Raw genomic sequence first — 144,179 nt, 5'->3', positions numbered from 1 at the left:
GCTGCTCTTCAAACCAGTCATACAGCTGGTCTGATATTCCGTTCGTATGTATTTTGTGCAATATACGACAGTGCAGAACTGATGCGAATGCTCTTTGGGACTCGCGGGACACGGCGTCAGTCTATGGGATCTTATTTGCAGCTGTCTGGGTCTCGTGAACGAAAAGAGCGCGAATGGTTTCAGGCATAAAGATCGAAGCGGCTCATAGGCATCTCTCTTGTGACATATGTGGAAAAAAAATAGTTAAAACTCTTTACGAAATGATCCAACTGTAGTGTCTTCCTTCACTGTCTTCTACTCTGTGAAACTATTTTATAAAAGGTAAATGAAGGAAATAAATTATTTATAACTCGCACTTACTTACAAAGTGTGCCATTGTGTGATGTTCTGATACAAAAGCTGGAATTACTGTTACAGCATCTCTTGCTGCGCCGATAGAGCTCGAATTCAATTCGTAGCGTGAATAATATCCTCTAGGAACGAGCAGCTAATCAATCTTCCCTCCATGCTGTCGGCACTCAAGTCTGTCGAAGGCCCGTCGTCTGTCTTGCTATTTTTTCACGATGTCGTTTTCCAAAACTGTCACACAGAGGAAGATCTCACTGTAGTTCATCTTTTATATAGTCGCAGGAATAACAATGCAGCACATATCGAAGTAAGGATAGAAAAGGAACTCAAATCACTCAACATGGAAGGCTACCAGACCTGACGGGATGCCAGTTCGATTGGCTCGTTGAGCAGACGCATAAACCAATAGCCTTTATCTCTGACGTCGGTTTGTTGTAGAATTTTTGGAGTTGTTTTTGTGTTTGCGTATTATGATATTTCTGCTGACTGAAAATCTCCTTTGTAGGAATCGACATGGGTTCCTTAAACAACGATACCTAATAATAGTCTACTCACGTTAATCCTAATACAAGCTCAAAATTTCATCAAAATGAAATATTTGTTGGTGCAGGTAGATAAATTAGATAATGATTAATAATTTTAAATGAAGGGTGTGAAATCCAGACCGCTGTTCGTTCATGAGACCACGAAAGCAGTAGATAGCGGCGCCCACGCGTTCCTTGGCTTCCGGAAGGCACGCACTACAGTTCCGCACTGCTGCCGCCTAATTAACGAAATACCAGCGTGCTGAACATCAGACCAAGTGCGTGAATGAACAGAAGAGTTTCTGGCGAACAGAACACAGCATGGCATTCTAAACGGAGAGAAGACTTCGTAAGTATCAAGAACTTCGGCTTATCACAAGAGAGTGTTAAAGGACCAATACTTTTCGCAATATACAGGGTGTCACATTTATCTTGACCACCCTAAATTACTATTTGCCCAGCTGAAAATTACAAAATGTTTCTAGCAAATGTTCTTTAGCCGTCAAAGGGACAACAATCTGCATGATTGCCTCCGTTGTAGCTTTGTTCCTTATAAAGATATGAACAGTGGTATGACTTTTTTAAATGGCACTCTGTATTTTTTATTCGGTAATTCATTTCCTCTCCTAAGGACCTATTCAAACATGTATCACAATGTGCCATTCAATGAAAGACAACGTTATTAATTACATAACACAAAACGGACGTTGACGTTCCGAGCGCTTTGTGCAGGTACTCTGGTTAATGGAACACATCCACGTGCTGAGGTTGACAGAGGACCAATGTAAGAATAAGTAAAATGCACACCCGTCATTCCGTCAACCATCGTCAGTTGAAGAGTTGCGTGAGTAAAACGCACACTAGCGAAGAGAAGGTAGGAATGCTACTCATCTATGGGGAATGTAAGTTATCAGAACAGTACCAATCTTTAAACATGGAAACAGAAATGATTGTAACAACTACAGAGGTATCTCTTTAATCAGCGTTGTGGGTAAAATCTTCTCAGGTATTGTTGAAAGGAAAGTGCGAGTATTAGATGAGGACCAATTGGGTGAAAATCAGTGTGGGTTTAGGCCTCTTAGAGGTTGTCAGGACCAGATCTTTAGCTTACGGCAAATAATGGAGAAGTGTTATGAGTGGAACAGGGAATTGTATCTATGCTTTACAGATCTAGAAAAGGCGTATGACCGGGATCCTAGGAGGAAGTCATTGTCTGTTCTACGAGATTATGGAATAGGAGGCAAACTTTTGCAAGCAATTAAAGGTCTTTACATGGATAGTCAGGTAGCAGTTAGAGTTGACGGTAAATTGAGTACATGGTTCAGAGTAGTTTCAGGGGTAAGACAAGGTTGCAACCTTGCTCATATTATTTATGGATCATATGTTGAAAACAATAGACTGGCTGGGTGAGATCAAGATAGGTGAACACAAAATAAGCAGTCTTGCACATGCGGATGACTTAGTTGGGATGGCAGATTCGATTGAAACTTTGTAAAGTAATATTTCAGAGCTAGATCAGAAATGTAAGGACTATGGTATGAAGATTAGCATCTCCAAAACGAAAGTAATGTCAGTGGGAAAGAAATATTAACGGATTGAGTGCCAAATAGGAGGAACAAAGTTAGAACAGGTGGACGGTTTCAAGTACTTAGGATGCATATTCTCACAGGATGGCAACATAGTGAAAGAACTGGAAGCGAGGTGTAGCAAAGCTAATGCAGTGAGCGCTCAGCTACGATCTACTCTCTTCTGCAAGAAGGAAGTCAGTACCAAGACTAAGTTATCTGTGCACCGTTCAATCTTTCGACCAACTTTGTTGTATGGGAGCGAAAGCTCGGTGGATTCAGGTTACCTTATCAACAAGGTTGACGTTACGGATATGAAAGTAGCTAGGATGATTGCAGGGACTAGTAGATGGGAACAATGGCAGGAGGGTGTCCACAATGAGGAAATAAAAGAAAAACTGGGAATGAACTCTATAGATGTAGCAGTCAGGACGAACAGGCTTAGATGGTGGGGTCATGTTACACGCATGGGAGAAGCAACGTTACCCAAGAGACTCATGGGTTCAGCAGTAGAGGGTAGGAGGAGTCGGGGCAGACCAAGGAGAAGGTACCTGGATTCGGTTAAGAATGATTTTGAAGTAATAGGTTTAACATCAGAAGAGGCACCAATGTTAGCACTGACTAGGGGATCATGGAGGAATTTTATAAGGGGGCTATGCTCCAGACTGAATGCTGAATGGCATAATCAGTCTTAAATGATGATGATGATGATGATGATGATGATATATTTCAAGAAATCACAGGATTCCGTTGACCGAAAATCCTTATGCAATGTCTTATAAGAACGGGAATTGACCCAAAAACAGTACGACTAATTAAACAGACCGTGGCTGGCACAACAAAAGAAAGTTAAATTCAGGGGATGATATCTCTAACCCCTTCATGACCAAAACTGAAGTACAAGAAAGGTTACGGATTATACCCACTATTGTCCAACATAGTCCTGGAAAAAACAATGAGGGAATGGGAAAGAGGACTGAAAATTCCGAGGTCGCTGGAAACCAGCACATCTAGGACTATCCCGAGACAAGTTAGGAATCTCAAACCTAGCTTTCATAGACGACCTGGGAATGCACTCTGGTAATGAAGCAACAGTAACCGAATAAATAGAAACACTAACAGAATGTGCAGAAAAATTAGGACTGCAAATACCTCTCCAGAAGTCTGAATTCTTCTGTTCAAAATTAGACATTCAAAAATTAGACGCAAAATATGGAAAGATGAGCAGAGCTTCAAATTTCTAATATCTAAGTCAACTCCTCGAACCTAGAGGAGACCAAGTCTCACAAAAAGACTTGGACACATAAAATTAAGCGAACACTAGACATATATAACAAGAAATGCATGTCCATTTAAAGAAAGTTCAGACAGTACAACACAGTAATCAAGCGTGAAATACTGTATCTAAGTGAGACAGCAATACTCCACATGAAAAGCGTGTTGGAAAGCATACTGAAAGAAGATCGAAAAATCATGAAAAATTCTCTGCCCAAAGCTCAGAGAAGAGTGCACTTTAGGAAAACCGCAAAGAAGGTGTCAAATCTAGCAGCTTGTGTCAGAAAAAGAAGAATAAATTTCTATGGGCACATTAGCAGGCTACCATCAACAAGACTCACCAACAGAAGTCTGAGATACATACAAGGGGTCAAGTCAACAATACCATGAAGTACACAAGTCAAACTTGGCCTAGAAAAAGCAGAAATCGATCCAATAGGAGTTCAATAGGAAAACATAAACAGGAACAAAATATACAAGTGGAATGTTAGGTTAGACAATGAATTCAGGAAGAAACCAGGGCAAAAGTGGACTGAGGATAGAAAGAGACTCCATGAAGAAAAAATCAGAGGATTGGGAAGATCAGAAAGAGTGCTGAAATGAAACAAAATGCTTTGCGTGATCCTACAGGATCTCGACGGGAATAATAATAATAATTACAACACATTTGTATTTGCTAATTTGTAATAACAAGTATGTGAGTGTGAGTGTGTAACTTTGCCCATCACAGAATTAAGTAGGAGGAAAGCAATCAACAAACCGTTTCCATTGGTATATTCACGTAGCACTGACGCATACTTTATTAAATGAAATCTGACTCAAGTGATGGAGCCACTTTGAGATGTTTATAGATAGAGAGGTTCAACTGGGACATCGTTGGTCAATGTTGTACTAAATATTTGCGGCAGCACACCGAACTCTACCACTCGTACGCTACAATCTGTGAGTTGAGAATGTTGGATTCTGTTATCTGAGTCAGTTACAGTATTCTGGCTTTCTTCAAAGCACTTCATACTTATTTAAATTTGTGAAAAAAGCCATACTTGATCTAGTTCAACTTAGTAGTTCCGTGAAAGGTAGTTTCTAAATGTTAGATAAGGACCATTTTAACGTGTTACCGACATCCACGATCATGATAGATTCTAAAACGCCCTCTCATTCAGTAGCAAATTTGCCCGATTCTTTGCTGTCAGTATTTTTTATATCCTGTTAAGTAGTTCATGTCTTTTTTACTCGGTCTGAATTTAGACATTGACTGAAGAAGTTTAACGTAGTCTGCATCTACTGTAACTTGAATGATTTTATAATACAGTGAATTATTAACAGATCTGGTGTTCATGTGCCCGTTTCTCTATAAATCTTACTTGTTCGTTTTGCAACCACGTGGTTATATCTGTTAGCAGTCTGCATCAGGCCAACTGCATCTCCTATTTAATCTCATCTGCACGCGTAAGTCTCTGGCACATCTTGCTACAACACGAGTATTATTTTACGTTACTTGATTTTTCAGCATTTCTGTATTCAGCAGCCTAACTATAACGCTCAGAGAAACGCTCTCTTTTGTGTGTTAAGATGTCAAGCTTTTTGTATTTAAGTAACATTCTGAGTAGTTTCAGACTATACGAACTGTATGAACACGTACATTGCGTAGAAGATTGTCTATAACACGATTTCCATTACACACAGAGTTTCACAATTTTGGCTCACCTTTAGCGGGGAACGACAGGTTGACGGAGGAAAATATTGGCCAAATTCAGGATTTTTTTTCGTCTCAATTTTGGTTCGCCTTTAGTAGGGAACGACAAGATGGCGGAGGAAAATATTGGCCAAATTCAGGATTTTTTTTCTTCTCTGTACTGGTATGTAGCAGACAAATGGGGTTTGCTGCAATGAATAAAGCATACATTAAAACTTTTATTGGTATTTTTCATTGAAAAATATTAATATCCTCACTGTGTAAGTGGGATTCTTCCGAAGCAGCTCTGAAAGGAGGTAGATCGACGGTTGTTGTTGTAACTACTGGTTATCTGAAACATGAAATTAACGTATCACCCTGATCATTACAGATGTAATTTTAGTTCAACGTTATGACTTGCAAAAAAAATGCTTTTGGCAAAATTATAGATATTTGAAAAAGAGTGACACTTTTGGACACCTCTTTCTTGGCCGAAAAAATAATAAACATGAACATAAAAAAATCGGCTACTATGAACTTAAGACAATTCAGTTTTCTTAAAAAGAGACCAAAAATCATTAAAACTGGATGAAAATTGTAGCGTGGCTAACGGCAACCATGCCGAAAAACATTGCTGCAGAGTGGCTCCAGGAACAATCTTCTGAGTTTAAACACTTTCGCTGGCCACCAAACTCCCCAGACATGAGCATTATTGAGCATATCTGGGGTGGCTTGCAACGTGCTGTTGAGACAGCCCTGCAGGATTCACGGTGTCAATTCCCTCCGGCACTACTTCAGACATTAGCTCCACACTATATTAGGCAGGTGTACCAGTTTCTTTGGCTCTTTATTGTTATATTGTACAGACGTGTCTAATATGTCCTTACTGGTGAGTTACTTTCAACTGAAATGTTGCACTCCATTCGAGAGCGGCGTTATCTCCATAGGTAGCACTCGTTGCAGCTGTAAGAGTATTTAAAAACAATATCTTGTTAGATTCAGCAACAGTCACGATAGTAACACACCTGCTCGACATACCGGTGTGTTCAAACACTTTTGTTGATGTGTCTGTCCAAATATATTTTCCTTATTGTTTTGTAAACTACAGGAAAAAGCAGCTTATCTGAAACAACTAATATATGACTGGCAGACTGCTAATATTTTATTAAAATTAGTCTACGTGAAATGGTGTGCAGGTTAGTTGCAGCAGAGCTCTGGCAAGCCTGGAAACTCCCACTTCTACACCCATAGCAATTAACATGAGGGTAGACAGAGGGATTAAAAAGAGTAATTCTAGAAACCCTGGAGAATTTATAATAAATTTGGTTCCCACATGGAATCATAATTAAACAGTCACAGTACTTCTAATGATACGAAGGGACTTGGATACTTGTAGAACACTTCGATGGATTTCAAAGAAGAAAAAATCTTATTTTTTGTTGTGGCTGACAAGCATGCTCGTACGGTTCTAATATGATGTGTCTCCAGTCTCCAACATCGATCCCGTACAGTATGTAACAATTTCCATAACAGGGAAAAATATCTCTGATTTCACAAACGGCGTAACGCTACCCCGACAGCTTAGTAACAGTCACAGCTTAATATTTAGTAATACTCACACCTGTGTACCATACTAAGATTTGAATCCCAGTGTATGGAATGGTACATAAATGTGGGTTTTCTATATACTTTACGGCTAAACATTCTATCTCCTTTCTCGTAAACCGTTGCGTACTAAACTGTTCCTCTACTGTACGCAACACACAATGTAAAATTTGGTCACATATCCCTCCGTATTCAGCGTTTTCTTAAGCACAGCAGAGGACCACACCTCAACAGCGAAAAACACCCCCATGCTGTAACACCACTTATATACTCCACTGTTGGCACTAAGCACGATGACAGGTAACTTTATCCAAGCAGTAACAAAATCCGGAGTCTGTCATCGGATTTCCAAAAGGTACAGCGTGATTCATCACTCCAAGTCACCCGTTTACACTCACAGTCGAGTGCCGTCTCTCTTTACGCCTCAAGCCTCGTTGACCACCGATTAGGGAAATGTATGGCTTATGAAGTGCTGCTACAGCACTGAACCCCATCGTTTGTAACTGGCTACGCACAGTCATTGTGCTGACTGGAGTGGTATAGAGAGATGGGGCCCCTCCACGCTCGCACCAACGTGGCGACCAAACAAAAAGTTCTACTGTCACCTCCGTCAACATGTTAGTTATCTAGTAAGTGGATCACAGGATGCTGGGCTGTGATGTCATCCGTGCGTCTGGGTAAGACTACGCATTAACACGGTACATCAGGTGATAGATAGTGGACGAAACGCGAGTGAGGGTAGCGATTTGAAGAGCAGAGGGAAAAAAGTGCCAAGCCCGTGCCGTGGGAAAAAATCCTCTGCGACAGTGGGATGGGTAGTAAGAGCAGTAGTAGCTTACTAGCTGCGATAGTTCATGCAAGGTTGGATTTGTTTGTATGGGTATCATGCATCATTACCGTGGCAAGCGATAGCGATGTATCCCAGTTGCTGCAGCCGCTACATTCCTGGAACAGTCAAGACTGGAGTGGTGGCAGCACTTTGGAAATAATGAGTGACTAGAATGAGATTTTCACTCTGCAGCGGAGTGTGCGCTGATATGAAACTTCCTGGCAGATTAAAACTGTGTGGCTAAGCCATGTCTCCGCAATATCATTTCTTTCAGGAGTGCTAGTTCTGCAAGGTTCACAGGAGAGCTTCCGTAAAGTTTGGAAGGTAGGAGACGAGGTACTGGCAGAAGTAAAGCTGTGAGTACCGGGCGTCAGTCGTGCTTCGGTAGCTCAGATGGTAGAGCACTTGCCCGCGAAAGGCAAAGGTCCCGAGTTCGAGTCTCGGTCGGGCACACAGTTTTAATCTGCCAGGAAGTTTCAATAAGTGACTAGTTCCGCTGATAGGTAATTTATTACGACCGCCCTCCTCAGTGGTCAACGGTCCCTGTCCATCCGGTAAAAGAGGGATCCTGGTATACATGTGATTGTTCGATTACGGTCCCACTTCACAATAACACCACCAACAGTCGACTTTGGTCAAATTTAGGAGGGTAGAAATATCCCTGACGAATCTGATACTTAGCAGTGAGCTCTTCTGACCGATACTTTTCTACTAATAACAAAATACTCCCCGCCATCTTTTATTCTGGTGGATCTGTCTCTTGTGATATTTAATGGTAGATTTCGATATACTTTAGAGGCCTGCGACATAGTGTATATGCGACTAGCTGAATGATGTCAGGGAGCTGTGACATTCTACACCTACATCTACATTTACATGGTTACTCTGCAATTCACACTTAAGTACCTGGCAGAGGGTTCATCGAACCATTTTCATATTACTTCCCTACCATTCCACTCTCGAATGGCGCGTGGGAGAAAGGAACACCTAAACCTTTCCGTTCGAGCTGTGATTTCTCTTATTCTATTATGATGATCATTTCTCTCTACGTAGGTGGGTGTGAACAAAATATTTTCGCCTTCGGAAGAGAAAGTTGGTGATTGAAATTTCGTAAATAGATCTCGCGGCAAAGAAAGCCGCCTTTGTTTCAGTAACTGCAACCCCAACTCCCTTATTATATCAGTGACACTCTCACTCCTATTGCGCGATAACACGAAACGGGCTGCCCTTCTTTGCACTATTTCGGTGTCCTCCGTCAATGCTACCTGGTAAGGATCCCACACCGGGTAGCAATATTGCAGCAGAGGACGCACAAGTGTAATGTAGTCTGTCTCGCATCTTCTAAGTGTTCTGCCACCAAAGCGCAGTCTTTGTTTCGCCTTCCCAAAAATATTGTCTATGTGGTCTTTCGAATTTAAGTTGCTCATAATTGTAATTCCTAGGTATTTAGTCGAATTGACAGCCCTTAGATTTGTGCGATGTATCGTATACCCAAAATTTATTGGATTCCTTTTAGTACCCGTGTGGATGACCTCTCTCTTTTCTTTGTTTAGTGCCAATTGCCACTTTTCGCACCATACAGAAATTCTCTCTAGATCATTTTGTAATTGGAATTGATCGTCTAATGATTTTACTAGACGGTGAATTACAGCGTCATCTGCAAACATTCTAAGGGGGCTGCTCAGATTATCACATAGATCATTTACATAAATCAAGAACAGCAGAGGGCCTATGATACTACTTTGCGGAACGCCAGATATCACTTCTGTTCTACTCGATGATTTACCGTCTATCACTACGAATTGTGATCTATCCGAGAAGAAATCACATTCAGGTTACTTGCATTAGTAATCCTAATTCCAGAAAGATAAGTCACCTGATGTATCATCTTAACGTCTTTCCTTCGTGTCTGTTATGTAAGTGGCTAATATGACTCACCGGAAAGCCATTAATAACAACAACAACAATAATAACAATAATAATAATACACAGCCTTAGCACTTGGAGCTTAGCCTACGTCCCTTTTTCAGCACGCATCTCACAGGAAAGCAATAATCACAGCGCTGCACTGGGACATCACAAACCATAAATTAAAGGTATCATTTCATCGCTCTGTCCCTTCATCCTTTTCATAATATTAGCAGTCGCCTGAAAATATTCCTTATTCACACTTTATAACTTACACGAAGAAATTTCCTTCTTACCCAGGGAAACGAATTATTAGTGTATGGGTTCTCTCAGTACACTACTAATGCGGATACAAATATATTTGAAGACAGACATAATGTACTTCGTAAGATACAGCAACAACTGCTAATATATAAATTATTATTTTTTGCTGTCATAGTTCCAATGTAATACCGTATTATTGCTTGTACTGCTTGTTAGCGTTGGCCGTCATCTCCACATCTTTCCAACTTGGTTACAGCTTACAAATTCATCAGCACACGTGGGTAACACCACATTAAAATATTTTACTGTTGAGTCAGCAACATACGGTGATAAATTTGACGACCTGCACTGTAACCACTCTGAAACATTTAATGGAAGTCATATTTATATACCACCATGACATGATACTAAAAAAACCTTTATTTTATATTAGTCTCAGTGCATCTGATCATATTCATGCAACATTAAAATTGGTATTCCATTTTGTACGGTGCTATTACTTCTGCGCGATTACTAATCATATTAAAATTATACTCAGCCATTATGGGTCTTTAGCATATGGTGTTAATAGAATTTAAATCAGAATTCTGGATAGATGTGCGAACGTAATAGATACTGTCGTTGGATACATATGTTATTCATCATTGTTGTAGGGTATTAATATGGACGCATCAAAATACGCAGTTGTTAAACCTGTTCATAGGTGAAACTAAATACTTAAATAATTAGTGTACAGTTCCCTTATGTCTCTTTCCTAAATATTCGAATAAGTGATGTACTCAAGAGCAGTCTCGCACTTAGAAACAATTACAAGAAAGTTAACACATCACAGTTTGTGATTCGTAAGTGTTTCTCACCTTACAGTGCTATTTATACCTCCACTCACCAAATATTACTAGTCTGATATAATAAAGTATTGGCAGTTGTTATTTTTTGTTGCCTATCCAGGGCGTTTCATTGTGAAAATCATGTTATCCTCTTAGAAAAATTTGAGTCTCAAGGAATTGGTGGCTCAACAAACAATTGGTTTGAGCATACTTAACAACTAGAATGCAAGAAGTTGCAATGAATAGTTACAAAAAGTGTTAGAAGCACAGAAAAGTTTAATGACTAGGGAAATATCATGTAGGAAGTCTTACTGATTTCTAGTTTTGTTCCATGTCTGTTACCTTTATGTGTGAATGATCTTAGACTTAATATTCATGAAGCAGAATTGGTACTTTTTACTGAAGATACGAATCAACCTCATCAGAAAGAAAGCAACAGAAAAAAGATTCATTACACAGTTTTCTACAAACAAGTTACGATATGTTTATAATTATTTCTTTGGGGCCGTCTAATCTAATCACAACTGAATAAAATCCAATTTTTGGGCCATACGTGTTTCACCTATATTCTTTGCAAGGCATCTTCAGATGCCTAGAATATGTACATGATTTTGTTTGTAAAACTTGGTTCCCATTTAACACATTCTACATACAGGATATAAACACTTCTGGCACTTTCTGTATTTATACGTTGTAGTAATAATTTAAAGCTCTACTCACAGATTTTGTGGGTGTTGATATACACGCTGCATTTTAGTAACTTTTTTGTAGCTGTTCTTCTACTGATAACTGACATTTGAAATAGTGTTTTTTTAAAGTGCAAAACGTTTTGATGTTAGCTTTGGATTGAGTTGCAAACCGTTGAATGTTATTGCCAACTATTGAACGTATTTTTGTGGTATGTGGCTGCAAGTACAAATGGAATTTTTTTACCTTATTTCTTTTATTAAGTTTAGTAGAGATTTTTATTGATCCGTGTCTATTAATTTATCATAGATTTGTTCTCAGCAATGGCCTTGTGGATGTGGCAGTTCTCTGTATTTTTTATAAGCTATTTGTTGTGGTTGTTTGTTCTGACTATTCTCGTATCTTGTTCCTTGTTGTAGGACGGTGGTTATGGTGTTTTACGTAGTTTGCAAGTACGGAAGATTTGTTCGATATTCTAACATTTTATGTGTTCTTTGTATAGTATTTTAAAATTCCTGCAAGTCGTGCCTATGTATAATGCATTACAATTTTGACATTCAACATTGTATGCTCCTGATTCCTGAAATTTGTCCCTCTTGACTGTTTGTTGGCTTACGTTTAAATCGAGAGTTTCCGAATTTTTGCAGCTATGCTGTTTGGTAGCCTTGGTTTTTTAGTATTTTTGATCAATTTGTGTGCCATAGTGCACAGTCTCTAACTTTTCTGTGCGATGTTGGCATTGTGTATGTGTATCGTATGTGTTAATGGGTTTGGGACTTCAGAGTATTTTTCTGCGTACTGTATAGGTTGAATGGGTTGAATTTGTTACGTATTAAATTTTTTGATTGCGTCTGTGCACTACATGTGTATCACAACCATTGCTCTTAGCTATTTGTACGATTGTACTCACTTACATAATTTCTCTTATTGAATGGAATCCTGTTTATTCGGTTTGCTCTATATAACGAAAGTGAAGTTGTTACTAAGATGTTCAAACAATTAAGTTCATTTAATTTATTATTCAGTATTGAAGCTGTCGGTTGGTGAGAAGGGAGTTCGAAATGCATCAAGTAAATGATTCACTGGTAGTAAACGAAGTTTTAACCGTAACCTAAAGTTATTTCTCCTGGACAGTCTATTCCACTGGATAGATAAATTTTTATTTAGAAACTGGAAGCCTGAGAAACGAACTAGTGTTAAGCGTAGCTGCATCAGTATGATAGAAAAATAATACGTCCATTAATGTTAAATTAAGATCAGCGTGCGAACTGAAAACCTGTAAATAGCCTACATTAGACATCCACTAAAGCCAATACTTTATACATTTCACGAAGACTGGCGCATTACACATTATTTAGATTTAAAAAAATCTAAATCTTCTATGGAACATGTGACTAACTATTTGATGCCAAAAGGGCAATATACATTGATAACCCCGTCTAATATTATTGCAATGTCGACTTTAATATTCGCTTGTGGTATGTGGAGTCCGTTCTGCAAACTAACGAACTGGATAATACTCTTGTTCTTATTATTGACGCTCCAACAGAAACGATGTCACATAGATCACCATAACAATTTTTTAAGGTTTCACGATAATGAGACAAGAGTTCAACTGGTACCAAATGAAGGTCAATTCGTTACGATTTCGTAATGTTCCCCCCATGAACCATGGACCTTGCCGTTGGTGGGGAGGCTTGCGTGCCTCAGCGATACAGATTGCCGTACCGTAGGTGCAACCACAACGGAGGGGTATCTGTTGAGAGGCCAGACAAACGTGTGGTTCCTGAAGAGGGGCAGCAGCCTTTTCAGTAGTTGCAAGGGCAACAGTCTGGATGATTGACTGATCTGGCCTTGTAACAATAACCAAAACGGCCTTGCTGTGCTGGTACTGCGAACGGCTGAAAGCAAGGGGAAACTACAGCCGTAATTTTTCCCGAGGGCATGCAGCTTTACTGTATGATTACATGATGATGGCGTCCTCTTGGGTAAAATATTCCGGAGGTAAAATAGTCCCCCATTCGGATCTCCGGGCGGGGACTACTCAAGAGGATGTCGTTATCAGGAGAAAGAAAACTGGCGTTCTACGGATCGGAGCGTGGAATGTCAGATCCCTTAATCGGGCAGGTAGGTTAGAAAATTTAAAAAGGGAAATGGATAGGTTGAAGTTAGATATAGTGGGAATTAGTGAAGTTCGGTGGCAGGAGGAACAAGACTTCTGGTCAGGTGACTACAGGGTTATAAACACAGAATCAAATAGGGGTAATGCAGGAGTAGGTTTAATAATGAATAGGAAAATAGGAATGCGGGTAAGCTACTACAAACAGCATAGTGAACGCATTATTGTGGCCAAGATAGATACGAAGCCCACACCTACTACAGTAGTACAAGTTTATATGCCAACTAGCTCTGCAGATGACGAAGAAATTGAAGAAATGTATGATGAAATAAAAGAAATTATTCAGATAGTGAAGGGAGACGAAAATTTAATAGTCATGGGTGACTGGAATTCGAGTGTAGGAAAAAGGAGAGAAGGAAACATAGTAGGTGAATATGGATTGGGGGACAGAAATGAAAGAGGAAGCCACCTGGTAGAATTTTGCACAGAGCACAACATAATCATAGCTAACACTTGGTTTAAGAATCATGAAAGAAGGTTGTATACATGGAAGAACCCTGGAGATACTAAAAGGTATCAGATAGATTATATAATGGTAAGACAGAGATTTAGGAACCAGGTTTTAAATTGTAAGACATTTCCAGGGGCAGATGTGGACTCTGACCACAATCTATTGGTTATGACCTGTAGATTAAAACTGAAGAAACTGCAAAAAGGTGGGAATTTAAGGAGATGGGACCTGGATAAACTAAAAGAACCAGAGGTTGTACAGAGATTCAGGGAGAGCATAAGGGAGCAATTGACAGGAATGGTGGAAATAAATACAGTAGAAGAAGAATGGGTAGCTTTGAGGGATGAAGTAGTTAAGGCAGCAGAGGATCAAGTAGGTAAAAAGACGAGGGCTAGTAGAAATCCTTGGGTAACAGAAGAAATATTGAATTTAATTGATGCAAGGAGAAAATATAAAAATGCAGTAAGTGAAACAGGCAAAAAGGAATACAAACGTTTCAAAAATGAGATCGACAGGAAGTGCAAAATGGCTAAGCAGGGATGGCTAGAGGACAAATGTAAGGATGTAGAGGCCTATCTCACTAGGGGTAAGATAGATACCGCCTACAGGAAAATTAAAGAGACCTTTGGAGAAAGGAGAAACACTTGTATGAATATCAAGAGCTCAGATGGAAACCCAGTTCTAAGCAAAGAAGGGAAAGCAGAAAGGTGGAAGGAGTATATAGAGGGTCTATACAAGGCCGATGTACTTGAGGACAATATTATGGAAATGGAAGAGGGTGTAGATGAAGATGAAATGGGAGATACGATACTGCGTGAAGAGTTTGACAGAGCACTGAAAGACCTGAGTCGAAACAAGGCCCCCGGAGTAGACAATATTCCATTGGAACTACTGACGGCCGTGGGAGAGCCAGTCCTGACAAAACTCTACCATCTGGTGAGCAAGATGTATGAAACAGGCGAAATACCCTCAGACTTCAAGAAGAATATAATAATTCCAATCCCAAAGAAAGCAGGTGTTGACACATGTGAAAATTACCGAACTATCAGCTTAATAAGTCACAGCTGCAAAATACTAACACGAATTCTTTACAGACGAATGGAAAAAGTAGTAGAAGCCAACCTCGAGGAAGATCAGTTTGGATTCCGTAGAAACACTGGAACACGTGAGGCAATACTGACCTTACGACTTATCTTAGAAGAAAGATTAAGGAAAGGCAAACCTACGTTTCTAGCATTTGTAGACTTAGAGAAAGCTTTTGACAATGTTGACTGGAATACTCTCTTTCAAATTCTAAAGGTGGCAGGGGTAAAATACAGGGAGCGAAAGGCTATTTACAATTTGTACAGAAACCAGATGGCAGTTATAAGAGTCGAGGGACATGAAAGGGAAGCAGTTGTTGGGAAGGGAGTAAGACAGGGTTGTAGCCTCTCCCCGATGTTGTTCAATCTGTATATTGAGCAAGCAGTAAAGGAAACAAAAGAAAAATTCGGAGTAGGTATTAAAATTCATGGAGAAGAAATAAAAACTTTGAGGTTCGCCGATGACATTGTAATTCTGTCAGAGACAGCAAAGGACTTGGAAGAGCAGTTGAATGGAATGGACAGTGTCTTGAAAGGAGGATATAAGATGAACATCAACAAAAGCAAAACAAGGATAATGGAATGTAGTCTAATTAAGTCGGGTGATGCTGAGGGAATTAGATTAGGAAATGAGGCACTTAAAGTAGTAAAGGAGTTTTGCTATTTGGGGAGCAAAATAACTGATGATGGTCGAAGTAGAGAGGATATAAAATGTAGGCTGGCAATGGCAAGGAAAGCATTTCTGAAGAAGAGAAATTTGTTAACATCCAGTATTGATTTAAGTGTCAGGAAGTCATTTCTGAAAGTATTCGTATGGAGTGTAGCCATGTATGGAAGTGAAACATGGACGATAAATAGTTTGGACAAGAAGAGAATAGAAGCTTTCGAAATGTGGTGCTACAGAAGAATGCTGAAGATTAGATGGGTAGATCACATAACTAATGAGGAAGTATTGAATAGGATTGGGGAGAAGAGAAGTTTGTGGCACAACTTGACCAGAAGAAGGGATCGGTTGGTAGGACATGTTCTGAGGCATCAAGGGTTCACCAATTTAGTATTGGAGGGCAGCGTGGAGGGTAAAAATCGTAGAGGGAGACCAAGAGATGAATACACTAAGCAGATTCAGAAGGATGTAGGTTGCAGTAGATACTGGGAGATGAAAAAGCTTGCACAGGATAGAGTAGCATGGAGAGCTGCATCAAACCAGTCTCAGGACTGAAGACCACAACAACAACAACATATAAATATTATTTTCCTTAAATACTTGCGAGCTTGGGGATGTCGCGTGCATACGTACAGATAAACGCTGAAGAGATCCGAAGTAAGTCCTCATCGACAATTAAGTGTATTACACTGCAGCTGTGATTTTTATAGAAGTTATGATGGTCAGACATTAGATATAAAATGAAATTTGTGAATCGTACAAGCAGCATTTCTTCACACCTTTACTGTATGATTTGAGTCTCAGAGTTGAACCTTGATGTAAATGAGCCGCTGCGCAAACACTGAAATTTCAGTTCACACAGTCTGCTCTTGACTTCAATGTAGGCAGGTTTCATTGCGCTTTGCCGCCACCGGAGCAGTGAAATGGTGTGGGCGGTGAGCGGACCAGTGAATTCCGAGGAGCTGCTGGCTATTTGGCCGCGTGATAACGAACCGGAAGGGAAGGGCAGAGGGCAGAGGGCGGCGGCCAGGAAAAGCCTGCTGGATCGTGCCGCACCTGCTGATTCGCAGAACGGCTCGCTTCTGCTTTCCAGAGGCACAGGTTAGCCATTGCAGTCAGAGTAACCGCACTGCGGAGAGAAACAAGTTATATTTCGAATTTAGCTAAATGTCTGCTAAGGTACACTACTGGCCATTAAAATTGCTACACCACGAAGATGACGTGCTACAGACGCGAAATTTAACCGACAGGAAGACGATGCTGTGATATGGAAATGATTAGCTTTTCAGAGCATGCACATGAGGTTAGCGCCGGTGGCGACACCTACAAAGTGTTGACATGAGGAAACTTTCCAACCGATTTCTCATACACAAACAGCAGTTGACCGGCGTTGTCTGGTGAAGCGCTGTTGTGACGCCTCGTGTAAGGCGGAGAAATGCGTACCATCACGTTTCCGACTTTGATAAAGGTCGGATTGTAGCCTATCACGATTGTGGTTTATCGTATCGCGACATTGCTGCTCGCGTTGGTCGAGATCCAATGACTGTTAGCAGAATATGGAATCGGTGGGTTCAGGAGGGTAATACGGAACGCCGTGATGGATCCCAACGACCTCGTATCACTAGATATCGAGATGACAGGCATTTTATCCGCATGGCTGTAACGAATTGTGCAGCCACGTCTCGATCCCTGAGACAACAGATGGGGACGACTGCAAGACAATAACCATCTGAACGAACAGTTCGACGATGTTTGCAGCAGCATGGAATATCAGCTCGGACACCACTGCTGCGGTTACCCTTGACGCTGCATCACATGTAGGAGCGCCTGCGATGGTGTAATCAACAACGAACCTGGGTGCCCGAATGGCAAAACGTAATTTTTTCGGATGAATCCATGTTCTGTTTACAGCATAATGATGGTCGCATCCGTGTTTGGCGACATCGTGGTGAACGCACATTGGAAGCGTGTATTCGTCATCGCCATACTGGCGTATCACCGGGCGTGGTGGTGTGGGGTGCCATTGGTTACACGTCTCGGTCACCTCTTGTTCGCTTTGACGGCACTCTGAACAGTGGACGTGATATTTCAGATGTGTTGCGACCCGTGGCTTTACCCTTCATTCGATCCCTGCGAAACCCTACATTTCAGCAGGATAATGCACGACCGCATGTTGCAGGTCCTGTACGGGCCTTTCTATATACAGAAAGTGTTCAACTGCTGCCCTGCCTAGCACATTCTCCAGATCTCTCACCAATTGAAAACGTCTGGTCAATGGTGGCCGAGCAACTGGCTCGTCACAATTCGCCAGTCGCTACTCTTGAAGAACTGTGGCATCGTGTTGAAGCTGCATGGGCAGCTGTACCTGTACACGCCTTCCAAGCTCTGCTTGACTCAATGCCCAGGCGTATCAAGGCCGTTATTACCGCCAGATGTGGTTGTTCTGAGTACTAATTTCTCAGGCTCTATGCACACAAATTGCGTGAAAATGTAATCACATGTCAGTTCTAGTATAATATATTTGTCCAATGAATATCCGTTTATCGCCGGCCGAAGTGGCTGAGCGGTTCTAGGCGCTGCAGTCTGGAACCGCTGACCGGTACGGTCGCAGTTTCGAATCCTGCCTCGGGCATGGATATGTGTGATGTCCTTAGGTTAGTTAGGTTTAACTAGTTCTAAGTTCTAGGGGACTAATGACCTCAGAAGTTGAGTCCCATAGTGCTCAGAGCCATTTGAACCAACCCGTTTATCATCCGCATTTCTTCTTGGTGTAGTAATTTTAATGGTCAGTAGTGTAGTATACGAGTCAGTAGATATTAGCTTTTATTTTTAAAGTTTCAGGCTGTGCTCCTTAAGAATACTAGTGTCGAGATGTTAGGGCACAGTGGAGGTGTTCGACGTATCAAACCTCTGTTGTGAGATTTAAACGTTTACTGATCCACTAGACTTATTGTCAATAGTCGGCAACTTTTGTTAACATTTTGTTGGTACCGATAATAGTCAGAAATCTTGAAACCTGGTGTTTCAAGTCAACTACAGCACGTGCCGCCGCAGCCAACAAGCAACGGTGAAATTGTTCCATCACTAAAGACTATAGGTTCTAATGAGTAGGATGATACTTCATGTAAGATTATGAAGACCATTATAGCATTATATAGGTGTGGTCAATATCATGACGTACTGAAAGGCTCATTGGTGAAACCACTTTATGTTGACCATTACTGTCCAGTTTCTTTGCTACCAGTGTCGCCAAACGTTCTTGAGAAATTAATGTGTAGGATGGTAGTGGTACATCTTAAAACACATAATTCGCTGTAAAACTCTCAGTTCTGCTTGAAGAAAGCAGTAGCCACTGAAAATGCAGGGCAGTCTTTTGTGTGTGAGCCTATAGCAGGGGTGAACGGTACTCTGATGGTAGTGCGTATTTGCTTTGATTGAAAAACATAATTTGAATGAGTGGACTTTTGCATAAGCTGGAAAGTTAAGTTCAAAAATGTTCAAATGTGTGTGAAATCTTATGGGACTTAACTGCTATGGTCATCAGTCCCTAAGCTTACACACTACTTAACCTAAATTATCCTAAGGGCGAACACACACACCCATGCCCGTTGGAGGACTCGAACCTCCGCCGGGACCAGCCGCAGAAAATTAAGTGATTATGTAAAAAGTCGTCAGTGGTTCACATCACTCTAAGAAAGTAAGAAGCAGAACGTTGTCCTCCAGTGTCAGCAAACAGTGAAGAGATTTGAATCTACTTGGGGTCACGTAAATTAAGGGGAAGGAGGGGGCGGATGTCACAGGGCTCTCCTCTGTTTCCGTTGCTTTCCTCGATATACGTTAATGTTCTGGCACTAAACATGACAAATTACTCAAACTTTTTCTAATTCTAGATGACACAAGTAAACCTCTGGAGGGTAATAGATATAAATGATGTAACTAACAGGTTAGTCAGCAACATCATCACATGACCTGTAGAGAACAAGTTGATGCTTATCTGCAACAAAACTCAATGCGTACAATTTCTATCACAAAACTCTTGGAAAAGCGTAAATTCATAGTCCCATTCAGGTCAAAAAGTCGGTGAAGCCGAACAGTTTAAGTTATTATGACTGATGGTAAGCCACGCCGGATTAGCCGAGCGGTCTGGGGTGCTCAAGTCATGGGCTGTGCGGCTGGTCCCGGCGGAGGTTCGAGTCCTCCCTCGGGCATGGGTGTGTGTGTATGTTTGTCCTTAGGATAATTTAGGTTAAGTAGCGTGTAAGCTTAGGGACTGACGACCTTAGCAGTTAAATCCCATAATATTTCACACACTCATTTTTTTGAACCGATGGTTAATAGAATGCTTTCATGAAAGTATCAAGTTCAAGATCTTGTGCAGCAACTGAGTACTGCTGTCTTTACTATAAAAATTAATTCCACTAACGCTGCAGCTGAAACGCTGAGTCTGGTTTACCTTGCTTACTTTCCCTCTGTTATCTCGTGCGATGTTGTACTTAGAGGCAGCTCTGTGCACTAACCAAGAATGTTCGGAACCCATAAGAGGGCGAACTTAACGTAGGCAGTTGTTCAGGTGTCTGTGAATTCTAACTCTGTCATGCAATTCGTATGTTCCACATTGGACTTGTTGTTGACAGTACTCACTCATTCAGGAGAAACACCGACATTTAATTGACAGAGCACAAGATCGTAAAACTTATTCACATAGACAATTCCACAAAAATGGTGTGTGCTATTCAGCTGATTTCTCTTTCAATAGGCTATCTGCACAACTGAAAAAAAGTGCGATGAACCACAAATATTCATATTCCAGATAAAAGGCTTCCTTGGGACACACTGCTACTATTCTGTTCAAGAGTAGTTTAGAATTTTTCTTGGAATGTTTTATTTATTCGCATATTCACAGGATTTTTTTTGTGTTTTGTTAATTCTTTCACTGCTTTTGTTCCCACAGAAACTGATGAATAAGTATTCATAAACACGTGATATGAGGCACTAAGAGCAATAGTGGACTAACCCCAACCTTCCTCTAACAGAGATAATCATGGCAGAAAGGTACTGGATTTTGCAGACGTATTCTGTTTTTTACCCGATCATTGTATGTTACAACATTTACCTTCTAGCAGTATTGCAGGTCTCGTAAGTGGATTATACAACCAAATTACATCTTGACCTTTAAACTTCCTGATTTTTATGTGGGTTAGTTCACTTTTGCATTACACATAACGTGACTTTCAGCAGATACTCACTGTTGCATTAGGTGTACAGCCTCTTTCACAAAAGGATTTACATTTACTTTTCGATTCAGACGTATTTCAGGTTATGTACTTTGCAATACGAGTATTAACACATCAATATTAGAAAAGAAAGTAAAGTAATATACACGAATAAAATGAATAAGCAAATACAGTGGTGAATGAAATACAACGTACTCATTGAAATAGCTACAAAATAGCGGGAATACAAACAGTTATTATTCTTTATATACTGCTGTAGAGGAATAGGATCTAGTTTGTTTACATAATTGGACAGCTTTAAGAAACAATGTCATGAAATTATGCAATTACAACAACCACAAAGGTTTCCACAAACTGATATTGCACATCAGAATCTTCACTATCAAGATACGATACGGGCAACATATTTGCAGGCTTTGCAACAACTGTCGTCAGGTTTTTTTTAAATCATGGTGAACTGATGGAATGCAGTCCAGTAGTCTCAGTAAATCTTTATTCTTCAGTTCACTCATTGCATTACCTTCTCGATACAGCCGTTCTAACTCCTTTAAAAGAGTTGATGTCCTCTTCGTCGCATCGACTTTATTAAATACGTCACCTGTTTCATTGGAATATTTAAAAAGTATATCAAAAGGCAGCTTTTCCACGAATCGTTATTTTTAAAATACTTCTTTTGGTTTTCAATCAAGCCAAAATCTTGATCACAAGGTAAGTACAAATGACCACTGACTAAAAATCTGTGATCAGTTTCATTTATTATGTAAATAGGATTGGGAACTATGTACTGGCACATAAGTGAGAGTTTAATATTCGTATTTCGACCTCCTCACTGATCCGAGTACATATTTAACCGAAATGGTTCACATAGTACAACAAACATGACGACCTCTAGATGCTATCGACTCGTTCCAAAGAAACATGTGAACATCACCATTCCCTACGTGATGAATACCGAGGCAACAGGTCCACATTAGCCTTTTGTAATAGCATCCCCATGTTGACAATACAGGTGTAGGCAAAATTTTCATTAGGTCAAATGTTATAACTGTAGCATTATCATTTGATTTAGCAAGTAAAGTATCGTTCTTCAAGCGTTTAGGTGCACACTCAGCTTTCCTCAGATGTTCGTCTTTCTGCGAGATGAGCGAACTGTCGTTTGGAAAGGCCATTATTTTGATCAGGAAAGAATCACATATCTTACATGAATCCGAAATAGGTGGATGGAAAGATGAATTAATCTGTTCATTGAAGGTTTTGCGAAATATATGACCAGATTCTGGGTTCACTGTTTCTTTAGAATATAATTAATACATAATACTGATATTTAAATCAGGTGCCAACTACTTCCTACTCGATTTGTGTATGGCTTAGTGACTTTCATACGCTGGAAATTTGTCCGCAAAACATTTCACTTCAGCTATTTTATCTGACAGTGTTTTGTTGGCAGATTTACATCGTCGTCCTCGTCGGTCAAGTGGAGCAGTTGTCCACAAAACACTTCACTTCAGCTATTTTATCTGACGGTGTTTTTTTGGCAGATTCACATCGTACTCGTCGGTCAAGTGGAACAGTTGCGCTAACACCTTTGCGCTTCAATATTCTGTCTATTCGTCCTGCAGATACTGCCAATGTGCTCTGAAAAAATTGTTTGCGCATTTGCACATCATTACCATGAGTATGAAGCAAAAAGTATTGCATGGTACTTTCCGGTCGAGAAAGGAACGTGGTATACGTTTGTGACGTTTTACAAACACGGATACTGTTAAATAGAAAGGCCGATTGCAAATCGAAGTTCGCCAATCCATAATAACCATTAAATATTTTATACTGCCTGTATACACTTACCTTTAGATGGCATTGCTACATACAAGAATATGGTACCATTCCGCATTCTTTTAGAGGTGTAATCTTGCACTTACCATTTACATATACTTCCCCTTTCAATAGTCTCTACTTTCGTACATTCCGTTTCCAATCTTTCTCATTCCTCAAGCGTTTTCTGCCGTTCATACTGTTCACATTATCAGGGGATGATGAGGATGGAGATGGTCATGGTATTGAGGACATTTCCAAACATCGAGCCACTGTGTAACACATTCTTGATCGTCCCGTTCCTCCTCCAGCTGAAACATATCTGTGAAGTTCAATGTCAAACGTACAGGAATCAATATTTTCGCATTGCCGCTACACAATACGATACCGCACACAAACAATTATAACATATCTTGTAATTTTTCCTCTGTAGTTTTAGGTTGTATGTTTTGATCCATCATTGTAACTTCAACAACTGTCACCCAACCAACACACTACGGCTGCACTACGCGATTCCACGATGTTCTTAGCCTTATTTTTATTTCGGTCATTAAAAATTCGAAATTAAAGTGAGAAAAAATAGACCTTCTACGCCATGCCATTTTCCGCTGGCTTTAAATTATTGTTCTTCCTCATTGGCTCCTGTAGGTATTGTGCATTACCCGCACTTCTGCGTAACATATACATTTCTCCTAAGGATTACAGCATCTGTCTTAAGGTTTTCTTCCATTATCAAGCTCCCTCTGGTGCTTTTACCTGTCTTTAATCCTAACAGACCGGTCCCGCCGGAGGTTCGAGTTCTCCCTCGGGCATGGGTTTGTGTGTTAGTCCTTAGGAAAATTTAGGTTAAGTAGTGTGTCAGCTTAGTGACTGATGACCTTAGCAGTTAAGTCCCATAAGATTTCACATACATTTGAACATTTTGAACAACCCAAACAGACCGCCATCTTTCAGGTACCGAATTTTATTTTGCATATTTCTGTACCTATTCTCGTTAGTGACGTGGATGTATGAGATATCAAGCCGGTTGTGGGATAAATCTCACATTTAAGTGCACTCGATAAATCCCGGACTGCATAAATGCTATTTTCACAAATGTGGCACGTCTTCAGTCTTATAGGATCTACACACTAACGTAAATAAACGTTTGAATGCTACTTTCCCAATGAATTTAGAAACTCGAAAACAATGTTATTTATAATCTGACGTACTTGATAGCAGATCCGACAGAGTCCTATCAGACCAGGACCATAACAATAGGCGTCTATGTAGTCCAAACTATCATTTCACCTATCTCCGTGTTCCTCCCCTGTATAGAGAACCACAGTGAACTCTTACCGCACATGCACTCTGCCATGCGTGTAACAGGGGGATTTGTTTCGCACTTCTAGTGTTCACGACTCTCCTTTCAAATTTTCGCAAAGTCGTACTATCTTTCGTATTGGATGGATTTTAACTCACCGAAAGCACGCTACAAATATAGTAATTAATACTTACATTAATTATGACGATTACCAGATATTACGCGACAGTTATCTTTCTTTGATAGGAGTCTGTCCGTGAAGGAAACATCAGCATTTGTAAGTAGGCTGTTTAGGTTTTTATGTCAGTAACGCCACGTAGCACTCTGTATGAAAATCACTGAATGTGCTGTGTGCAGTCTGTGGCTTGTTGGCATTGTTGCAATATTCGCAATTGTAGTGTTGGGCAGTTGGATGTGAACAGTGCGTAGCGTTGTGCAGTTGGAGGTGAGCCGCCCGCCAGCAGTGGTGGATGTGGGAAGAGAGATGACAGAGTTTTGAGAACGGACGATCTGGACGTGTGTCCGTCAGAAAACGAAATTTGTAAGACTGGATGTCATGAACTGATAAATATATTATGACTTTTGAACACTATTAAGGTAAATAAATTGTTTGTTCTCTATCAAGATCTTTCATTTGCTAACTATGCCTATCAGTGGTTAGTGTCTTTTATTTAGCTGCCAGTATTGGCGCATGCAGTATTGCAGTAGTTCGAGTGACGAAGATTTTTGTGATGTAAGTGATTCATGAAAGGTATAGGTTATTGTTAGTCAGGGCCACTCTTTTGTAGGGATTATTGAAAGTCAGATTGCGTTGCACTAAAAATATTGTGTCAGTTTAGTGATGATGATAATAAGAGAGAAATGTCTGAGTACGTTCAGTTTTGCTCAGCTGTTTGAAAAACAGATAACGTAAGAGGTTTTCCAGCACTGTCATTTATAGATTTTTCTAATGGGACGTTTCACATTTACTCTCACTCTGTAATAATTATCATAAAATATGTTGCCCAAAACTTCGAGCACGAAAAACTCTTAACTACGTACGCCGGGCTAATAGTCTCGCCACTAAAAGTGGCCCTCCACCGCTTACGTAATGGTTGACATTGAATTGGTTGTGTATCCACCAGTCACTTGTACAAAATCAACGTAGTAATTTGGGTTGATGTTTACATGTAGCAGTAGCGCGGAAACAAGCTACCGTGGTTGGAAATTCCCATGTAGTTGCTCTATTTGTTTGTGTGTCTACGTGGTCTGTCCGACATGAGTACAAAGAATGGTGTATCACACGTTGCTATGTAACTCAGATTAAAACCGTGGTGGCAAAATAAGTTAACCGTCATAGACTGGAGGTGCATGTCACGCATCCTCAGCGACAGCTGGCTTAGGACGAGACTGGAATTGCAGCTGCAGTTCATTCTTAACCAGTTTCGGGCAAATACTACGAACTGAATAATATGAATACCTGTGGATAGTTACCACCACAGACGTGATTGCTCGGAGTGGCATAAAGCTGTACGACTTCAGTTGGCCAAATAACACAAAAACATAACAGTATCAGGGTGGAGGGGAAAGTTATGCGAGGCAGCGACTGCACCTACGACCCAAGGAGGCATTGTGTGCAAGGTATAGCTAAAGCCGGAAGTGTTCTTTCTGTGACCCACTCGCTCAGTTTACCGTCAACATTAGCCACTCTTCCAGAATGAGATTTTTCACTCTGAAGCAGAGTGTGCTCTGATATGAAATTTCTAAGCAGATTAAAACGGTGTGCGGGACCGAGACTCGAACTCGGAACTTTTGCCTTTTGCGGGCAAGTGCCCTACCAACTGAGCTACCCAAGCACGACTCACGCCCCGTCCTCACAGCTTTACTTCTGTCAGTACCTCGTTTCCCACATTTCAAACTTTACAGAAGCTTTCCTGCGAACCTAGCAGAACTAGCACTCCTGAAAGAAAGGATACTGCGGAGACATAGCCTAGGAACAGCCTGGGGGATGTTTCCAGAATGATAATTTTCACTGTGCAGCGGAGTGTGCGCTGATATGAAACTTCCCGGCAGATTAAAACTGTGTGCCTGACCGAGACTCGAACTCAGGACCTTTGCCTTTCGCGGACAAGTGCTCTACCAACTGAGCTACCCAAGCAAGACTCACGACCCGTCCTCACAGCTTTACTTCTGCCAGTACCTCGTGTCCTACTTTCCAGATCTTACAGAAGCTCTCCTGCGAAACTCCTCAGTGAAAAATCTCATTCTGGAAACATCCCCTAGGCTGTGGCTTAGCCATGTCTCCGCAATATCCTTTCTTTCAGGAGTGCTAGTTCTGCAAGGTTCGCAGGAGAGCTTCTGTAAAGTTTGTAAGGTAGGAGGCGAGGTACTGGCGGAAGTAAAGCTGTGAGGACGGGGCGTGAGTCGTGCTTGGGTAGCTCAGTTGGTAGAGCACCTGCCCGCGAAAGGCAAAGGTCCCGAGTTCGAGTCTCGGTCCGGCACACCGTTTTAATCTGCCAGGAAGTTTCATTAGCCACACTGTTTATTTCAATGTTCTCGATGACCAGTTGTTGTTTACATCTTGATAACGAGCGTCCTGTGAGCACTCGCGTCTTCCGGGATACCACAGCATATCAAATGTCTCGTACTATTTAGAATGTCTTGTGAAATGTAGGAACCACCATCCCACGAATATCGTAGCTTTACGTGACCAGATCAGCTTCAGCCGGATGGGACCCACCTAAAGAAACTTCTGTCCTCTCTTCCTCGCCGAACTGAGACTATTATCAAGGGTACAATAAGTGTTACACGTTATTATCATGATATCTGCGGATGGGTGGGGGGAGGTGAATACGTTCTAGTCCTCGGTTCCTTGCTGTATAATAACGGCGCCACCATCTGATATAGTTTTCTTTGTCAATTTTTTCCAACGAAGAAGCTCCGAATAATCTGTCTTCGTAAATGCTGGAAGAAACTTCAGCTGTCTTGAGGAACCTGTGAACCGAGATAATGGACAAGCATATACGGAGTATGTGTCAGCTGTTTTGTCGTATTTATATCAAATGTAAGTTTTTCATCAAGCAGCGCGGGGTAGCCGTGTGGTCTTGGGCGCTTTCCCACGGTTCGCGCGGCTGCCCCTGTCGGAGATTCGAGTCCTCCCTCGGGCATGGGTATGTGTGTTGTCCTTCGCGTAAGTTAGTTTAAGTCAGAGTAAGTAGTGTATATGCCTAGGGATCGATGACCTGAGCAGTTTGGTCCCACAGAAACGTAGCACAAATTTCAAAACTTTCCTTCGTCAACGAAACAGTTGTTTTGTCACGGTGGAGCCAACTTGTGAAATTTGAATAACGGTTTGAAGAGGTATTTGATTTCCAATATTTTCAGCAACGTGCTACACTGCTACGTCCCTGGTGTACATTTATAGGACTGTACTTTCGACAAATTACCAATGATTCGTGATTGCGTAGCAAAGGGTCAGTCTCACGGACTTTTCTCTGCTCTATAAACACATATTAACCACCACTATTAACGATCCAGCCTCCTTTACCACTTAATCCATTTCATCTGATACCACACAACGGTAGTGGATTACTAAAAATTTCTTGGAAATAGGCTTCTTTCACATTGTCAGCGGGCAATGGTTGGTCCCAGGACTTGTCCTCGATAGAAAGAGTGTGGGATTAATTTAGACGTGGGCTCCGTCTTAGTGCCAGTTTCAATGATGTTACGGATCTACTTACCTGCGGAGAGGATACGCCGGCTTTCTGTTCCATTTACCATGTGAATCCAGGCATTCGTGCAACTCAGAGGGAGTTAATCGTCATACTGATAAGCAGACTCGTTCTACCAAGGTCCTTGTAAATGTGACTCTATTATGTAATGACTAATGTAGTATTACCTATCCTCTCAACACCTTACGATACGTTTCATTTCTTCCTTCCCCTCTTCTGGGTGCTTGACTACTCGCGTCTGTCATGGTAGTTTGGTACATCTTATAACACTTTTTTGTTTAGCTATGTACTTGTTTGATCATTGTTATATCTTTGCAAAACAGGTCGGCATGTTCGCTGTAAAATGTATCTATAAATGTTTGTCTCCTTTAAAGTAAATTCCTTAGAATTTTGTATTAAATCCAAATGGAAAGACCGAGCGAGGTGGCGCAGTGGTTAGCACACTGGACTCGCATTCGGGAGGACGACGGTTCAATCCCGTGTCCGGCCATCCGGATTTAGGTTTTCCGTGATTTCCCTAAATCGCTCCAGGCAAATGCCGGGATGGTTCCTTTGAAAGGGCACGGCCGACTTCCTTCCCCATCCTTCCCTAATCCAATGAGAGCGATGACCTCGCTGTTTGGTCTCTTCCCCCAAACAACCCAACCCCACCAACCAAATGGAAATTCCTGTCGTCATACTACAGAGTTGATTCCACGTAAACATTTCTCATTGAAAGGACATGTATGAGCTTCATACATTTCAACTGGCATTAGCAGTCACAAATTCCGTTGAAAGCTATCGAAAATCACTTTTGCATGGGAGATGGGGAGGAGATGTGGAAGAACACACACACAGGCCAACAAGCAGGAATGCCTTGGGAAATTGTGCATAGTACCCATAATATGTCACTGGAAATATAACGTAATTTCATTTTACGTTAAAATGAATAATAGATGTGCACAGCCCGCCCGACTAGACGCGTTGTCTAACTCACTGCTTCCGGAGAGTGAAGGTGTGCCGTTCCCCGCCACGAATCCGTCCGGCGGATTAGTATCGTAGTCTGGTGTGCCGGCCAGCGTGTGGACTGTTTTTAAGGCGATTTTCCATCTCCTTCGACGAATGCGAGCAGGTTCCCCTTATTCCGCCTCAGTTACACTATGTCATCGATAGCTGCGCAAACACTGTCTCCACGTACACGTACGCCATAATTACAGTACCACTGCTGTGGCCCGTTGTGAGGTTGTGAACCACTGAGGGTTACGGCGGGACAAAGCCTCTCCGTCGTTTCTAGCTCCCTGATTCAATACACAATACGCAATAGTTGTGCACAGTGGTCTTGTCCTCCGTTTGATATCGTTCCTTTACACGTGGTCCGCCACTATCTATCACAGAGGGGCTGACTGTGAAAAAAGAAACAAAGAAGTAAATAAAAATCATTATTGTAGTAACATAAAACTATGCGTTCCCTTAAAAATAGAAGACTTTTTCCATTATAAAATTGCCAGTCTGTAAACTCAGATCACAATATAGTAATCATCAAGAGTAGGCTGAAGTTTGACAAATTAGTCAGGAAGATTCAATACTTAAAGAAGTGGGATGCGGTAGTACTAAGGGATGATGAGATACGCTTGAAGTCTTCTGAGGCTGAAAATATAGCAGTAAAGAATATTCCCGTAGGAAGTACAGTTGAAGAGGTATGGACATCTCTGAAAAGGGCAATCTCAGAAGCTGAAAAGAAAATCATACGTACAAAGATGGTAACTGTAAAGAAACCATGGATAACAGAAAAAATACTTCCGCTGATAGATTAAAGAAAGACGTAAAAAAAATGTTCTGGGAAATTTAGGTATACAGAAATACAATTCCCTGAGGAATGAAATAAATAGGAAGTGCAGGGAAGCTAAGACAGAATGGCCATATGAAAAATGTGAACAAATCGAAAAAGAAATGATAGTGGGAAGGACTGACTCAGCATATAAGAAATTCAAAACAACCTTTGGTGTAATTAAACACAACGGTGGTAACATAAAGAGTGCAACCCGAATTCCATTGTAAAATGCAGAGGAGAGAGCGGGTAGATGGAAGGAATACACTGAAGGCATCTCTGAAGGGGAAGATTTGTCTAATGTGATAGAAGAAGAAACGGAGATCGATTTATAAGAGACAGGGGATCCAGTATTAGAATCACAATTTAAGAGAGCTTTTGAGGACTTAAGATTAATGCAGAAGTGACAGATAACATACCATTACAATTTCTAAAATCATTAGGTGAAATGGCAACAAAACGACTGTTCGCGTTGGTGTATAGAATGTATGAGTCTGGCAATATACCGTCTGACTTTCGAAGAAATATCATCCACAGTTCAAACGACTGCAAGAGCTGACAAGTGCGAGAATTATCGTACCATCAGATTAACAGCTCGTGCATCCAAGTTGCTGACAAGAATGACATGCAGAAGAAAGGAAAAGACAATTGAGGATGTGTTAGATGACGATCAAATCAAATGGCTCTGAGCACCATGGGACTTAACTTCTGAGGTCATCAGTCCCCTAGAACTTAGAAATACTTAAACCTAACTAACCTAAGGGCATCGCACACATCCATATCCGAGGCAGGATTCGAACCTGCGCCGCGCGGTTCCAGACTGTAGCGCCTAGAACCGCTCGACCCGATTAGAAGACATCCAGCAAATAATTGAGGACGTAGGTTGCAAGTGATTCTCTGAGATGAAGAGGTCGGCACAGGAGAGAAATTCGTGGGAGACTCATCAAACCAATCAGAAGACTGATGAACACCACCCCTCACCCCCCCCCAAAAAAAAAGAAAAATAAAGGAAAAGAAAAAGATATATGTCACCAGCATTGTTGTTTTTCGACCTAGAAGTCACTGCAAACGTAACAATTTACATCTTAGCCCCTAAAAAATTTCAGAAGATTCGGCAGATTTCTTTCCATAAAGAAAGGGCAATAGTGGTAGTGCGTCCTAGGTGTGATGTCCGAGGAAATTCTAGTCGCCATTGCAGGAAGTACAGAAGACACAAACGCACTGCGGCATCCAAATCTAAAGGCTATCCAACGACGTAATACATGCGAACTGTGTAATAAAATTTCTTTTATATACGAACCTACCTTCAGTGGCCGACACTGAAGCACCACAACAAGATTTCAAGCTTGTGCAACTGGTAACATGTAGTTACACTGTCCTCGTAGCAAGCTTCTGCACCTGGTAACATATTGTCACATTGTCTTCGTAGCTAATTTCTGCAGACGAAGTACAGCTTTAAGAAAAGAAGAAGAAGAAAAAACTTTGAGTGTGAAAGGATTAATAAGTTTGAGCAGCCTGGAACATTATACGGAGAGACTTAATTTTCGTAATTTCTCGAACACGGCAGGCAGTCAAGTGTGTGCGCTGAAGCTCTCTGTCAATTAGGTGCGATCAGTTGGCGTGGCCGCCCCTAGGCGCGCTGCTGCTGCGGCATAATGAGACACGGAGCAATTAGTGGCGCGGTCCGGGTCCCAACTTCTTCCAGCTGCGTGGCGCCGCTCGCCGCCTCGGCGGAGTTTTAATTCCCCCGGTCTCTTTTTCTGACTGACTCGTTCCGTCTGGCAGCATTTAGATAAGGAGCTTCTCACAGTTCTCGAATCTCCGGCAGACTGTCCCAGAAAGTAAGGTGCAGCAGAACAACTCGAAACTTTGGTGCCAGCCTTTTCATCGCAGGATCGTTCTGATTTGATCACTACGTGTTTCACCTTGGTCTTCAATTTGTTTACGTCGTAGCCGAATAACCATTTTTCTGAGAGATGCTGATACTTGAAATGGTCATATTTAACTGTAGAATTCGTTTAATTTAGTTCCAGGAAAAGGCATAGCTGCCCAACCTAAATATAACAATCGTGGACTCATTTTGCGGTTTATTTTGTTCTAGTTAGTTCTCGCAGATACTATAGTGGCGGATCCTCAGGAAATAGATTAATTTCCCTTAGATGTTTGCAAAGGGAATTGTGTGGGATTCTAATGTAGCGTTTTTGTCACTGGGTAGAATACGTAAGTTTTTAATGTATTAAAATGTTGTGCACTGTAATCCATATGTAACACTACGCTGCATTTTAAAACTTTTGGAACAATGTTTTACGACAGTAAGGTGATATTTAAAGTATTTTTCATTCTGGTTTCAGACCCGTTTTTTTATGTATTGCGTCTATATTTTATACAAATACCATCTGGAGTTACAGGTGCTGTCACATTTTTCTTCTAACAGGACATTTGTTGCAATTGCATTGAAAATGAGTTATTTACTTTGTAAGATTCTATACTTCATTTAAGTGACAGTCTTATATTTTCTCTTAAAAATGTTAGTAATTATTACAAAAACACAACACATGTATGAAACTAACTTTCCTTCGCCGATTTCAGTGCAGGAAGTTATTTCTGACATGGTGTGAAACTTCTCTTCCTTCATTGTCTCCCTTCACCAGTGCCATCCCACTTCAGCATAAAACAATTATCAGTGATAAATTTGCGTTCCAGGCATCTCTTCTTTATCTCCTTGACGTCCTGGTAGTTCTCCTTGTTTTTCACTGACATCACCTAGTTTCTTAGCGGAAAAAAAAGTATGAATGTACAAAATGAAGCTTCGCAACTCTCTCACATCCTACTTTCATAAACGTCAGAAACACTGTTTTAACCATATTTTCGTAATTTAAATGTTTGTTATTGCGTAAAACGTTGACCACTACTTTTTTAAATAAAGAAAAAGCCATTTTTCCACAGGATTCACTGTACTTTCAAACAAATTGTCTTTTATTGAATTTCTCACTTGCAACCCCACAAAGATCGCGTGCTTCAGCTTTTATTGAATTTCTCACTTGCAACCCCACAAAGATCGCGTGCTTCAGTTCTTCACAAGATTCTTTTGAAAATCCTGTTGCCAATTACAGGAAGTTATCAACATCTTATGGAAGTGCTTTAGTGAACTGTTTCATTAATCGAAACATGATGTGAAGAGGCAGTAAAAGTATCTTGCTTCGTTGAACAACTGGTTCACTTGTAATGTTTCGTAAATGGGTTTGGAGTTTTATTCTTTCAGGCTAGTTAGTTACCTTCCAATGCTTGCCTTCAACTCGGTTGGTTGGTTGTTTTGGGGAAGGAGACCAGACAGCGAGGTCATCGGTCTCATCGGATTAGGGAAGGACGGGGAAGGAAGTCGGCCGTGCCCTTTGAAAGGAACCATCCCGGCATTTGCCTGGAGCGATTTAGGGAAATCACGGAAAACCTAAACCAGGATGACCGGACGCGGGATTGAACCGTCGTCCTCCCGAATGTGAGTCCAGTGTCTAACCACTGCGCCACCTCGGTCGGTCCTTCAACTCGGCTGCACTACTAACACAGCATTTTTCTGGTAGCCGGGTTAATGACCAAGTAACATGTCAACTACTTTAAAATACACACGTAAAGTACGATAACGTTTTTCATGACTCACGTACTATAACACAGCTTTAAGATTTTAATACGTCTTCTTATGGTGTACTGAATGTAAGGCATAGCTTGCGTGGTTCCCAGGTATAGTACTGATGACCAAGCCTTATACCAAAGTTCATGTAGTAGACATTTTTCACGAATTATTAGTGTAGCTACCATAAACACCAGTTTCTAAGAAACTGCAAAACTACGTTTAACACCACAAATATAACCTCACAAAAATAAAGCATGAAAACAACGGACTATAACATTCCTAACACCCAGCTGAGTGTGACAAGTATGGCCTCCTTCTCCATCATACTGAAGTAAAATTTCCCTTACTTGCAATTAAATAACTGCCTGTGGAGATTAGGTTTAAATAAAATAAATAGAGTTTACTTGATTTGTGAAAAAACAGCATCTGATAGAAAAGATAGAATCAGATCTAAAATCATGGTAGAAAAGTACTTCAGGAACGGTGAAAAACCAAGAGAAACCATGCTGCATATTGTGTGTGTATGTGTGTGTGTGGGTGTGTGTGTGGTAATTCCCAAGGGACCAAACTGCTTAGGTCATCGGTCCCTAGACTTACACACTACTTAATCTAACTAATACTAAGAACAACGGAGACACCTACTCCCGAGGGAGGACTCGAACGTCCGACGGGAGGGTCCGCGCAGTCCGTGACATGGCGCCTCAAACCACGCTGCTAAACCGCGCGACGCTACATACTGTAATAGTACTGATATTAAATTGTGGGTTTTATTCTGTCGCTGAAGGGTAATTATAGACTAACAGCACTAATGTTCGATATGAAGTCTGTAGTATCAAACTGTCTTTTTTTTTACTTTCTTTAGCCATGTACCTGTCATTTAACCATTTTTTTAGCCACTGCTTTAATTTTTCTGTGACGTGATGGCATAATATTAATAAAACATTATGCAACATGCAATGTCTGTTCTTGAATAATGAATTCCATTAACTTCATACTTAAAGAGTGACTTGTCTGTCCTTTAAGTCCAGAGTGATAGTCGCGAGAACAGGCCAATATTGTCCTCTGTTTTACCTCGTGGCCAGTCGTAGATAAGTGTGTCGTTGCTATCATGAAGACATAAATTTAAACCTTCAAATGGTGTTTATGGGAAGGTGATTACGTTAAGTGTGAAATCCACAACCATATTCGTTTTCGAGCTACTGGTCACAATTGCTTAGTTACACAACTTAGTACCGATTCCACCACCTCTGTCCGTCACGTTAGATACTTCGGAGAACACTGAAATTAACACAGTTATTGCTGGTAATTCACTCGTAATACATACTTCTTGCAACCTCAAAATGAATTTTACATTCGTGGCATTTTGGTGATTTCGCGCACACTCCCGATCGTGACAACACATCGTTCTCTCTTCTGTCCCTCGGTGACGGTCGCCAACTTCCCCAGACAGCAACCTTTAAATCTATCATGCCAGCGACCCTTTCCAGCTGTGTATCACTGGAACTCCCAGCTGTGTACCAGTCTCTGATCAGATGAACACAACACAAGGGTGCACAGTAGCAGAACAGGAGCTTCTCACATTTCAGTTTAAGGAGCACAGTATTCCTTGTTTCATGGTACTGTTATGACCAAAGAATGTAATCAAACGGCCCTTGCGTTTAGGGGCATATTCAGGTATTAATCCACGAATTACAAATTTGAAAAACATTGCATTAACAAAAATAGGAGGTGACGAGCATCTGAGTATATACGGTAATCCTCCTGAGAGCAACCAGGCGTATTGTCTTAAGTTTCAGCAGATTTTCGCAATTTCGTTTACGCAGTGTGTAGCTGGAATCAGACCAAACAAATACTCCTTATCACGTCTTTCATGGAATGCCCAGTACCGATGGAAAGCGTCGGTTTGTTTCCTATTACAAACAAAAGTTTAAAGGGGAATTTTACATGTCCATTCGATAGAGCGGTCCCAAATTAGTCTAGTGTGTTATTTGTTTTATCGATATGTATGAAGAGGGACAGCAAAACACTGAGCAGCCACTGAGAAGCGCTGATGCATGGTGGAAGCAGTTTGTGCGTACCACGGCAGTGCTGGAACTGCTGGAGTAATACTTATTCTGAGTGTTTTGTTGTCCCTGTTCATACATTTCGATTAAAAGAAATATCGCAATACACTAATTTGCGATCGATCTATGGAATAGGCACGTAAAATTCCGCTTTACAACAACAACAGGGACAATATATTTTTGATTTGCAGGTAACAAACGGACGCTTTCCATCGACACTGGATATCACATGAAAGACGTGATAAATAGTTTTGTTTGGTCTGACTACTGATACACTATGCAGAAACAGAATTGAATATATCTGCGCAAATTTAAGGGAAAAAGCGCGTAATGTATCTTAGGAGGGAAGGCCAGGTGTACCAGCTATAAGTTGCCACCGTGAATTCTCAAAACTCCTGAATAACTCCTACGCAATCAACAGAAGGAGAGAGCGATCTTTTTTCGAGTGTTTCCATTTTTGTCAATAATATTTTATGAAACCATCTCTTCTACTGAACAAGTGCCCACAGCTCTCAAGGTATACGTTTTAGAACTCATGTTTACTAGATTTTCTCTCTTGGGTTGGTCAATGCTACCGCCAGTGGAAGTTGCCTATATTACAATCCCACAACAACAGTTCCGGTACATGTGTTCCATTGTATGAGGTATCACAGCGTTTTCGGACCAGAGTCCCTTACGTCAAATTGATCCATGTACCGTTCTCCGTCATCGCAGGAAATCTACAGCGTCATCACGAGATAGGACTGTATATTCCGTCTGTACTTGTCACTCAAAGTCTGTGAGGAGTCTACCAGTCATTTGGTACATTCTAATAAAAGTTTCTGTATGAATCGTTTCTTCACTGCATTTACAGTTACCGTCACTTCTTTTGGGATTTTTTTGTCCTTTTTTCGGCCATCACACACTTATTCATTTTCCCTCGAACCAAAACTGTCATTTTCTCAACATATCACATATATTAGTCTACTGGATTGATGGCTTAGGAAAGTGAGAGTCGAAACGAATCTCAGCTTTCCATTTTCCCAAAAATTCATGACATTAGTTACATTAATTACATTAAGATGAACATTCATTGTATCATTGAATAGTAGTTGCCTAGAAACCTTAATTTTCCATTTTATCTATTTACAACTGTCTTCATGCGTAATTCGTTCGGCGCAAAGCTATAAACATTATAGGGGCCACAAATTTGACTTCATTTGTAATCTACCTTCCATGCTTCACATTGTAAGCTAGCTAGTTAAGCTAAAAACGAAACAGTTACGTTTACGGTTTTCAAAATGAGGAAAGAGAAGCAATTCTAAGCTTGGTAGGAGAGTCATTTTTAATTTCGAACACTTTCATACAAGATGGCTTTTAATACCATCATAGCATCATAATCATTCATGTATTATGTGGGATACAGAAACATTTAACTATAAAAATCATACAATGTAAGCTTGCACGGCCGGTATTGTCTTCACTTAAAACTTCCGGGCCGATAGGCCCTGGTTGAAGTATAAAACTCTCTCCTGACGTTTCGTCTCCGACTGCGGGAGACATCCTCGGAGGTACAGCGGCGAACTGCGAAGGGAACTCGATGAAGCGCTGATTATATAGGCAGTACAGAGGGCGCCACTGTCGATCACGTGGCGTCGGCTATGAGATTGTCTCTGGTAATGCCAACATTCTCGATTGAAAGCAACCGATCGTCACGCTTGCGGTGCAACGCTGACATCCAAATTTTATCCAGTTTAACACCTTTGTCTTTCCTGGTAAAATTATTACGATGTTTATCAATCTCGATAGCCTCTCTATACAAGCGTGCATAATAATGCGAGTTTTTTGATGGTAAACATGTTCTGCTACGGCCGATTTATCCCTGTGACCCAGGCGGCAATTCCTCTTATGTTCTCTTTGTGGTGCCGATGTAAACCTGTCCAAAACTACAAGGAATTTTATATACCACCGGTGTAGTCAAAGGGTGTCGTGCATCTTTTGCCTTTCTTAAAAATTCTTTTATTTTCCTGGTGGGTCTGAAAATAGTTTCCACCCCATACTTGCTTAAAATTTTCCCAATGCGATCTGTGACCTTGCTAATGAACGGAAGAAAAACTTTGCCCTCGAGAGACTGTTGTTCGTCGTTACTCCTGATTCTCTGCCTAGAGCGAAGTGCTCGATCTATATCCTTGCTAGAATAGCTATTCTTCACGAAAGTTGACCGTAGATGTTCAATCTCATCTTGTAAATAAACAGGTTCACAAAATTTGTACGCCCTGTCTACCAAGGTTTTCATTACACCTCTTTTTTGTTTAGGGTGGTGGTCTGAATATTTATGTAGATAAAACTATAAAACCATAAAAAAATTAGTCGCCTTACGTCTTCGCTTTTATATGTGCTTCCTCTGAAGTTGCCATACCTCCTGAACTTCACCAATGGTAGCGGAGCTTGGTTACCTCGCCCCAAGAAATCTTCCGCCTTTATTCCACTTACTCGTACGACATCCAGAACACGTGTGTCTATCCATCAGGAGAGTGCAGGGTGCTCAGATCCAGCCTCCGTACAACGGATTCCGTCGAGCAGGAGGCTCGCCGAGAGTGGGGCGGAGAACGAATGTGCTGCAAGGCCTACCGAAAGCTTGCGCTACCGAACACTGTAGCATTCTGCAAAATTTATTTGCCGGTCGGCGCCCCAGAGCCAGGGAGTTTTCCTTGCAAACGGTTCCCTTTTTTCAGCACTCTCGCATTTTAAGAGATTGGGTGCGCGCTTACCGTTCAGTGCGCAGCGGGGGCGCTACCGCGAGCGGAATATTAATCAAGGAGCCGGGCAGCGTCAGAGGCGTGAGAAAGCCAGGGGCTGGGGCATAGTGGCCACTGCGTGCGCCGCGGGTCTGCCTAACAGGGCCACTCGCGCCGCGAGACCCGCTTCTTACCGCTGCCTTGACGCTACCTCAGTAGTGCCGCTAGTTCTAACTCCACATCAGAAATAAGCGTTTACGCAGACACAGTTCGACATTATATTAGCTGGTAAACAGAGGACCTGGCCTGGGTGGCAACATCGGCGCGTGGTAGAGGGACGAAGGGTGGTGTAACCCAATCACGATATTATTGCCCTCGGCCTCTCATGGCCATTGTTGGACGCATGTAAACAATTATAGTGGTGGCTAAGAAAAATTCATTGTACTGTAAATGCCTTTAGGAAATTGGTGCTTATACTATGAAGTGGTTTAGTCGACCGAAGGTCCCTCACTCCAAGATGAAGTGCTATTGTGGTGGACAAATAACAACATGTATTTCCGCATCCCTACAGGTGCAGTGTTGTTTAAAGGCACATTTGCACGCTGGGCGGTTATTTAGGAAAAAGTCGTAGTTATAAGTTGATAAATAAAGATACATTAAAAAACTACATATGAAATACACGGCCGGCCGCGGTGGCCGTGCGGTTCTAGGCGCTGCAGTCTGGAACCGCGGGACTGCTACGGTCGCAGGTTCGAATCCTGCCTCGGGCATGGATGTGTGTGATGTCCTTAGGCTAGTTAGGTTTAAGTAGTTCTAAGTTATAGGGGACTGATGACCTAAGATGTTAAGTCCCATAGTGCTCAGAGCCACTTGAACCATTTTTTGAAATACACGGCTACGCAAGCACTGCCTGCAGCCGCTGGAAAACAGAGGAAGAATTACGATCGTCAGATGACGAAAGTATAGGTGACTTTTTGTTTGATAGTTCCTGTACAGATCGGACGTGCGTGGCACACGACCATTAACATTATATTATTCAATATTTTATTCAAGAGTTGCAATCATCGGCACTCGTAATCACATGATGTAAGTGTATTTTTAAACTATGTTTCTATGTCAGAATATAATTATTACTAATCGATATATGTTTTATTTTGTGTCACTAGTTATTTGTAAGATTGTTGAGTGTCTTGGCTTGGCAAAGAAAGAATCCGTAAATTGAAAAGATAGTCGTCCAGCACGAACGATCGACATCTTCGGGTGCTGATCTGAAATACGAAGTCCGATATAAAAGATAAAAGGTGAATCTGCAAGAGCGCTGTCATAATTAACATAAAGGACAAAGGTGCCTTGCCCAAGCACATAAAAAAGCAAAGTTTGTAAGATATAAAACATAATTAATATTACATACTGTTATCATTCTTCTGTGTGTGTAAAGTTCAGATACGAAAAAGACCATTTATATTTATAGTTGCCAGTGCGAAATGCTAAACGTCTGTACTCAGTAGCATACCAATTAAACTTAAACTGGCTGTTTTGTCTGTCAATACTCCGTTGACACTAATACGGCAGAAACTGGTTGAGAGGACTTAATAAAGTTCTAATTAAGCAAGTGGAGATTTTTGTTAATTGAATAACGTTGCGGAATCAGCACCATCCAAACACGGAGAAACTAATATTAATATTTTTCCATCATTCATTCACAGAAAGATACCAGCTGAATGCACAATCCCTCTAAATAATCTTCACATTGTTTTAAAAATCAGATAAATAAGCCTATATTCAACCTAAACTGACTCTCTGTTACATTATAACACGTTTGTGCTGGTACATTTTACTAACAAAAATATTAGAGAGAACAACTTCTATCAGAAGTGGAATATAAGGGACTGGGGTAGTGTTATGTGGTTGTTTATGCCAAAACTGTCACACAACATATTTTATGATGTAATATGCACATCCCAACAGTTAGTATAGTCGCTTCATGTGTTTCCGCTTCATAATTGCAGTCAATATTCACTATTGTTAATGATTGTCCACCTCATTACTTCTTCTTCTTTCCTTTTATTACGATGGGGGGACTTGTTATTTTCTGCAGCCTTGGGAGATTTCTTAGCTGCCTTGCGACATGCAAGTTAACTTAGAACCAGAGAGTCATAACCTTATTTGGAACTGTAAGGGGCCTCCAGGTAGGTATGGGACAAGGAATCTCTGTTTTCGATACTCACAGAGCATACACATGGGGCGGGGGAGGGCGGGGGGGGGGGGGGGGGGGGGGCGCCCAGTGTTTTGTATAAATTGCATTGTGTGAAGTGCTAGGAGGAATTCTTTTTTTGAGAGATAAAAATTCTGAAAAGCCCTGTGTAGCAATCAGCAGATGCGGCAGTGGGAGCAGCCTTTGTTGGTGACTGTGTCACAAAGGAATTTCCGTTTATATCTGGGCTCTGACTGGCTCACAATAACTGTTTGGTCGAAGGCGCTCTTTCCCGCCTGCAGTCCGTTCGGCTGGCCAGGTTTAGAAACTTGACATGTACTGAGAGAGATTTTCTGCTTCCTTATCTCCGTCAGTCCACTATTGCTTAACCACGACGAAATCTTTGAGAGTACGATTTCCGTAAACTTTTTTACAAAATCATTATTGGTCAAAACTCACAAGATCTGATGCAACTGGATGGCTAGATCGAGCTATCTTTCGAAGAGTAAAGTCAAAGTTCTCTGGTTGCCGAGAGATCAATGAGTACACATTTACTCCAGAGGGGCGATCGAGAACACGTTTCGCTTTATTCACCTCCAGATAAAGATGTCTCCATCTTAGAGATGATCGCTGAGGACGACCTAGAATCAGAATTTCCAGCTGTTACTATCAACTTTTACACTACCACTGTTTAGGAGTGTAAAGCATGGGCTGTCTGTGCAATCACTGAGCCGAGGGGGATGTGAGGCTAGACAATTTACATCACGGTTAATTTGTGAATCCTTAATGTTCGCTGACAGCTAGTTGCAACCATCATGCAGTTTGGTAATTGTGTTGGCGTTCATACTTGAGTTTCCGGGGTTCTCTCATTAAACAACCAATAATTTTCAGAGCCTTTGGCTGTATCAGTAATAACAATGGCTGTATCAGTAATATTTGTACACGTATTCAGTGGCTAAATCACTGCTTGATGTTTTATGATAATAAACCAAATTATTATAGGGACTGCTAGTTTCCTTCGTAGTTAGATGAGAAACTCCATTAATACGTCCATTAATACGTCCATTGGTACCTGTACTTCCATTTTTAAGTTGTCCTTCAGTAAGACATTATCCGTTGTTGGACATTGTTTCTCTTAAATTTACATTCCCTGTAGGTCGCCAGGGCTCGGAATTCCAGTAACTTCGGTGTATGCTAAACAGCTCAACAGACACCTCACAATGGGAACTGGAGAATGCACTGATTAGTGATGTAGCTTAATGTGCCAACTATTTCACCGTAAATACTTTCACACAAGTGGAACCGTCGTACTAGAGATATTATCCACAAGAACCATTTAAGGTCGTTATATCTAGGTTTTTTTAATTTTTGAGTCATCGGTCTTCTGACTGGTTTGATGCGGCCCATCACGAATTCCTTTCCGGTACCAACCTCTTCATCTCGGAACAGCACTGATAATCTACGTCCTCAATTATTTGCTGGATGTGTTCAATCTCGGTCTTCCTCTACAGTTTTTGCCCTTTACAGCTCATCTTCCCCCTTCTCCTTGTCAGGGTTTTCCACATATTCTTTTCCTCTCCAGTTCTGTGCAGAACCTTCCCATTACTTACCATATCAGTGCACCTAATTTTCAACATTATTCTGTAGCACCACACCTGAAATGCTTAGATTCTCTTCTGTTCCTGGTTTCCCACAGTCCATGTTTCACTAACGTACAATGCTGTGCTCCAAACGTACAATCGCAGAAATTTCTTCCTCAAATTAACACCTATTTTTGATACTGGTAGGCTTCTTATTGTCGAGGAATGCTCTTTTTGTCAGTGCTAGTCTGCTTTAGATGTCCGCCTTACTCCGTTCGTCATGGGTCCATTAAAATAAGGCCACATTAAGAATGGTGAAGTAGCCTAGTGCGTAGAGCGTAAAATTTGCCCGCGACGGGCTTTGTGTTCGGTGCTAGGTGCACGATAACCTTTCTTAATTTTGTCGTCGTTGTCGTGCGTTAGCGTAGAAGTCTGCTACATTCAGATGAAGCCTGGCCTTTGATAGCTTGGTTTATGGTTCCAAAATAAATGACTTTTCATCCAAGTTTTTTGAAAATTAAATGCCATTGTGGCGTGAGAGCAATTCACGTTACCAATGTTTCTATGACGATTATGACTCTAAAATTTGCAAATACTAACATATGAGTAATGAGCAATTTCCACATACCTGTACGTATTAAATATCAAATAACTTGGACTTTATCTCTCATCTGGTTTGCATCCAACGTAGTGAAGGTGATTACCATCTGTTATCATAATTGGAAGTGGAGTAATAAGAGTAAAAACGAGAGAAAAAAATTGAAATTAATTAATATCGAGACAGAACATATGCCCCTCAGCTTACTCGCTTGCGATCCTACGTACTATGCTATCACGATGTTTTGCAACCTATTATCATTTTAATGGGTAGTAACCAAATGCATCTTGTGAAAGTTTCTCGAATGACGGCCCGTGAGGGTCAACCGCTTAGGGTAAGATAGTGGGAACCCTAAATTACTTTACAATTCAGTTCACTGTGTAACCCGTGGTCTAGGAGTAGCGTCTTTGATTCATAATCAAAACGCCTTCGGTCCCTGGTTCGATCCTCGCCACTGTCTACATTTTGATAAATAAACAGCATTGGCGGCCGAAGACTTCCGGCATAAGAAGTCAGCCTCATTCTGCCAACGGCCTTGTCAAAGAGGGTGGAGGAGCGGATAGAGGTTCAGGGCACTCTCTTGTCCTAGGGGTGGGGAATTGCCCCTAAAGGCGGAGGAATCAGTAATGATCAACGACATGAGGATGCAGAAGGCAATGGAAACCACTGCATTAAAGACACGTAACGTGTATCCACAGGACATGTCTCCTGTAATTGAAGAAGTGTCATGAGGATCTCTCCATTGGCAAAAGATTCCAGAATAGTATCCCCATTCGGATCTCCAGGAGGGGACTGCCAAGGGGGAGGTTACCATGAGAAAAAGATTGAATAATCAACGTAAGGATAACGTTCTACGAGTCGGGGCGTGGAATGTCAGAAGCTTGAACGTGGTAGGGAAACTAGAAAATCTAAAAAGGAAATATAAAGGCTCAATCTAGATATAGTAGGGGTCAGTGAAGTGAAGTGGAAGGAAGACAAGGATTTCTGGTCAGACGAGTATCGAGTAATATCAACAGCAGCAGAAAATGGTATAACAGGTGTAGGATTCGTTATGAATAGGAAGGTAGGGCAGAGGGTGTGTTCTAATCAGAATCGACAGCAGACCAACACGGACAACGATAGTTCAGGTATACATGCCGACGTCGCAAGCTGAAGATGAGCAGATAGAGAAAGTGTATGCGGATATTGAAAGGGTAATGCAGTATGTAAAGAGGGACGAAAATCTAATAATCATGGGCGACTGGAATGCAGTTGTAGGGGAAGGAGTAGAAGAAAAGGTTACAGGAGAATATGGGCTTGGGACAAGGAATGAAAGAGGAGAAAGACTAACTGAGTTCTGTAACAAGTTTCAGCTAGTAATAGCGAATACCCTGTTCAAGAATCACAAGAGGAGGAGGTATACTTGGAAAAGGCCGGGAGATACGGGAAGATTTCAATTAGATTACATCATGGTCAGACAGAGATTCCGAAATCAGATACTGGGTTGTAAGGCGTACCCAGTAGCAGATATAGACTCAGATCACAATATAGTTGTGATGAAGAGTAGGCTGAGGTTCAAGACATTAGTCAGGAAGAATCAATACGCAAAGAAGTGGGATACGGAAGTACTAAGGAATTACGAGATACGTTTGAAGTTCTCTAACGCTATAGATTCAACAATAAGGAATAGCGCATTAGGCAGTACAGTAGAAGAGGAATGGACATCTCTAAAAATGGCCATCACAGAAGTTGGGAAGGCGAAGAAACCATGGATAACAGAAGAAATACTTCAGTTGATTGATGAAAGGCGGAAGTACAAACATGTTCCGGGAAAATCAGGAATACAGAAATACAAGTCGCTGAGGAATGAAATAAATAGGAAGTGCAGGGAGCTAAGACGAAATGGCTGCAGGAAAAATGTGAAGACATCGAAAAAGATATGATTGTCGGAAGGACAGACTCAGCATACAGGAAAGTTAAAACAACCTTTGGTGACATTAAAAGCAACGGTGGTAACATTAAGAGTGTAACGGGAATTCCACTGTTAAATGCAGAGGACAGAGCAGATAGGTGGAAAGAATACATTGAAAGCCTCTATGAGGGTGAAGATTTGTCTGATGTGATAGAAGAAGAAACAGGAGTCGATTTAGAAGAGATAGGGGATCCAGAATTAGAACCGGAATTTAAAAGAGCTTTGGAGGACTTACGGTCAAATAAGGCAGAAGGGATAGATAACATTCCATCAGTATTTCTAAAATCATTGGGGAAAGTGGCAACAAAACGACTACTCACGTTGGTGTGTAGAATATATGAGTCTGGCGATATACCATCTGACTTTCGGAAAAGCATCATCCACACAATTCCGAAGACGACGAGAGCTGACAAGTGCGAGAATTATCGCACAATCAGCTTAACAGCTCATGCATCGAAACTGCTTACAAGAATAATATACAGAAGAATGGAAAAGAAAATTGAGAATGCGCTAGGTGACGATCAGTTTGGATTTAGGACAAGTAAAGGGACGAGAGGCAATTCTGACGTTACGGCTAATATTGGAAGCAAGGCTAAAGAAAAATCAGGACACTTTCATAGGATTTGTCGACCTGGAAAAAGCGTTCGACAATATAAAATGGTGCAAGCTGATCGAGATTCTGAAAAAAGTATGGGTAAGCTATAGGGAGAGACGGGTCATATACAATATGTACAACAACCAAGAGGGAATAATAAGAGTGGACGATCAAGAACGAAGTGCTCGTATTAAGAAGGGTGTAAGACAAGGCTGTAGCCTTTCGCCCCTACTCTTCAATCTGTACATCGAGGAAGCAATGATGGAAATAAAAGAAAGGTTCAGGAGTGGAATTAAAATACAAGGTGAAAGGATATCAATGATACGATTCGCTGATGACATTGCTATCCTGAGTGAAAGTGAAGGAGAATTAAATGATCTGCTGAACGGAATGAACAGTCTAATGAGTACACAGTATGGTCTGAGAGTAAATCGGAGAAAGACGAAGGTAATGAGAAGTAGTAGAAATGAGAACAGCGAGAAACTTACCATCAGGATTGATGGTCACGAAGTCAATGAAGTTAAGGAATCCTGCTACCTAGGCAGTAAAATAACCAAAGACGGACGGAGCAAGGAGGACATCAAAAGCAGACTCGCTGTGGCAAAAAAGGCATTTCTGGCCAAGAGAAGAAATTTTTGAGGATGTACGTCTGGAGTACAGCATTGTACGGTAGTGAAACATGGACTATGGGAAACCCGGAACAGAAGAGAATCGAAGCATTTGAGATGTGGTGCTATAGACGAATGTTGAAAATTAGGTGAACTGATAAGGTAAGGAATGAGGAGGTTCTACGCAGAATCGGAGAGGAAAGGAATATGTGGTAAACACTGATAAGGAGAAGGGACAGGATGATAGGACATCTGCTAAGACATGAGGGAATGACTTCCATGGTACTAGAGGGAGCTGTAGAGGGCAAAAACTGTAGAGGAAGACAGAGATGGGAATATGTCAGGCAAATAATTGAGGACGTAGTTTGCAAGTGCTACTCTGAGATGAAGAGGTTAGCACAGGAAAGGAATTCGTGGCGGGCCGCATCAAACCAGTCAGTAGACTGATGACCAAAATAAAAAAAAAAAAGTACAACACACATCTTCGATCCTACGCCTTCCCGTACGAGAGTGCCTTTTCTAGCTCTGAAGTCCATTTCTGTACGGCCTATGCTATGTATTTTCCAGACGGTTGGTATTTCCTTGTTCATAATACAGGAGAAATTCCTTCTACATCACACATTTATCCGCCATATTAGTTGTGTGCACATTCCTGCATTGAATTTGCTATAAATCCTTCTATTCATGTCAGGATGGGTTCAGGGTAGGATAGCAGGGATCTTAAACAGCATCTTTATTGACTCCATTCTCCAGTACCCATACTGGACCCCACGACTTTCCTCGTCACAATAACTTTCTTATCATCTACTGTCTTTGCTTTACTATTCTTTACAGCACATTCTGTCCCTTTTTCATCCTAGACTGTCACCGTTTTCTCCTTCTCATTGTCAACAAGCTTTCACTCTCAGGTAACGACGCGCATGACTTTGACTGGGGCGTCACTGTACCTAGCCACGAGAACATTTTGTTAATGAACTTCTGTTCACAAAGTACGATGCTAATAACATACAGAATTTCGTAGATCAGAACTATTTCACCAGGGTTTTGCTGTACAGGGAGGGCTTACATAGACAATGAGGTTGGTATTCTGTGGCCACAGCGATTCCCGTGAAGTGTAGACCGGCTGTCCTACAACACGTCTGCTCCCTAACATAGTCCGTGTACCTACGACCTCTTCATCTACCACCAAAACTGTTGGCATTTGTTCAGTAGCTGACACCAGAGAATCACCTGCAATGCAGCCTGTCGCATTCCCAACCCAACTAGCTTTGTAGGTGCGCTTCCCCCTCAGAAACGACTAAAGGTTTCGTCCCTGTTGTGGAATCTGGTGTGGTCGAGTTTGCGAGATGCCTGTGACAGACGTTAACGCCATCTCTCCATTAAGTTTCAGCTTAATATATTTGTTCTAAAGTGGAACATGTGTAGCTGAAGACCCAAAATACTTTACTTCAAGAATCCTATGGTTGGCCGTGGATCGAACCCAAGACCTTTGGATTAGCAGTCTGTCAAGTCACCACTGTTTTATTGTTAATGGTTTTTATTTTTTTTTAATATTTTGTGTATGGGATCTGTTAAAATTAAAGTAAAGTCTTATGTAATGAAAATTGTACTTCCTTCGTAATGAAACTAAATTCGTTCCTTCATATAGGTAATTCAATTAAGTCCTTTCTTCATAAATGGGAAACTCAGTGGAACACAGTCATGTTTGGGTTTGGTCCACAATATAGTTACTAAAATGTAACAAAAATTATCCTAATTACAAGACGATTAAAGTATGAACATACGTAATTCTTTATATGTCTGAATTTATATTTAGAAGTGGTAGGTACGAGATAAAATTTACGTAGGCGTTGTATGTGATGATAGTTCCTTTGTTGCCAGTCCGTATGTGTCGGTTTTCTCATGTTTTCCCCCGTTGTTTTTACGTCAAATGGACACATAGTAAAAATGTTTCTCTTGTCCATTTAACCTTACACTGCCCTAATTCTTTCTAATACGAAAAAGGCTTATTTACAGTTTGCCATATAGTCGTAAATATCTCACGTAGATAAGAAAACAATAGAGGCACATGCGTCTCGTGTAAATACGACCAAAAAAGATCTACCACAAGATCCATGGTCAAACATTTGAGACCCACATTACAAATCTGTTCCATCACGAAGCTAATAAATATGTTTTACGGAAAGTGGTTGACGGCATATTTTAGTTATTTAAATGTTCAAGCCATAGGATTATCGTGATAACACAAAAGAAGATAATAGAAAGACAGATTTGGAAGTCACAAACAACAGAATGAATTGCACTGTCACTCAATCACACAACGTGCTTCTTAGTTGCAGTGCGATATTCTTGAACTATTTTGTTACCTAACGTTTACAATCGCTACTGGATCTGTTACATGTAACAAAAACATGTACCTGTAATTCACATATTCACTCGCGTTACACACTTTTCCGTACCTAAAACAAAGCCTTTTCAACGTCATCGATTAAATTTTACTTTCCTCTTTATAGAAGTATCAAAACGCTTTGTTGCATTTTAGGTCAGGCATACAGCTATTACTGGGTACAGTGATAGATAAAGTGATACGTGCACGCCTCTATGGAACGAGAACCACAAAAATGTACCACAGGTCTATGATCAAACATTTCAGTGTCTCGCAATGTCTAGCTACTAAGCAAATAAACATTGTGTACTTTAACTGTTAGTGCCAGAATCTGTAAGAACATTGAAGTAATGCGCATCCTTAAGTTGTACAGCATTAGAAATAAGGTGAATAGGACAACACTCAGTTCATTTTACAATGAACGGAAAAATGCAGCTCATTATAATTGTTATGACCTTTTTTAGGGTAATACAGACTCTTAAGAATTAAAAAACGTCAGGTTTATCAGTCAAAACCAACACAACAAAGTTTACTTCCACTCAATCATAAAAGGTCCCCTTAAATTCAGTACGATAGTTTTGAAACAGTCCATTACTCACACGTACATTCATCACTGAAGAAGTCACTTTTAATAGAAAAGGGCTTACCAGAATTTCACGCATTCACTTAATTTCCATTTCTCTCGGTGAATAACATGCCGCCGGCCGGTGTGGACGAGCGGTTCTAGGCGCTTCAGTCTGTAACTGCGCAACCGCTACGGTCCCAGGTTCGAATCCTGCCTCGGGCATGCATGTATGTGATGTCCTTAGGTTAGTTAGGTTTAAGTAGTTCTAAGTTCTAGTGGACTGATGACCTCAGAACCAATAACATGCCACATCACTCTCATGCGTATCATTCTGTGTGCCAAGACCTGCGTTCGTTATCGAAACTGTGCTAACAGACCTATCACTGTGCTCAACTTGAAAGCTGTCGTTGGTGGACCTGATTATGCGGTCACGAATGTCTTTATTTATACACTTTGCGTATACTCTACTCTGGGTACTGTCAATTTGAATACCTAAAGCACAGAGTATCATTACTTTCTATTGCGCAATCGAAGTCTGCCTTCATCCGGTGGGCCCAGGGGTTTGTCTGCACGAGATGTAATACTTCGATCGCCAGTCTTTCCTTGCAGCACGTGAAGGTCCCCGGTATGTAACACAGAGATTAGCGAAATAACACAGCCCGTCTTTTCCATTTTACATCTTTTAGTAGTAGGGACTACAGCTCGAAGTTCTTTTCTCTGCTGCTTGTCGTATCTGTTTTGAACAAACTACTGTTGTTTTGTGTTTTCACCAGGGGTGATGACGGTCACAGTGTAGAAGAACTGTTTGTGGCGCCTTCACTTTCCACGGATTCTACTGTCATGGTACCTTCATCGGACATAGATCTGTCGCCGCATTTGTTTCCTCATTAGTCAGAATACTTGGTTTCACTATTTTTACAGTCACTGACGCTTACTGCCATCTTCATTTCCTCTTCCAGTTCCAGAGGCACAGCCCGACGTTTCTGTTGCTGTACTTTGGCAGTGACGATGATAGCAGTTGCGTCTGTTGACGTACTTCGATCTTTCGCTGTTGCGTTCCCTCGTTCAGCTTCGGTAGTTTAAGCAAAGCTCACCGTCACCTTCGCATTTTCTTTCACTTGAATAGGCGCATTCCGGTTTTCCTCATCATGACTCATTAGTGACGCCAGTACCAGTCCTGTTGGTTGAGCTATTTGTATTATTACATGCATTTCTCCATTCTGCTCTATTGCTGGTCGAACTTCTTCATTCAAATTTCTTCGATTGCCAGGCCACTGAGGGGTCATTCCGCCCAGAGAGAACAGTTGTGCAGGGCGTCTATGGTCACAATTTCCCTTCAGGTGTTCAGTGGAATTCCATATGGGGTTATGTGCGGTGCTGGTTTCATACACTACATATGGTCTACGACCGCATACAGTCACATCAGAGGTTATGTGCGTTCGTAATTCTAGTTTTACTGCTCTACTGCCACTGAGTTTGCCATGCCAAAAGTTTTCCACCCACACTTCTCTGATACCGTAAACTGTCCTATATAAACCAAGCATTTCTCTGATCTATTCGAGGAGCACTTCGAACGGTAAGTTACAGACTCCCACAGATCGCTAGACAACACCTGCTAACAGACCCACAATTGTGCGTAAGTTTTAGCTGCCATTGATGGTCATGACTGTTCGTTTAGAAACGTCGCTATCTACACATGTGAGATACACACTGTTCACATAATTGTCAATTTTAATACCTACCACTTCCACATCAAGCAACTTTACATCAATAATCATCCATCTCTAGATAGCGACAGGAGCAGGTCTTTCGGCTTTCCATTCGAAACTAAATTTGAAGGTTTCTCTCCTTGAGGAAGACATTGTATTCACACTTCAGCAGACACTTCCCTGCGGCAGAAAAGACACTCTGCAGTAAACAAGCTCTCTGCTGCATCCGCACGTCACGGCGGCCAATCACGGACTTCTTTATTCAACATTTTTAACATCAACAATCAGTGCTAGAGGTGAAAGAAAAGATAAATGACATACAAAAATCCTAGGGTAGCACGAGGATCGACCCCGAGATCTTGCATTTGCAATCTGTCTCTTTACGACTTTAGCCCTGACTCAACTAGCCAGTGTGGAGGTGAATAAAAAAAGTCAGTATTCTGTAAACGCGAGTCATTTGAATTATTTATTATTAAGTCAGGTAAAAAATAGTTTGCCACGTGTGTATAACATTCGTCAAACTCACTGCTTTAAATTCTGTTGTCCTGGAACCGTTATTATTGTGAAAGTGTATCATTGTTTAAATCATAGAAGTGAGTAGTGCGTTAGGTAACATACGGCACATTTCTTGTCCATCTTTGAAATTTAGAAAACCTGCTCTTACAGTGCTCGATGCGTTGACTGAAGAGAAAAATAGCATCAAAAGGCTGGAAAGTGATACATATTCCAATAAACGCGGATCGTGATCGAAATTATATGCACCTAGTTTTGTTCCTGAAACACGAACAAGTACGTCGACTACATCACTCAAGGTAACACTGTGTCACATGTAGGCCCTTGTTTTAAATATTATAAGACTGGTCAGTAGCGTAAATTTACTTTTCTGAAGAATTAATTGATTATTAATTGCCTCAAAGAAATGATACATACGGTTTTCTTATTTAGTTTCGACTCACAAATTCTGTTATTTTGTTACGATTGGTTTGTTTCATTCGTGGGTAGTTTGAACACTATTAATTTCTAATCTGGAGTACTGTTATCTACACTAATCACTAATATTCATAGTGTCTATTTAAAATCCCCAAACGCTGCATTTCAAATAGCAAATTTTTGGGTATTCCAATGAAAGCCACATTATACCATTGGCAAGTGATTCATCGTTGCTTTGTAATGGTATACGAATGGGTATCTGTATGCAAGTCTCGAATCTTTGTTCTGGTATGGCTATGTCGCAGTGTGTTTTTTATTTTATTTTGCTGAAGCGTCTAGTCGTGTTAAGATCTTACAACGTCAGGTTATGGCGTCACACTCACAGGTTACCGTTTGGTTGTCTGTCCCTACCACCATATTTCTCTCTTTCGAACTAGAGCTCTGTCTCTTAATGATATCGCCTTTCCATTCTTTCTAAATGCGTAGAGTTTCTTGCATCAATAACGTTAGCAAGCAAACTCGATTATTCTCTGAATCTATATCTAATATTCACCGTGTCCTAACCCAACGTATTGTTACACCGATCAGCATTGCTGGTATCATCAATAAAACCTGTTTTTGACAACAATCTCCAGAAGAGCAGAGGCTTAGATGACTCCCAAGTATTAGAATCTCTCTTAAGCATGCTGCTTACATTGCCCCCTTAGCTGTTCGATTTCTAGACCGCGTGAAGAGGATGTTCCCCAAACAATAGTACTATCATTAGCGAGATGTTCAACAAATTTACTGCTCATTCGGAAGTATGATTCTTCGAAGAGCAAACGCTTGCTCATTCGGAGACAGTAATATTGTAATGAAACTGACAAATAGATATAATTTTATTTTGTCTGTTTGCCATAGTTATCACAAGTGCAGACAACGTCTGCCTCATAGCTTCGTACAGAGTATCAGTTTCCGAAATGTGGTGGCAATTACGGGGAACGATAAGACGTGGGTTAACTGGGCGGCGAGGTGATCATTTGGAAGACCAAGACCAGCGACACGTGTCAATCGACAGTTTCCACAACAGCCATTGACAGTTGCCTCCTTCAAATCAAGTTGCTTGGTTCCCTAGTCCATCTCACACAACATATTAAAAGGCATGGGGGATTCGGTTTTTCTCGATTTCCTAAAATCATCTCACTACCATACCAAGCCTAACGTAGAGTATCAGCCGAATCTGGTACATAGGACACAGCGTTGTATTTTGGATAGATAGTTCTTGGCACATTTGAAAGCTACTTCAAGCATTTCCCAGGGAAGTATGTTGGAACATTTGCTATTCATGTTTTGTGCTAATAGACTGTCAAAGAGTATTAATACTAACCTAAGAAGTTTTGAAAATGATATAGGTTTCTGTAAAGAAGTAATCTAGGAAAAACTGCACAAATTTCCTGCAGATAATGGTAAGGCTGAAAGTGGCGCAAAGACTGTTAATTTGCTATAGATGTTGTTCAAAAATTTAAATTATGTACCTCACAAAACGCAAAATCTTCCAACTATATAGGTGAACCTCAGTATGAGCCAGTCAAGCAACAATTGGTGGTAATATAAAAAGTAATGGACTACCCAGGTGCAGTCGTAGCGAAAGCAAGTTAATTAGTAGGATTCTAGCAAAATGCAAATAATCTAAAAAGAAGGTAGATTTACTAAAACTTCATGCAATCCCCACTAGAATATCGCTCATATGTGTGAGTGATATTTAGCGTATACAAAGAGGATCAGTATATATAATCAAAGGTTCATTTCGTCTGCTTCATAGAAATAGTGGAAAACCTGAACAAGTGGCTGCCTGAAGAAAGCCCACAAAATCCCTCCAAGACCAAGAACGACGATAATGTGAGGACTGTAGGATGTACTACAGCCCTCTACTCATCGTTCTCGAGACAGGGAAGACGATATTAGACGTAATACAGCGAACACAGAGGAACTCAATTCTTACTGTGCACGATACACGAATGGAATACGAGAAAGCCCTAATACTGAAAGCACCCAAGTCATGACTTTCAAAGGTGTTTCTCACATCGTTGTACACGTAGCTGTACATTACATCACTTCCTTCGTGATACATGTTTTCCTCGAAAAGCAGCTAACCGTTCAGAAAATAAACCTACTATACGATTCACTCATTTCTTTTACCCATGGCAGCAATGAGCGAAGTACTTACGATCACATCAATGCACATGGCGTTTTACTCTTCACTATCTTCTAGGAGGAAACTTAACTTACGAAAGTCATCAGGGACTCTTAGTTTCAGGTTGGCAGTTCTGGCAAGAAGTCTGTGTTAATTTCAGAAAGACAGACAGGCGACATTCGAGGGCGAGTTGTGGCCGCAGCTGTCGTCTGCAGCACTGCAGCCGCTGCGTCTGACAGTTTGGGCCACCTCGCTGGTCGAGTCTGGAAAGCTGGCGGCCGCCTGCCTCGAAAGTATGAGTGCTCCGAGCTGCTGCTCCCAATTCTGTATACGCCTCAACTGCATCCAACATTTCACATACGGTGAAACAACACTGATGTCCACGAATGTTATAACAAACGAAAGACCGTAGCTAACACAAAAAATACACGAAAAAATTGGGGTAGAATATCAACATTATTATCATCATCTGCCTGACACAGAATAAGTTACTCAAATGTCGCGCGGCTGACTCCTGCTTTCGTAACTAGATGGTGGCACCGGACGACGAGGTGGATAGGGATATTGGACTATCGACAGGGGAGGCGAAGAAGAAGCGGAAATTCGTTTGTTGGAACTTGGAGGAAATACCTGAGAGGAATTGGGAGTGCGATTTTACATGTTATGTATTAAAGTCCCATTTCACGTGTGTTTATGTTTTTGAATGAAGTAAACTGAAACATTATGAACATAGAGTATTATGAACATACACTCCTGGAAATTGAAATAAGAACACCGTGAATTCATTGTCCCAGGAAGGGGAAACTTTATTTACACATTCCTGGGGTCAGATACATCACATGATAACACTGACAGAACCACAGGCACATAGACACAGGCAACAGAGCATGCACAATGTCGGCACTAGTACAGTGTATATCCACCTTTCGCAGCAATGCAGGCTGCTATTCTCCCATGGAGACGATCGTAGAGATGCTGGATGTAGTCCTGTGGAACGGCTTGCCATGTCATTTCCACCTGGCGCCTCAGTTGGACCAGCGTTCGTGCTGGACGTGCAGACCGCGTGAGACGCCGCTTCATCCAGTCCCAAACATGCTCAATGGGGGACAGATCCGGAGATCTTGCTGGCCAGGGTAGTTGACTTACACCTTCTAGAGCACGTTGGGTGGCACGGGATACATGCGGACGTGCATTGTCCTGTTGGAACAGCAAGTTCCCTTGCCGGTCTAGGAATGGTAGAACGATGGGTTCGATGACGGTTTGGATGTACCGTGCACTATTCAGTGCCCCTCGACGATCACCAGTGGTGTACGGCCAGTGTAGGAGATCGCTCCCCACACCATGATGCCGGGTGTTGGCCCTGTGTGCCTCGGTCGTATGAAGTCCTGATTGTGGCGCTCACCTGCACGGCGCCAAACACGCATACGACCATCATTGGCACCAAGGCAGAAGCGACTCTCATCGCTGAAGACGACACGTCTCCATTCGTCCCTCCATTCACGCCTGTCGCGACACCACTGGAGGCGGGCTGTACGATGTTGGGGCGTGAGCGGAAGACGGCCTAACGGTGTGCGGGACCGTAGCCCAGCTTCATGGAGACGGTTGCGAATGGTCCTCGCCGATACCCCAGGAGCAACAGTGTCCCTAATTTGCTGGGAAGTGGCGGTGCGGTCCCTTACGGCACTGCGTAGGATCCTACGGTCTTGGCGTGCATCCGCGCGTCGACGGGCACGTGCACCTTCCGCCGACCACTGGCGACAACATCGATGTACTGTGGAGACCTCACGCCCCACTTGTTGAGCAATTCGGCGGTACGTCCACCCGGCCTCCCGCATGCCCACTATACGCCCTCGCTCAAAGTCCGTCAACTGCACATACGGTTCACGTCCACGCTGTCGCGGCATGCTACCAGTGTTATAGACTGCGATGGAGCTCCGTATGCCACGGCAAACTGGCTGACACTGACGGCGGCGGTGCACAAATGCTGCGCAGCTAGCGCCATTCGACGGCCAACACCGCGGTTCCTGGTGTGTCCGCTGTGCCGTGCGTGTGATCATTGCTTGTACAGCCCTCTCGCAGTGTCCGGAGCAAGTATGGTGGGTCTGACACACCGGTGTCAATGTGTTCTTTTTTCCATTTCCAGGAGTGTATTTACGAGAGTTAAACCCTAAAAAAAATAAATAATCAACATTATTGTTAACAATTATAGTCAGTCTGAATTTCCTTTCTTTGTTGTCGTAGTTACTAATAAAAATACGTTATTACTTGTTAAATTAGTTATACTATTTTAATATTTTTATGTTTTATATTGAATTCTTGTGAGGCGTTTGAGACGCAATGATGATTGCAAGAAACGTAATTTGCTTTTGTTGAATTTTGGCTTGCGTCGTCATCAGCTGACTACAAGAATATTCGTTATATTTGAAGATGCGGAAGTGATCTTCGGATTGCGGTATCTTATGAATCAATTGAGCTGTGATACAACAACTGATGGAACGTCGAGTAATCCTCTTAACATGAGACATCGATAAACATAATATAACCTTCTCTGGCATAACGTATACCCCAAGTTTTGACCTTATATGACTTTTAATGATGAGCCAGCCCCTATAAACCTGTTTAAAAGCTTTTGATACATTACTTTACCAACATGTTATACAAGTAGTAGCACTTTCTGGTAAACCTATTCTTTAAACCCGGCAATGATCCGTCGTTCCTTGACAGTTACCAGCTATTCAGTCTGATCCATATCCCCAGCTTGGTTGGGTCCTCGAAACTGGGAAACTTTTATCTCCTTATCGGTGCGGCTTTCGGGAGGGATGGTCTCCAATCGATCATCGGCTTCGACTGGAAACCGCAGTTGGGCAGGCCTTGTATCAGCGCTGCCTTCTTGTCACAGTTTTCTTCGTACTTCATAAAGCCTACGACAAACTTGGCGTTATTACATCCTTCTTACATCTTCAGAGCATCCTACCGATTTTTATTCACCAGTTTCTGACCCACTGGTCGTTCAGGGTTCAGGTTGTTACCGTTGTCAGCTCTCAGCAGAAAAAGGATCATTGTGTTCCACAGGACTCTGTATTAAGTGTACTCCTTTTTCTCGTCGCTATTAATGGACTTCTGGCCTTCGAAGGACCGTCGGTCATCCCTGTTCTGTATGTGGATGATTTCTGTATTGGGGCTAGCTCCCACTCGGTGGCCTCATCGCATTTCTGTCGTGGTACTATTGCTCATCCTGGTCGAGAGCTCTACCCCGATGTCCAGCACCTGAATGTCGTTCCCCAGATCCGTTCCAGTGTCATCCTTTTGACAACTGGCTTACTTGATTGCCCCACACCTCCCTTCTGAAGGGTGGGTGTTTCCGTACAGTCAATGTCCTTCGCTTCCTGGCTCACAGTTCTTGGGGCATACAACATTCGACTCTTCTCCACAGTTATGAGGCAGTTTGGACTATGGTTGTCTAGTTTATGGATCAGCTGCCTCTTCCAAGCTATTTCTCTTGGATCCAATTCATCATTGTGGTATCACGTTTCGCCACCGGTGTCTTTCGCTCTAGCCCTGTCGATAGTTTTCTCGTTGACGCAGAGATTCCTGGCCTTCAGGTTCAGCAAGCCATCATAATACGCTATTCCCGTGCTCACCTCTCCTACTCCATTCTTTACGCGGCTTCAGGACGTCGCCTTTCCGCTGCCTGCTCTCAGGTGAGTTTATCGGTTGGCACCAAAAGCCATCCCTTGCCTGCTATGTGTCGAATGTTTCCTGTTGAACTATGGCTGTATGTTGGGCCCTCTGCTTTATTAAGCGGTCCTCCCCTACCAGAGTATTTTTATGTACTAACTCAATGAGTAGGCTTCAGGCTATCGCTTTGTGTTTTCCCATGACCCCTTGGTATCTTACATCCATGACCTTCTCGCCGATCTTGGCGTTGCCTTTTGCTCATTTGATTTCTCTTGGGTTCTCGGTCACATGAGTAGCCCCGTAAATGAGCTTGCCAATCGTGTGGCTACCCCATCATTCTACGAGTGTGGATTTGCAGCTTTACGTCAAACCCCTTTTTGCTGAATCGCGGCCCCACTGTTGGGGAGCTACCCGATCTAATAAACTTCTCTCAATCAAGAAAACTCACACCACGTGGAGATCCCCTCTCCGCCTCGCCCAGTGGAAATCCCCTGCTGTCTTCATATCAGCGACATACTAGGCTTTTTACTATGCAGTGAATTACCTCTACCTTTGTAGTTACGAGGCTGCACACGGTGATCCATATTTTGCAGGTCTGACCCCGCCTTTTGGTCCTTCGAATTAAATGCAACCTCCCATCTTTCTTGTCCTGGGTGTTAGTGGACGACCCTTGCAGGGTTACATCTGTCCTCAGTTTTCTTTATGAAAGTGGTATGTCCTCTCAGGTTTAAGTACCTCAATTGCCCTCTCAAGTATAAGTACCTGAATTTCCCTCTAAAAATGGCATCACTCGATTAGCGTTGGCTTTGGTTGAGAAGGCCTCGGACTTGCCTTCACAACAGCCAGTCAGAAGTGCAGATGCCACAACGTGTATAGGGTCTCTGGGTAGCCCCTGCTCTCGCCGACCCCCCCCCCCCCCCTCCACCTCCTCCTGTTCTTTACTCTTCTTGCCCCCTCGGACGCTCTTTTTACCTCTTCGTCTGCTCGTTTTCCTTCCCCTTGATTCGACTGTGCTGTTTGTGTATATCCTCCCTTGATTTCTGCCACCTTGGATTATGACTATTCTGTTTGATTCCCTCGCCCAGTCAACCAACCATCCAACCAACCTATTATTTACACAATCGAACTCCAGTGTATAAAAGAGCTTAGATTCCTTATTAGTTTACAAATCAATTTATTAGTTAAATATTCTCCATAAGGCAGAAGAGTTTATAAAAGGTTTGAAATTAAGTCCAAAGTGTTTTGGAAGTCGCTATGTGTTATTGTTATCAGGCACTGGTTGTCTATCAACTGGGTAATTTTGCTCATTTTAAACAAGAACTAGTTTTTGACACATCTTAATGTTCGTCTCGTCACAACTTCTATGTATCATAAAATAATAAAATTATTACATCACGCCTGACGCGGCAGTTTTACTGTGTGAACAGTGACAACGTAGTAAGAAATAAACTTTTTTTCCTTTGCTCACTTTGTGGAAGCGTCAGCGAGAATAAGTATATTAAATATTTGAGTTTACGTGTAATCCTTCTACAAGTCACTAAACGCCCTCACTTTCAAATGCTGAATGAATATAATCTCGGTTCTAGGCGCTACAGTCTGGAACCGCGCGATCGCTACGGTCACAGGTTCGAATCCTGCCTCGGGCATGGATGTGTGTGATGCCCATAGGTAAGTTAGGTTTATGTAGTTCTAAGTTCTAGAGGACTGATGATCTTAGAAGTTAAGTCCCACAGTGCTCAGAGCCATTTGAACCATTCGTAATGAGGGGTGGTCGTCCAAACCCCACGACGTCTGGACTTGGTTCTGACTTTGGTTTCACCACATGTTGAAGACACTCCCCCCAGAATCCTCGGACATCCGACAAGTGGTGCAGTTCGGAAATGCTCCTGCCGATCTGCCCTCTGTCAGACTGAGGTAGATAACGCGCCTTTCCCATCCTACACAAGGGCAGCACGCTCACTGACTAGTAGTAATTCGTCGCCAGGTGACACTGATATCGCCTGAACGCGTTTAGGTCAGTGGTCATAATGGTTTGGCTGATCAATGTATGTTTCTATTTTTTGTACTCATTTTTCCATTACCGTAAAATATCTGTCAGATTAATATCGCAGTTGTTATGGAAACTCAAGGGCGTATGATTCGTCTAATTTTACACCTACAAAAATGTTGTTACGAATAATTGTTATGTTTAGGGGAGAAATTGATTCTGTTGTCATACGTATGAAAGTTCATAGCTTCTTCCTACCTATTTTTTTGTTCCTGTAACCCAGTCGTCGTCTTAGAAAAGCTTTTCTCAAACAATCGCTGAATTTAATGGTCGTCAAATGTGACAAGTCGTGAAGAACTGGGGAAATTATTAAATACATTAAATATTATTGATGTGGTTGCGTAAGCTCTCTCTGTAACTTTAAGAGACCTGACCATGATCATAATGAATGGCTTACAGACTATAGTGTGAGAGGCCGTTCTGTCACTATCAAATAGAACAGTAAACTGTAGCGTAACTGTATTTGGCATTAACTGTAATTGTATCCTAACACACTAATCGTAAAAGGTGATGAGATTGCTCAGAAATAAAATGTGATGTAATTTAACTTGTTTTATTCACCTTCAAACGGTGGAAAATATGCCTAATTGTATCACATTCGTTCCTTTGGCGATACTGATAAAATCCGAAGCACAGGAACTCCTAAAAAGCCATGGACGATTCTTCGCTCCTAAACCAAAGAAATGTTTCCTTCATTGAGTTACTAAACACTTTAAAATTTACCTTCGCCTATGTCTGTCTCACAAATTCTAATTACATGTTTCAGTCTGTTCCACTACTGCCTTCGTGCGGTTGCTTCTAACTCGCACTGTCGACGCAACACGACAATGTGTTGCCTCCCGGAAAACACATAAGCTACAAATAGTCCTAGAAGCTAAGGTTAGGCAGCTTTCATCTACTGCTATACGTGATACATAAGGTTTCTGGGCGTTGACTAATAGCTGTAGATTTATGTTTGTTCACCTTGTGTGGTTTCTGTTTACGATATCATAAACTTGATTATTTACGTACTATACGCTTTTTAAATTTTTACTGAACAGACTTTGAACATCTTTCTAGTTACATTTGACGTAGTGGGAATCACGGAAGCAGACCGTGGGGGAAAACAAGTCTACACCAGCGCCATGGTTATAGAAATCGCCATTTGTTTTAAATCGTACAAAAATGATAATTTTATTGTGTATTTTAATTTTGATAAGTACAGATTTTAACCTTGACATCTAAAGATTTTAACTAAGTATTTTTAGAGATAAAAGTAAATTACAAAAATCGACTTAATACAGTAGGTGTATATGGACTGTAACAAATGTACTGTAACAAATGTACCAGACGCCACCTGTAGGTAATAGTTTTATAGTTAATACAAATGACATGCATTCTGCCAACCAGTTTTATGTGAAGCAGCATGTAAGGATTGCTGTGTGTGGATGGGTTACTCCTGTAACCGAAATTGCATGTACGTTCTGGTGTATTTGATGATGATCGGATAGGATGAAAAAAGTTTTGCATTTGTGAAATAATAAATTAGTATCATTATCGTTTCAGATCTGAAGATGGTTCTAGAGAAACCGAAACCGGTCATGTGAATAAAAATTTTTATAATCAAGACAGATTATAAGTAACATTACATTTGATGTAGTATGAATACAGAAAATACTTAGTGTAATTTGTATTTTTTGATGATTAACATGCCAAATTGATAAAGGTATCCCCATGCTTATTTGTTTCGCAGAACGCAGATTTTGCCTGACTGATGTTGAATTAGGTTATTCTCACCCAAGCTTATTTATTTTACTTATTTATTTGTTTAACCTGATATGATTAGGGCCAACACGCCCTCTCTTATATCGAAACAGGCTTTCACGCATACAGTATCTATTACATGATAGTTATCCCAGTAATAACAACTGTAATACAACTAGCATTAAAATGATTTGAGTGACTATTGTGGTTATGTGAGTGAATTATACTGTCTACGAGCTAACAATGTTGATACTGACGTTACTTGTACTACCACAGCTACTACCATTAATGATGAAAACAATAACAATAATTATAATAATATTACTAAGAGTAATAAGTATGACATTAATAAAAATAATGATAGTGGCAGACATGATAAGAATTTATAGGTGTACCGAGTAGATGTTTTCTAATATAGCGATTGCTGGAAGAAGGCAATTTAGCGATGCTGCCTCGATTAATGTTACTGGTAAATGAGGAAGATAAGTAGGCCGGAAAGAGAGAGATGTACTAGGATAACGAGTTTATACAGGAACAATGGTAATACTTATGGTTGATTTAGTATTTATGTCATTACCTGCCTTCTGAAGTCGGAAATGTTACTTAGTTCTCTAATATAATGCTGCAGGTAGTTCCAGAGTCGGGTTCCTGCTAATTAGAAAGACTTAGATATCGTGGTTGAACGATGGAGTGGGGCAGAAAGGATTTTGCTCTGATGAGAACGGATGTTTCTACCGTGTTGTTCAGACATGATCGAAGAGAGATGGGAAACGCGGTGTTAATTTGTAATACGGTGGAGAAGACAAAGGATATGAAATCTCTGCGTTTCTTTGCACGCAACCAGGATAACTTTGCATATGATGATGAACTGTGATCAAAAGTCAAACATCACAGATTAATGAACACAGGCATTCATAACCAATTTTGAGAAAGGCCTTGCTGGATAATATTGTTGTAATCAATAACTGGGAGCATAAGTGTTTTACAAGTTTATTTTTTAAGTGAAGAGGGAAGACTTTCTATATTTTTGTTGGTCATAGAGAGATACTGATACATTATTGCACGTTACAGTGACGTCTTCAGTCCAACTTAGATTTTCGTCTATTATCAACCCTGGACTCTTTTCTGAAGGAGAGAAGTTAGTATTTGTCCCATTTAGGGTAAAAATTATAGTAATTCCCAATATTTCGGGTTAATGGGCGTAGATCGATGAACCGCTACCGCTTGGGTTTTGGATGGGTTGAGCTTTAAACCTATATCCATCAGTTTTAACACTGCAAAAATGTTGCTATTGCGATTCTCGATAGCTGTCTTCATGTGGCATATACAGCAGAACAAAACTGATCCCACATCATTTACGTTGAATGAAAAGAGTATTGGACCTAATATGAAAACCTGGGGGACTGGTGTTATTGACTTGCTGAATTTATAGCTCTCTCTCTTAAACAAATCATTTATTTTTTCTGAAACTATAATCATTTGTTGGCAGCACATGCGCATCACATCTACCGATTTCCGACATATTCGAATAATTCCTTCATGGTGGGCTGTCTCTAATTTTTTCTGTGCTTAGAGTGTACTAGACATTAAATGTTGGATTATAGAATTATAATTCGAAAATCGCATGTTAGTTATCACGTTTCTGGGGGTCCACATCAACCGTTCAGCCTAGGTGTTTACTGAAGCTAAATTTTTTCCTGAGACTTAGCACGTTTTGTCACAGGAGCTAGGTGACAAATCTTACTCACGATGAAAGTTAAGTATGCAAACAGTCGTCATAACAGCATTTTCTGGCAGACATAAAGCTCAGAACATACGATTCGTTTGCTTAGCTTTATCTTATAATGGTTACTGTTTACGCAGAAACGGACGACAGCACGTAGCTTCCCACACGTGCACTGGTTCATAGGCTGAGCACTGTAATCTATTAGGCAGACGTCGACGTGTCACGGACGCGCAGACAGCTAGGTCAGACGTGTGCGGTAACGGCCCGACCGACTGTAGTAGTCTCTTTGTGCGGAGTGTGGGTGGTGACAGTTGACAGTCTGATTGGCGGCGTCGTACCGACAGCACAGTGGAAACGGACTGCCACAGGCGCCTGGCAGCGTGCGCCGAACGCTACCACCCACACAAGGCAATTGCCAGTTGTCAGGTGCTTCTCTACCTCTCGCGGCAAAGTTCAGGTGTACCTAATCGGGAAACGTGCAATATAGGGGATGCAGGATACCAATACAGTAATCTCCCTCTTTGACGTTCTACGTGCATCGTTAGTTATGTAATTATAACATGTTACAGGAAGAGTACAAGATTTGAACTACTCACCGTTTTGTTTGTCATGATTCGATACATGGACGGAAGGAACATTAAAATATTGAGGGAGAATAAGGGAACAAGTCTGTTTGCGTGGCCATTCTCCGCAGCAAGCACAGAAATTCATGTTTTGTAAATAAAACCGTCTTTTCTTGCTGCTTCAGTAATTCGTTTGACATAAAAGTTTTCTAGGTATGGCACCGTGTCATAATGTATAACACTACCGCTGCTGGAGAAAAACCAACGTTTCGGTCACGGTTACAGCGGCCTTCTTCTGGGTCTACTGGTTGGCCAGTATGAATAAATGTAGAAAACTACTGAACATATGGCGTAAACTGTTTGACAGTCAAAAAGTAGCACATACGAAAACGAAACTGTATCGTTCTAGATCCCAATGAAGATGCCTTCGAGTAAAGAAATGCGAAACACTTGTGACAGAAATGAATTACATATAATTGCGTAAACTCCCGCGGCCAGAGTCCGTCGACATTAAAGTTTTCTGGGTATGGTACCGCGTCATAATGTATTATACTTCTGCTCTTGGAGAAAAACCAACGTTTCGGCCACGGTTGAAACGGCCTTCTTCTGGGTCTACTGGTTGTTGATGAATTTGATACCTCCCGTAACACTTCCTTTTATTCCTTACCCTACAACCGCATTCCAATCACCCGTGACCATTATACTTTCATCCCCTCTTTCGTACTGAGTGCCCGTTCGGTATCTAATATACTTCCTCTGTCTCCTCATCTTCTGCTTGTGACGGTTGCATGTGTACCTGAATTGTTATTGTCGGTGCTAGTCGGCTGTCAGTTCTGATAACAGTCCTACCACTTAGCTGTTCACAGTAACTCACTCTCTGTCCTGTCTTCCTATTCACAAGAAATCCTGCATTGGATTACGGAAACATATGGCTATGGCTGATATAAAGGGAGTAAAAAGTGTTCGTCCATGTCCTTTCACAATTCTTTCTATTAATTTGTGAAATTGCGACAGTACATATTGACACATTAGCAAACAAATCTCTTTCTAACGAAATGCATCAATCAATCCGCCTGTGCTACACTTTGATGGTTTTGCCTTATCACTATCGGCAGAGTATCTTTGGCCAGCCTGCATTTGTTATCGTTCTTCAGACTCATATATTCCCTGCCAGGGCAACAGACAACGTCGGAAACCTGAACGGTGTGTCTTTATTCTCATTTTAAATACAACTGATGGCCAGCACAACATACACGTAAACCTAAAACAGCCTGTCCCAAACATGGAATGAATGTGAGTGTATTTAGATAGGCGTGCAACTAGCCAAATTCAGGTGGAAGCTCTTTGCAGTAGCATCTTGGGAAGGCACCTAAATGTTATTTTCGAATCTAGCCCTGTTACCGACAGGTTATCGCGATACTATCTGACCAACACTCGGCAACGCGTCTCTAAGTGTGCAATCGTGTGGTTGGTCATTTGGGGCGCCGTCTTCAAAATTTCAATCGCTGAACGGAGTGGAAAGTTTTAGTCCGGAAGCACTGGGCATATCTTCTTTTGTATTCTGACTACAGGAAACGGCTTCCCCCTCTGAAAAAAAACGATTGGTAATTGTTCAGTGCGCCCCCGCCAAGTTACAACATGCTCTATACGCGGAGATGAGGCCATTTAACTTCGGAGGAGAGAGAAATCACCGGGGCGCGAATAAGGCCAGTTGCAGCAATCAGTCGTTGTTACGTGATCAAGTTACACTCCTGGAAATTGAAATAAGAACACCGTGAATTCATTGTCCCAGGAAGGCGAAACTTTATTGACACATTCCTGGGGTCAGATATATCACATGATCACACTGACAGAACCACAGGCACATAGACACAGGCAACAGAGCATGCACAATGTCGGCACTAGTACAGTGTATATCCACCTTTCGCAGCAATGCAGGCTGCTATTCTCCCATGGAGACGATCGTAGAGATGCTGGATGTAGTCCTGTGGAACGGCTTGCCATGCCATTTCCACCTGGCGCCTCAGTTGGACCAGCGTTCGTGCTGGACGTGCAGACCGCGTGAGACGACGCTTCATCCAGTCCCAAACATCCTCAATGGGGGACAGATCCGAAGATCTTGCTGGCCAGGGTAGTTGACTTACACCTTATAGAGCACGTTGGGTGGCACGGGATACATGCGGACGTGCATTGTCCTGTTGGAACAGCAAGTTCCCTTGCCGGTCTAGGAATTGTAGAACGATGGGTTCGATGACGGTTTGGATGTACCGTGCACTATTCCGTGTCCCCTCGACGATCACCAGTGGTGTACGGCCAGTGTAGGAGATCGCTCCCCACACCATTATGCCTGGTGTTGGCCCTGTGTGCCTCGGTCGTATGCAGTCCTGATTGTGGCGCTCACCTGCACGGCGCCAAACACGCATACGACCATCATTGGCACCAAGGCAGAAGCGACTCTCATCGCTGAAGACGACACGTCTCCATTCGTCCCTCCATTCACGCCTGTCGCGACACCACTGGAGGCGGGCTGTACGATGTTGGGGCGTGAGCGGAAGACGGCCTAACGGTGTGCGGGACCGTAGCCCAGCTTCATCGAGACGGTTGCGAATGGTCCTCGCCGATACCCCAGGAGCAACAGTGTCCTTAATTTGCTGGGAAGTGGCGGTGCGGTCCCCTACGGCACTGCGTAGGATCCTACGGTCTTGGCGTGCATCCGTGCGTCGCTGCGGTCCGGTCCCAGGCCGACGGGCACGTGCACCTTCCGCCGACCACTGGCGACAACATCGATGTACTGTGGAGACCTCACGCCCCACGTGTTGAGCAATTCGGCGGTACGTCCACCCTGCCTCCCGCATGCCCACTATACGCCCTCGCTCAAAGTCCGTCAACTGCACACACGGTTCACGTCCACGCTGTCGCGGCATGCTACCAGTGTTAAAGACTGCGATGGAGCTCCGTATCCCACGGCAAACTGGCTGACACTGACGGCGGCGGTGCACAAATGCTGCGCAGCTAGCGCCATTCGACGGCCAACACCGCGGTTCCTGGTGTGTCCGCTGTGCCGTGCGTGTGATCATTGCTTGTACAGCCCTCTCGCAGTGTCCGGAGCAAGTATGGTGGGTCTGACACACCGGTGTCAATGTGTTCTTTTTTCCATTTCCAGGAGTGTATTACTAACATTTTTGGATGGAAGTTAGTTCGATTTCGAATTAGGTTTCGCTGTAATGTGAAACTCCATCATTAGGCTCAGTGCGGAATTTTCGCTAGTGATCGTTTCAGTATCGTTTTATGTAAATTCAGATGAAACCAAATTCAGTGTTTAATCGATGCTGTGCCCTACATGTATCGTGTGTCCAATTAACTTACATGATTCTTTTCACTGTGAGTTAGGAGCTGGCTTTGATGATTCATTTGGTAATGGAAAGTGTTGAACTTTGCTTTCGAATCTTTGTGTGCGAATAATTTGTAAGTTCATTTTCCGTCTTATAATTCATTTATCTTTGCTGAATTATAACGATCGGTATCATTTGTCCGGAAGGAACCAAAGAAGTCGTACATTTATGAATGTGTTCCATTTAAATGTACTTTCAGGAGTTCGCTACATCTGTTAAATAAATGTTAATAATGCTGCTACCTAGTTCGTTAAACTCAACAACACAACGTGCAAAAAAGCACGGTCTCCCCCCCCCCCCCTCCCCGTAATCTCCGACCACAAGTACCCTCTGAGATAAAACTACCTACTATGGATATAAGTGCAAACCGTAATCAGTCGTTGTTGAGATCAGTGATTAAAGTCATAGCGCAGTTTTCTCTTTAGATCAGACTATAGGGCTAATAATCAATAAATATTCACGGAATTTCAAACCATTTGCACTCAGAGCCAAATGTGTAATGTTAAGCACACTATTTTGCTACAGACAGCGCTCAGCTACCTAAAGTCCGGATTGTAGGTGAACTGAACTTGTACTCAGTCTACAAAACACTCTTCTAGCATACAACAGAAAACAAATTCCTCTTGCTGTCGTTACATCACAAAGATATTACGCATTAACATTAAAGATAATGCAGTTTTCAAGAAGATTTCCTCTAACATTTGCCGCTGTAGGTACTGCCTAACCACGGCTGCGCTAACCAGTGTCCACGTTTTTACTGACTCTGTATAACGTGCATTCAAAAGAGACGAGCCGAAGGCTGTAAAACGAAAACTGCTGAAGCGTTCGTAATGCCACTGACTACGAAGAATCAAGGGCGGAACAAATACTCCATACCTGCAGTTCTCGCTGCCGCTCCCTCCCCCCGCCCCTTACAAAACTAAGGGGGATGGGGGCGGCAGCGAGAACTGGAGGTATGGAGTATTTGTTCCGATTTTGAAATGATTTTCTTGAAAGAAAAAGACCTGATAGATTATACTTGTTTTTTCCGTTATAAGGCAGTAAGGGGGGTGGGGGGCTCGGACGCCTGGCAGACTTCGGTTGTGGGGGCCCTTAGTAAGAAGTTACGGGCCTTACAAGAGCGCCGAGATTCCACAAATTCACCGGTTGACAGAGATGGGCCCACACCCATGTGACAACAGAGTGAGCAGTTTTGTCTTGACCGTCCACTGCACTCAGTCATGCTGAAAATGCAGGAAACGTGGCTTCAGAGGAAGAGGAAAGAGGTGTTGTGCGTTTCCTGATAGCGGAAGGAGTGTGAGGAACAGAAAGTCATCAAAGAATAGTTCAAGTATACGAAGAAAATTGCATGTCCCTTGCCATGGTCAAGACGTTGCCCAAGCGTACGATCTGGAACGCCACACGGCATCATCTATACAATTTTTCAGGAGAGGAATTCCCTCATTACCGAAGACCGGCGAGTTACGGTTGCAGCCTCTGCCCCAGAGGTAGGACTGAGCGTCGGAATTACGAAAGACATTCGGTGCTCTCCGTACACTTGTGCCATTCGTTGACGAATTTCTGTTCCCTGCAGTCCTCTACAGTATGAGAAACCCACTGTACCTCTTTGCTCTTCTTCTGCGGCTTCCATTTCTCTGTTTCCAGTGTTACTGAGTGCAGTGGTCGGTCGACGCGTGCATGTACTCACTCTGTCTTCACTTGAGTCAGGGTCCATCTGGTGACGAGTTTTGGACCCCAGTGCTCTTACAGTGACCGCATACTTCATCCACCGGCAGTGGCATTACGAACCCTTCGTCGGGTTTCATTTTACGGCTTGCGGCTCGTTTCCTTTGGAACGTATCGTATACCACCCTCAATGACCGACGTATTACTCTCTCGTCAGTTAATCAGTCGAATTTTCACTCTACTTTAACGTGTTACCTACTCATAAGGACTATGCCGATTATTTACACTAGCTCTTGTATAAGGATAATGCCAGGTATTATTGTTCCAAAATACCACCAACAGCCCAGTTAATTCACAACTGAAATTTTCAATCCTCGTTACCTATATTTAATGGTTTTGTCTGTCTCGTATTTTACTGTAATATACCTTCAGTTACTCCTGAACGCATGACGTAATTGTGTTGAAATATGTAGAATTATTTCTCTCAAAGTAATGGTACCAACATCAATAATGAAATCAGAGACTTCAGTTCATTACGGCAATATTTGCCAGTGCTGTTACAGTAACTCGCAAATTACAATGCAGGTTTAATATTCTGAAATTTGTCCACTAGACAACAAGTTGCAATATCGTAAAGAGATTAAAAGTGATTGCCATGCATCGTGTACTGTGATTGCTCAAATGAAACAAAGAAAATATGGTAACTAATACGCCTCATATCTACGCCGGTTAAATATGTTATCATTTAACTGGATCCCTATTTTATTTGTTATTGTGACCACGTCTGTTTTACGAATAATGTTTAGTACATAATACTGTCATTTCAGCCGCTGTGGTTGAGATTTCACACTACAAATCACCATACACCACTGTATAATGTAATCAAGCAGCATATACAGGGTGATTTTTTTCAATCGAGTACAAACCGTAATGATTGATAGAGGAGAGGATACGGAACAAAAACGGTTTAATGCCCGGAAATGCATGGTTTCCACGCCAGAGATAATTTATTCAGTGATACATTCTAACAGAGACTGCGGTCTAATATGTGCTGTACCATGCTGTCATAGTTATAGTATGTGTTGAAACCGGTTTCCATGTGCCTAAACGCATGCGTTTGCGCGCTGTAGCATGTTCTGTTTGACAGGTTCACATCGGTCTGGCTGCATCCGAAGAGTGTCAAAGGCAGCATGAATATGCTGCTCCAGTGTCTCCACATCCGGAATGGGCTCTGCCTACACCATACTTTTGAAATGGCCTCATAACGAGAAATCGTATGAGATGCGGTGAACGAGTAGGCCATGCTGCTATACCCGCTCATCGGATCCACTGACCAGGAAAGACACGATTGAGATGCGTCGCGGCGTTAATGGCGAAGTGGGCTCGGGAACCATCATGTACCAGCCGCACTACCCTTCGAATCATCAATGGCACGTCTTCCAGCAGGAGAGGCAAAGTCATCCACAAGAAACGCAGGTAGTTCTGGCCTGTTAGACGACGTGGAAGGAAGACTGGTTCCAAAATACGGTCACCAATTATCCCGGCCCACACATTCCGGCTGCATCGATGCTGATGATCCACTGTCACCATGCCTTGCGCGTTCTGCATACTATTCCACAGATGACTGTTACGGTACCTGAAGATACCGCGTAAAGGGGGCCTCATCTGTGAATAGGACGGTTGACACAAACAGCAGGATCGTGGTTGCCTGGTGAAGAAACCAGTGACAAAACTTGTCGCGATGTGGAAAGTCTGTCGCTTGTAAGTCCTGCACACGCTGTAAGTGATAAGGATTGAAACGATTCTCATGGAGAATGTTCCACACGGTCCTCAGGCTTATCCTTTACCGGCTGGCCAACTGCCTGGTACTGACACCTCGATTGCCTTCCACGGTGTTAATCACATTTTCTTCGAAGTCTGGTGCCCGAACATTTCGAGTATATGCATAATGATTTCCTGGTTCCTAAAAGACCTTTTGTAAGACAAACGGCGAAACACTTTTGCAAACTTTTAATGCTGTGGTTTTTGTCGGAGAGGGTAGGCGTCCTGATACAAACTTGCTGCCCGCCGCCAGTTGCCACTTGCCTTTCCCTAGGGAAATCCACTGTCGGCAAACTCTCGATTCGAATACGGAACCAGTGTGTCCAACGCGGTAACACATCCTCTACAAATTGAGTCAGAAACGGAAGTGAGTCGGACACAACATTGCCAATTACTATGGCAGGAGAGGGTGCCAGGGCGTGAAGTATGAGGAACAGTACCGCCCTCTAGTTGGAAACCGTGCATACTGTAACTGTGGTTGCAGGGTGCAGCGCGTAATAGACCGCAGTCTCTGTAATAAAGTATGATTGAATAAGTGGTCTCTAACCTGGAAACCGTGCATTTCAGGACATAAGCTCATTAAATCTTTTCTGTTCTGTATCCTCTCATCGATCAATCCTTAGAGTTGGTAAACGGTAAAAAAAATCACCCTGTATAAAACAAATGCGTTACACGCGCAGCATTGGCCAGCAACGAGACCCAAAAATTATTTTGAAATATTTCAAGAAGTACATTTTGAGTGAATTATCTTTTACTTAAGCGCGATCTGTTACCACGGGTGTGTGAAGTGGAAATGTTCATATACAGCTTTTTATTTGACTGCCAGAAAACCACGACTGGATTACTGCAGGCTGTCATGATATGAAACTATATTTCTCGGATTGCATTTAACTTCCTCGTCGGTACGCAACTGTTAACGCTGATAACCTACTTATTATGATTTGAAAACGTAAGACTCTACGCATTCTGTGTGATGTGGAAAACTAGAAGATAAACAGATTTCTATGTTTTATTGACTACAGAACTTCCTTCTGTGTGAAAAGTGTTTCTTTCTTTTCTGTTTTTTTACACGAAGAAACTGTGAGAAAATTGGGCTCTACTTTGACGATCTAAAATCGTGAGCAACTCTGAAAAATCTTTCTATTACTCTCCCTGTCTTATTTCTCCAAAACACTACGATACATGAGTGGTAACTCCACTGATAAAGCTACGTCATTTATGGTCCACATTTAAATATGAATGTAAACGACAGGTAACATTTAAGTGCCTAGCTAACTCTTTCCTACAATTAAGACAAGTTACAATCTTACAGACAATTACTGCATGTAGTTATAATGATATGATACTGGTCACATGTCTTTTCCTTCGGACGCCAAATATTTTAGTTTTCACTGGTTCGTGCCAAATACTAAGAAATACAGTACTAGTGCAAGATGTTGCAAATACATTTAGGCAAAAAATATTATCTCCTTCGCGGTGGTTTATGTCTCCTAACACGTTGCCATTTTCTGGACTACAGTGATACTCAGTCCTCTCACGTTATAAAGACAATCACAATTCTTCAAGCGTTATCCCCATCTGACTCGTTTACTTCAGATTTTCCTGGGTCAGTGCCAGTTCATGCGAGTTCAAAGTAAGCAATTGAGAATGTATGTGAGCCTAGCCACACAAAATTCCTATCAAATGTAGATGAAAAATAAACCTGTATCAATTCTTTTCATTTAATGCCGCATGTAGGATGGTTGCTTGTTAGCATGGATGCGCCCTCGCAACATTTACCACAGCATAAGGAAATGCAAGAATGGGAGAGATAGAAAAGTTGCATTTTAAACAGCTCTTTATTTCACTCGAAATTTTATCCTCTTTAAATTACTAAATAATCTGTGCATATATTTCACCGAATATTTTGTAATCGGTATCGATAGGTCCTACGGGCTCTTTGAGATATCTCTTTATGAAATATTGCTCTAGCTAAGCTTTTCACCTTTGATGAGCACTGCTAGTTTCAGCCAATCGGATGCGAGAGTTATTAAGTGGGCCACGAGGCCGACGAAGTTTGAATAGACTGGACTGCTGTTCTGGACTCGCCGCCCTTTAGTTATAAACCGATATGCGCTGATGTTTCCAGTTAGAGATTTGGTGAGATCATTACAGCTGTTTACAGTGTTTATTAATGCACGTCGAGTAGGACATTTTAATCGGCAGATACCAGTAGCTGCAGATCTGAACTGCCGATATTTCAGGATCATGCCGTAGTTATTTAGTCTAATTCATTATGTACTCAACTTAGTCATCCGCTCTAGCTCTTCATTTTATTTAACCCACTGTTGGAATATGAATCTAAAAAACTTACATTTTTGTGATAGCTGCAGAATTTTATTCATGTTCATGTCTAATATAACAACGTCATTGTGAGCAACTACTGTGTGATCACTTTTAGGTTAATACAGAGTGTTGATGTAGGATTCTGGTTACTGATATAAGCACATCTCTGTAATTTAATTAATTTTCGTGTATAATATTGAAGCATTTGTTCCCCACGCCATCTGTTGCCAGTATTCTGACTACATCTTCACTGATTATCTATGAAACAGAATTTGGAATACTTCAGTCAGATACAGATTCCCCCACGAATTAGTGATAAATTTTGTACTCTCTATAGTATAATTTCCAGATTTTTTAAGGTGGGTACCTCTGTTGATACTGGGACAGAATTTTGAAGACAGATTTTTGTAACATATACGTAGCTGTTCTCATACAGTGATTAGTGCAGAATGTGATGGTAATGCCTTCAGATTCTGCAATAGTTCTGCAGATTTTCTTGTCGGGCTTCATTACTGAGTCACCTTAGTTTAGTGTTTAGTATGCTAGATTACTTTTAGATTAAGAGTAATTTGAAGACAATCAAGGGAAAGCATTGCTGTTTAGCTACAAGTAATCACATTACGCTCTGTAATTTTGAGAAGCTGTTTAGAGTGTTTACACAATGTTTTTAATTCCACAAGAACGTTATTTCTCAGTTACGTAGAATTTCTAGATGTGGTTTTTACTGTGTTTACCTCTTTTGGTTAATTCGCAGTTAAATAGTGTTTCACGTTGATTACTGGTTCATGAATATTTGTATTATAGATCCTCAACAAAACAGCTTCAGTCTAATTATTTATAGATCGTAGAAAAATAACAACTTAGATCACAGTTTGCAAGATAGATGCTTGTCCATCACATTCGACTGCCCTGATAAGTTGAACTAGATTTCCCCTTCACACACATGTACTAAATGGAACAACAAATAACACTTATTTCAAGTTCATTAATTACATATCATCTGTTTTATTTAAATTCCTTTCTTTAGATATGCTAGAGTTAAATTAGAGCCGTAAACAGATAAAATACGAAACTTATAACGGTAGTTAGCATTTCAATATATGAAATTTCTAATAAACTTAATATAGAGAAAGTACTAGATTTTTCTGTTGGAAATTCAGGCGTTATATTAAATCATGTTTCAGTCTGAGGTTCAAGTGGTCAGAGAAGCTGATCAGGTAATTTTTGCAGTTTTATTGCAATACCCCTTCGATTCAGATTTTGGGTAAGGCACTGTGTCTATCAAAGAGATCTATCGTGTCCAACTTCTAATTGAATGTTGGATAAGTAGTTCATGTTTAACTTCTTTTTTTTATTTCTGCACTGAGAGTGTATGACCTCATCAACAAACATTTAGCACAAATCTAATACAACCAATGAAGGCTAGACTCGATTCCACAATAATACACAAACATATTACAAATTCTTCTAATTATTTTCGTTTAAATTCACTGTGGGTAGGCCTACTTAGTGCAAAAATTATTATATGGAAAGGAGACATTTTTTTACTATTGTTCAATAATTTATTTCCTTTGTGAGATATGTTTCGCATTGTTAGCCCATTGTTTAACAATATTGGCAAAAATGTGTACTCCTCGGACAAACGTAGATGGCAAAGAGTTTACCATCATAAAATAAGTTTTACTCCATAAACAACACATTATAAAAATGGGTGTACATATGTATGTATGTAAGTATGTTTGTATGTATGTTCCAGATCTCTTCCTAAATCATTGGATCGATTTCGACTAAACTTTGAACACTTGTGATTTACTTACTGGAAACAGTCACTTTGCTGGTAAGAACTACCTCCTTAGCAAACGGGTTGGATAGGGGTGAAAAAGCAGTGTAGTCCATGACGCGTGAATACCCGTACTTTATTCATCGAGTATTTGAGAATGAGAGCACTTAGTAACAACTTTACACACAATTTCAAGCCTTTACGAAACTTTTCTCACTAGAAACACCCACAAAATTATGAAAGGCAAAAAGTTTACCGCTTACTACATTTTCGCTGTTCATGCAGTATAACTGCCGCATGAAGCATGATGTTTTACTTTATTACTTCTCTGCTATCAACTGTATTCACAGCACATTTTTTAAACATTATTCAATTATACTACTGAATGTACCTCGAATAGTACATCACTGTTGGACACATAGTTCAGGTCGAATACTGAGACGGGTGAAAAACTGCCGTATCATGCATAACGTTTTAACTGATTACATTTCTAGTACTGCTGTGTCTCTTCGTAACATATTTGCAGGTAATATCGGATTATATCAAGGAATGTTACTGCAAATTAGCGTCATTGTACAACTCGTTGTTCAGGAGATACAGCGTCTTAAAGACTAGGGGACGAGGTGATCTAAAGACATAAGGGGAGAAGGAAATGGACAAATGAGGGGGGAGGAGGTTGTGGAAACAGTGGGGAAGGAGCAGGTGGACAAGAGAGACCGGGGGAGGACCAGATGGACAGAGAGAGGGGTAGGAGGAGATGGACGGATTGTGCAAGGTGGATGAGGTGAGGAGTTGGACAGGGAGAGGGGATGGAGGAATTGGACCGAGAGAGTGGGGGGAAGGAGGTGAACTAATAGAAAACTGGAATAAATATGTAACTGGGTAACAATGGGTATTTAGTTAATGCCAAATAAACAAAATAGTACGTTTTTTCCTGAATCATGACACACTACAATAAGAAAATAACTTTCAAATATATTTATGGTGGGACGCAATTTCACAAAAGTTTTAATTAGTAGACAGTCACGTTTAGCAGTGCCAAGAGTAGAAAACTGGAATAAATATGTAATTGGGCAACAATTGGTATCTATTTAACGCTAAATGAACAAAATAGTACGTCTTTCCTGAGTCATAACACACTACAATAAGAAAATAACTTTCAAATATATTTATGGTGGGACGCAATTTCACAAAATTTTTAATTAGTAGACAGTCACTTTTAGCAGTGTCAAGAATTGGAGAATAACGGAAGTACTTTGCTCGTTAAGTCGTTCCTCGGTGCGTTTCTGGTAAGGCCTCTTGATTTCTACTGTCTCAAGAAGTAACAACTATTGCCTATTGTGCCGAGAGTTCAGTTTTTCTTCTTGTAACAGATACTGTGTCTGATTCACAGACGATGCTGTGGAAAGTTGGACTCGTAATGTCCTGACCTCCGAATCGCACTGTTTGTACCTGTTTCTCCCACGCGGTATGAACCCATTGCGACTAGTCTTATAAGCTACGCTTCGTTGGGGTTGGCTTGTCGAGCATGGGACTCCCCAACAGGTGACCGTTACATGCTTCCATTTTCACCCAACGGCATCGTCCATAAGAATTGCTGTGGGCAGGCCATCATCGGAAGTGGTCCGCGCGTCAATCAAAATGTGTCGCCTGCTTTTTTTTTTTTTTTTTTTTTTTTTTACACGAGGTTGATGGTCGTGTCTGGATATGCAGTCATTCAAGTGTATTTATATGAAGTTAGAAACGGAGCCTGAAACTTTTTCAATGATGGTAATACGGCAGATATTAATCTGAGCTAGCATAATCCACGCCATCCTATTTAACTTTCGTACCATTATTTTCTGTTGGTTAAATAGCCATCTTTGTATTAAGGTCACAATTTTACTTCAAATGCCAGTGGTTTTAAATTCTAACGCTTTAGTGAACGGATATTAATGTTTCACATTTAAGTCGGTGCTGAAAAGAACAGAAAAGTTTCCACGTTAATTCGACCTATACATATAAACAAAAGAAGACAACAGTACGAACCCAACAATCACGTACGTCATCGAATTGTTGCACTTCATGTCCTAGACACCACTTAACGCTTAGCAAGGCGTTTCATACAGTTCCCCACAGTCGTTTAATGAACAAAGTAAGAGCATATGGACTATCAGACCAATTGTGTCATTGGACTGAAGAGTTCCTAGATAACAGGACGCAGCACGTCATTCTCAATGGAGAGATGTCTTCCGAAGTAAGAGTGATTTCAGGTGTGCCGCAGGGGAGTGTCGTAGGACCGTTGCTATTCACAATATATATAATCGACCTTGTGGATAACATCGTAAGCTCACTGAGGCTTATTGCGGATGATGCTGTAGTATATCGAGAGGTTGCAACAATGGAAAATTGTACTGAAATGCAGGAGGGTCTGCAACGAATTGACGCATGGTTCAGGGAATGGCATTGAGTCTCAATGTAGACAAGTGTAATATGCTGCGAATACACAGAAAAAAAGGTCCTTTATCATTTAGCTACAATATAGCAGTCAGGAACTGGAAGCAGTTAATTCCATAAATTATCTGGGAGTAGGCATTAGGAGTGATTTAAAATGGAATGACCATATAAAATTAACAGTCGGTAAAGCAGATGCCAGGCTGAGATTCATTGGAAGAATCCTAAGGAAATGCAATCCGAAAACAAAGGAAGTAGGTTACAGTACACTTGTCCGCCACTGCTTGAATACTGCTCACCGGTGTGGGATCCGTACCTGATTAGGGTGATAGAAGAGATAGAGAAGATCCAACGGAGAGCAGCGCGCTTCGTTACAGGATCATTTAGTAATCGCAAAAGCGTTACGGAGATGATAGATGAACTCCAGTGGAAGACTCTGCAAGAGAGACTCTCAGTAGCTCGGTAAGGCCTTTTGTTGAAGTTTCGAGAACATACTTTCACCGAGGAGTCAAGCTGTATATTGCTCCCTCCTACTTATATCTTGCGAAGAGACCATGAGGATAAAATCAGAGAGATTAGAGTCCACACAGAGGCACACCGAAAATCTTTCTTCCCACGAGCAACACGAGACTGGAATAGAGGGGAGAACCGATAGAGGTTCTCAAGGTACCCTCCGCCACACACCGTCAGATGGCTTGCGGAGCATGGATTTAGATGTAGATGTAGATGTAAGAAATTGTCATTTCAGGCTTTAATTATTAATTGGAACTTTCCTCTTCTAAAAACGATTTTATTACCATTAAAATGTATAGTTACATTTGTGACATCATCATGTATATTGTCTCTTTTCTACTTAAAACTCAGATGTGTGGTTTACATTATCCTGTGTCACTATCACTGCAGTTACATATTCTTTTCCCGCAACCGCGAAACCACGTCAGCCAAATGTGTTGCAACGGACAAAGCGTTATTTATCAGTCTGCCCGGGAATCAGAGATGGAGAGCTTACAATGCTCGGTAGTACGAGCTTCAAACACACAGGAGTTTCAGCAATCCACTAAAACCTAATGACATCCGCGTAATCAACGAAAGTGATGTCGGAACCTGTGAGAGCTGTTTGCGGCTCTGCGCCTGCGCTGCTTTAGTAGTCTGTAGTGCGGTTGGCCACAGAGCTCTAATAACGCAGGCTCTCAACGGCTTTGCATAGCGTAGCTCACCGTGGGGAAGCGCCGCTCGGCTTCCTCTCTATGCCACACCCTGCAACTCCACCCGCACTCCATCGTCTTCGGGAGGCGATTGCTTTGCAAAGTTCTTAACCAAACTGAAACCGCAAAATTTTTCTGAAAACGAGACTAATCAAGCGAAAAGACATCGCGGAAAAATTCGTCGCTGTTAATCTCTCACATCTGTATTACCAAACGGCTAAAATCACCACTTATAGTAGCAAGTTGAAAAGTATCTGTTGGATTCCTTTCATGTTAATTTCTTAAAACTGTTGTTATTTACGGCATACATTCCACTTCTAAATTTACTGTGGTGTTTCTGACTATCTGGGAGGAGGCTGAGCAGTGGAACGTGTTACTTTTACACATAAACAAGAACGATCTGTCGCACTACTACACTTTAAAATACAGTTTATATATAATTCATGTCACACAGTCTCATACGGAACCTACATCCACTTTCTTTTATATACTGTATATGATAAGATACTGTCATCTCCCTTCATTTCTGGCCGGCCGAAGTGGCCGTGCGGTTCAAGGCGCTGCAGTCTGGAACCGCAAGACCGCTACGGTCGCGGGTTCGAATCCTGCCTCGGGCATGGATGTTTGTGATGTCCTTAGGTTTGTTAGGTTTAACTAGTTCTAAGTTCTAGGGGACTAATGACCTCAGTAGTTGAGTCCCATAGTGCTCAGAGCCATTTGAACCTTCCCTTCTGTGTGAAAGGCTGAATGAGCAAATGTGTTTCTAGTTGCCTGCTTGATGGTAGCAGACAAGCCTGTCTGCTAGAGAACAGTAGGACCAACGTCAGAACAGGTAGCTACGCTTTCTAAAAGCACAGAAGTTTCTATTCTTAGTGTGGTCCTGTCCATCCCTTTTCATCTGGTATAGGAAGCTGCCTCTCTGGTCACTTCCGTTTGTATCTGTGAAGCATCCTCGGTAGGGGCCCACAGCAGTCGGTCCGCGACGATCGTCTAAAGTGGTAAGATCTCCAGCTAAGCGCTTCTCTGCTAAGTCCGTAGGACAATGGATTTCTTAAGTTCAGCCTAACTGAAAATTTAATCACCTTTATTTCAGGTTTGGATCTAAAATAACTTATATTGTCTTAAATTACAACGCAGTGTAATTCGAGTGTGAAGTTCAGAATATCTTCCAGTAGTTGCTTTGTCACTACTTTGTGAATAAAGTTGAACCATGCATCGATGATCCATAACTGTAACTAAGATCATCAATCTTAAATGCGAATCTGCGTGAGATTATAACATCTCGTCTTGACAATATTTTCCAATATAGCAACTTTTCTTTATGTTCAACCCACGTGGGGTCTGAGACCAGTACCATGTGCTTATACAGTTTGTTGAACCATCAGGTTAATAGTAAGACGATAGTAACCAGTTCAAGGTTTTTCTTTTTTAAATTGCGTTTCGATGTAATTTATTTTAATTATCAAAATTATTGTGGAGTTACAGTCTTTTTGTAAATCAAGTTGACTAAGTGAAGCATGTGGTGTAATCATCAAAGTAGCCCTCAGCTATTCATTTTGGGAAGATTTCAGAGAGTTAGTATGAATTTAGTATACCAGTGTGGAAATTTCATGACGGACAGGATTGTGCTACAAATGTAACTTCTTTGGGTGAAAATTGAATCGGTTGGTTGTGGTTAATTTCCTCTTGCATATGTTTCAACGTTATTCGTGTGTTATATGCAGTCTCGCAATCTTGTCTCCATATTTGATGTGTTCCGTAAGATTACAAACTCACATTTTCACAATCCTAAATAAGGTACTAGTTTAGTTATGAATCAAGCTTAATATGCTGAAATTTTAAAGGAAGAATGATCAGTGTTAAAATATATGTCCAAATATAAACTGATTTACTTCTTTTTATTTAAATTCTCTTTATATATATATATATATATATATATATATATATATATATATATATATATATATATATATATATATATATATATATATATATATATATATATCACTGGTTGTCGTAAGTTGACTATTAAAAGGTTGTAATTAATGTTAGTCGGGTTGCGAATTTGGTAAGCTAGACTGGATACTTGGTGAAACAGTTGCTCAGTAATGCTCAGTAATGCAAGGTTAACTTTCCCAGATAGCTCACAGCTTTTAACCAGCTTTTTTTGTCTTGAATATCAGCACCGCTTTCAGAACAACTTAATGCATCAACATTACAAAGTTGCTTTTCAAAGGCTGCCAGAAGTAGCAAAAATATGCTTTTCCGTCTGTCATAGATTAGCTTGCTGCAGAAGTTCGTAGCGTTTTTGTTTAGCATGCTGAAAATCCGATGAGCATGGCTTTATCTATCGGTTGTCACTTTTATTTGTAGTTCACTGTTGCTACTTAAATTTACATATTGTCATTTGTTCATTTGCAGATAGTGAGTGGAGCTGTGAAAGGTAGAAAATGGAGTGCCAAGTGAAGAATTCTGAACATTTCCGACGTACTCTTCGGTTTGAGTGCAATAGAGAAGTGACAGCAACGGAAGCAGCTAGAAACATTAGCGTCGTGTTTGTGAATAATGCCGCTGGACAGAGCATGGTAAGAAAATTGTTTTCTCGTTTTAGGAAGGATCGTTGTGAGATTAGAGAGTCTCCACGTTCAGGAAGACGTCCGGAGTTTGATGAAGATCGTTTGAAAGCATTAACCCACAATTATCCTGGTCAGTTCACTCGGACAGGCTCAACGATCGCGATAGAATTTCCTCATATTTCTTAGCGTGTCAACCGAAAGTCTGTCCTTGGCGTTTTGGTTGGTCTACAATCTCCATCAATTTCATCCTGAACTGCTAATTTCTCGCAGTTTTCGTCCTCATTTAGTGCCTGTGGCGGTGACAACGCTGTTCACAAACGACTGCTATGCGGCGATCTTAGTATCGCCCGAGCCTGTGTTTACGTTAGGGATGGTAAAACTCGATGAGAACGCACTTTGACTCCTTCAAACGAGTGCCAGCTGTGTCTCAAAAGCTGAAAAATGGGAAATATTACAGGGAGCTCTTTTCATAAATTCATTTAATTTTATTTCAAATTTAATGTTTTCAAGAACTTGTAGAACACGCACAAGGCGAGCAAAGTGAAACATGCCACGAAAATATTTCATAGACCGTAAGAAAACCGTCTCACTTTAATTCATGTACAGCCAGGATAGACTCAGTTGAACTGCCTTTCGTAAGATAGGTGGAATATTTTGAGGGCCAGTTTTGTTTTACCCACCCTGGATTCACAATAATAAACATTGCCATTAATAAATATTATTAGTGAAAGCTGAAGTGGAAATTGTGGCCGGTTTAGTTTCAAAAAGACAGACTATGATACCAAAAAGCCAAGAGTTACAGGCCTAAATTTCTAGAAGGGTTTGAAATTGAACACAAATGTGTGAATGCAGTATAAGAAACGAACTATAACCCTGCACTGAGTGATGAATGATGGAAATGGAAAGAGGAAGGATTGACCACTTGAAGGAGAATGAGACAGAGGGGGAAACGAGAGTGACCTGAAGGGGGTGGTAACACAGAATAGTTCTCCTGTTCATTTTAGTGAACTGCTCTTTCGGCCTTGCTCCATCGCGATGACCCTACTCCATTTTGCGTAGCTGCCTGCTAGTGATGCAGCGTTTCACTCTTGTCTTATTGCGTCCTATGCTTATTTCCATACAGCACTGAATGCAAAACCTCTTTCAAAGCTAACGAGATTAGGCGTCACATATCTGTCTGCCTGACGTAAGGCTTGCCAAGGAATGTGATAGAACCCAGACGTGCCTAGCCGATGGTTATCCTTCGCAATGACAAAAAATTTTGTGTTTTAACCGATGGTCAGATGATGGGCTTGATATTGTTCTCTGGAGCTAGACCAATACTTGCAGATAATGCACCAGCTCTTGGTTTGTTCTTGGCCTTTCATCTTCGTTCCCACAGCACCTGTTACACCTGTTGGAATATAAGGTCTTGTCCAGACGTTCCAGCTTCATCGATATGTTGTCCTCAACACATATAAGCCTCACCTCGCGCATCGACAGCCGCTGAAACGAAAATCTTAATCTTGTATGAAGGGAGATCATCTTTGGCATATAAAAACTTACCAGCAACATAGAACCCGCTTAAAAGTGTGTTGGTCCACCTTTCGGAAGCAGTATACCAGTATTCTGCAAGTTACGGATTACAAAAATCCACGGTTGATTTCCAGAGGTATGAAGTACCCGATCTCTATGCACAGATCACACAGCTCATGCAGTTTACGTAAATTACTAGTTGACAGTTTCTAGGCGCAGAGCTGGCTCCCTATAGCGTCCTAGTTGTATAACATCAGATTCAGATTAGGCGAATTTTATGGCCAAGAGATCAAAGTGAGTTCACTATGGTGCTTCGTAAACTTTAGAAACACTTTTATGGCGTTGTAAGTGGACAGTTATCATACTGAAAGATGCCATCGCCAGTCGGAGAAGACATCATTTCGAAGGGAAGCAGGTGGTCTGCAATAACGCTCACGTATTCCACGGCTGCTGTGACGCCTTAGATTATTATCACAAGTCGCACAGGAGCCCAGGTCAATATGTATTTCAGCGTAATGCTGCCCCGCAGTGTCCTACGTCTGTGGCACAGTTCCGGTGTCGAGCAGCGATTCGCGTGGAGAAACATGATTCATCCTACAAGCATTCATTGATCAAAAGTCCAGTTTTAATATTCCTGTGCCCAGTGCAGTCGTAACTGACAATGAGGCTGCATCAACATGGGAACATGTAGAGGTGGTCCCTTGTGGAGGACGATGATCATCAATGCGCGCTGATCTATGTAAGAAGTGCGTATCTGCGTCAGCATTGTACTCTGTTGTCATATCTTCCGGAGATCGCAGCCTATCCTGCTTCGCAGAGGTGGGAAGCTTCCGACCTATACTTTCTGTAATGAGCTTTCCGTTCGCTAGTGATTTGTCTGCTCCTCAACCACTTCCGACAGATGTAGCTAGCCGGCCAGATCCACAGAGTAAGGGAAGCTCGTTCTGGGGTGTTAGGCCATGACGATAAGCTATGTGTGACAGTCGCTAGTGTTACTGAATTCTTCTTATGTGCGGCTGGTATCTTTGCAAGAATGATTCCTCACTTTCCTCTACTCCCCACACATGCTTTCCTTACTGCGTCACGTGACCGAAATGTCACCAGGTGGCGGGCAACCGTCAAAAAGTTTTGCTTCATCAGCTTAAATACATGTCAGCAATTTTTCATACGCTACATCCAAGAATTTTAATTGGTCTCTTCTGAGCGGGAACATTCAGTAATTTCAGTTCTCAACATCCATGGTGGACTAGCTTTTTTTAAAATGGAATTTAACGGATCGAGTAATTCATTGAGGGAGAATCTCCCACGTTGCCATACCGCGAGTGTCTCGATTACGTAACTGTAAAAAAGCTTCAGAGGCGCGGCGCTGTCTTTAGTTTGATTTCTTCAAATTCCTCCACGCAAAATGCTATTGTACCATTCCCCACCATGCAGTGGAATAGTATTTACATTTTTCCTGTAATAAGCCGCAGCTAGGGGTAATCAAATATAAAATTGCGGTAATTTCTAAAACTTCCCATAATTTCCACAAACATTCTATACTGTCTCAATCGCATATAACATTAATCTCTTTCTTTTTTTCGGTAGCCTAACTACGATCTTCATACCACATGTAGTATCATAAATGAAGCTAGCCGTGTACAACAACGTTGCATCGTCCATAACATTCATATTTTAAATCTTCAGGTAAAATCTGTTATATCCAGCCACGCTATAAGCTGGTAGTTGCATTTATAACACTACATATGATCTGAAGATGGTAGTCATCACTTTATATAAATAATTAAATGCGATTGAGACAATATATAGAAGATGTGTGAAAATTTTAAAAAGCTTTACATAAAGCTTTTAGTAAGTTTATAATTTTACTCGTATTTTAGATTATTTGCTTCCAATAGCTTTCTCCTAGTCTGACAATGTGAAATATATGCTGCTAGCGAGGCTGCGAACGGTGGTAGGTAAGGTATACACCATAGAAGGAATATGTAAAATAGACAATAAGAAGCAATGAGAATTGCTAATTAAGAAAGTGCATGAATGCATATCCTAGCAGTGTCAGATAACAGAACGATTAACCTTATTTGCAAACTCTTCCTAAAACCGAACAAAAATAAGCAATGACAGAACCTCACGGTATAATAAATTATTTAAAAAACCATTTCCTTGTTCTGCGAGGGGGCGCTATGCTGTCACAAAAACATCATGAAGAACAACAGTCCTGCAACAACGTGGCTAGATCGAAAGATACTCTACCATTCACAAGACAGTTCACTCTACAGAAACGTTGGCTTCAAAATGTTCCTTACCCGCCTCATTGTTCGTCGGTGTTCCATTCGAGGAGAGGTGAACAAAAAGAAGCCACAGCCAGCGTTGGTGATCCCATCACTGTGCGGTTAGCCCAAGCTTCCAGATGAAAAAATTTTTGGTTGGGGTCTACTCACGAGAAGATCACTTCAAATACCGCAACTCATGATGATTAAAATTCTTCCGGGTGTTGTACCGCGTCATTGTATACAATACTTTATTGATAAATTATGTCATAACTAAATTTCCCAGAAACTTCGCTCAGTAGAAGAGGAGTCAAAATAAGCTCGGATTATCGTAGATACTCGACCGTTTCTGAGCAAACGACGATCACAGTTTTCCTTGTACTTTAGATGCCTTTTAGCTCGCGTTAGTCTCAGCCGAAATCGTGGCATATTGGTTAGCGCCAGGACCTATTACTTTTGCGACCCGTAGTCGAAACCCAGTTACTGCTTTTATTTTATTTTATTCATTCATCTGCCCATGTCCGTAGAAGGTTACTACACGAATGTTTCTTATCAAGTTAGGGGATACAACGGCGTTACATTACTTGTAAAATAACAGCTAGGTTTTAGAATAAGAGTTAGACGTTTATTATGTTCCATTGTCACACTCTTTTTAAATTATAATGTTTTTTATTTCATATTACAACAATTATTATATTTTATTCTGATCTTTATTCTAAAGGAAAATTTGGTTCTTTCCCTTGGATGATACCGATAGTAGGAACATTCGAAACAAAGAAATTCCGAACACCACGAGCGTCGCACGAAGGCAACTTTTCAACAATGACATTTCTTCGTATTACTCTCACTGGGGAAAGAACCGGCGTAATAATTACTTAAAATATCACGCGCTGGCAATAATTTCGCAAAAAATGACGCATAACGCATTACTTTATCGAATATTGGAGCTTGCAGTTGATTATGAATCAATATGCACCACGGAAATTTTACGGAAAACAATTTCAAATAATTTTTTCATTCATTAATTTTATTTTTGTTCTTTGAATTTGTTCACCAGACATAAAATTAGTAAACGGGTAATGACAATGTTGTTTCAAAATACATTGGATAACATTCGCGTAGTAATCTTGTACGCACATGGATACATAAATGAGAAACAAAAATAAAAATTATTACTTTGAATTATTTACACATTAAAAGGCACATAAAGTAACTAGAAAACTTTGACCGTCATTTTCTCAGAAGTGGTTGAGTGTCTACGGATAAGCCGAAACACATTTGACCCCTCTTCCACTGAGCGAAGTTTATGGGACATCGGGTTATGGCACTAGCGTATTCTCCTCGCCAGTCACAGTGGCCCCATTGCGTCTCCTACAGTGGTGCCTTGAGCTGACAGAACACACAAAACAAGATTAGTCACCGTCTCCAAATAGAAGACAAATACTGCTCCATCGTACTACTGGATCCACTGCTCCACAGAAAATACTTTGCGAAGCCAGGACTGTGGACGCAGCGCTCTAGCCAGCAGGTCCTACTGCACACTTTAGAGCGGCCCCGAGTTACACTCATTGCAGAGTAACGTCGTGATCGTCCCATAAGCCGATAAACGGCCCATATTACAAGAGATTGATTCACACCCATGAACAGGATAGAAAACGATGCTTTCGAGGCTGTGTGGAATGGAATCTCTTTCTTTTGCTTCCTTGTTAAAGCAACTTCTGGATCGCCAACTGTATCTTACAGTTGCTGTAAACGAGTTTCTTAGTAGAACAATCGGATTCAATTCATTGATAAAAAGGGAGTTCTGGATCAACGAAATAACGTTTTTGGTCTCTACTTCTCAAAAGATATGCTCTTTGGACAAATATGAAAACCTTACTTTGCGTAATTTACTTGCCATGCCCATCCCGTTAATGTAATGTTTTTTGTAATGACATTTCATGACCACTTTTCGATACGGCTTGCATTTAATGTTATGACGAGTGTTGTTTGATAACGTCCTTCCACAATTATATTTCTAATTTTTTTTTCAGGGCGTCTAAATTTATTTGCACTGACAATACCAGAAGTCTGGTTTTCGAATAGTATACACGTTGGCTTATAGTGGTTTCACTCAGTATCTTTCTACGAAAGAAAGTACCAGTTATTTTATATAGTGTTCTGTTGTACACAGCAAAGCGTACGTCGAGTTATGAAGAATGCAAGAGGAAAAAAGGAAACCTACAATTCGAAAAGACAAAGATATTTAACCGATTCCCAATGGTAATACCAACATTACAGAACATACTGATTAAACTAACCTATTTAGAAATATCTTCGAGAGGATTAGGGCAGTCACGATGTAAGTTTCGTGACAAACCACTGAAGTCATTCATTGATTCTTTCATTCATCGTTATTTGTGGACCCCATCATGAGGGAAATCCTTCAGCGATGTGAAACTAATCAAGGTATACTTCAACTAAAGAGAAGCAAACAGCCAAATATCTCAGTACTGCATTAGCAACAAAACATCACTTCACAGCTGAACGCTACTCACACTTATTCCAGCTGAAGTTAATCAGTATAACCACAACGTAAGCTATTACTTTCAGACAAGTTGTCGTCTCCTCATTTATACCGATCAGCTGATGTTTACCTCATATTGGTAGATGGTTATTTACTTGTTTACACTGACACATTTGTAAATACAGGGCCCTGTTTGCAGTATATTACTAACTGTCATCTTCTAGCTTTACGCTTGTTAATGTGAAACTAAGAGATTTTATCAGTCCTTGAATACAAATATTCGAAAGTTCATTAAAGTTTTTAATTTTCTTTTTCAGAGACTTTTATTCACAATTGCTTGATTTATATTAAATAGGAACTTGTTAAATGCATTTACGCTAGGGCATGTAAATTACAGCATCCATCATTCTGCTCTGCAATCACTGAATATAACAGGTAATATCCTGACTGATTGACTCATCATCGATCAGCCCATACCAATAACGATAGAAACTGGAAATTTGGAAAAAGTGTGAAATTTACACCGTAGGCGTTGTTTAAGTAGGTATTTTTCAAAATTTTAACTCTTAAGGGGATGAAATAAGGGATTTAGAGTATTTTTGAAAAACGTCTCTATTAAAGATGTTTTGAAGCTAGACCTAAAAAAATTGCTATTTGGTTTCTCCGTCAGAAATAAAGAAATAAATGTTTCAGCATTTTTACAAATATAACCCTAAAGTGGTGAAATTGTGTATGAAAGTTTTTTTGAAAGCTACTGCTAAAGTATTTTTAAAGCTATACCCCCCTTTCAAGACATCGTCCATTCCGTTCAACTGCTCTTCCAAGTCCTTTGCTGTCTCTGACAGAATTACAATGTCATCGGCGAACCTCAAAGTTCTTATTTCTTCTCCATGGATTTTAATACCTACTCCGAATTTTTCTTTTGTGTCGTTCACTGCTTGCTCTATATATAGATTGAATAACATCGGGGATAGGCTACAACCCTGTCTCACTCCCTTCCCAACCCCTGCTTCCCTTTCGTACCCCTCGACTCTAATAACTGCCATCTGGTTTCTGTACAAATTGTAAATAGCCTTAGGCTCCCTGTATTTTACCCATGCCACCTTTAGAATATGAGAGTATTCCAGTCAACATTGTCGAAAGATTTCTCTATGTCTACAAATGCTAGGAACGTAGGTTTGGCTTTCCTTAATCTTTCTTCTAAGATAAGCCGTAGAGTTGGTATTGCCTCACGTGTTCCAATATTTCTACAGAATCCAAACTGATCTTCCCCGAGATCGGCTTCTACCAGTTTTTCCATTCGTCTGTAAAGAATTCGCGTTAGTATTTTGCAGCCATGGCTTATTAAAATGATAGTTCGGTAATTTCACATCTGTCAACACCTGCTTTATTTGGGATTGGAATTATTATATTCTTCTTGAAGTCTGAGGTATTTCGTCTGTCTCATACATATTGCTCACCAGATGGTAGAGTTTTGTCACGATTGGCTCTCTTATGTCTGTCGGTAGTTAGAATGGAATGTTGTCCACTCTCGGGGCTTTGTTTCGACCCAGGTTTTTCAGTGCCCTGTCAAACTCTTCACGCAGTATCGTATCTCCCATTTCATCTTCATCTACATCCTGTTTCATTTCCATAATATAGACCTCAAGTACATCGCCCTCGTATAGACCTTGTATATACTCCTTCCACCTTTCTGCTTTCCCTTCTTTGCTTAGAACTGGGTTTCCATCTGAGCTCTTGATATTCATGCAAGTGGTTCTCTTTTCTCCAAATGTCTCTTTAATTTTCCTGTAGGCAGTATCTATCTCACCCCTAGTGAGATATGCCTCTACATCCTTACATTTGTTCTCTGGCCATCCCTGCTTAGCCATTTTGCACTTCCTGTCGATCTCATTTTTGAGACGTTTGTATTCCTTTTTGCCTGCTTCATTTAATGCATTTTTATATTTTCTCCTTTCATCAATTAAATTCAATATTTCTTCTGTAGCCCAAGGATTTCTACTAGCCTCTCGTCTTTTTACCTACTTGATCCTCTGCTGCCTTCAATGCTTCATCCCTCAGAGCTACCCATTTTTCGTCTACTGCATTTCTTTCATCCATTCGTGGCAATTGTTCCCTTATGCTCTCCCTGAAACTCTCTACAACCTCTGGTTCTTTCAGTTTATCCAGGTCCCATTTCCTTAAATTCCCGCCTAATTGCAGTTTCTTCAGTTTCAATCTGCAGTTCATAACCAATAGATTGTGGTCAGAATCCACATCTGCCCCTGGAAATGTCTTACAATTTAAAACCTGGTTCCTAAATCTCTGTCTTACCATTATATAATCTATCTGATACCTTTTAGTATCTCCAGGATTCTTCCATGCGTACAACCTTCTTTTATGATTCTTGAACCAAGTGTTAGCTATGATTAAATTATGCTCTGTGCAAAATTCTACCAGAAGACTTCCTCTTTCATTTCTTAGCCCCAATCCATATTCACCTTCTATGTTTCCTTCTCTCCCTTCTCCAATTCTCGAATTCCAGTCACCCATGACTATTAAATTTTCGTCTCCCTTCACTACCTGAATAATTTATTTTATCTCATCATACATTTCATCAATTTCTTCATCAACTTCAGAGCTAGTTGGCATATAAACTTGTACTACTGTGATAGGCGTTGGCTTCGTGTCTGTCTTGGCTACAATAATGCGTTCACTATGCTGTTTGTAGTAGCTTACCCGCTCTCCTATTCTTTTTATTCATTATTAAACCTACTCCTGCATTACCGCTATTTGATTTTTTTATTTATAAACCTGTATTCACCTGACCAAAAGTCTTGTTCCTCCTGCCACCGAACTTCACCAATTCCCACTATATTTAACTTTAACCTATCCATTCCATTTTAAAATTTTCTATCCTACCCGCCCGATTAAGGGATCTGACATTCCACGCTCCGATCCGTAGAACGCCAGTTTTCTTTATCCTGATAACGACGTCCTCTTGAGTAGTCCCCGCCCGGAGATCCAAATGAGGGACTATTTTACCTCCGGAATATTTTAGCCAAGAGGAAGCCATCAGCATTTATCCATACAGTAAAGCTGCATGCCCTTGGGAAAAATTATGGTTGTAGTTTCCCCTTGCTTTCAGCCGTTTGCAGTACCAGCACAGCAAGGTCGTTTTGGTTAGTGTTATAAGGCCAGATCAGTCAATCATCCAGACTGTTGCACCTGCAACTACTGAAAAGGCTGTTTCCCCTCTTCAGGAACCACACGTTTGTCTGGCCTCTCAACTGATACCGCTCCGTTGTGGTTGCAACTACGGTACGGCCATCTGTATCGCTGAGCACGCAATCCACCCCACCAACGGCAAGGTCCATGGTTCAGGGGAGAACGTGGGGAGTAACTTTGTAAATTTTATAAAGTAGAGTTACAGCTACTTGAAGGATATAGTAATAATTGTGGTGTCACCGCCAGACACCACACTTGCTAGGTGGTAGTTTTAAATCGGCCGCGGTCCATTAGTACATGTCGGACCCGCGTGTCGCCACTGTCAGTGATCGCAGACCGAGCGCCACCACAAGGCAGGTCTCGAGATACGGACTAGCACTCGCCCCAGTTGTACGGACGACTTTGCTAGCGACTACACTGACGAAGCCTCGCTCCTTTGCCGAGCAGGTAGTTAGAATAGCCTTCAGCTAAGTCCATGGCTACGACCTAGCAAGGCGCCATTAGCCTTACATAGCAATTGATACTTATCGTATAAAGCATGTCTCATCAAGAACGATGTATACAACAAGGATGGATTAAAGTTAAGTATTCCAAAAGCTACGTACTTTTCTTTATAGCATTCATTACGTATCCTGTTTCAGACCTCACGCCATCCTTCGTGTGTTTATAGCGTGCATTGCGGTCCCCTCGAATCACACTGTGTCGGCACTTCTGTCGACACATCAATAATAATGATTACCAAAAGTTTCATGTCAATATTTTATGAAAACTTAATGATAATATTTTTAAATCCCCTACAGCTTATCGCCAACCATGAAAGCTGGAACTCTAGTGAGCGATAGGATCTAGGTTGACTGTCACTGCCCTATGAGGACTGGTCGCTGAGTGGACTACTGGGTCACTGCCGGTATGACGAAATACTGTGTCGGTGAGCGGCTGCTAATACTCTGCATACAGCACTGAGCTCTAGCTTTTGCCTGTACCGTTACATTGTAGAGAATGAAACAGTGACAGAACAGACCCCTCCGCTCAAAATTTCTATTTATATCTTTGCCTAGCAAATATTCTTCATAGTTTACTGTAACGTTTATTGCAGGCCTTCACTATATTTTGGGTGATAGACATTATATGTTCACATTTCTGTGTGCCTATCAGCCTTTTTTCCGTACGATTAGCATGGCAGTTTTGTCGACGCGATGGCAAGGTCAACTCTCTTATCTTGTCTGGTGTCTTCTTCGCTGTGCTGCTACCTGCTAATAATTTTAACCGATCATCGATTTGCTGGGCAACATGGTTATTCGGCTGTGCATAAATTTTTGGAGCCGGCCGTTGTAGCCGAGCGGTTCTAGGCGCTTCAGTCTGGAACCGTGCGACCGCTGCGGTCGAAGGTTCGAATCCTTCCACGGGCATGGATGTGTGTGATGTCCTTAGGTTAGTTAGGTTTAAGTAGTTCTATGTCAAGGGGACTGATGTTAAGTCCCATAGTGCTCAGAGCCATTTAAACCATTTGAAATTTTTGGACAATGAAATTCTCTGTTACTACCTATTACTCGCAGTACAATGTAATCTTTCATGCGCAGCACAAATCTTGTTATTTTAACTCAGCTCTCATTTCTATTCCGAAGATCAGAATGTTTCAAATCTCTCTCATCCGTTTCCAGACAAAACACGAAATAGTTCCAACTGTTCTACTATTAGAAATTTCACTTAAAGCAACAGAAGACATTAATTTGCCTCCGGTTTCCTCTTGAACATACCGTCATTAATTACCTGTGGGTAATATCAATAAGAAGATTATTTAGTTCTCTTAGTCTTGGATTAACTACGTTACATTCCAACTTAAACTTGTTCTTCAAGACGTACAGTTATGTACTCTACACAATATACTTACTACTTTCTTCATCTGGATAAACTCTCTCTTCACTATATGTGCTCTGCCATAGAAAATAATTCTGCCGGACAAGGAGTGAAAGTATACTAAATACGCAAAAAGTAATTTAGTGAACTGTTGTCCAATAGACCACAATCAATTTTATGTAGGACGTTGCTTTTAATGAATGACCATTATTGTCTACTTCTGGTGATAGAAGTTTAGTTTTTTATTTGAATAAGATAAGTCTTTAGGAGACTGACATTTATAGTGTTAACTCGGAGTCATTGTCTTTCTTTTACGAAAGCCACATTACCAAGCAGTTTGACGAGTTCTGCTAGGTTAAATGAGTTACTGGTCTATTGATGAATTTGATTTGACTTGATTGGAGTTTCATAATTATGAGTTTGAAAGAATATAACTAGTGAACTAGATATTAAACAGAAATGGTCTGCTTATCTGTGGTTTAATAGATAGGTATGAGTACAGCACATTCAAGTTTGTCAGGAACTATATCATGAGTCATAGATTACAGAGATATCATAAGGATAACCTCATCAAGTCAGCGTAAGTTTAAATATTCTGCTAGAAACACCATCTTAGGAAGGAGAAATTGCTATTTTTAATGATCTGATGAATGTTACAATCGCCTTAGCTGATGCATTTTGTGCAATACCGTGTGTCTCTAGTATTTGTAGATTTTGCAATGTTACAACTAACGCATCTTTATTAGGTTTTTTACTAATGAGTGCAATGTTTGCTGCCACCGTGAGAAGGTACTCATTGATTTGTGTCACCATTGTCGTCAGAGCTATTTCCTAAGAGCATGGGTATCATTTGTGATTTGTGACATGGCCTCACAGGCGTTAGTTGGGATAGATACCGGGAAAAACATTAGACAATGCCCGAAGGCTGGTTCTTTAAATACGTGGAAGTAGGGGCGGGGGGGGGGGGAGGACAGGAACGTTTCTCTAATAAAATCCTTTTCCATCTATAAAATTCTACAACTTTATTAACTTGATTTTAAAATAGTAAGTGAACATTCGTTATCATGAACAACAAGACTCTCAATATAGTTTGTTAATGAAAGTTCCTTAAATGTTTTAACAGATCAAAGAACAGCTCTCAGAATTAATTTACAACGCTTAAAACCTAAAATCCCTTATTCAGCAGGGAAAAAGATACACATTGCATAATGCAAGATAAATGAAAGATTCCAAGCCACATGGCAGTACCAAAATATTAGTAGATATCACCTGTGATCTCTAATGGAAATAAAATGTTGATCACAAAATTTTTAATTAAAACAACTGAAATGCAATAAAATCTGACTGCTATTAACGTGCACTCAAATCCCGTAGCCTCTACGATGCGCACCGAATCACAGAATATTTTCCTTCTTTTTAAACACTTTATACCATAAACCTCCCTATTTGCGATGTAAACTACAACCAGCGAAATATGACAATTAAGCATAGATGTTATAATTAACCAGGTATGTAAGTTTTTCCTTTAAAAAAATCACAAACAGCTCTTAAGCTAAGTGGTTACATTTGTTAATAAATATGTATATAATATCTTTTGATTTCGTGGCAGTCATGCGCTGTTGTGCACCGTGGCCTCCTTCAGGACCACATGCGGAACGGGAAAGATTTTCCACGATGTACAAAACGTTGTCAGGGCGGAGCCAACGTACACAAATTACATAGTGGGATTATACGTCTATACGGACTGATCAGAAGAGACTAATCAGAAATAAAAATTGTGGTTAATGAAAGTAATGGCATACCACTGGAAAAACGTGGTGCATAAATCCACTGGTGGTATGAGGAAGGTACCAGGAGACGATGGTAGTTCAGTAGAAACTGTTTAAGATGGAGGAAAAAAGATATACATAAATCTTGCAAAAATATTTTTAGACATCAGAGGTCATATAATCTGCAAGTATTCTACTTAACAAGATAGGAGACGTACAAAACATTGACGTTCAGATTTCGGTCCGTAATGTAAGAAGTTTTCCCCAAGACTTTAATCAGAACCAGGAAGAAGGTGAAGCTCATTTTCGTATCGTGAACTAATGTAAGAAACGAAGATATGAGTAGGAATTTTCGCATTTTCTGAGTTTCTTTGGATGTGCACCGCTAATAGTTTAGTTTTAACAGACTCGGTGTAGGATGTCCTTGAGAGAAAAGGCCTTGATACAAACGAAGGTAGTATACTGAGGATTAAGACTGTTAGGTCAGCAGCGTGCATTAGATACTTTCCAGAAGAGTTGGGATTTCTCTGCGTCTACTTCGGCGTTTGTCAGCCTAGTTTGTATTTACAATTTCGACAGTTTTTCGACGACCGACACATAGTCCGGAAAGCGAATACACATAACAGAATAACTCAAACCACTTAACAAAGACGACTCATTCTGGCAAAAACGAAAACACAAACTCTGATGGAACTGTTATGTACACCATTGCGACGTAATCGTTTCGTCAAATTGGGAAAACTAAGAAAGGCAGAATCCATGTTAGCGGAAAATATCTCAGCCAAGCTCATCTGGCTGATGAAACTGTACTGTATGCCTCTAATTAAAAATTATTTCGATAACGAATGGGAGAATGTAAAGTATCAAGTATCCGAATCAGGAAAGGAAAAATACATTACAAAAATCAGAAATTTTTGTCTTTTGGGCAGCGGAAGACAAAAGCCAAATGGAAAGAAAAGTAAATGGTTCAAAATGGGAAAATGGCTTACAGAGCATTCGGAAAAATACAGAATATTCATTACAAAACTCCTCGTATGGTGTTCGTTTGCTCACTTAATCTTTCATTCAGTCATTCATTATGCTCTATTAAATTACAGGATCCACTAAATTACAGGCCCATATCGTTAACGTTGATATGGAGCAGGATTTTAGAACATGTATTGTGTTCGAACATTATGAATTACCTAGAAGGAAACGGTATATTGACACACAGCCAACATGGGTTTAGATAACATTGTTCCTGTGAAACACAACTAGCTCTTTGTTCACATGAAGTGCTGAGTGCTATTGGCAAGGGACTTCAGATCGATTCCGTATTCATGGATTTCCGGAAGACTTTTGACACTGTACCGCACAAGCGGCTCGCAGTAAAATTGCGTGCTTACGGAGTATCGTCTTAGTTATGTGACTGGATTTGTGATTTCATGTCAGAGAGGTCACAGTTCGTAGTAATTGACAGAAAGTCATCGAGTAAAACAGAAGTGATTTCAGGCGTCTCCAAGGTAGTGCTATAGGCCCTTTGCTGTTTCTTATCTATATAAACGATATGGGAGACAATTTGAGCAGCCGTCTTTTGTTGTTTGCAGATGACGCTGTCGTTTATCGACTAATAAAGTCATCAGAAGATCAAAACAAACTGCAAAACGATTTAGAAAAGATATCTGAATGGTGCGAAAAGAGGCAGTTGACCCTAAATAACGAAAAGTGTGAGGTCATCCACATGAGTGCTAAAAGGAACTCGTTAAACTTCGGTTACACGATAAATCAGTCTAATCTAAAAGCCGTAAATTCAACTAAATATCTAGGTATTACAATTACGAACAACTTAAATAGGAAAGAACACATAGAAAATGTTGTGGGGAAGGCTAACCAAAGGCTGCGTTTTATTGGCAGGACACTTATAAAATGTAACAGACCTACTAAGGAGACTGCCTACACTAGGCTTGTCCGTTCTCTTTTAGAATACTGCTGCGTGATGTGGGGTCCTCACCAGGTAGGACTGACAGAGTACATCGAAACAGTTCAAAGAAAGGCAGCACGTTTTGTATTATCGCCAAATATGGGAGAGAGTGGTACGGAAATGATACAGAATTTGGGAAATCATTAAAAGAAAGGCGTTTTTCGTTGCCACTGAATCTTCTCACGAATTCCAATCACCAACTTTCTCCTCCGAATGCGAAAATATTCTGTTGACACCGACCTGCAAAGGATGGAACGATCACCACGATAAAATAAGGAAATCAGAGCTTTTACGGAAAGATATAGGTGTTCATTCTTTCCGCGCGCTATACGAGATTGGAATAACAGAGAATTGTGAAGGTGGTTCGATGAACCCTCTGCCAGGCACTTAAATGCGATTTGCTGAGTATCCATGTAGATTTAGATGTAGATGTAGATGCTCTGTAGACCGCATAAGAAAAGAATCTTCATGATGTAGAATGAATCAAGGTATACATCAACGTGAGACGAAAATTTGATAGGAACTTAAATGGTGTATTGTTTTCAGTAAAGTATATTACTTAACACTGTTCATACTAATGCCATTTCACGCAGTAAAATCTTAAAAAGACGGTCACGTTGAAAAAAAACTGCTGCCTCCTCAGTTTCATTATATATGCGCTGTTGTAGTAGCTCACAATTACTTCATTAAAACGATGCTTTTCAGAGAGAATATTTTTTAATCTGTGAATACTAAGTCCTAGGTATAGTACATTATTACTTCTCATTAAAATATGTAACAATATTGTTCCTTACCATGTGCTACATGGTTCTTTATGTCCAAACCATCATCATAATTTAATATACAGGTCCTAGTAGTTAGGACAGTCAATTCTTTAACGTCTCATGAAAACTGCAGACAATATTGTAAAACAGCCAATGATTGCAGTGCTAATTAATTGTTCTTCTCCCTTCCTTTTACTATAGTGCGTGAGACCTATTATTTTTGCAGCCTTAGAGGTTTTCTTTATTTGGCTCATGACAGGAAAGTTAATTTAGAAGGAGCAAAGTGGCCTAAACTTGTTTACTGCTGAAACCCATCTCTGAGCAGGTGTAGGACAGGAAATTAGCAGTCTCTCTTGTCTGCATAGCAGGAGGGCAGGAGTGTAGAAGAGGGCAGATTGAATACCAGAAAAGGATTCCTTTTGGCTAGAGAAGGTTTGAAGGCCATATGAAAGTACAGAACCTGATTTCATGGGACCAGCAACTGGACACTGATGTGCTGCATGGGAATGCTAGTTTAAATTCGAGTAATGCATTCTGTGATCATTTCGGTAGGAGGAGTGTTTTCCCATGCATGCTTATGAGCAAGGATTTTGACTGGTATTGACTGGAAATCTGTTATGTATTGGGAGAGACTTTCTGCCTACTTTCTCGTGCCACATTGTTAACGATTAACCATCCATGATCGTCGGAAATTTTTTAACGTGTTTATGAAATTATTATTGCTCAGAACTTGAAAGATCTGCTGCAACCTCCTGGAGAGATTCTGACACTGGTAGAACTAACTAAGCTTTGGAGATTAAGTCAGAACACACTTTTCGCAGTGGCACCAAAGGGCAGACTTGCTTGAGGGGCCCCGTCGAGAACACACTTTAGTTCAGGCAGACACAGAGACATTTCTGCGACTGAGACCAAAGTACGGAGGCAAAAACTGTACTCAGAATTTAAGCCGCTACTGCAACATAGGCCTTCAATTGAAGACAAAATTTCTGAGAATGTACTTTTGGGGCACAGCGTTGTATGATGGTGGAACATGTGAGGTGGGAAAACCACAATGGAAGAGAAGTGAAGCATTTGAGATGTGGTGATGCAGCCGAGTGTTGAAAATTATGTGGAGTAACAAGGTGAGGAATGAGGATGTTCCTTACACAATGGGCGAGGAAAGGAATGTATGGAAAACACTTTCAGGAAGAAGAGACAGGGTGATAACATATGTGTTAACACATCAGGAACTAACTCCCATGGTACGGGATGGAGATGCAGAGATGTAAAAACAGTAAAGGAGGACAGAAATTGGAATATATCCAGCAAATACTTGGGGAAATAGGTTGGAACTTAAAAAAATACTGCTCCTGTCTTCTGCATTTGCATCATTTAAGAGTGGTAATCTTGCGCCTTCAATTCAGCCACTGAGCCGAAAAGTAAGCTAGTTAACCTGGATCATGGTTTTACTGCGCAATTTTAACATTGACTGCCAGATACTTGTGCCCATCATACACTTTCGCTAAAGTATTGGTGTTCGTTCTTGCTTTTCCAGGGATCTTTCTTTAAATCACTAACCTTTCTCGCACTCATTGATTCTGTGTGTGAGATTATGCGTTTCAGGTTATGCTTTTACGTCTACACACACGTGAGCCATGGTTATAGTTCATACTAGTAATCTCTTGTCCAGCTGGATCTCAAGGAATTCATTCGCTGTAAGACCATTATTATCGATTTCTGGTGCTGTACTACGAAACGAATTTGTATATATTCAGTTTTGACTCGTACCTATGAGATTCGGACTTTTAACGTGTAACTCACTCATCCATGAAGGTCTGTTTGAGATCAATAGCGACATACACACTAGGCATTACTAGGAGACGCAAAGAAACTTAGATCTGGTCATAAAACATTTAGTAATGGAAGACGTATTTGTCATTATAATGAAAATGGAAGTGGGTGTGATTGGGGATGGGTCATAGAAACTATTTGCTGGTTTCTGCTGTTATAAAGAAGACCAAGGTCACAACCTATTGGAAAGGAGTAAATGACAGGACAAATCATGCACTACGATACTCTGCACACTCATGCTACCACGAAGTATCATACAATAAATGAATGCTGTAGGGTGTAAAAAACACATAAAAATCCAACTGATATCGTTAAAATGTAACAAGATCATATTTAGTAACAGAAAATATTTAAGTTTACAATACTTGAGTGGACTGCAGATGATTACAACCATACTTCTCATGTGCTTAAAGCATAATAGAATTATGTATGTACAACTGCATGTATCGATATCTTCAAGGCTGTCCATTAATTATCTTTAGTAGCTGCTGAAGGGCTATGAAATTCTTAATAATATCCTTATCGGAGTCAGCGCTGAGTCCTTAATGGATGCCAACCTTTGAAGTCTCATTAGCATTCAGGTTCGTCTGTTCTCTGTAGCTGGTATTAAAATTGCTCTCATCTACTCTTCTCGTCGCATCCCATTTGGAGCTAGCGGTTTTATAGATCTCTGACTGATTACTGGGTTACGTCAAACCGATAGTATCAATAGTAATGGAGTATAGTGTGCTCTCCTTGTAAGTAGGCTGTTTAGGTTTTTATGTTGGTAACGCCACGTAGCGCTCCGTACGAAAATCACTGACTGTGCTGTGTGCAGTCTGTGGCTGGTTTGAGTTGTTGGGAAATTCGCTATTGTAGTGTTGGGCAGTTGGATGTGAACAGCGCGTAGCGTTGCGCAGTTCGAGGTGAGCCGCCAACAGTGGTGTATGTGGGGAGAGAGATGGCAGAATGTATCCGCAAGAAAAAGGATATTTGTAAGACTGGATGTCATGAACTGATATATATATTATGACTTTTGAATATTATTGAGGTAAATACATAGTTTGTTCTCTATCAAAATCTTTCATTTGCTGACTATGCCTATCAGTAGTTAGTGCCTTCCGTAGTTAGAATCTTTTATTTAGCTGGCAGTATTGGCGTTCGCTGTATTGCAGTAGTTCGAATAACGAAGATTTTTGTGAGGTAAGTGATTCATGAAGGGTTAGGTTATTGTCAGTCAGGGCCATTACTTTTTAGGGATTATTGAAAGTCGAATTACGTTGCCCTAAAAGTATTGTGTGTCAGTTTAGTGATGATCAGAGTAAGTAAAGAGAAAATTGTCTGAGTACTTTTGAGTTTTGCTCAGCTGTTTGAAAATCAAATAACGTAAGACGTTTACCAGCACAGTAATTCATAAATTTTTCTAAGGGGATGTTTCATACGTCGACCCTTGGCCGAGGATACCTCACTGGAATCTTCTGATTTTTTCTTCTACTTTGTGTAATTAGTGTAGCTATTGTTTATTACTAGCGCGTAATTGTAGAGAGAATTTCTTTTGTAGTTCTAGTTTTGCATTTTTGTACTGTAAAACAGTTGTGGCATGCCTGTAGATTTGCATCAAGTATTTCGCACCTGCGCTTGCAATTAAGTGGATATTATTTTCAGTGCTATGTTAATGTGTTTCTTATTTTACTCTTTAAACTGTGCTTTTCTGTGTTATCGTGTGAAATATTGTGACAATTATGGAGAGTGAAATACGTAATACAACGCTCTAAAGTAAATTGGGAAATGACAGTGAAGACGAGAATAATGTGTTAGCGCCACCGTGTAATTAATTAACTTACGTTCAACATAGTCATTTGGTAATTTTGGATAGGGAAATGGACCAGGAAATAAATAATGGTGTAGACAATGAAACATCTAGTGAACAGTGTAGTATTGTCGATCAATCGGTCGGTAACAGCTCGCGCCAGGAAGCCGAAATGACAGGACACAATCTTGCAGATACTGTAGATTCAGGTTTTGCGGCCTCACCTTTTTCTCAGTTAAGTCAAGACACATTTTCTGCTTTTCAAAATGCGAATGTTGCCGGTGGAAATTCACTGCAGGAAAGCATAGAGGAACAGATTCCAGACACTAACACATTATTATTGCAATTGATGCAACAAATGAAACAAAATCAAAAACAAATGGAACAAAATCAGAGACAAACACAGCAACAAATGGAACAAAGTAACGAAACACTTCAACAAACACGTAAAGGCTTAACTTCTGAGTTACTGAAAATCGAATCGAAATGTCAAAAAGGCTGTAATGATATAAAAACACACATTTGTGAACATTTCCAACGTATTTTTTCGCGTCCTGAAAATGCTTTACGGAATCACGAAGCAGCCATAAAAGAACTGCAAACTATTGTTCATGACTCCTTGCAATGCAAAATTGATTCAGTTGCATCTACCAGTTCGGTTACACAATTTGCAAAAACTCAGGAAAACTTAAAGGACACAGTAGATACACTTTCAACACAAATGGGCACTCTGCAACTTGGTTCAGGAAAACACACTGAGGAAATCAGTTCATTATCGGAGAAAGTAGCCGAACTTTCGGATCAGTTCACTAACTATTCTACGAAGGTAGATGATGATCTGAATTACACAAGACCCGCAGCCTTCACTGACACGGAAGAGTATGAACAAATTAAGAAATTTAATCAAAATCAAATTAGTACGCATCACAAAAGGGAAATCCGGGAAGTACAAGATGATTTGGCACAAGTAATACAAGAATTACATATTTCAGAGGAGACTCGCGCTCCAACATGGGAAGAGGGACTTAGAAATGCGGAAAAGCCACAAAATAATAACACAGGGCATTTCGGAAATTATGAAAGAAATTGGCAAGGTACGCCGAATTTTGAGATGGAAGGGCCGAAACGACGTAACAATGATCGATATGCAACTTGCCGACATAATGATTTTGACTATAAGCTGTTCATTACTACCCATAAATTCAAAACATTTAAGGATTCTAGCAACGACATTTATCCACAAGCGTGGCTTCATCAATCCTCTCATTGTTTTCCTCTCAACTGGTCATTAGAACACAGATTAGAATGTGTGTATAGCTACTTAGAGAATGAACCAACTGTAAGAATGCGATCGGTCATTCACGATTGTCACAGTGAAGGAGTATTTTATCTTGCCTTTCTCTCAGCATGCTGGTCTCAAGCTACTCAAGATTGCGTAAAAAATAGCATCATAATGATAAAACACTTCAAACAATCCGAATTTTCCAGTCTTGTGAAATATTTTGAAGACATGTTGTATAAGAATTAGTACCCGTCAAACCCATACAGTCCCTCAGAACTGATTCGCATTTGCTTAATCAAATTGCCTGAACATTTACGAGATATTATTTTGGCAGGACACTGCAAAGAAGACATAGAAGCTTTTCAGGGACTGTTACAAGAATTGGAAATTGACACTGACAATCGCGGGACGCGAAAACAGAAACACAACAATTACAGGTCACATCCGTCACAATTCCGCGATGACAGAAATAATAACTGGACACGACAAGGCCATTCTTACCATGCAAGTCGTGACCAAAACAGACACCACCCATATGCCAACGTTGTAAGAGTAATAAATACAAGGAAAGATCACCTTTCCGCGGTAATGACTATAACAGAGACAATCAGAGAAACAGACAATACGGGAATCAATATAATTATTATCAAGCGAGACAGAATAACTTCAGACACAATGGTCTACCGCTCAGTTACGTTTCTGGGAGAAATTCTCCACCACATGACCGACAAGAAGGAAACTATGGAAAGTACCGACATGACGACAGACGATATAATCATAACGACAGACCTGAATTTCATCAGAACTGGCGGGATTCAAACAGAGCAGGGTCCTCTCGACAAGGTGAGTTTGTAGAAGTTAGATTTCCTAACCCCAATAACAACGCGCGCCAACTAAGAGACAGTAGGCAATGACTCACACCGCTGGCAGCCACAAAACATACTTCTGAAACTGACGACGTAGCTGCCGTGGCTATTAATTACTTCAAAATGTAAGACATTAGGGACATCTTACTCCAGGAACACGACGTGTACAGAACAACATTGCATATCCCGTAATTCACATTACAGTAAATGATATAAAATTTACGGCAGTACTTGACTCTGGCAGTCCCATTTCGGTAATTAGTGAAACAGCCTTTAGCAAATGAAACAAATCGAACCATTGCCCCACACTTCCATTACCTAAGATTAAATTACAAGGTGCTATCTTTGTAAAAAGTGTAGATGTACGTCGTCAAACCAACTTAGAATCCTTTTGTCAAAGCCACAGTTTCTCTATGAACTTCTTTATCGTTCCATTATTGTCAACAGAAATAATATTGGGAGTAGACTTTTTGAATGAATACCAAGCAATCTTAAGCTTTCATGATGCTGAAATAAGTTTAGAGAAAGAAGGTAAGTCAACAGCTATGAAATTTGAAGATTGGCTCTCAAACCATCACGAGGAAATTTATCAGCTTTACCTCATGTTAGACAACAGTTCGGAGTTTTCGACGGAACTTGACACTAACAATCACTCTGAAAGTACTGACAGGGATGATATCGACGGCGTATTTGGTACTAATGAATTAATTCAGGACAAAATTCAAACAACTGAGAATTGTAATGATGCTCATAGACAGGACCTTTTTGAGATTTTACAAGTACATTCCACAGTCTTTAGCCACAAAACAGGAACAATTAAGGGATTTCAATACAAAATTTCGTGTTCATGGCCATACTAAATTTTGTGTTAGACCATACGTAATTCCGGCACATTGTAGGGACCGTGGTAGAACAGAAATACAATCTATGCTTGACGAGGGCATTATTGAGCCTGCAGGAAGCTTATACAAAAATCTATGACAAAAAAATGGTTCAGATGGCTCTGACCACTATGGGACTTAACTTCTGAGGTCATCAGTCCCCTAGAACTTAGAACTATTTAAACCTAACTAACCAAAGGGCATCACATGCATCCATGCACGAGGCAGGATTCGAACCTGCGACCGTAGCGGTCGCGCGGTTCCGGACTGTAGCGCCCAGAACCGCTCGGCCACCCCGGCCAGCAATCCATTACATGTTGTTGAGTAAAAAAATGGATCGATCGGGCTTGTCTTAGATTCGACACAAATCAGTACTATCATCATTCCTGAAACATACAGGCCGCAAACGTTGGAAGAACCTCTTCAAAATTTTAATGGTGTAAAAGTGTTGTCTTCCACTGATCTGAGATCCAGCTTTTATCAGATCGACCTTCATCCAGAATGTAGAAAATACACAGCTTTTCTTTGTTTCGGCGTTTGTTATCAATTTCGGAAACTTCCTTTTGGTTTGAACATTTCTTCCGCAGCATTCATTCGTGGGCTAATTTCCATAATACCTGAGTTCTTAAAACGTCACAGCACTTTATATGTGAACGATATTCTAATAGGAGAAGCCTCATGGCAACAACATAATCGCAACCTCAACAGTGTGTTACGTATTTTTGCAGAATGTGGAATTACAGTTAATTCGGAAAAGTCTGATTTCGGTAGGACAAAGGTGAAGTTTTTGGGACACATTATTTCTTCTGAAGGCATTCAGCCGGATCCTGAAAAATTAGAAACAATTAGAGCCATTCCAGTTCCTTCCAGAAAAAACAAGTCTGAAGTTTTCTAGGTCTCGTAAATATTTACCGTCGTTTTCCGAATATGAAAATTCTAGTTACACCAAAACTTTGTTCTCTCACTGGAAAAAAAAATACTATTTAGAACTGGGACGAACAGGCACAGTTGGAATTCAATTCATTGAAAGAATCGCTACTTAACGCGTCAATACTAGCTCATCCAGACCTATCACAAAATTTCTGCCTTAGCACGGATTCTTCTAAGGTCGGTCGTGGTGCCCATTTATTTTAAGAAGCCACAGAAAATGACACTACTGTTCAGAAAACCGTTGCTTTTGCTATCCGAGTCCTAAGAAAATCTGAAAAAAATTATTCCGTTACTGAATTAGAAGCTTTAGCTATCGTTTGGGCATTTAACAAATACCGTTTCTTTCTTTCTGGTAAGCACGTAAAAGTATACAGTGATCATAGTGCATTACAATTTCTTACGTCTTCAAAATTAAACCATGCCAGGTTAAAACGTTGGGCATTGTTTCGGCAAGAATTCCACTTCACAATAGTCTACATTACCGGCAAGGAGAACATTGTTGCGGACGCGGACTTGAGAAAAGTAACACAGAAGTAAATCTCGAGAAAAATTTCGTTATTTTCTACATTCAGAAAGTCGCCTTTGAAAACTTCATCACCACATCTTTAAAGGAAATTGCTCATGAACAAGATAAAGATCCGATTTGGAAAGACATCAAAGGTAAATGCCATGAAAAGACACACACACAGATTCGTCATTATTATCTGGTTAGAAACAACATTCTCTTCAAACGCTGCACTGTTGATGACTAGTTATGGGTACTTTGCGTTCCTGACGACTTTGTTAATAAGCTTATTCGGTACATTCATTTCAGCTACGCACATTTTGGTCCACGAAAATGTCATCATATTCTTCGGACGACTTGTTATTTTAACAATATGGAAAAGAGAATTCGAAGAGTCTTGTCTGTTTCTTAACTTTGTGAAAAGGCTAAACCATCTACTATCTCAAATCGTGCTCCGTTGTTACCTATCATTCCTTCTAAATTAAAAGAATTTTCTGCTGTTGATCTCTTGGGACCCCTTGTCAGAACATCGAATGGATTTTCGTACGTTATAATCACTGTTGAATTTATTTCAAAATTTGTTTCTTTCACACCGTTACATAAAGCCACTGAACGGTCTGTATCCAACGCCTTTGTTAAAAATTTCTTATATGAAGTTGGACATGTTAGTAAAGTCACTTCAGATAACGGACCGTAATTCAGATCTGCTGTATGGGCACACATGCTTCGGAATCATAAAATCAAACCTGTTTTTATTTCATTGCACTCACCACATTGTAACCCGTCTGAACGGATTATGAAAGAAATCAATAAGCTTTGCAGCCCTTATTGTCACAGAAAGCATCAGTATTGCGACAGATATTACACTTATTTCAAAATGTGCTGAATGAAATGCCTCATGACTCCACTGCTTTATCACCTGTTCTTGTACTGAAGAAGGAAGAACCACCGAAAAGAATCAGAGAGCTTGTACCTTTTCCGGATACACGTAAACATCGACGCAAAGACATAGTTGATTTGGCTATTAAAATATAAATTCTGCTGCAGACGAAAGGAGAAAACTACACAGTAAAGCAAATGCAAAGAAATTATATATTGATCAGAAAGTTCTCATTAAAGCTCATTCATTTTCACATAAGAAGAAACACTTGAGTCACAAATTATTTATGATTTACGATGGATGGACCTTACAGAATCCGACGTATACCACATGATAATTGTGATGAAGTTGAAACTCTGCATACTAGGAAGAGTAAAAGTTTACCCCACATTTCACATGTAAAACGGTTTCTTGAAAGATAATTTGCTTTTTAACTTAGTCTTTGCCACAAAATTTGTCACTTCACGTTACTAGTACGCTTTGTCACACTTATGAACTGTTAACATGCAACATTGTTTGAAAATAATTGTCCAATCAAGAACAAAGAGAACTTATTTAAACAGTAATTACGAATGCATTGTTATAGTGAACAGACGACACAGTGTTGTTATTTGTACATTCTCGTTTGTTAGTTGCATGACTATGTAACGACTATAAGGCTTATGTATTAGAACATATACTGCTAATGAGATTTTAATGCAACATTTTGGTTTACTTGAAAAGATATTCTTTATTTAATGTATTTTTTGTGAGATTACAGATGAAGTAGTATATGATCTGTTTGACAGCTACACGATTATATCACGACACTACTAATGTGTGACACAATTTAGATGGTTGATTTTGCGGTGTATCTGTTTTATATCTGCACAGTTTTTCTGTATTATTCTGGAAAGTGAAACATGTTTTAGTAGTGACTTTGTGGTATAGCTACAATGAGACAGCCTTTTTCGTAGCGCAACAATACGTTACGGTACAGTACTTTCTACATCATGGCAGTAAGCATAACACCTACGATATCTATACACAAAGCATTTCATTTTTGTTTATGACGAGCTCAGTACATTGACTTCTGCCGAACTTTGCTTATGGAGGACAATAACTATGACACTTCCACAAAATTATCTTACAGCAAGACGCACAGTTTAGCACTACAGGACACGCATTTTAGTGATTAATTTTTGTACTGAATACATTTATTTCTAAAGATTTTTGAATTACAAAGATACAAAGGTTTTCCGTGATACATTTTATTCCACTGCTGTAATCTGTAACACCTTAGGGTATAATTACGTTAATCCTCAGGAGGTACACGCCTACTTTGTGTGCTAAGCGTGTGGCAAGCGCTAGGAGCCCTAGCTAATATGGTATTTGCTTATACAACTTTACACGTCGGTACAATATTTACCTAACACAGAATTACACAGCTATGTGCTCATTTAACTTTTTTTTACTACGTCAGTGACACATTTTTTCGCAATTACACATTTGGATAACTTCACACTTATTAAACTGCATTTTGTCTAAACTTTGTGACCTGTTCATATATTTTTGGAACCGTTGTGATAGTATGAGAGCTTTGAATGTTGTATTTGGTAAGGGATCATGATTTATGAAATATATTTGAGGTAGATGAGTTTATTGAAGGTTTTTGAAATATGCCTAACTTTATGTATATATTTGCTCATTTCGTTTATTACCTGGTTTCTAGCTCCACTGCAGCATTGGTTAAAATAAAAGTTAATAGATGTACTAATAGAAAAGATTTGTGTTTACAGACCCAGTAAAGAATAATTTTATGATCTACTTTCTTAAAAAAATGGAACACTAATAGACATTTCCCTTCACAGGAATTGCATACATAATTTTTTCAACGATTTGGTAACTTTTTTATCAGAGTAAGTTTTTGTACTGCATCACTCTAGTTTTAATATCTGACATAGGTATTAGACATTTCCTATCTTTACTGTAATATTGTTTCTGCTTCAGCTTTATCATGTTTAGGCAAAAGTTACTGCATTTGCTGCTGCTGTTTGTGAGGCATAGTTCTACTGAATTTTACGTTGCACATTGGCTCATATTAGTTGTAATGTTGCATTTGCTTTGCTAATTTAGATATAGTGCTGCTTGCTTTGCCAATTTGCATTTCTTTCTCGTTCCTGTTTGTGTTAATGTTCATGTGGCTGCATTGCCTCGTCTCTTAGTTTATGTATCTGAGCTCAGTAGATTTTAGTTAGCTTAAGAGGGGGGGTATACTATATAAGAAACTAACTATGAAGAATAGGGAAAGAATGGATAACTTATACGAAAAGTATTTGAGCCAAAATGAGTATTGTACAATGAAGAATAATTATTTTGAAAGAGGATATGAACAAAACAGTAGCTTTTAGGGACAACAGGTATAGATAGGACTTTTTGGGAATAATGATGAAGTAAGGGAGATCTCCAAGAAGTAATGAAAGTTTTGTTTGCACATAAAATCCGATAAATACTGCTGTAAAACAAACCCTGTCCTTTCCTTTTGTGTTACACTGCTATGTGTTTGTGCACCCTTGTGTATTTGTGTTCTTCCTGTCTTTATATGTTTATCTGACAAGAGTTATGTGGTAGAATTTTTCTAATACTATGTAATTTAGTTTGTAAAGATGTTTAGACATTATTTATTCTGTTTTGTTTTAATGCTCATGTGTGATGATGTTTTCTGATCTTTTATGTGTTTACTTATGTCATAATTCCTGTAACACAGATGTATAATTTATTTCTATTCTTTTGTAAAGCCTGTATTACTGCAAATGATATCTGCACTATTATGTTATTTAATGATGTATTTTGTATCTTTCTAGTTGTACTCTCATGTTGTAAATTTATAACTGTATAGACACCAGTTCTTCAAATTAAGTTTCATTTCACTGCACAAGTTTCTGTTAGTAATAACATATGCATAATATGTGAGAAGTTGAAAAAAAGGGACTGTTAGCGTTCGCACGTGTTTTGATAATTCAGCAAGGGACAAGTCAACAGCATTGTTGGTTTTAAGAACATTCCAAATTTTTTTTTATTATTACACGAATGGTGGTTTATGGACTTGCTATATTGTTCGCAAGACTCTTCGATGGTGATTGTGCACCCGCACAGTCACAACAGATGGCTGTTAGCCATCTCTAAAAAGACTACAGTGGGTCTGCACGCTTGATGGCCCACCAATACCATTATCTCTACAAGGACTGCAGTGGGTCTGCACCTTTGGTGGCCCACCAATACCATAATATCTACCAGGACTACATTGGGGCTGTTCTGTGATGACCTACCTACCAATATTCTTCAAAACTTCGCCTGACTCTGCTGTGGGTCTGTTCTGTTGTGGACGATTACCTGTCTGCATGTCAAGAGTTACCTCTGTCTTTCCGTAGGAAGGACAACACTACTTCTTCAAGACCGCATGGAAATCCACTACTTCCATGTGCATTTTCTTTTACTGCTCAGACTTTGAGAAAAACACTGCAGTTACTACTGTGATGAGTGCTCAGGACTGTCTTTATGGACTGTGAGAAACTTTTTGCTTTTGACCAACATTGTATCGATAAGTGTGTGCATTTGATATATTTGTTAGCGTTAATATAAAAAACTTTTAACAAATATGTATTTGCCAGTGCCCAAAACAATTTGTAAAATTTTTTTGGGGGAGAAAGGGGGCTTGTAAGTAGGCTGTTTAGGCCTTTATGTTGGTAACGCCAAGTAGCGCTCTGTATGAAAATCACTGACTGACTCCCTCGTTATACGCCGACGTGAAAAAAAAAAAATAATAAAACGCAGTCAAAATGAGCATCAGTTGATTTCCTCCCCAATCCAGACAGCCAATAAAACTACGAATTTTAATTACAGTCCGGAACAATTCAGGACACGTGAAGATAGTACATTAAAGTTGTATTGCTCCAGTGAAATATAGACCACAAAACATCCATGGAAAACCTTTCTTAGAATGAGCGTCAGAAACTTGCGTATGTCCGAAGTTTTTGAACCCACTTTGGTGGCAAAAACAGATGCTACTTTTCACAACTCTTCATGACATCCCACGACGCATATAATTAGCTGTTCTTATGCGTCGTGTGATGGCACAAATACGTTTGAATAATTACATCTGTTGTTGTCACGCAAAAGCATTTCGACGATGTATGACCAACGTAAGTTTTAATTCTGACACATACATGCCGGTTTGACAGGTTAGGCAGTGCATTTTCAATTGGCTGTATAGCCGCCACTGTGTAGTAACGAAAACCCTGAAACAAAAGAATATTCTAATCGAGATTACGACAGCCCAGACAGTAGATCGTTGACATTCAGAGGAATTTATTTCGGCTTTGGATCCTCTTGAAACTAAGCTATTGGAGAATGAAAAGATTCAAAGTCAGTAGAAGGCAATTGGTGTTTGGGTAACATAGATTTTCAAGGATTTTTTGAGCAGTAAATCATCAGAGATCAACGATTAACACAAGAGAAGAGATAGCAGCCTGCTCTGGAGAGCAGTTATCGTGCTGTATCAAAGGAAAATTTAGGGGAGACTCTATAACAACTCCCAGGCAGAGCTGCAGACGATTAAATTTATAGGGAATGGCGTGGTGCCCATTTTAACCTTTACCAGCTGAGTGCCTGTCATATGTATTTCTGGCCAGGGTATGTATTTATTCTTGTTCCCTTAGCCCATGCCCATGGAGTGTAGCCATGTATGGAAGTGAAACATGGACGATAACTAGTGTGGACAAGAAGAGAATAGAAGCTTTCGAAATGTGGTGCTACAGAAGAATGCTGAAGATAAGGTGGGTAGATCAGTTAACTGATGAGGAGGTATTGAATAGGATTGGGGAGAAGAGAAGTTTGTGGCACAACGTGAAGAAGGGATCGGTTGGTAGGACATGTTTTGAGGCATCAAGGGATCAAAAATTTAGCATTGGAGGGCAGTGTGAAGGATAAAAATCGTAGAGGGAGACCAAGAGATGAATACACTAACCAGATTCAGAAGGATGTAGGTTGCAGTAGGTACTGGGAGATGAAGGAGCTTGCACAGGATGGAGTAGCATGGAGAGCTGCATCAAACCAGTCTCAGGACTGAAGACCACAACAACAACAACAACATGCCCATCTTCTCCATCTCTTTGTCCATCTCCTCAGCTCTCCTCACTGTCCTTCTCCCCTCACTCTCCCTCCCCTTCCCCTAGGCCTTGTCCACCTATTCAGCCCTCCAATGTCTACATCCTTCTGTCCCTCTTTCTGTCCATCAGCTCCTCCCCACTCTCTGTGTTCATCAGGAACTGCCTCCTCTGGCGATTTACTCCTTCCCCCTCTCTCCACTTTCTCCCCCTCTGGCCATCTACTCCTTCCTCTAACTTCTCCATCCACACCCCTCTGGGTCGAACTCCTCCTGTCCCTCTACTCCACTTCACTCCCTTCATCTCCTCCTCTCCCTCTCTTGCTCAGCACCTCTTCCCTTTGTTTGCTTTGTTTATTTTCTTCTTCCCATCTCTTTGTCCTTCTCCTCCACTGACTTTCTCTCCCCTTCTCATCCCTTCAGTTATCAATTTCCCTCATCCCATTCATCTCCTCCTACCTCCTCCAACCTCTCTGTCTGTCCATATCTTGCTCTCCACTTATATTTCTACGTTATCACCCCCACACCAATAGGAGGTTTCTGCTTCACTCTCAGAGTAATTTTTTTCCAGACAGTAACATGTATACTGCATTTGGTAGAAATCGATCCAGAGATTTAAGAGGAGCTTTTTAACCGTAGCTTTGCCAAAGTACGCATGTGGCACATTTATTTCATATATATTTATCGTATTTCACGCTTATTTGTATACATATTTCACCTGTACTTGTACGAATTTCGTCTTGCTGTTTCTACTTCTGTTACGTTGTATCTCCTGAATAACGTGCCGCACATTGACATAATTCTGCAGCTGCATTCAGTGGTATATTTTTATACTATCTGCGAAATATGTCGCGAACGTAGTGAGTTGTAATGACGTAATACATTAAAACGTCATGCCTGATGCGGTTGTTTTTCATACATTTCAGTGTTTATGACGTCAGATCTCCTGAACTATGGTCGTACAATGATATTTTTTTCGTACGTACATTCAGCGGGACATGCGAATACTGTCTTAGAATTTTGTTGTTACTCACAAAGAAGTAATAGATTTAAATGTCGTGTATAGTGCGGCAGTTTTTTTGCGTGAACAACGGGATTATGGTAAGCGATAAACTTATTTTTTCTTTCATCATTTTGGTGGGGATGCCAAGAAGAAAGAGGTTCTCGAAGGTCTGAAATTATGTGTAAATTTAGTTGAAAGTTGATAACTGCTCTCATTGTCAGATACTGGACGAATGAAGCCTGCAAAATCGCGCCTCGTGAGCTACACTATGATTTCATCCCCATCGCCACTCCTATGATAAGCAGATGATTCTTATCCCAGTGCGGCCTTCGCAGACAGTAAATGATCCGTGTACCAAGTTTGGTCGAAATCCGTCCGGTGGTATAGGAGAAGATGTGGAATATACACACATACACACATTTTTATAATATATCTTGATTCAGTTCTAGCCACAGCTATTTTTCATGCAAACTTACAAACTGCACTCATCGAGAAAGACGTAAATCGAAATAAAACTCTGTCTCGTCTTGCAACTCTTCATCAATTCAATTTTTATAGCTCGGTCTTCGAAGACAATGTCAGCTTTTACAGCTCGAGGAGTAGAGAAACTTCACGGTTTCTGTTTTACAGCCCTGAGGACACCATAGTTCCGGCGATGACCTGCAGCCGGATAGAGAGAGAGAGGAAGTACGGGCTATATTTTAGTAAGCGCGATGGCAGCGAAGGCGTATAAAGAGGGGCGGTGCTGCTGCAAGAGGGTATAACAGAGAGGCGGGTCGGCTCCCTCTCTATCGCCGGCAGCCACCGGGCTCAGGGAGGACGCTCGCATTCAGCCGGCGATCTGCGAGAGCGCGCTCACTAATCACGTTAATTGAGGGCTGCAACACTCTTTTGTTTAATTAGTCCCCGGATAATGTCGTAAACCACCGATCCCGCCGAGTGTACCAATTTGCTGTGCAACTCCTTTCATTCCGAGGATCCAAATAAGAAGGACGCCGCCGCCCGGAGAGCTTTCTTTTAAGGAGATTGCCTCGCTCTGGGCATCTTCACTAATGTCCGCAATCTAGACGGCTTACGGGCTCCCTTCCTCGAAATCCGCACCGCCGCCCCCAAAATTTTTCATTGGGCTGCTGTTCCGCTGAATGTCTCTTCTAAATAAGGCAGTTTGTCGCCCTTCAGTTCGTCGCTGCCCTCCAGTGTCTTTGCATAACTAATGAAGTTTCCTTTTTAACGTCAGTCTCGAACAAAATTATGCAATTTACCTTTATAAAGTAGTATGAAATTCACTCAGAGTACAGTACCCTAGACTCTTTTGTATTGTACCCTTCTCTCTCAATGTCGTTACTGCGTTAAGTCTGTTTAGTTATTACCGATTCACTTTTGCTATTAGTCCTTATTTACTAACAACATTTCTTAGGGAAGTGAAACATTGATAGTAAACGGTTAGGAAGAGAACAGCAACTTTTCAACTGTGGTGCTAGAGAAGAATAGTGAAGATTTGATTGATTGTCGTCATAACCAACGAAGAGGTACAGAACGGAATAGGTAAGAATACAATTTTTGTGGCATAACTTGGCTAACAGAATGTATCGGATGAAAGCACACATATTTAAGCATTACTTAATACGTCATGTGTGCGGAAAGTAGGGTCCGATCAGTCTCGAAATGGAAACTACTGTGAAAATCCAAAATGTTTCATTTGAAACAGTTACCTGTACCACCACGTTTTTTGTTTACATAGCTGCCGCTCTGAATTAGACAATTGTCGTAGCGTTGCACCTGCTTTCAGATACAAGATAGAAAGTAGCCGCCTGTGCTTTCCGCCAGTTCTCTACGCTGGTCTACAGACCACTGTATGTGCCAAAACCTACATCTACATCTACATCCATACTCCGCAAGCCACCTGACGGTGTGTGGCGGAGGGTACCTTGAGTACCTCTATTGGTTCTCCCTTCTATTTCAGTCTCGCATTGTTCGTGGAAAGAAGGATTGTCGGTATGCCTCTGTGTGGGCTCTAATCTCTCTGACTTTATCCTCATCGTCTCTTCGCGAGATATACGCAGGAGGGAGCAATATACTGCTTGACTCCTCGGTAAAGGTATGTTCTCTAAACTTCAACAAAAGCCCGTACCGATCTACTGAGCGTCTCTCCTGCAGAGTCTTCCACTGCAGTTTATCTATCATCTCCGTAACGCTTTCGTGATTACTAAATGATCCTGTAACGAAACACGCTGCTCTCCGTTGGATCTTCTATCAACCCTATCTGGCACGAATCCCACACTCTTGAGCAGTATTCGAGTAGTGGGCGAATAAGCGTACTGTAACCTACTTCCTTTGTTTTCGGATTGCATTTCCTTAGGATTCTTCCAATGAATCTCAGTCTGGCATCTACTTTACCGACGATCAACTTTATATGTTCATTCCTTTTTAAATCACTCCTAATGCCTACTCCCAGATAATTTATGGAATTAACGGCTTCTAGTTTCTGACCTGCTATATTGTAGCTAAATGATAAGGGATCTTTCTTTCTATGTATTCGCAGCACATTTCACTTGTCTACATTGAGATTCAATTGCCATTCCCTGCACCATACGTCAGTTCGCTGCAGATCCTCCTGCATTTCAGTACAATTTTCCATTGTTACAACCTCTCGATATACCACAGCATCATCCGCAAAAAGCCTCAGTGAACTTCCGGTGACATCCACAAGGTCATTTATGTATATTGTGAATAGCAACGGTCCTACGACACTCCCCTGCGGCACACCTGAAATCACTCTTACTCCGGAAGACTTCTCTCCATTGAGAATGACATGCTGCGTTCTGTGATCTAGGAACTCTTCAATCCAATCACACAATTGGTCTGATAGTCCATATGCTCTTACTTTGTTCATTAAACGACTGTGGGGAACTGTGTCGAACGCCTTGCGGAAGTCAAGAAACACGGCATCTACCTGGGAACCCGTGTCTATGGCCCTCTGAGTCTGGTGAACGAATAGCGCGAGCTGGTTTTCACACGATCGTCTTTTTCGAAACCCATGCTGATTCCTACAGAGTAGATTTCTAGTCTCCAGAAAAGTCATTACACTCGAACATTATACGTGTTCCAAAATTCTACAACTGATCGACGTTAGAGACATAGGTCTATAGTTCTGCACATCTGTTCGACGTCCCTTCTTGAGAACGGCGATGACGTGTGCCCTTTTCCAATCCTTTGGAACGCTACGCTCTTCTAGAGACCTACGGTACACCGCTGCAAGAGGTGGGGCAAGTTCCTTCACGTACTCTGTGTAAAATCGAACTGGTATCCCATTAGGTCCAGCGGCCTTTCGTCTTTTGAACGATTTTAATTGTTTCTCTATCCCTCTGTCGTCTGTTGTATATCTACTATTTTGTCATCTGTGCGACAATCTACAAAAGGAACTACAGTGCTGTCTTCCTCTGTGAAACATCTTTGGAAAAAGACATTTAGCATTTTGGCCTTTAGTCTGTCATCCTCTGTTTCAGTACCATTTTGGTCACAGAGTGTCTGGACATTTTGTTTTGATCCACCTACCGCTTTGACATGAGACCAAAATTTCTTACGATTTTCTGCCAAGTCAGTACATAGAACTTTACTTTCAAATTCATTGAACGCCTGTCGCATAGCCCTCCTCACACTACATTTCGCTTCGCGTAATTTTTGTTTGTCTGCAAGGCTTTATGCTTGCTGTGAAGTTCCCTTTGCTTCCGCAGCAGTTTTCTAACTCGGTTGTTGTACCACGGTGGCTTCATAGCCAGTGGTTCATGTCAGCAGCGATGAAACTCACAGCTACCCACTTACGGGATGCATTGTGGTCCATCAAACGTCTTCCCATCGAAAACGCTGCAGAAGCATCTTCATTCCCTCTGCAGACCGCGGCCGAGAATTGCTATGAAGAAGGAAATCATTAAATATTTTCTTATATGGGCTGCATGGCTTCAGGTGACATCAGACGACATCAGGCCCTCATACTTGGCTGGAGACACTATTCATCTTGGCATCTTGACGTGCTCACTGTGCGATCAAAACTGAAAAGAGCGACATGACACGATCGGTGGGCACACTAAAGAAAATGCCTAACACGTGTGAGCAGAGCCTCATGGGATTTTCACTGTGGTTTCCGTTTCCCGCTCGATCGGACGTTACTGTCCGAGTAGCCCTCGTACTCACTCGTAATTTGGTAGTTCAAGGAAGTGGGACGGGAGAGGGGAGGGGGGAGGTGGGTGCCAAAACTTGTAGAAGGATACCAAGGAATGACTATAAAAGCAAGTTCAAACTTATGTAGGTTGCGGTAGTTATTTTATTCTGTGCAGTTTTCAGTTTCTTTGGGACCATTAGAACCAAAGCCATTTGGTCATGGAATGATCCAGTCCATAGTTTACAGAACGTTGACCAGAAAGTTTATAATCAAAAGAAACTCAGTGATTGAGGAAGCTCGAAAAAATTGTGAGAACATTTGCGAATAATAAAACATTACAGAGAACAGCAACAGCTACTGCGAGGAAAACTAATGTACGAATAGAAGGAGCAATCACAACGAAATCTTTCAACTTAGATTAGAAAACGGCTTTTATCACTCACATTTTTCATTTACACTGGAAGCTGCTGCGTGCTATATATATTCTATACAAAGCTTAAGGAAATTTTATCCAAGTGTAAAATGATTTCTTTCGTCTACTATCGACTGAATGAATGTTGCAATTTCTACTAAACGAAACTCAAAGTATTTTGTAACAGAGCCTGGAAGAATTATGCCATTTTTGAAATTTTTAATAAATTTGGCTGAATGTTTTGCCTGTTTAAAATTTTAGATCATTGCAGATAAATAGAAATGATAAAATGTAGGATAAAGTAATATCTACCGCCTTCGAACATGTTTCAATGGACAAGACCGCAGAACGATTCAAACATTCGCAGCTTGCATGGGTTTACAAATTAGATTCATGGAAGCAACTGAACATAGAAGAGAAAAATGATTTGACAGAGTAATAGCCTGAGGACCTAATGGGGACGTATCGTATGGACATGTGGTAGAACTAGCTATTCCTCTAAAAATATTGTGTCTGAAATACTTGGGCTAGCAGGACTGAGCGGATGCGTTTATATTAGTGGAAAGGGGCCAAAATAAGTTACTGTCAGTGGCACTCAACATATAAACATTATTTCTTAAAACACACAATCACACAAGCACGAATCAAAACTCTCAAGGTATTAACGAAAGACCTCCTTTGATTTAATTGAAATGGGCTAAAGGCCACATCGAAAATCGAAGGCACAAAGCCGAAGCAAGGACCTGAGGTACAGGAGTTCTTCTTGAGGTTTCACTTCTTCAGAAAATTTTTCTTTATCTTCAATATAAATGCACTGAAAGCCTTAACTTGAATTTTATCCCATAGAATTCGGCTGAATGCCACACATTAATCAAGAACAATGTTACGGCTTAAGGCCGAGACGAAGATTTCCAAGATTATTTTAAATAGGCTGAAAACTCGGCTGAAGGCCGCATATCAACAAAACAATTTAACCTAGGAAGGACAGTTTTCAGTTTGAAAAGGCTGAAGGCCTTATCTTAAAATATTTCGTGTAATACTCGGCTGAAAGCCTCATACTAAAGAATAACAATCTTATGACCTAAGGGCAAGACAGGGATTTAGAATATTTAATTTAAGAGAGATTATAACTCCGCTGAAGGTCATATACTAAACAAGAAACAATTTTTCTTACGGCTTACGGCCAAAGAAGAAAAGCCTTGCAATTTTAATAAGCTAAAACTCGGCTGAAGGCCACACAGTGTACTTAAGACTAAAAGGCAAATCACTATGTAAAACACAGGGAGTGGCGCTCAGAAGGCTCGAAGGATCATCCTGGGAACGTAACACTAATGCATGTTTACGTGAGACAGGCAGCCGGACCGACAACCTCTTAATCGGAAGGCGACCCAATCGCAAGCCAGCCAACGAACCAACCAAAAAGATCAGTTCTGCACCATCCGACCAGCAAAACGACAACAAGATGTCGATAGAACAGCGTTCTGAATACTGGTGCCCAATTCAGCCAAGTCAGAATAAACGCCCAAAACTACCAACAACACTTCAGCTGTCGAACTACACGCCGTGCTGGACAGGATCAACAAGATGAAGAAAATACACTGCCGAAACCTACATCAACGCCCAGGGCAGGTAACTGGATCGTCAACGGCCACAAGGCAGAAGATGCCGCTGGTACACTTCGTAAATGAAGGAATGAATTAAAATAAGTTAAAAACCACACAAGAAGACCTCGGGAATCTCCCAGAAAGCGACAACCAAGATCAAATGAAAAGATGTGATAGCAGTTGAGGCTTGATAGTAGGTTAAGTGAGCACTCAACTTTAGTGTCCAGGATAAGTGGGCGACGAACTTTTTAACCCTCGCAAGAAGCGCCTCACGACTCCAACGCCCAACAACACACAGCACACCCGGAAATATATCCGCCACACGAAAGATGGTACAGAGTACTAGTATCGATACATGCTGCAGCTGCCACTCATGGAGAGAAGACAGCAACGTTAGGGCAGAAACCGAAGAAAAAAATATGACACTACTGGGCTGCAAACAATGACAAAAGAACAAGGCACGACGCGAGCCAGCCACAGCTCAGTGTTGTAAATCACTGCAGTATCGTTGGACGTTCCAATCATTATGGTGTACCCAAGTACTCTTGGCCTTAACGCACAACATAATTACATTACATGTAGTTCCCTGAGAACCTTAAACTACTGAAAATGGTTTCGGCAAGAGAATCTGGCGTTTCATGCTGTAAAACGGCGAAGGAGCAGATATTTACAAGTGTCAGGTCTTCCTCTTGAAACTACAATCAGTTAGGGCTGTGAATGTGCCTCAAACGAAACTGAATTCTAACGGTCAACGTGAAACTTCTTTATTTTATTCTGAAACTGAAATAACTGCGTGGAACTGTACTTACTGTCTCCTTACTTATTTTTATTGTCACAATGACCTACATAATTTTCGCTGAAAAAGACGGCTCAAACTTATCCTATTCGTTTATTACCCACAATATACGATGTGCAACGCAATCTGACTGCTCAAAAATGACAACCTCACTTCAAATGATTAGCAGAAAAGAATGGCCCTGAACTGGAAGAAATCCTAACAGGAACCCGTACATTTCACCAGTCACTTACCTCACAGAAAATCTTCATAACATGAACTACAGCAATTACAGCAAGCAGCAACTACAGCCAGCTAAATAAAAAGATTCTAACTACTAGTAGGCATATGCTTAGCAAAAGAAAGATTTTTGTTGAAGAACTAACAATGTATTCAAAGAGTTTACCTTCTGTGACATCCAGTTCTTAGAATTATATAATCGTCAATAATTCCACTTCCCAAACATCACCAACTACATCCATCATCATTTTACAAAGCATGTCCAACCAACACTAAATCTCCATGAAGGATACACATCCAAACCGCCCGCTCGCGTACTGCTAACACTGCTAACTGCTATCTGCAAGTCCGTTCAGCCACAGAGTCTATTACCGAGGGCGCAGAGCTCTGTCAGTGATATTAATACAGTCTACAGCGCTGCCAACATACAAACATATAAATAGGCTACTTACAAGGTTAAATGGAAAGGAAAAGAAGCATAACCATTGCCAAAAAATTAAATACATTATCGATACGAATATCTTTGAACGTGTCACCACAATACGGGTCGATAAATCTGAACATCAAAGTGAACGATTTTTACAGAGAATGGGGAATTCAGATAGTTTTTATGACGCACTCAGTAACATACTTGTTAAAGGACAAGGACAGTGTTCTGCTCATGGATGATTTTAATGCCGGGATTGGAAATCGAACAGAAGGGTATGAAAAGGTTATGGGTACATTTGGAGAGGATATGGAGACCAACAGGAACGGGAAACAACTCTTGGATTTCTGTGCCAGCATGGGCTTAGTAATCACAAACTCATTTTTTAAACATAAGAACATTCACCGGTATACTTGGGACGGCAGGGGAACCAGATCTGTCATTGACTATATAATAACAGATCAGGAATTCAGGAAGGCTGTGAGGGACACACGTGTATTCAGGGGCTTCTTTGATGTCACTGATCACTATTTAATCTGCAGTGTAATTGGTATTGTGAGGCCGGAAGTGCAGCAGGTCAGGTCCATATGTAGGAGGATAAGAGTGGAGAAACTTCAGGATAAGGAAATCAGGCACAAATACATATCAGTGATCTCACAAAGGTACTAGTTAGTTGAAGGTAGGCAATTACAGTCATTGGAAAAGGAATGGACAAGGTACAGGGACGCAGTACTAGAAGTCGCTAAAGAATGTCGTGGAACAGTAGTGCGTAAAGGTAGGATGAAGCAAACAGCTTGGTGGAATGACACAGTCAAGGTAGCCTGTGAAAGGAAATAGACGGCGTATCAAAAATGGCTACATACTAGAACTCAGGTAGACAGAGAAAGGTATGTTGAAGAAAGAAACAAATACAAACAGATTATTGCGGCATCCAAGAAGAAACCTTGGGAAGACTTTGGAAACCGGTTGGAGACTTTGGGTCAAGCTGCTGGAAAACCATTCTGGAGTGTAATTAGCAGTCTTCGAAAGGGAGGTAAGAAGGAAATGACAAGTATTATGGACAGGTCAGGAAAACTGCTGGTGAATCCTATTGATGCCTTGGGCAGATGGAGGGAATATTTTGAAGAGTTGCTCAGTGTAGGTGAAAATACGATGAGTAATGTTTCAGCTTTCGATGTACAATGGGATAGGAATGATGATGGAAATAGGATCACATTTGAGGAAGTGGAGAAAATGGTCAATATATAGCAGTGCAATAAAGCGGCTGGGGTGGATGAAATTAAGTCGGAACTCATCAAGTACAGTGGAATGTCAGGTCTTAAATGGCTACACAGGATAATTGAAATGGCGTCGGAGTCGGGACAGGTTTCATCAGACTGGACGAAAGCAGTAATCACACCAATCTTTAAACATGGAAACAGAAAAGATTGTAACAACTACAGAGGTATCTCTTTAATCAGCGTTGTGGATAAAATCTTCTCAGGTATTGTTGAAAGGAAAGTGCGAGTATTAGTTGAGGACAAATTGGATGAAAATCAGTGTGGGTTTAGGCCTCTTAGAGGTTGTCAGGACCAGATCTTTAGCTTACGGCAAATAATGGAGAAGTGTTACGAGTGGAACAGGGAATTGTATCTATGCTTTATAGAACTAGAAAAGGCATATGACCGGGTTACTAGAAGGAAGTTATTGTCTGCTCTACGAGATTATGGAATAGGAGGCAAACTTTTGCAAGCAATTAAAGGTCTTTACATAGATAGTCAGGCAGCAGTTAGAGTTGACGGTAAATTGAGTTCATGGTTCAGAGTAGTTTCAGGGGTAGGACAAGGCTGCAATCTGTCCCCACTGTTGAAAACAATAAACTGGCTGGGTGAGATTAAGATATGTGAACACAAAATAGGCAGTCTCGCATATGCAGATGACTTAGTTGTGATGGCAGATTCGATTGAAAGTTTGCAAAGTAATATTTCAGAACTAGATCAGAAATGTAAGGACTATGGTATGAAGATTAACATCTCCAAAACGAAAATAATGGCAGTGGGAAAGAGAGATAAACGGATTGAGTGTCAAATAGGAGGAACAAAGTTAGAACGGGTGGACGGTTTCTAATACTTAGGATGCATATTCTCACAGGATGGCTACATGGTGAAAGACCTGGAAGCGAGGTGTAGCAAAGCTAATGTAGTGAGCGCTCAGCCACGATCTACTCACTTCTGCAAGAAGGAAGTCATTACCAAGACCAAGTTATCTGTGGACCGTTCAATCTGTCGACCAACTTTGTTGCATGGGAGCGAAAGCTGGGTGGATTGATGTTACCTTATCAATAAGATTGAGGTTACGGATATGAAAGTAGCTAGGATGATTACAGGTACTAGTAGATGGGAACAATGGCAGGAGGGTGTCCACAATGAGGAAATCAAAGAAAAATTGGGAATGAACTGTATTGCTGTAGCAGTCAGGGCGAAAAGGCTTAGATGGTGGGGTCATGTTACACGCATGGGAGAAGCAAGGTTACCCAAGAGACTCATGGGTTCAGCAGTAGAGGGTAGGAGGAGTCGGGGTAGGCCAAGGAGAAGATACCTGGATTCGGTTAAGAATGATTTTCAAGAAATAGGCTTGACATCAGAAATCAATGTTAGCGCTGAATAGGGGATCATGGAGGAATTTTATAAGGGGGACTATGCTCCAGACTGAACGCTGAAAGGCATAATCAGTCTTACTTAAATGATGATGATGATGATGATAATGATGATGGGGAATTCAGATAAAACTTCAGAGTAAATGTTTGTACAAATATGTGTGAGGTATGTTGAACACATATGTTACGGACATATGTGACTCGAGCGCATATGCATAGGCGTGTGCATAGGCATAAAGCTAGTACTGCATTAGCTGAATACGTAAAGTTTTGTTATCTGCTATCTTTTCTAGCGTTGTAGCTGTAACAGCCAGCACGTAGTGCTCAGCAATCAGATACACGAAAAGGGACAACATATTTGAACGACGCAATGCTAGGCGAAATATATTGGTCCTTAACTCAATATTCGCTTTTAAATTTCAGTGCAGCTTCTGATGTGATATTTAGATAACGTTAGCGCTAGTACAACGAGCCACTTTCTACGTATTAGTTTTTCAGATTCACGACACTTTTCCAATTTTTCTCTGTCTTCGATGTCGTTCGTTGGTATCAATTACTTTGGTATTGATTTCTGACGCAATGCGGTTTGATATGATAGTGGACATTATGAAGACCCTGCTCACTTTCAACAATAGATTGTGCTAACACTTTAAATCCCTTTCCTTTTCACCAAATCAATGAAAAACTCGTCTGAAAAACAATCCACAAGAAAAGCAGTCAAATACGATCTGTTATAGATTTACAGTTCATATTGTTTTTAATTCTATTATGATCTACAGACAAGAGTTGCTAATAAAAAGTTTTTGCTTAACAACCAGTTATGTTCCACAGACCATCATCACGTTCATGAATACAATTCCAACATCATACTAGTCGATAATATCAACAGGATTAACATATAAAATCTGTAAATTCGTCACTGTTGTCAAATAGTAAAATATTATGTCATGGCTCATAAAAAGTAACAAACAATGGACTCACTCACGAATGAGGGCACTGTTTGGCACATTGTTATGAATTCAGACTCATATAATCATTTACATCGCATTAGCCCTAAAATCAAGTCTGTTCAATAACAAAACCTATGCTACCGTCACTGTTATGATATAGTAAAATAATACATCGTCAGCCATAAAATTGTGTCAAACATTAATGAATGAGTATAGTGTTTAGTACGGCCCATTCAAGAATGAGTGCACATTTTGGTCCAGTCATGGATGAGTGAACTGTTTGGCACATTTTGACACTAATAGTGCAATATTTTTCTGTTTGGCACCATTGATGAATTCGAGTGTTTTTGATTGAGCACCATTGATTTCATTGAGCTAGTATGATAAACGTTTTCATGAACTGATGATGGTCTGTGGACCGAAACTGCTTGTCCAACAAATAAATTTTGTCTTCAGGGTTTGGCGGTATATCATGACGATCAGCAAATATTTACGAGCTGTGGAGCATACCATTCTTAAAAAGCGTTGCACTACCTTTACTATTATGATCCAGATGCTCCTGTAATAAAGAATTGTTGTTGTTGTTGTTGTTGTGGTGGTGTTCAGTCCAGAGACTAGTTTGATGGAGCTCTCCATGCTACTCTACCCTGTGCTGGCTTCTTCATCTTCCAGTACCTACTGCAACCTACAGCCTTCTGAATCGGGTTAGTGTATTCATCTCTTGGTCTCCCTCTACGGTTTTTACCCTCCACGCTCCCCTCCAATACTAAACTGGTGATCCCTTGATACCTCAGAACATGTTCTATCAACCGATCCCTTCTGCTAGTCAAGTTGTTCCACAAATTTCTCTTCTCCACAATTCTATTCAGTCCCTCCCCATTAGTTATATTATCTATTCACCTAATCTTCAGCATTCTTCTGTAGCACCACATTTCCAAACTACTGGTCGTCAACGTTTCACTTCCATACATGGCGCCACACTCCATACAAATACTTTCAGAAACGATTTCCTGACACTTAAATCTATACTCAATGTTAAACTTCTCATCTTCAGAAACGCTTTCCTTACCATTTCCAGTCTACATTTTATATCCTCTCTACTTCGACCATCATCAGTTATTTTGATCGACAAATAGCAAAGCTCATTTACTACTTTAAGCGTCTCATTTCCTAAACCAATACTCTTTTCATCACCCTATTTAATTTGAGTACATTCCATTATCCTCGTTTTGCTTTTGTTGATGTTAATCTTATATCCTCCTTTCAAGACACTGTCCATTCCGTTCAGCTGCTCTTCCATGTCCTTTGCTGTCTCTGATAGAATTACAATGTCATCTGTTAGATCTCTTCCATAATAGTTAAGCTTGCTGTTGTTTTGTCTCAACGTCTCGTTAGAATGTTTCTGATAATAAGTGACACCGAGGCAGAAAAGAGTTTCGTTTCGTTGGCATTATTTCCTTTGTGCTGATGCTCTGTACGAATCGGAACGTAAACTGACTCGATCGTATTTTCTTTTGGAACGTAGAGTTGGTAGTCTACTAGCTCCGTTTTTTCCCGCACAGAGAGGTAAAGCGTAACGGCAAGACAGGTGCGTTGTTTAGGGTAATTACGTTAGGCTGACCAGGACATGGCGAGCCCATTTGGAATACTGCTTCCCTCCACACCACTACTTTTAATGGGCAAGCTAACGGTAGGTGGTTTGTACTACATTCTTCGTGTGGACTTTGGGTAAACCAGAAGTGGTTGCAATTCTCGTATCAATGTGCACAATGAAGGTATTAGAATGTTTTTAGTTAAGTTAACATATTCATACTTCTCTTCTCAGCGCTAAGATATTATTACAGGTTTCATTTGTTGAAATAATGTGATACTGCTTTCGAGCGAGTTCTTGTGATTTTCACAGGAATGTTTTGCGTTCAGACCATTTGGTTATGCGATTTTCAGCACACAGGGGAATCGTCTTTTGTCTTATTGTAAATTCTTTGCTACCATTGGAATAATATCAAGAAAAGTAATTTCATGCGATGCTGGACCGAAATCAAATATATTTTGTGAGTCAGCGAACTTAGAAAGATGTGCCTATGTGTCTACTCCATATCAACATGGGTAGTGTAGAGACCACGTGGATAGAGCTGGAAAGTTGTTAATAATCTCTCAGTTGTCGATGTGTGTGTAAGGTACATCTATTATATTACTTTGAGCTGAAACGTTGTTGTGGACTGGCAAGACAGCCAATCCACAGTGACGGGTAGCCGAAAGGCACGCGTTTAAGCTCACGCAGACTGGCGTGAGGTCTGGAACAATTAAAGGAGTTATAGTAGCCAAAAATAGTACATAACTTCTGGAATACTTAACTTTAATCCATAATTGGAGAACATCGCTCTTCATACATAATTAAAATCTCAATATAAACTGGTAATGGTGCCTTGCTAGGTCGTAGCAAATGACGTAGCTGAAGGCTATGCTAACTATCGTCTCGTCAAATGAGAGCGAATTTGTCAGTGAACCTTTCCTAGCAAAGTCGGCTGTACCACTGGGGCGAGTGATACGACGTCTCTCTAGACCTGCCGTGTGGCGGCGCTCGGTCTGCAATCACTGACAGTGGCGACACGCGGGTCCGACGTATACTACCGGACCGCGGCCGATTTAAAGGCTACCACCTAGCAAGTGTGGTGTCTGGCGGTGACACCACATTCCTCCCCCGCAAATCGGCGTACGGTTGTGTTACAAGGCTTCCGCCCGCCGTGGGGAGGACCCCATGTTGACGTATGCGACGAGGTGGGGAGCCTAACAACAGGCGAGGCTGTGCCACCCGCACCCGGCCATTCGGTCCGAGGGGAGCTAGGAAACGCCTGAAAACCTAGTCCAGGGTGCACGCCAACATGCGGTGTATGCGCCCGTAAAGAGACAGGAGGGGCCGTAGGGTCGACCTCCATCGCGTCGGGGCACCCGACGGGCAAAGACGCCATCTGGTCCGGAGCGGGCAAGAGTTCCATGTCGGAGGACAGCTGGTCACGGGAAGCGATCGGCGGCACGTGACCCAGGGAGGCGCTTGGCGGCTGCAGCGAAGCGTCCACTTCGGGCGTCGCCGGCGGGAGAACAGGTGGCGGTGGCGGCGCGTTGCCATGGGGCAAAATGGAAGGCAGCGTCGGTAACACCTGGGGATGAGGCGAGCCAGTAGATGGGTCCCAAGGGCGCTGACCGGAAGGCACCATCGCTGAAAGCAGACGGGGAGCGGCAGAACCCGTGCGACGACAAAGGCGCAGCTGATTGAGATTCCGACGCACCTCACCAGAGGCCCCCAAAACCAGATACACAGCGCGGCCGAGGCAGCGAAGAACGCGTCCTGCGAGCCAACGCCGTGAACCTCGATAGTTGCGATAGTATACAACGTCGCCTGGAGCAAAAGCAGGTGGCTGCTGCAGCACAGGAACCTGATGCGGCGGATGTAGCAAAGACATCAAGGTTCGATGGGGACGACCGTGGAGCAACTCAGCCGGCGAGCGACTATCTCGAGGCTGAGAGCGATACGAGGACAAAAAGAGCAATAACGCGTCCTCCCGAGAATGTGACTCTTTTAACTTCAACATCTGGGACTTGAAAGTCCGGACCAGCCGTGCAGCGGCACCGTTTGACTGAGGATAAAACGGCGCGGATGTCAGATGTTGAATACCATTGGCCTTGCAGAATGACTGAAATTCTGCGGACATGAATTGTGGGCCATTGTCGGAAACAATAGTCTGCGGAAGACCTTCAATGGAAAAGATAGCAGATAACGCTTGGATGGTGGCAGATGACGTCGTGGAAGACATCTTGTCAACAAAAGGAAAATTACTGTATGAATCTACCACAACCAACCATCGTACATTCCAGAATGGACCAGCAAAATCTATGTGTAAGCGTTGCCAAGGGCAAGTGGCGTTTGGCCATGCAAAGAATTTCCGCGGCGGTGCGGATTGTTGTTCGGCACACGCCATGCAAGAAGAGCACATATTCGTAATCGCAGCATCGATTCCGAACCAAGTACAGTGCTGACGAGCAAGTTGTATCGTTCTCACTATATCCCAATGTCCTTGGTGGAGAAGCCGTAAGACAGAGGACCGTAACGAACGTGGGACCACGACCCGGGACTGATCATTATCAGAACGCAACAGCAAAACACCATGTCGAACAAAAAGTCTCTCCTTGCGAGCAAAAAATCGGCGAACCAACGGATCCTCGATCCGTGACTTTGACAAGGGCCATTGAGTAGTAACAAAACGCAGAACGGTAGCAAGGACAGGGTCAGCAGCTGCGGCCGTAGCTACACGACGAAAATCAATCGGAAACGATCCGACCATGTCATCGGTTTCCGCATCAATGAACATGCAAGCAAGTTCGGAGGACTCGAATGCTCTATCCTCAGCAACAGGCAAACGGGACAACGCATCGGCGTTTGCGTGCTTAGCAGTGGACCGATACAAGATATTGTAGCAGTACTGCGAGAGGAAAAGAGACCAGCGAATGAATTTCTGAGCTGTACGTGGAGGTACAGGCTTGTTTGGATGAAAAAGGGATGTCAAAGGTTTGTGGTCTGTGATGATGGTAAAGTGACGACCATACAAGAAATCATGAAACTTAATAACACCATACACGAGAGCCAAAGCTTCTTTCTCTGTCTGTGAATAATTTCTTTGCACAGAAGAGAGCAATTTGGACGCAAAGGCAATAGGGCGATCATGCGATCCATCTTTGTGCTCAAGCACAGCACCAATCCCGAAATCCGAAGCATCTACCATCAACAAAAGGCGTTTCTGGGGATCGAATGGCGTAAGGCAAGTACTTGAAAGCAACGCCGATTTCAACTGGCGAAAGGCGCGTTCGCATTCCGTCGTCCAGACGAACGGAACACCTTTACGGCGTAAGCTATGAAGCGGAGCTGAAATGGAAGAGGCGTGGGGCACGTATTTGTTATAGTAATTGATTTTTCACAGCACACTCTGTAACTGCTTCAAATTCTGCGGCGAAGGCAAGTCTTGTATGGCACGGAGGTGCTCTGGTCTGGGATGTATGCCTTGGGCGTTGATGACATGTCCCAGATAGGGTAAGTCACGAGCAAAAAACACACATTTGTCCTTCCGCAAGCGAAGACCATTTTGTCGCAAGACCTGAAATAATGTTCCGAGATTGGCTAAATGTTCTTCTTCCGTCTTTCCGGAGATCACAATATCGTCCAGATAATTTGCTGTAGTAGGGACTGACGCACAAACAATTTTCAGATATTGCTGAAACAATGCAGGGGCAGATGCACACCCGAATGGCAGTCGTTGAAGCGATAGAAACCAAGATGCGTGTTAACCACCAAGACGCGCTGGGATTCGTCGTCCACTGGTATTTGCAAGAACGCATCTGCTAGGTCCAACTTCGAAAAATATTTACCTGGGCACAGCTTGTCAAAAAGATCTTCTGGGCGGGGTAAAGGAAAAGTTGCAATCACTAGTTGTGGATTCACTGTTGCCTTGAAGTCCACACAAAGTCTCAATTTTCCGGAAGGTTTTGGCAAACTTACTAAGGGTGAGGCCCAGAGAGAAGCCTGCACACGTTCAATTACACCTTGTGATTCCAAATCGTGTAATGTTCTTGCGACCTTATCACGCAATGCGTGGGGAACATTGCGCGCTCTGAAAAATTTCGGCTGCGCGTTTACTTTCAGTTCCAAATGCGCTATATAGTTCTGAGCGCAACCAAGGCCCGGTGCAAAAATGTCTGCAAACGCCTCACATAGACGAGAAACACTGTCTGAAGGCACAATCTGGTCCACTGATAGGACCTGATTGACTATAGACAAGTTAAACAACTGAAATAAATCTAAACCAAACAAGTTCACTGCAGAAGAAGAACGAAGGACGTACAATGACACAAGTTTTGTTTGTCCCTTGTATGTTGCAAGAAGGCTGCACTGTCCGAACACAGGGATATCCTGACCGGAATAGCTAGTTAACTTAACATTTGCGGCACGCAACGGAGGTGTGCCCTGTTGTTTGTACGTGTCTTTATTGATCAATGAAACTGCAGCTCTGGTATTGAGCTGGAATGGGATAACGTTGCCGTCAATGTAAAAGTCTACAAAAAGTTTATTGTCCTGCTGATGACAAGAGCGACCGTCTCATGCAACGTGAACTGACACTGGTACAGAATCACTTGCCACTGTATGGGATTTCCAGCAACGTCGACGCACACTATTTGTGGGATGAACACAGTCACTGTTAGAGAAAGTGACACTGGGCGGAGTGGAATTAACTGCATGAATTTCCATGGGCGGAGGTTCTGAAGCCTGAGTATTCTTGGTTCGATTCTGATTTCGGCGTGAAGCAAAGGGCCTGGAATGGTTGTGAGTGTCCATTTTGAGCTTTTTCTGGTAAACACTCTGAACATTGCCTTTTTTATTACAGAAAAAGCAAATAGCTTGGCCTGACGGGCAATTCTCACGCGAATGCTCAGTAACACACTGTGGGCATGATTTTAGCACTGCATTTGCTTGCTTGCACGGCACACGTAGCGGAGAGCTTGGTGTCAGCTGCGCGGACGGGCGCGAGGGCTGTTTACTGTTCCGTGCAGCGCGCCCGGCGGGCCGGTTAATGTGACACACGGCTGGCGAAGTGGCAAACGATTCCTGAGCAAACTCAAGTGTGTCCTGCTGATCCAATATGTCCGTCACTTGTTGAAGGGAGGGATTGACTAGTTTCAAAATCTGTTCCCTGATACGAACATCAGAAACATTCTGTGCAATTGCATCACGTACCATAGTATCTGAATAAGGGAGTCCACATTCACACTCAAAAGCACAATCCCTAGTAAGGCCTTGCAAAGTTGCAACCCACTCCCAATTAGTTTGAGCGGCCGTACGTTTCGTACGAAAGAACGTATATCTTTTTGCAATGACATTGACTGGTTCTTTGAATTATGCATCTAATGCAGACAAAATTTCGTCGTAGGACAGAGATGCTACGTCTTGTCGGGGAAACAATTTCACTATCACACGGTAGGTGGACACTCCTACACAAGAAAGCAAAAAAGGCTGCCACTCAATACCTTGAATTCTGTAGGTGGCGAGATGGAATCCAAATTGGCGTGACCACTCCGTCCAGCTTTCCAGTGCCGCATCAAAAGGACGAAAAGGTGGTGCAACTGTGTGTTTTGGCTGCGGTAGCGGTGGAGCGGCGGCTGCCGCATCGTTTTGCATTGCACGTTTACCCTGGACGAGCTGTCCAAGAGCATCCAATAAGGCCTGTGTCTGCTGATTCTGCGAGCGATAAAATTCGGACAGTACATCTGGAGATTGCGGCGAAGCCATGACACAAGCAATTTAAGCAAGTATAAAGAAGAAGACCGTTTTTACACTCGTCGCCAAACTGTTGTGGACTGGCAAGACAGCCAATCCACACTGACGGGTAGCTGAAAGGCACACGTTTAAGCTCACGCAGCTTGGCGTGAGGTCTGGAACAATTAAAGGAGTTATAGTAGCCAAAAATAGTACATAGCTTCTGGAATACTTAACTTTAATCCATAATTGGAGAACATCACTCTTGATACATAATTACAATCTCAATATAAACTGGTAATGGCGCCTTGCTAGGTCGTAGCAAATGACGTAGCTGAAGGCTATGCTAACTATCGTCTCGGCAAATGAGAGCGTATTTGCCAGTGAACCTTTCCTAACAAAGTCGGCTGTACCACTGGGACGAGTGATAGGACGTCTCTCTAGACCTGCCGTGTGGCGGCGCTCGGTCTGCAATCACTGACAGTGGATACACGCGGATCCGACGTATACTACCGGACCGTGGCCGATTTAAAGGCTACCACCTAGCAAGCGTGGTGTCAGGCGGTGACACCACACTTTTAGCAATTTCATTCATATCTAGTCACACGTCCATCAAACAGTGTGTAGGCTGCCACAGTGCTATATAATGAAAAGATTTCAGTCTTCTGAGCCTGTCTATTACCTACATGCATGGTACATTGCGGTTCAGTTCCGAAACCCGGAGTGTAACTAAATCGGTCGGTGGAAAAAGGAACTATGTCACTTTCTCTTACTTTTCAGGAGAGACCAAAAACTCTTTTATTGTTAAACTATTTGACACATTGCTTTGAAATTTACATTTGTTGCACGCTAATCATACATTCTGTGACTGAAAATAATTTTCGTGTATTCTAAATAGTATCTTCTGAAAAAAAAATTAAAATTTATAACATAGTTCCTCTCCCCCATCGATGCGAACATCCTCACTGATACATTGGAAACATTCCATTCGGCATCTGGAATTTACTAAGTAATATCAAAGCATGTAGCACATGCTATGGAATTTATATTACACTGAACTTGTGGAATGGGTAAATGTCAGTTCTGATACCTTACTTGCAATCAGCACGACGGAGTTTCCAGGATTTACTTTCCCACTGTAGTCAGTACATGGCAACCCGTGATCTCTAGCCTTCTTGATTTTCTTCCTCTTGTGCTCACTTTCATTTCGCTTTTGTATGAGAGACATTTCGAAAGATGGAATTCAATAACTTAGAGCAACAATCAACAATAAGCATGACACATAACGAAGATGGAGCAAAGTTAATGGTTTGTTACGCTTTCTACGCCTGCGTGCTACAAGCCAACGTGATCTAGTTTGAAGATGGCACAGTGCAAGATCACTGATAGTGCAGTCTGCTGGAGGGACGCGACGTCCGGCAGAGAAATGAATTAAGTCACTGACTTGATTCCTTTCTCCTCAGCAAGTAATAAACCGACCTCGTGTTATTCCCACAGGAAGAAGCCAAACATAGTTCATTTCATAACAGTAAGGTACGTCTTGTCTGTTTGATACATTCATGCAAAAAGTGGAAATCACCAAAAGGTGACTTAGTTCCTTTCTCCAGCGACCGATGCAACTAAGTTTTCCGTACTTCACGTAAGAACAGTCACACGTTCTTCTGACGGTGTGTAGACCCTTGTAATGCTGGCTAATGCTTAGAACTCAGTTTGCCGAGTTTCTCAAATTAACTAAACACATGGTAAATTTTTATTTAGTTCAGAACTCTGAAATTTAAGTTTGTCAAGTTGCACACTTGTACCATCAACTGTCTATCAGACAGTGCATAAACACCTGTAATGGTGTTTAATGAGACGAAATCAGTTTTCGGAGTGTGTCTCATACCTGTGCGTATGCCACGTACTTTTGTGATTTGTGAATTAATGAGCACTTTGGCACCTTTGCTGCGAGCACAGTTCTGATTCTCTATCATGCTCATTGTGGTGTTAGCATGATCATTTGCCGTAGGAGAGAAGTCTTTCGTGAGTGGTATGTCGAATGCACACATGTATGAAGGTGGTCTTTTTGCGTATCATTACCGTGTGTACACTGCATCCATTCTATATCCCTTGATGCAAATTATATTCTCACAGTCACGTACGTATAAGAAAGTATTATCCTCTGTGCAAAAGTTAATTGAATTTTTTTGACAAATGTAGGGTCCAGTGTCGTTAGATTATTGGTAGCCTAAGACTACCATTTCACTAACCTCTATAAAATACCCTCTCCAGTCTCATAATATCAACCATCATTTGAAGTTAGATATTGGCTTGGAGAATACCACATGGTCATGATCATAGAATACCTCAGGACAACCCTTAGTTGTTACGAGCAACTAATAAATAGTTTTCCATTGCTTGCCAGTAATGAAATTCACTTGTCTCATCAATGAATTCTGGGAATGCGTGCCCCTCTCTGTATCAGTGAGTTCAGACCTGAACCCAATGAAGCACCTCTGAGGTGACTTCAGACCCGAGTGCCCAGCGCCACTACTTCCTCTGGTTTCGGCCCTTCAGTAGTAATAGTCTGCCATTTCACCACAGACATTCATACACCTCAATGAAAGTCTCAAAGTACAAGCCGCCATACAGGACACACCCTACGTTAATGTCCACTAATCGGTGTCCTTATGCATTTTATTAGACAGTATAGTTACTCGATTACTTATGTAAGAGTGGATCCAATTCATGCATTAAGCCATCAGTTTTGTAAGACTGACACTTCCTGGAAGTTTGAGGTACACAACGTTTGTAGTAATATACTGCTGGGGGGAAAAAATTGTACACCTGGAAAGTCAACATCGATTTTGATCCTATGACGGGTGAATCAAACAGGCAATCATGCCACTAAGATACGTTTGTGCTTCCTACAACCAACTGATCGAGTTTGAAAGGGGACAATTGTGGCCTTCGGAGCAGCGGGTTGGTATTTCGAAGAATTGACACACAATTTGCAATTTGGACGTGCTGCATCAGCTGTGCAAGTGCTGATATCAGTGGTCATGTGAACATGCTCACACCCACAGATAAGTTTCTGGACGTCCATGCACCACAGACGCCCACCAGTATCGTCGTTTTGTAAGGGCAGCAGTGGCAGATCGTACAGCTACCACAGTACACATAAAGAGGGCTTGTGAGACCAGACGTGACAACACTAACTGTTGCGAACCAATTATCAGCAATGGGACTACGGACACGCACACCTCTATCCCGTCTTCCACTCAGACAGCAGCATCGAAGTACCCGGCTCGACTGGTGCCGTCGGAGAATCACTTGGAAGATATGAGGTACATTCAAGTTCTAAGGCCTCCGATTTTTTTTCTCCGGACTGGAAAGAGATAGAAACATGAGCAGTATTTTAAAATGAGGCCGCGTTCATTGTCAATACGTCCCAGAAATGGCAGCACCGTACGGCAGACGGAATTTTACCGCCAGCGGCGAGAATGAGAACTGTTTTAAATACTTAAAATGGCGACGTTTTCCTTACTTGAACAGCATGCAATCATTCGTTTTCTGAATTTGCGTGGTGTGAAACCAATTGATATTCATCGACAGTTGAAGGAGACATGTGGTGATGCAGTTATGGATGTGTCGAAAGTGCGTTCGTGGGTGCGACAGTTTAATGAAGGCAGAACATCGTGTGACAACAAACCGAAACAACCTCGGGCTCGCACAAGCCGGTTTGACGACATGGTCGAGAAAGTGGAGAGAATTGTTTTGGGGGATCGCTGAATGACTGTTGAACAGATCGCCTCCAGAGTTGGCATTTCTGTGGGTTCCGTGCACACAATCCTGCATGACGACCTGAAAATGCCAAAAGTGTCATCCAGGTGGGTGCCACGAATGCTGACGGACGACTACATGGCTGCCCGTGTGGCACGTTGCCAAGCAATGTTGACGCGCAACGACAGCATGAGTGGGACTTTCTTTTCGTCGGTTGTGACAATGGATGAGACGTGGATGCCATTTTTCACTCCAGAAACAAAGCGCCAGTCAGCTCAATGGAAGCACACAGATTCACCGGCACCAAAAAAATTTCGGGTAACCGCCAGTGCTGAAAAAATGATGGTGTCCATGTTCCGGGACAGCGAGGGCGTAATCCTTACCCATTGCGTTCCAAAGGGCACTACGGTAACAGGTGTACCCTACGAAAATGTTTTGAAGAACAAATTCCTTCCTGCACTGCAACAAAAACGTCCGGGACGGGCTGCGCTTGCGCTGTTTCACCAAGACAACGCACCCGCACATCGAGCTAACGTTACGCAACAGTTTCTTCGTGATAACAACTTTGAAGTGATTCCTCATGCTCCCTACCCACCTGACCTGGCTCCTAGTGACTTTTGGCTTTTCCCAACAAGGAAAGACACTCTCCGTGGCCGCACATTCCCCAGCCGTGTTGCTATTGCCTCAGCGATTTTCCAGTGGTCAAAACAGACTCCTAAAGAAGCCTTTGCCGCTGCCATGGAATCATGGCGTCAGCGTTGTGAAAAATGTGTACGTCTGCAGGGCGATTACGTCGGGAAGTAACGCCAGTATCATCGATTTCGGGTGAGTAGTTAATTAGAAAAAAAATCGGAGGCCTTAGAACTTGAATGCACATCGTAGAATGGAGCCTCGTGATCTTTAGCGACGAAAGCATATTCTGCCTGCACACAAGTGAGAATCGCTTGCGCATACGATGCAGACCTGGTGAGCGCTGTCTTGTAGATTGCGTTCGTCCAAGGCACACTAGCTCAAGCCCAGATCTTATGGTGTGGCTTGTGATAAGCAACAACCCTCGTTCACCTTCTGTGTTTCTGGAGGGGACGCTAATCAGCACTTGGTAAGAGCACAATGTTGATAGCCCCATTCTTTTGCCGTTCTTGCAATAGGAAGGTGACGTGCTGTTCCGACTGGATAACGCTCGCCCACACACCCCATGAAGCTCAACATGCTCTGCAAGACGTGCAGAAAGTTCCCTGGCCGGTACTCGTCTCCAATAGAATATGTATGGAATATAATGTGATGAGAAGTTACTCGTCAGGCAGCAACAGAACTACGTCAACAGATCGAGCAGGCGAGATGTAACTTATCACAGGACAGCTGCCAGAGCCAGCGCCTGCATTGGCGCCTGTGGAGACCACAGCAAGTACTGATATGGGTGTTAAAGCATGGGTCGAAACTTAGTTCTGCAGATCCGATTGTTCTGTTGGTCTGTAAATGTAATCATTTCATGTACTCCATATGCACTGGTGCAACAATAAATAGTGAACGAATTGGAAACCTCTAAAAGGTTCTGCTAATTTTGCTTTGGGCAGTGTACGAGGGCTATTCGGAAAGTGAGGAACGATCGGTCATGAAATGGAAAGCACTTTGAAAATCCGACGAGGATTTTCACAGATGTTTTGGGCAGTACGTCTAGTATGCCCATCGATCGCATCAAGTCGCTGTATTTAGTTGTGAGCGCACTGTGAGCGAGTAAAGGTGCCTAGAACAACGATGTCTCCCACCAAGTAGGAGGGCCTGCTGAGAGGCTTCGCCTTAATGAATGCAGCCCACCTAACACAACTGCTACGCACTTCCTTCTTCACGGAAATTCTCATCCGCACTCTGCAGGGGCAGTGAAGACGCTACTGCAGTCGTTTCGATGGGAAGTGTTCTATCACCCACAACACAGCCATAACTGGCTCGTCCTGGGTATAATCTCTGCTCACATGAAACGCTGGACGCGAAAGCAACATTTTGGCGCAGGCTACGCGCTACAGACGAGCATAGAGAATTATCAGAGAGCACAGGCGGCTGCCTTCTATGACGATTGTTTGGAAACTTGGTATAACGCTCCAACAAATGTCTAAGTCGGAGCGGCGAATATATAGAGAAGGACGTGAAAGGTGTAGCTAAATGTGCAGAGACAACAGTTTAAGTGAGATGCAACTTTGCAACTCACATCGAGGAAAATTATAATGCCAGGAACTATTTACAGATAAAAATATTATCCTGAACGACATGCATCAGCAAGTTGTTTTGTCAAATTTAAATTAAGGCTCAAAAGGGATGATTATACTTACTGTTTTGTTCTCACCCATATTAACTAAATTTTGTCAACCAAGCTTAATCAATAATTATGTGGTGTCACAGCCAGACACCACACTTGCTAGGTGGTAGCCTTTAAATCGACCGCAGTCCGTTAGTATACGTCGGACCCGGGTGTCGCCACTATCAGTAATTGCAGACCGAGCGCCGTCACACGGCAGGTCTAGAGAGACTTCCCAGCACTCGCCCCAGTGGTACAACCGACTTTGCTAGCGATGGTTCACTGACAAAATACGCTCTCATTTGCCGAGACGATAGTTAGCATAGCCTTCAGCTACGTCATTTGCTACGACCAAGCAAGGCACCGTTACCAGTTACTATTGATGCTGTAAAACATGTACCGTCAAGAGCGACGTTCACCATTTATGGATTAAAGTTAAGTATTCCACAACTACGTCCTTTTTTGCTAGTCTAATTTCCTTACCTGTTCCAGACCTCACGCCAGCCTGCGTGAACTAAAACGCGTGCCTTTCGGCTTCCTCTCAAAATTATACATAGTTCATCCATATCAACAGACCTGGCATTCTGAAGGATCACTATTGAAAATTAGAAACTGTTTATGCCTACATCGATCTGTTTCCAACACATAATAGCATTTTTCAAATTGCCTTTTGACTGGTGAAATGAGAAGCAATTCAGACAGAAGGGAATGTTATTTCTTAGTTCTCTGAGGAACAGGACGTGCTAAGCTGTCGCTACTATACAGAGAGGAGGAAAACACCTAGTTGTAAGGTCAGGCCAGATTAGGGGACAACAAATCCAACAAATGAATCCACATACCTATTATCTGTAAAGGCATCACTGTTGAAGTGCCTCAGTCAGCTACCAAAGAGCGGAAATGTGCAATTTTGCTCATACTGGCTGTGCTGAAGAGAGCAGTTGCTAATTAAACTGGCTGAAGATAGTGATTTCAACTAAACAGTAAAAGCAATGCAAACTTTAGATTTCTATCAATGGCTGACTACTGCAGACTTTTTGTGTGGTATTTTCTAGGTAATGGAAATGGGAATGAGCGTTTGGCGTCATGGGCCGGGAGGCCCCATACGGAGCAGGTTCGGCCGCCTTGGTGCAGGTCTTATTACATTCGCCGCCACATTGGGAGACCTGTGCGTCGGATGATAATGAAATCATGATGAAGACAACACAACACCCAGTTCCTGAGAGGAGAAAATCCCCGACTCAGTCGGAAATCCAACCCTGGCCCGTAGGACGGCAATCCGTCACGTTGACCACTCAGCTATTGGGGCGGACATTTCCTAGGTAAAGCTTGACTATTAAGTCAGCAACTCTAGAATATTGTGATGCCTTTAATTTGTCAAAAGTACTACAGAACCAGCAGGGCAGTGTGATATTCGACAAGTCGCCCTGCAAGGTGCATCGTTATTAAGGATGAAATCTCAGGGTCACGTGTTTTAGTTTTTGATAACGCACAGACGCTTGAATGAACTTTTATTCTAGCAACTACGGTAGTTCAGTAAGTTTGAACTATACAGTGACGAACAAAAAAATTAAATCGAATCTAAACAAATTTTTTCTGAAGTCACTTTGCAGCAAATGCTCCAAATCCCTGATTCCAGCACCGCTACATTGATGACATCATCGAAGAAATGACTGAGTAATCGTCCTCAAAATTCCTTGTATTTTCCGAATTACTTTTTCGGCTGCAAAAACTCATACGATCAGCTGCTCACAGGAGTTCAGTTCCGCGAGAATGCCGCTGATTGCCTGCTGTTTTCTGGCTTCAGCTCCACATAGGTGCGATTCCTGCCTGTTTTTATATGATACATTCTGCTCATTTAGACGTTTGCTGTCATACTCTGGCGTTATCAGGCCGTTTTTCTTCACCTGCGTAACAATTTAGGAATCTATCGTTAGTAAGATTTCAGCCATGCTAATTTGTAAGGAAGTGAGATGTTTTTACTATTTTTGACAGAATAAACACGTAATTAGTTGGCTTTGTGTTTTAGATTGATGCTATCATTAAAGCAATGAATCTGCGGACTTATAATCTTTCTGTATACAGTTGAGCACAAATTACGTGTCGTGCAGATGAAAATTTCTGTGTCAGTGGCGTTCACTAGAAATATTTTAACGCATTTACAGAAGCGTGCCGCATCGTCGTAAGAGTAGCGTTTTCTATCGGAATGAATAATCAGAGAAAAGTTGGACTTGCGGTGCGGGGTCTGAATTTTGATGATCCATAAGATCACGACTTACAAATAACCAACTTTCTTGTAACTGATCTCACTGCAAAGTACTGACCACTGTTGTAGCCGGCCGTGGTGGTCTAGCGGTTCTAGGCGCGCAGTCCGGAACCGCGCGACTGCTACGGTCGCAGGTTCGAATCCTCCCTCGGGCGTGGATGTTTGTGATGTCCTTGGGTTAGTTAGGTTTAAGTAGTTCTAAGTTCTAGGGGACTGATGACCACAGATGTTAAGTCCCATAGCGCTCAGAGCCATTGCAACCATTTGAACCACTGTTGTAGGCCTGGAACTTCAAGTTACTACGGAGTAAGGCCGCTTATGACTGTCAAACTAATAGCAATAGTAATCATTGTAAATAATCGTTTTCTTATAGTTTTTGACACGGTGAACGTAAAAAAAGCCTTGTTAATAATTACAGATACGTGATGCCTATTGTAGGATTGAAGGAAGACATTGAAGCAGTTCAAAGACGGGCCGCTAGATTTGCTACCGGTAGGTTCGAACAGCATTCAAGTATTACGGAGACGTTTGGACAACATGGTTGTGGAGTAACAGCGATTGATATAAAATTAACTTTGTATTAAGAAAACAGTCTTAATTATGCTATTTTTATTTATTTAGTAACTACCGGTTTTAGCCCATCGCAGGGGCCATCTTCAGGGCGGACATACCGCTGGTCGACTGGCGTCACGTCTACTAAGGTGTGGCAGGAGACTGGCTTCAGGAACTCAAATGAAAATTCCTGGAGGGAAGGCGACGTTCTTTCCTATAAACGCTATTGAGAAAACTTAGAGAACCGCCATTTGTAGCTCACTGCTGAACCGTTCTACTGCCTCCAACATACATTGTACGTAAGGACCACGAAGATAAGTTACGAGAAATTAGGGTTCATACGGCGACATATAGACAGTAGTTTTTTCCCTAGCTCTACTTGCGAGTGGAATAGGAAAGACAATAACTAGTAGTGGTACAGAGTACCTTTCACCACGCACCGTACCTTGGCTTGTGGAGTATTCATGCAGATGCACATGTAGATGTAGATACACCGCGCATCAAATTAACATGTGTTTAGACAACAAAGAGATTATATCTTATACACAATTACAGCGCATGTTTTGCATCTAGAAACGTTTTATAGCATTAAAATGTCTTTCGTACAAAAGAAATGAGTCGTAGTACTTGTATGTGAAACACACCCCGAAAAGAATTTGCCTACACACCCGTGCACTGGTGCTAGACTCAGACGTGATGGATTGGACTCGAGATGTCGGGAGAAACTTGCACCACTAGTACACACATCAAAAAAGTTTTGCATCACCCCGGTTCCCAGAACTCCTGAAGATAGACGTTGACTGTGAATATTGTATCACAGACACAGTCCCTTTTACTGTTCAGTTTCGAATCCTGCCTCGGGCATGGATGTGTGTTATGTCCTTAGGTTAGGTAGGTTTAAGTATTTCTAGGGGACTGATAACCTCCGATGTTAAGTCCAATAGTGCTTAGAGCCATTTGAACCATTTTTTTTTTACTGTTCAGAGATGTCACTAAACCTGCCCAAATATGTAAACAATCATGCATGAGCAGCGCCTATTAGACGGAGAGGGTCCGACAGCCGATCAGTTCCAGTCATTCCACAAGAAAGGAGGAACACGGATCGTGTGTAATTCAACCATGCTTACGGTCAATACCGCGGTTCAATCGCGTCGGAATTATTACTTTGTGCCAGGAAGGCCTCTCAACAAGGGAAGTGTCTAGGCGTCTCGGAGTGAACCAAAGCGATGTTGGTCGGACATGCAGCAGATACAGAGACACAGGAACTGTCGATGACATGCCTCGCTCAGGCCGCCCAAAGGCTACTACTGCAGTGGATGGCCGATACCTACGGATTACGGCACGGAGGAACCCTGACAGCCACGTTACCATGTTGAATTATGCTTTCCGTGCACCCACAGGACGTCGTGTTACGACTCAACTGCTCGCAATGGGTTGCATGATGCCCCACTTCACTCCCGACGTCCATGGCGAGCTCCATCTTTGCAACCACGACACCATGCAGAGCGGTATAGATGGGCCCAACAACACGCCCAGTGGACCGCTCAGGAATGGCAACACATTCTCTTCATCGATGAGTGTCGAATATGCCTTCAACCAGACAATCGTCGGAGCCTTGTTAGGAGGCAACCTGCTCGGGTTGAACGCCTTAAACACACTGTCCAGTGTCCGCAGCTCGTGGTCGTGCGGTAGCCTTCTCCCTTCCCACGCCCGGGTTCCCGGGTTCGATTCCCGGCGGGGTCAGGGATTTTCTCTGCCTCGTGATGACTGGGTGTTGTGTGATGTCCTTAGGTTACTTAGGTTTAAGTAGTTCTAAGTTCTAGGGGACCGATGACCATAGATGTTAAGTCCCATAGTGTTCAGAGCCATTTGAACCATTTTTGAACACTGTCCAGCGATTGGAGCCAGGTGGAGGTTCCCTGTTGTTGTGGAGCCCGCGTACGCCAATGGTGGTCGTAGAAGGCGCCGTGACGGCTGTATGATACGTGAATGCCATCCTCCGATCGATAGTGCAACTATATCGGCAGCGTACTGGCGAGAAATTCGTCTTCATGGACGACAATTCGCGCTCCCACCGGGCACATCTTGTGAATTACTTCCTCCAGGATAACGACATCGCTAGACTAGAGTGGCCACCATGTTCTCCAGACATGGCCGGCTGATGTAGCCCAGCGGTTCTAGGCTCTTCAGTCTGGAACCGCGCGACCGCTACGGTCGCAGGTTCGATTCCTGCCTCTAGCATGGATGTGTGTGATGTCCGTAGGTGAGTTAGGTTTACGTATTTCTGAGTGCTAGGGAACTGATGACCTCAGATGTTAAGTCCCATAGTGGTGGAACCATTTGAACCATCTCCAGACATGAACACTATTGAACATGACTGGGATTGATTGAAAAGGGCTGTTTGTGGACGACGTGACCCACCAAACACTCTGAGGGATCTACGCCGAATCGCAGCTGTGGTGTGGGACAATCTGGACCAACAGTGCCTTGAAGAACTTCTGGATACTATGCCACGACGAATACAGAGATGCATCAACGCAAGAGGACGTGCTACTAGGTGTTAGAGGTACCGGTGTGTACAGCAATATGGACTACCACCTCTGAAGGTCTCTCTGTATGGTGGTACAACATGCAATGTGAGGTTTTCGTGAGCAAAAAAAGGGCAGAAATGATATTATGCTGATCTCTATTCCAATTTTCTGTACAGGTTCCGGAACTCTCAGAACCAAGGTGATGCAAAACTTTTTTGATGTGTGTATTTGGCGGCCAAGAGCTGTAGTAATGGTGATATATACTTTCTGGTTAGCAGACTTTGCACTAATTTTCTGTATTAAATCCCAGATCTGTCTACGTCTCATGGAGTGACAGAATGTGATAATGGTGACGGTGATCTGTTCGTCTGATGCGGCCTAGGGCCCTTTCCATGCAATTCGAGAGACGTTGCTCTGTACGATAACTGGGTTACTCCCTCACCCTTCTATCATCGTCATACAACCAAAACATGACACCACAAACGTTACAATAACCTGCACTCAACAGATTCACTTAAGACACAACTCTCACACAACGTAAGGAAAGGTACCAGTGTGTGAAGTGGGAAAAGAAAAAAAATCGAATGGGTGTTTGAACTTATCAGAATCAATTTCATGTTACATACTGACTTCCTGGAAACATTTTATGCTCCATTTGAGACATACCCGTAAAGCGTTTTTCCCTATCAGTTTTGGCCACCAAAGAACCACGTTACAATTTCCATTCCTTCTTATTTGCACTTTCCTTTTCCTCCAACATTCTTTCATCTTCACACCATATCAATTATTCTATCTTCACAACCGCTTCACCTCTATGCTCTCATTTGAAGGAACTTTCTCCCGCTGACTATCCTCAAAAAATGATGGAAGGAAAAACTTCATAGCTTTCTTTATTGTCGCTGTTCAACAGTAAAACTGTCACATGAAGCATGACATTTTAATTTAAGCCTTCTGTACTACTAACTGTATTCTCAACAAATTTTGCATACAGTGTTCACATATGCCACTGAATGTACCGGCAAAGTTGTATCATTGTCCGACACATATTTCGGGCCAACTAACGTCATCAACACTGAGATGTGTGTGAAACTGCAGCAATATACATGACATTTTAATTTATTATTTCTTTGTTACCACCTCTATTGATATCACATTTCGCAGACAGTAACCACGTATACCACTGACTGTACCTACAAAATTATCTCATTTTACTGCACATACTTCAGGAGATACGACGTCATAAACATTAGGCCGCATAAAAGTGAAACTCCAGGGCGAAACTTCCTACAGATACAGGTAAAACATGCGTAAAATAGGCGCGAAACATATTAAATAAATGTGAAACATTTTTGACATGTGTGTACGGTGGCAAAGCCACAGGTACGAAGCTAATCGTAAACTCCTCGGAAGATTTCAACTAAATTTTGTACACAGATGCGATCTGGAAAGAATTAGTGAGTGTAAGAGTAACCAGCCCCTTATTGGGGTGTGGGTCATAATCTGGTGAGAGAAGACGTTAGGAGGAAATGAAGGAGCAAATTGGCACAGTTAGGTGGTGGAGGATATGGATAGAAGAGGTGGAAGGAATGGGTAGAAGGTGTGGAGAAAAGAAGATGGGCGGAGAAAGTTAAGAGGAGGGGACGAGGTGGAGGAAGGGATAGGTAGAGAGAAAGGGAGGCCGAGCTCAACAGGGAGAGGGGAAGGAGGAAACCGATACAGAAAGGAAAGAGGAGGAAGGGGGCAGGGAAAGGGAGGAGAAGGAGATGAAAGGAGAGTGGGGGAAGGGGGAGATGAATAGAGAGAAGGGGGGAGGAAGAGATGAATAAAGGGAAGGGGGAGGAGGAGATGTAATTAGAGGGGGTGGGGGAGATGGGCAGAGAGTTAGTGGGGCAGGAGAGGGGGAAGGAGGGAATGGACTAGTAGAAGACTGCTATAAATACATACCTGGGCAAAATTGAATACTCACCTAGCTTTAATTTTATTTGTTCATTCCTTCTTAATTTCTAGCCCTGCTTAAATTTTCCGCGTGATTCCAGTCTCTAAAATTTCTACTTTGCCTCATTTGTAATTCACTACCGGCTTATAATTCATTACTTCTGGCATGCTCTTTTCTTTGGCCATAATGTTTGTAACTTGCTAATCCCTTTCTCATTTGTACGTTCTTTGATTTATGGCAAGGTTTTCTAACCCATTTTCCTGACATATCTCTCCTTGATATTATCTGGTCAATGTGAATATATAAAAGAGATTGGTGTTTTTTTTATGTTACTGATCAATTTGGATTTCTCTGCAGAGATTAATAAGCATGTTGTATCGGATATCCATTCCAAGAGATTGACATTTTTTCTACATCTGCTGTTTCTAGCTCGTACAGAAAAACCGTCTGCAAATGGTAGGTAGTTCGATTCGGTATACACTTTCTTTCTTACCAGGTTTATTGATTATTGTCGAAACGTTTTAACTTATTTCATAAGAAATTCTTAAAATTTTATTCTAAGAGGGCTGCAGAAAAACCTTCGTCATGGCACACATCTGTATCTTTATCTGTAATACATCTCTATCCGTATTAACTGAGGATATCTTTTATTTTTAATATATGAATGGACACAATTGCTCATTCGCAGAAATACATAGCGAAGGATACAAACTTCGCCACCGGCACAACAAGTACTAAGCATTTACAAATAAGACAAAACAGAAGTGAAACAATTCTGCGTCGATCCCCAAGTTTCCACACAAATCATTCACTATTTAACCATAGCCAAAGCTTTTTGCTTGAAAGATTCCCGAACAAAGTGAAACTCACGTAACGCTAAGCACAGAAAGCTGGTTGAAATTCTAAACAGATTTTTGTGGGAAATTTAAGAGTATACCGAAGAGATAGGCGAATGGGAACTTGTAATGGTATATTTGTCGCAGTAG

Source organism: Schistocerca piceifrons, chromosome 4 (assembly GCF_021461385.2).
Source record: "Schistocerca piceifrons isolate TAMUIC-IGC-003096 chromosome 4, iqSchPice1.1, whole genome shotgun sequence".
Lineage (NCBI taxonomy): Eukaryota > Metazoa > Arthropoda > Insecta > Orthoptera > Acrididae > Schistocerca > Schistocerca piceifrons.
Note: the sequence above shows the minus strand (reverse complement) of the source record.